The sequence below is a fragment of the Leptosomus discolor genome, unplaced genomic scaffold (assembly GCF_034619465.1).
Source record: "Leptosomus discolor isolate bLepDis1 unplaced genomic scaffold, bLepDis1.hap2 HAP2_SCAFFOLD_85, whole genome shotgun sequence".
Lineage (NCBI taxonomy): Eukaryota > Metazoa > Chordata > Aves > Leptosomiformes > Leptosomidae > Leptosomus > Leptosomus discolor.
In genome coordinates, this window is record NW_028237879.1 from 220,291 (window position 1) to 362,719 (window position 142,429).

Below are 142,429 nucleotides of genomic sequence, written 5' to 3' on the forward strand. Positions count from 1 at the left end.
AAATTCCCAAACTTATCTCCCCCCTACCCCACCGCCCCCTACCTCCAGCACCTGTCCTGCAACTTAGCTTGCAGAAGACCAGGGGTCCAAATCCATCCTCAGCAAGAGAAACACGCCAGCCAAATGGGACTCTCCCACAGACTCCAAGTTCTTCTTACTTGTCTGTAAAATCCAAATGAAAAACCAAAATATTGCTGCCAGACAGCATTGGACCAGTCAATGCCAACCTCTGACAAAACACACCCCCACAAGCCACCCCCCCAAGAAGGGCCATGTCATTCCACTCCTCACCTGCTCCGCACCAGTTCGAAAGCTGGGCGCTGCAGCCCTTGTCGATCATGGCACTTGAGATACCAAGAAACAAAATTACTGTTGTGCTTGTGAGAAGTCACTGGCCCCGCAGTTCTCTTCACTAATAGAAGTGGTTACACTAATAGAAGTTACCGCCCAGTAACTTCCAGCTCACCTCAAACACACATCCTATTCTAGAAGCAGCCTGCACATCACCTGCAAAAGAAAAGGTAAGTGTTTAACCAAGCTGCCATGTAAGACTCAGCTCTTAGATGCCGACCTAGCACACAGCCTCAGCTGCTCGGACAGCTCATCAGCATGCAGCTTCGGCCCTCCGAGCCCATGTGTGGCACCTGTGAAAAATGAGGCAAAAAACAAGGCAAAAACCGATTGCCATGCTACTGCCCAAAACCGATGCCTGTCCGCAGCGATGCCTAGCTCCTGCTCCTTTACCTCACCCTCTCCCCAGGCCAGCCTTCATCATTTCGGGCAGCTGCGTTGAGGCTCAGGTACCACCTGTAAAACACAAACAACAAGGGACACCTAAAACTTCACCGACAATACAAAAACTGAAAAATAACTGCTACTTCACCCACTAGCCACAGCTCACCTTGCCAGAGTCAGCACTGGCACCAACATCTGGCTTTGCAAATTGCTGCACACCTTGAAATTAAGAAAAAAAAACAAACCATAATGTGGCCACATAGCCACAACTTCCCTTCAACACCCTGCACCAACTCACCTTCTGACAGGGCTCCACTCGCCTCCTCTGTCGGTCTTTAAGAGCTACTCGTCCCTCTGCATCTGAAAAAAAACAAATTGTTACACAGCTTACCCAGGTGCAGATCAAAAGCTTCACAATTCCAGAGCTCTCATCTCTGCTTCAGAGTACCACCTAGAGGCTAAAGGCAGCCCACCTTTAAAAACAACACACCCAGCTTAGAGGCACACACCCACAAGCCTTAACACCTTTGAGATGCAATCTGCTTCGCTCCCAACTCAACCACCCCTCCCAGAAGGCTCCCATCCTCTCTGTAGAACACTCCCAAAATGACTGGCTGTGCAGTCTGCCACCAGCTACTCAACCCGAGATGACTGTACAACCGTTGCCTAAATGGTCTAGGCATATCAATATGTTAACCAGAGATATAGCACCTACCCCTGACTCTACAGCCCCAGGCAGAGCAGCTCTAAGACACACACACAAAGACAAAGGGAAACTAACGCTACACAGAACTCTACAAAAAAGGCGACGCAAAGATGAGAGAAACCTCTCGGCAAGAAGGATGACTCCCAAATGAGTTACGCTGTTGGGCAAGACCTACAGAGCCATGAGGCGAGGAGGTTCTACGGCAGCCTCTAGAAAAAGATTTGAACATAACAGCCTGTTATAAGACGTTATGGTCGAAACATAGATGACACGTGAGCGAGAAATGTGGCCTCAAGACCTACGAGCATAACGATGCAGGGAAGAATTCTCAGTTTGCAAAACCCAACAGCTAGCGAGCAGAGCTGCCGATGCATCCTTGAGTGACATCGCAGATGAGGACCACCCAGTAACTTCCAAGATGTGAGACCCATCCGCGCTTTAAGCTTGTTATGCAAGAGAAGCGGTGCCTAACAGGCACTATGCTGGCACGTACAGGCAGCAGAGACCTCAGGGATGGTGCCCGAGATGTTAGTCTTGCTCCTTGAGCCGAAAAAGGAATGAGGACATCGAGACCCGAGACACATCCAAGACAGAAGACCAACTGGACAAACTACATAACAGACAGGCTGGAACTGCCCTGCCTGACGCATCCTAGTCTGGTGCAGAAAAGTAACATGGCTCCCTTTACCTGCCCACAGGGAACTGTCTCTGCACAGTCCTCTCCCCTGTGCTAATTTTAACTCCATCCCCGCAACTTCCATCCTTGCCCTGTCCTCAGCCCTGGCCCCTCAACTTAGCTTTCAGAGGTCTAGGTGTCCGAATCCATTCTTGACCAAAAAACCACCCACATTAGCTAACTCAGATGCTGGTGCAATCCCCAGGTTCCTCCATCATCTGCAGAAAAAAACCCACCAAATAACAAATTCTGCGATCAGTAATCATCACATCAGCCAACACCAACCTCTGCCACAACACCCCCTTCATTGGAAGCACCACGGTGTTCTGTTCACCTGCTCCGATTGCAGTGTTGGATGCTGCAGCCATCATTGCTTGTGGCACCCGAGATACCCAGAGACGTAAGATTACTGTTGAGCTTACAAGAAATCACTGGCCTCGTGAGCCTCCTTGCTACTACACCAGCTCATCTCAAATGCTCATCCAATTCCACAAGCAGCCTGAGCACAGTTGCAAAACTGAAGAGAAACACTTCACTGAGTTTCTGCAGGATACTTTGCTCTTAGACACCAACTCATCCAACAACTACCTTGCCCGCTCGGACCGGCTATCAGCATGAAGCTTCACCCCTCTAAGGCTGTAGAACTGCATCACCTGAAAAAAAAAAGAAAATAACACACACCGAGATACTGCCCAAACCACAGCTGGGCCCCATTGATTCCCATCTCCTGCTCCTTTACCTCACCTGCTCACCAGCCCTGCCTCTGCCCTTTACTGGTTGCTACATTAAGGCTTGTGTACCACCTGTAAAACACAAACAAGGGATGCTTATAACTTCATTGACAATGAGATGCCTAAAAAATAACTGCTACTTCAGCCCACTAATCATTATTCTCCTCTCCCATCCCACTTTGCTCATTGCTTTGTACCTTCAAAATAAAAAACCTTGAAACCTATAAGCTAATCAGGCAACCACCGGTCACATCTCCCCTCTGACAATACTTGCCAACACACCTTCTTCCATCCCTCCACTTGCCTCTCCTTCATCGCCCTTTAGCACACAGCTCGTTCCTCTGTATCCAAAAAAGCAATATCAAACAAATTGCCCAGGTGCTATCAAAAGCTTAACAATTCCAGAGGTCTCATTTCCATTTAGGAATGCCATCTAGAGGCCAAATACAGCCTGCCACTAAAAACATCTGGTCACCTGCCATGTCTCTGCATAGCAGTACAGAAATAACTCTCCTTGCTTGCTGGCTATACAGCTACTTACTCTGAAGTGGACCACTCAAAATCAGAGATGCTGACATGGCCCAGAACAATGACACCAAACCACACCGACTGGAAACTTCCGAGACATGAGACCTATCCGAGCTTTAAGCTTGTTACACAAGAAAAGACACACCTGAGCGGCACCATGCTGACAAGTATGGGCATTCGAGACCCTAGGAATGGCGCCCGAGGCACGTGAAGTGCTCCTTGAGCACAAAGAGCAACGAGGACATCGAGACCCGAGAAAGGTCTGATACACAGAAGACATGCTACACAAGGTACACAGCTACAGGCTGGAAGAGTCCTGCCTGGCACAAGCTAGTATTGTGCCAAGAGCAACCCGCTCCCTTTACCTGCCCAAAGGGGACAGGTCCTGGACAGCCCTCTCCCCTACACTAATTTTGAAACCCCTCCCTACAGCTCCCAACCTTGTTCCCTCCTCCCAGAACCCCCTCCCAAACACCAGTCCCTCCACTTAGCTTTCAGAGGGCTGAGGCTCTGAATCCATCCTCAACAAAATACCGCATCAGCCATCCAGGATGTTCCTCAGTTACCAGGTTCTTCTTCATCTGCACAGAACTGGTACCAGCAGTAAGTATCAACACAGACTTCGTCCACAACATTCTCCTGCTCGAAAGGAACGTGGCCTTCCTCTCATCTGCTCCAATTTCAGCCTCGGATACTGTAGCCATCATCGCTTGTAGCACCTAAAATGCCAGAAGACGGAAAACTACCATTACGCTTCTGAGAAATCGCATAATTTGTCATCTCACAGATGCATACAAGATGTTCACCCTAACCCCTGTTAGCTAACCTCACCATCAGTCCTATTACAGAGTGAAGATAACAACGATTAACACAGTATACAACAAATAGTTGTATAGCTTGATAGTTTCATCTTCAATAAAGTCAGGAGTTCCAAAAAAGCATGATACACCTAGATTACACTAAAAAAAAAAAAAGTACACTATTAAGCCCTCTTGCCAGCCCAGAAGACTCAAAACAAAATTATTGACCTAAAAAAAAAAACCTGTATATAAGCATACTTTCTGAGCTAAATGCAGCTGAACCTTAACCAATCCTGAAGCTCTTACCTCAGACAGAGTTCTCTGCTTCTTTAAACATCAAAACATATCCGCCCAAATATTTTAGAGAGGTCAAAACCTGCCATTACCTGAAGGTCCAGCAGAGCACTGACATCAGAGAAGGCCCAGAGCAGAATGAGCTCCCTAAGCAGAGTCCGGGGCTCATATACCCCAGGACCCGCCCACCACCCTTCCTGCAATCACCTGGGAAAGGGGCAGGGCCAACCACCACAACACATAAAGGTGGCTGGAGTAGCAGCAAGGAGTTTTCTCAGCTGCCTTCAGTTTATGGGGTGCAAATTGCCAAATGGAGAAAGCCACCTGTACCAGAAACAAATATTCCTGCTCTTTTACTGTAGCTACATTAATTGCATCAGCAATGTGACGGGATAGGGAATCCTAAAGAAAAAAAAATTATTTTTTTGGTGTGTAGGTAGGAAAAAAGATAGATGCCCTATGAAACTGTGTAGGAAAGTAGCTCATTAAATACAACAGCAATATTATTATCAAAAATTATGTGCTTTCCTTTATCTATAAAACAAACAAAATGGAAGCAATAGCAAATTAAAATAGGCAGATAAAAAGGAAATTTTGAAGGAAGGATTAAGAACAGAGCATGGCAGGGGAGAGAAATAGGGTCAGCAAACTAAATAAGTGAAGATATTAAATAAAGGTCATGAAGGTGAAGATGTGCAGGAAGACATAAGCCACACGAACACAGACCCAGATAAATGGAGACACAAAGAGAAAATTTTGAGGGAGACTTGGAAATGCCATTTTCACAAGCAATGAGGAAGAATGAAGTAAGCTGGTGGGGAGACAGAAAGGAAAGGTACAAGGTGACAGTTTACAGAGCAATGCTAGCAGAAGACAGAAAAGCTTTGGGGAACGAGAAAGCCTGAAAGGCAGACAGAGGCAGGGACAGGCAAGGAGGCAGGCAGAGATCTGGAAAACTGTGGGAGGGATGGGCCGGGACCCATGTGAGGTGACACATGGCTCCTGGCGCCAATGGCAGACCTCCACCACCCCAAAGCTTATCTCTCTGTCTCTGCCCCTTCCTCCTCCACAGTGCCAGCTGCCTGACCTTAGGAGTAGGCAGTGGGTGACTCAATGCAGCTCTCCCATGATGTTTCCTGGACACGCAGCAGTTCAAGTGTGTGGCAGATGGAGGCAGCAACGTCCTGGTGTCGTGTGCCGGTCGGGTGCTCTGTTGGGGATGGCTCCTTCCTTGCCGCGGTGTAGTGGGTCTGTGTGGCAAGGTTTTGGTAGCGGGGGGGTTCTGTATGAAGTTGCTAGAAGTTTCCCCTATGTTGGATATAGCCAATGCAAGCTGGCTTTAAGATGGACCCACCGCTGGCCAAGGCCGAGCCAATCAGCAATAGTGTTTTTCGCCTCTGTGATAACATATTTAAGAGAGTGAAAAAGTTGTTGTGCAGCAGTAGTTGCAGTGAGTGAGAGGAGTGAGAATATGTGAGAGAAACATCCTGCAGACACCAAGGTCAGTGAAGAAGGGGAGGAGGAGATGCTCCAGGTGTCGGAGCAGCGATTCCCCTGCAACGTGTGGTGAAGACCATGGTGAAGCAGGTTGTCACCCTGCAGCCCATGGGCGGTGGAGCAGATGACTGCCTATACCCCATGGAGGGCCCCCACATCAGAGTAGGTGGATACCTGAAGGAAGCTGTGACCCCATGGGAAGCCTGCACCGGAGCAGGCTCCTGGCAGGACCTGTGGCCTGTGGAGAGAGAGAAGTCCATGCTGGAGCAGGTTTGCTGCTAGAGACCCCGTGAGGGGGGCTCACGCTGGAGCAGTCGGTTCCTGAAGGACTGCACACCATGAAGGAGACCCTTGTTGAGGCAGTTCATGAAGGACTGAACCTGTGGGAAGACTCGGGCTGGAGAAGTCACAGAGGACCTTCTCCCGTGAGGGGGACCCCACATTAGAGCAGGGGAAAAGTGTGAGAAATCCTCCCCCTGAGGAGGAAGAAGCAGCAGAAAACAACAGTGTGATGAACTGACCCTAACCCCCATCCCCTGTTTTCCCCCCTGTGCCACTGGAGGGGAGGAGGGAGAAAAATCGGGATCAAAGTTATGCCCGGGAAAGGAGGGAGGGGTGGGGGGAAGGTGTTTTAAGATTTGGTTTTATTTCTCATTACTCCTCTATGAGTTAATTGGTAATAAACTACATTTCCCTTCAGCTGAGTCTGTTTTGCCCGTGACGGTAAATGCTGAGTGATCTCCCTGTCCTTATCTCAACCCCACAAGCCTGTTGTTGGTTTTTTTTTCCCTCTCCTCTCTCCTGTCTAGTTAAGGAGGGGGAGTGATAGAGTGGCTTTGGTGGGCACCTAGCATTTTGGCCAGGGTCAACGCACCACACACGGGGACCGGCTGCTCCTTGCTGGAGGCATCTCCTTGTGGAAGCCCCTTTGTTTGACTCCTCAGCCAGTTCCTGCAGTTGGGCATGCCCAGGCAGTCCCCTTCATAGCCCACAGCAGGGCCAGCCCTACCGTCAGCCTCACTGGCCACACCTGCCCCAGCTCCAGATGGAGTCCATCAGGAACAAGGGCCTGGCAAAAGCACACTGGCCCCTCCATGGCACCTGCCCATAGCCACAGGCTCTGCACCCAGGGGCTTGAAAGCCATCCAGGGGCACAGGAAAAGTTTACTCATTCCTGCTCAGAACAAATCCTGGCACCGAGTCGGCTACAAGGCTCGGTGTCCAAACACAGCAGGACAGCAGGAGACAAGAGAAGAGAAAAAGCAGGAGGCAGATAGAGAAGAGGTGGGGGACAGGCAGCAGGGAAACCAGACACTGCGGATGGGAGAGGGATGGGAAGCGGGGCAACAGTAGAGACAGGCTGACTGAGTGCTGCTGGCACGTCTTGTCCTTTCTTTCCATGGAGGAGATGGAAGTACAAGGGGAGATGAAGGCAACAGCTCAGGATGTGCAGGGACCCACCAGGCCCTCCCTGCTCACCTCTGCGTGGGATCCCAGTGAACCCCGGCAGGCACCATGATGCCAAACCTCTGTCCTCCTTTCCTGCTTTCAGGCTCAGCTCCACTTGTGTGTGGAAGATCTGGGCTGGATCATGGCAGCCCTTCTTGAGGCAGAGGTGACCTCTGCCTGCTCCTGTGCCATGGTCGATGTAAGTAGCCCTTGGACAACAGGGAAAGCGTTGGCCTGTCAGGAGCCAGGGCAGAGTTGTGGTCAGTGCTCAGTGGGGCTGGGGGCTGTGCGGAGCTACAGGGTGGCAGGGAGATGGAGAGGGCATCAGGGAGAGAAAGGCACCCGTCATGAGACAGACCCACCCTCCATCAGGTCCAGTTGCTGGCTCAGCTCACCCAAAGTGTGAGAGCGGGAGGGGGCCCTGTGGGTCTGCACCCACATGCTGGGCATTCCCGAGGAGCGATTCAGGCACCCCTGCATGCCACTGTGTCCCCTCGCTGCTGGCCACAGCCTCCAAAGGGAGCCCTGCCTGTGTGGGTGCTGGGTTTGGAGTCTCTGGGGGTGAGGGGGTGGCCCCTCTGCCCAGTCGCTGATCGGGGGCAGCGTGGGCACTGGGGCTGTCAGTGATCCTTTTCCTGGCCTTGCCCCGGCAGAGACAATGTGTCTGGAAGCACTTGGGTTCCTTGGTGGGGCTGCTGGGGCCTCACACTAGGGAATTCCTGGTGACGTCCAGTGAGCTCACAGGGTTGTGCCTGGGCCAGCTTCTCCAAATGCTAGGTGAGGAGAGCGGGCACTTCCCTGCCTTGGTCAGCCAGATCCCCCCCTCCCCTCCCTGCCTGGCCACCGAGATCCCGTGGGGCCATGCCCCATCTCCAGGAGGCAAAGTACTGGGCTGCTGTCACTCCCCAGCCCTGTCCGTCCTCTTCCCCCATGCCCAAATCTCCGATTAGCTCACTTGAGTTGGTGACCAACAGGTCCAGTATCGCATCCCTTCTGGTAGGGCTGTCTACTGCCTGGCTTAAGAAGTTATCCTCAATGAGTTCCAGGAGTCTCCTGGATGGCCTATGGCTCTCCCTGCTACCTTCCCAGCAGATGTTGGAGTGACTGAAGTCCCCCAGCAAGACAAGAGCCTGCAAGCACGAAGCCTCCTGTAGCTGGAGTAAGAAGGCTTTGTCCATAGGCTCCCCTTGATCAGACAGCCTGTAGTGGACACCAACCAAGAGGTTCTCTTTGTTGCTTCGGCCTCTGATTCTTACACTAATCATGGTGGTTACGGTGGACTTTCAGACTGCCTTCTGTCCCAAGGACAATTCTTGGGCTGGCAGACAGCAGCCAGGGCCACAAGGAAAAGGATTGGTTCCTTTTTTCCTCTCAAAACAACCATTCTTGGCATTTGGCCTCGAAAAGGGGCAAACGGGCCACTCTGATACAGGCAGCAGTTCCCTGAGAGTCGCTGGGACCTGTGGCAGAAGAGACTGGAGCAGAAAGCCTGGTCCAGGACCTTCCATGGCTTTCCCTCCACTATTCAGCTCTGCCCAGCGCCTCCTGCAGCTAGAGCCAACAAGCCCGTTGGAAGTACCAGCCCCTGTGGGGGCCCACCGTGCCCTGGGGCCTGTCCTCTGGTCATGATCACCGGTACCCAGGTAGCCGCTAGCTTCCAGTTCAGGGCGCGCGGCACCTGGTGCAGCGTGCTGAGGTCCAGAGGGGCTGCAGTGCCCTTTGCTCTGAGCTCAATGGCACCTGCTTGATTTTGAGAAGTGCCTACAACACTTGGCTCCTGGCCGCAGGAGACCAGAAACCTCCGTGTGCCAGGCGACCTATGGAGACACCAGAGTTTTTCAAGCTTGTCTACCAGGGACTCATCTGAGCACAGGTCTTGTGAGGAGGAAAAGGAGAGCAAACCGAGGTGAAGGAACACACTCATTCATCAACTGTTCCTCATTTTACTCTCCAAAGTGTGCTGGGGAAGAAGTGCCTAGCAGCACACCGCCTGTGCTGCTGCGGGCTACGCTGGCAGCAGACCAGGAGCTTAGAGAGACGGCGGAGACCGTGGTCCAAGAAGGGCTGGAGCGGGTGAAGGCGCTGGATCAGTCTGTCCACGTCTTAAGGAGGGCTCCCCATGAGGTCAGCAGAGGGTTGTTTGCCAGTGCCAGAGGGACAGAGCCGTTGGACACTTATCCTGCAGATTGCCGTGATGAAATTAGACTGGTGGTTCAAGAGATTGTGGTGACTGTGTTGGAGAGCTTTGGAGAGCGTTTGGTATCCAGCACGTCTGAAGCAGCTGAGCCAGGGCCAGCAGCCAGGCAGAAGCTGTTGGAGCTCGTTGCCGGAAGAGCCGCCCGAGCGGGCAAATCCAGAGAAGAGATAGAGGGAGGTGGAAGTAGCAGCTTCCAACAGAGCGTCTTTGCAGTCTTCTATTCACAAAATGACCAAAGAGGCTGTTGAAAGCATTAGTTCCACCTCATCATCCTTTGTAAGCTCTCAGTTTGAGCAGGACTTTCGCTGTCAGTTTTCCAATATCCTGAAGCTTCAGGGTGTGACAGGACAAGGATCACCCAGGGCATCAGAACGGCAGATCCCAGAAGCAAGCAAGAGAGAAAGCTGCCCGTGTTGCAACCACTGCAAAACGCTGCTGCTGTTTCACGAGTGAGCTGCGAGATTGCCAAGGAGAGCATCCAGAAAGGGATCTCCAGAGTTCAGCAGCTGGATGCAGAACTGATCAGGTATGCCAAAGCCACTGTCCTTGAAGTTCCGGAAATGGTGAGGAAGAAGTTAGAAGAATAAAGGAAGTCCAAGCAAAAAGCAGAGACACTTCCACCAAGAAAGGTCTCGCCACCTCTCAGCCTCCCGGCAATAGTCACACCTTCAGAGGAAGCAGGACAATTCAAAGAGGAGAGCTCACGTACTCTCTGCTCCAAGGCCAACAGAAGGTCTTCAGAAGGCCGGGGATTACATCTCCAGAGCCATGGTATGAAAATACCCCAAACCCCCTGATTCTGGGTCTGCAATGGGGAGAAAAAAAGCCAGCACAATTTGGGATTCCTGGGAAAGCCAAATCTGCCTGGATTAGTGAAGCCAGAAAGGAAAAAAAAAAAAAACCAACCCAACATTTTCATGCAAAAATCACCAATTTTTACATTGTGGAAAAGTGCCCAAAAATAGCCTAAACTGAGTATTTTGGAAAAGAACCCCCCCTTCCCCCAATTTGAGAAAAAATTGGGGTGAAACACAGGCAGTTTGAGGGGCATTGCTGGGTCACCCCAGTGTGGATTATCTGCTGTGGATTGCCCCAGGTGGACCCCCTGGAGCAGGTCATCCCTAGGCATACACATTTCCACCCACACTTACCTACCCCCTCGGTGTCTGTGTCTCCCCCCCTCCCCCGGTGTCTGTCTCCTGTCCCATCCACTCCCTTTACCCATGTGGGTTTCCCACCCACGAGAGTTTTTTCCCATGGCACACCACCCGCATCCCCTGCCCTCCTATCTCACGCCCCCCCCTTCCTCTCCCATCTCAGCCCCTGCTCCACTCCCCCATATTCAGCACTGCCCCCCCCCCCCCCGTCACCCCTCTACTCCAGACCCTGGGGCTGCTGCCTGCACCCTCCCACCTGCCCATTGCTCCCCACCCAAACTCTGAAACGCCCCCACGCTTCCCTGCACCCCGCTCCCATCCCACTCTCCCTCCTGCTGCGCTGTGTGTCTGTGCTGGGAACAGCATTGCTCCCCCAGGGGTGAGTTAGTCCCTGCTGAGCGGCGCTTGCACAGCGCCGGGGCTGTTCTGCCCCCCGCACCCCCGCCAGCGAGCGGGCTGGGGGTGCACCGAAGGTGGGGACAGCTGACCCCGAGTGACCCAAGGGGTGTTCCAGACCGTGTGGTGTCATGTTTGGTGGTAAAACTAGGGGGGAGGTTGGCAGGGGACTGCTGCCTGGGAACTGGCCGGGCATCGGTCAGTTGGTGCTGAGCAGTTGTTTCCATCTGTATCGCTTGTCTGTCTGGGGTTTCATTTTTCTGTTTTTTTTTTTTCCTCCTTTTCCTTATGAGTTATTATTGTTGCTGGCATTATTTCTCTTTAATTATTAAACTGCTTTTATCTTAACCCATGAGTTTTCTCACTTTTGCCCTTTTGATTCCCCCACCCACCCTACCTGGTGAGGGGAAGTGAGTGAGTGGTTGTGTGGCTTAGCTGCTGGCTGGGGTTAAACCCCAACACCAGGTTACTCGCAAGCCCTACCTGGCTCATGCTTTAGGGTCTCCATGTTATTCCCACCATCCCGACAGCCCAGCCTTGTCCTTCATCGCTGCTTTATCGTGCCTTTTGCGCCATAAGCAGCAGCACTGAGGCTGCGCAAGCATACCTGTCTGCCAGCCTCTGGGAAGTAACTCTGCCAAAGACAAAGAGCAGAACAGCCATGGCACAGTCTGCTGCAATTCTGCCCCTCAAGGCACCTGGCAGCCTCTCTCTCTCGCCTCTGGCTCTGCCCAGCTGGGCAGGGCAGTGCAGCTGTTGCAGAAACTGCTACAGCCTGTGACTCCTTCTCAGGCTGTAGCTTTGCCTTGTGTACAGGCTGCCGAGGCCATCGACTGCCCGGGGGCCAGGCAGCCTGGAGAGCTTTACCCCAAGCCATTCCCTTCCCCTTTGGGCAGCAGCGGTTCTGCCGCTACTACAGGCAGCCGCCTTCTCAGGGCAAGGGGCTGGGACCACAGGCTGCTGCCCGCTCCCATCAGACTGAGATGCTGGTCCCTGGGCACCTGGTGCAGGGAACGCTGAGGCCCGTTCTGCACTGCCCACGGCTCTGCACGAGAAGAAGGTGTCTGTCACCAGCAGCCACGGGTCACTGTGCCCAGCGACTTGGCAGGTGTCCTGCTGGTTTGAGAAGAGGCGTATTTCTCACCCCGTAGTCTTGATGCCGAAAGAGTTGGGGGTTCAACTTACAAAAGTCTTTTGACATCAAAGCAAGATGACAGATTTTTACCAGCGCTGTATTTCAGCTGTGTTGCTCGCTGAAAACAGCCTGCAGGCCAGGGGATACTCAGAGGGGTCTGAAATAAAGAAACTGCGTGTTGAAGTGATTGTTTTAAGGAGGTGGATCAGGCAGCCAAGGGAAGCGAGCTGCTCACCTGCTCATTGGCAGGGCAGCCCATCCAGCCCAAGTGTTGCGTGTTGCAGGCAGCAAAGTGCAACTGCCACGGTTGCTGGCAGGAGGGGCAAGGAGAGCAGGGCTGAGACGGAACCTCCAGGGCTCTGCAGGCACCAGCTGAGGACACCTCATCTACCAGCCGCCTCTTTGCCTGCCCTGCTTCACGGCTCATCCTTTTGGCCCCCGGAGGGGGTGAGTGCCGTGGCGCAGTGTCCCCTGTGGGAGTGAAGCCTCGTGTGCGTGCAGGGCGGCAGAGCAGAGCACAGGCGGCTCAGAGGCAAGGGAAGGCGCAGCTGCCCCCACAGAGCCCGAGGGTCACCAGCGTCTCGCCTTCCGGGGGGTCAGCCCCTTGCCTCTGGCCAGCCTGGGGGCGCTGGTTCCTGGTCAACACCGCGGCCCCTCTCACCAAAAGCAGCCTCTCCTCTCCCTCCTTCAGCATGCCGCCGGGACTGCCTTCCCCCCCCCCCCAGTGTGTGCTCACCCACTGCTCTCCCTCCCCCAGCCCCGATGCCGCCTGCAGACTGACACAGGTGATAGGGGGCCGTATAGAAAATATACTTTCTAACCGAATATATATCAAAAATATTAATAGAGAGCTACATAGAAAACGCTAAAACTATTAAAACCTGCTTTCCCAGAACTAACATACATGCAAGTAGGCAATTAATTACTAACCCCTGCAAACGGCCTGAGAAGAAGGCCCGGAATGCTGGAGAAAGAAGCTGATAAGGGGAAACAGAAAAGATGAAACCAAGGATGTAATTCATGGTTCAAAGTTGTCAAAGGCAGGAGGAGATAAGGGCTAAGGAGGGCTAGCTAACATCCATCTTCAAACAATAACAAAAGGGAGGTAGCCAGATGTGCACGCAAGGACAGATCAGACCGAAACCGGTCTGGGACTGCAAGCTCAGCCAAATTAGAGATTTCAGGGGAGAGGTGAAAAGTACACAGCGAGGAAGACCTATGGCCTTCATCCCTGAAGACCCCTGTTCACGACCACCTGGAGGGACTGCGCAAGCGCACCAAGGAGGGGTCCAAGGCGGAGATTATGGAAATGGAGTGACTGGAAGGAACTGCCTTTTCGGGGATAGATCGTGAATACGTATAGGTGTCTCTGGAATATGTAGTGTTTTAATTGTATAAATACTGGAAAAGCGGCCACGATGGGCATGCACGTTTGTGGTGGAGTGATCCCCTGTGCATCTGCGCGCAATAAACATACCTACTTTATAACCTTTCAGGTCGTAAAGTTTTTTTTTCCGCATGTCACAGCAACCCCCGGGGCTCACTCTGGGGGAAATAAACCGTGTGAGGAAGGGGCAGCAAATAACTGCAGCTGCAGAGGCAAAGGGGCAGCCACCCCTCAGCTTCAGAGAAGCCCAAAGCTGCCTGGAGCCCCAGGAGCCCCTGGCGCCCCGGCCTGTCCTCGGCCCTGAAGTCCTGCGGGGGCCTGCCAGCACCAGGGAGACACGGGGACAGGAGCCAAGGACAGTGGCCAGCCCCGTGGGGAGAGCGGGGCAGGCTGTGTCCTTCCTGCTGGCCACAGGAGGCTGCCCTGGGCCACGCCAGGACAGGGTGTCTCTCTTCCCCATGGCCCGGGGGAAGGCGAGGCCTGAGGAAGGCCCCAGGCGCTGGGCTCAGCACGGGCAGTGTGACGGGGCAGGGCCTGGCTGATGCCAGCGGCTGCCGTCACACAGCTCCTCCTGCCCAGGGCTGTGGCTGGAGCACAGGCAGAGCCGCCTTTTGGGAAAGACTCGACAATCCAGAGCAAGCCCAGGGCAGCTCTGCTCTTGTCCCCCTCCCTCCCTGCGCCAGCCCAGGCCCCCGAGTGGACCGAGGGCGGGCAGAGCTGTGCCCCACCCTGTGCTGCCGCAGCCTCCGCTCCTGCAAAACGGCCCTTCCCGAAGGCGAGCGGGGGGCAGGGACAGGGACAGGGACAGGGACAGGGACAGGCCCACACCAAGCCCAGGCCCAGGGGTGCTGCAGGTGCAGAAGCAGGTAACTCCCAGCGTGGCCGGGCCTGGGGAAGGGACCTGGAGACCGCAGGGCCCACAGGCCCCGCCAGGGCTCAGTTCACCAGACCTGGGCCCGAGTGCTCAGCCCCAGGGACAGCCCCACAACCAGGGTCAGAGCGGCTCCTGCTGCTGCCCCCAGGGTCGCCAGTTCCCTCCCGCCAGCCCTGAGCCAGCCTGCAGGTGTCTGAGCCGGGGTGAGGTGGAGGAGTCTGGATAACAATTCATCGATGAGGCGAGGGAAGAAGGTGCAGCGGTTGTGGCCCCTGGGGTTCACTGACCCCCTCAGTTTTGTGTCTGGATCCGTGCTGGACTTGAGCACGGATTACTCCAGTTCAGAGCGGAATCCTTGTTACTAATGTGGCTGCCAGGCTGGTTTTGCCCTCTCCTCCCTGGTACAACCTGAGCACATGAGTACCCTCCTTGCTTCTGCCCTGCTGCTTTGGGACCTCAGGGATGAAAAGGAGAGAGGGACTTGTGTAGTTAGGGGAGCCCCTGGGTTGTCCGGGATTTGCTTTGCTGCTCACTCCAGTGCTGTTTCCTGGGCTGTTCACCGTGTGGGTGCCTAGAGAGGCAAATGAGGCCCTGAAATAAGTTTCTGGTTCAGGGTTTCCTCCTACAATAAAACACGCTTCCATTTTCTCATTGGTAACAGCCTGTAAAATCGACACCGAAGCAGCACGTGCCTCTTGTGACAACAGGTGACAAGAGATGGTTGTGTTCAGTTAATCCTTAGTAGCTTTGGGTGTAGGAAAACAGTAATGTTACTGTGTGGGCACCATGTATGTGGATGTCTGGGTTTCTGCCTATTTGTGACTGATCTTGTTTCTTTTAGACAAAATCTTGATATGTACTGCCAAGGATGGAACAAAATGCGAAGAACTCATAAAACAAGAGGTGCCAGTCAAGGAGGGCGTGCAGGTTAGCACTAGTTTTAAATTGTCTCGACTGTGTTCCAGTTAAAAGCCTTGCCTTAAACGACTGAAACAAGCTGAACCATTGGGTATTTTTCATCTGTGCACAACTCTATATTGCTTTGGACTTTACCAGCCAGAGTCATAGGACTCTGGGCCCGTATGTTAGTGAGCCCAGAACAGGAATTCAGGAAAAAGAAGTGTGATTTTTTCCAAAATTCTTGTGAGATAGAAGGCAACAACTGGCTGCACACAGGTGGGAGTACACAGAAATGGGCAACGTCACTCAGAATGAGGAAGAGCGGTGTGGGGACAGCCGCAGTGTGACAGTTGTGGTGGCCTTGAGCAGCATGGCACAGGTTTTTCAGGCAGCAAGGCCGGCTGGCAGGGTGGGTGAACGGCTCCTGCCGAGCGTGGAGATGGGCATGGGAGAAGCCAGGGCTGTTCCGTCCGTGTGTAGCGAGGGACGGTCAGAGGAAGCTGCTCTCAGGGCCTGTGACCAGGAGCTGTCGTCTTGGCACTCTGGAGGGTGATGGTTCCCAGGGAGCGGAGCTGCCAGGCAGGGGCTCCAGCTTGCAGCGTGCCATGGGGTGAAGGACTCCCGCTGCCAGCGTGTGTGGGGTTGCTGTAAAGGGTCTGCGGAGTTCCTGCTGCCAACTGACGGGGTTCAGACTGGACCCCCTTTGCTTTCTAAACATCCTCTCTGAGAGGAGTCTGGGTGCAGCTGGATCCAGCCTTAGCCCCCGACTGTGAAGAAGAGTTGGGACCCTCGGTTCTGCCCCAGAGCCAGTTTATCTCACCTTGAGTTGGCTGTCTCTGGAGAGGGACACCCCTGCGTGGTTTCCCTGTGCCTTTTAAGGCCTCACACTCGATCACACAAGGTGCTCACGTGCCCGTCTGTGCGACAGACACCGACTTTTTGTCCAGTTAGCTTGTTTAATAACACGGCCCCTGGAAAAATGGCCAATTTTAATAAATCTTTTCATAAAGTTGGAACAACAAGCCCAGTTCCATGGTGTCCTTGCCATAGGGACCACCTCGAGTGTGCTGAGCAGACAGCGTCACTCCTGGCCTTTGCTGCTGCCTGCAGAACAGCACAGCCGGGCCCAGGCTGTCCTTGCAACCAAGCCCCAGCTGCCCTGCTGCACCACAGCACCCAGAGGGGAGGAGAAGCTTTGCCCAGCCTGTCCCTCCTGAGACACCTCAGGGCATGAAAAGGCACCCGCACTCTGCCAAGCTGGTCAGTTGTCATTTGTCCCGGCATCAAAACCCTCTTCTACTGGGGAGCCATGCTGGTTTTGGCTGGGATGGAGTTAATTTTCTCCACTACTAGCTGGTGTGGGGCTGTGTTTTGGATTTGCGCTGGAAAGTGTGTCGATAATAATACAGGGATCTTTTAGTTACGGCTGAGCAGAGCTGTGATGGGTTTGCGGGGCAAGGTTTTGGTAGTGGGGGGGCTACAGGGGTGGCTTCCGTGAGAAGCTGCTGGAAGCCTCCCCCGTGGCCAAGGCTCAGCCCCTAAGTGACAGTGGTGGCGCCTCAGGGAGAACATCTTTAAGAGGGGAAAAAGTTACTGGGCAGCATCAATTGCAGCGAGAGGGAGGAGTGAGAAGGTGTGAGAGAAACTTTTCTGCATCCACCAAGGTCAGTGAAGCAGGAGGGGGAGGAGGTGCTGGGGTGCTCCAGGTGCTGGAGCAGAGATTGCCCCACAGCCCGTGGTGAAGACCACGGTGAGGCAGGCCGTCCCCCCCGCAGCAGAAGACAAGGACTGCAAACAGCACAGGGCCTTTATCAAGAGAGGGTGGTTGACGTTGTCAGTATCTCATTCCTGTGGGGGTGCCACTCCCCCACCCGCTGCCCAAATGACCGCAGGCGGAGAGAGACGCTGCCAAGCAAACATCCAACTCTTTAACGGGTTGGGACAGAACGAGGGACCTGGGAGAGGGCTGGGGATGGGGCAGGTGGGGTCAGGTCTCCCATTGTTACAATCAGGTTTCAATTTTGAATAGATAATTACTTTTCATTGATAACTAATTGCTTTTAATGAACAACTTAATTGCTTTAATGAATAACTAAAGTTTTGTGTTAATTCAATCAGTTTACATTACGGTAAGAAATATACAAAACCTCACTGACGCTCAGAGACAGCAGCCGCAGGCCTTACGAAGAAGGTCAAAGCTAAAGCTGCTGTGGATTGTGACATTGTCCAAAACGTAGAACAGGGAGGCAGGGAGACAGGTACAGGGAGTGAAAGTGCACATTCTTGATGTGTCATCTTATGTGATGAAACCCTAGAAACTAAGGAATGTTAAGGTGAAGACCCTCACGTCCTCCCCATCCTAATTTGCATATCAGAGATCTTGATCAGTAAGATAACCAATGATTATATTAGTATAGGAATATTAACGAAGTTAGTTAATAGGGTGGACCAATCATCATAAATGTCAAAATGAATAGCAGGCGTAACATGCATGCTTATGTTAAAATATGTTAAAGACCATGACTTTGCAGAAAAAGGATATAAAATGCTGAATTTTTAATGTAACTTTGAGGCACGTTAGGAGGAGCTATCCCCCGTGCTTCCCAGTGCTGCCATAAAGAAGTGCCGGCTTCTCTAGCACTGTGTAGGTAAGTTTGTCGTGATGGCGACCTTTCGTCAACACCATCCAAGGTCCTCTCTGCACACAGGTGGCGGGTGGATTGGTCCAGTATCCGTGTCTAATGAGTAGCCGTAATTGTCAGATATCTCCATGTCGATCTGCCTCTGCAGAAAGAACTGCGTCCGGCCCTGTGACATCTGCAGAGCCGCTCGCTCCCGCTCCTCCTGGGCCAGCTTCTTTCTGCGCTCCCGCTCGGGCCGCTGCTCGGGTGTGATGGGCACCGACTCCTCCTGCTCCTCCAGCGGGGTTGGCTTAGCCAAGGGGTACTCCCCAGGGCCCCAGGGGCAGTATGGAGCTGCGGGAGGGCGCAGCAGCTGTGGCGGCTTCCATGGGTTTTGCCCCTCCACGGGTGACAGGCGCAGCCAGCTGGGCTGCTTGTGTTCGGCAGCCTCCCTGGTGCGCTCCTTGCCGCTCAGTGCCACCGCTGGTGCCGTCTCCTTCTTGCCATCAGCTGGGGGCTTGGAGGCAGCTGGCTGCATGCTGGGGCATCTTGGGGCCACCGTCAGGGACTGGGGGACTCGGGGGGGCACCTGGGGTCTGGCCTGGGGCTCCGGATGGGGCAGTTGACGCACTGGCCCCGTCGTATTCACTCTTTCCCGCAGCAGGTGGAAAGTCCGGATGGAGGCCAGCCAGCGCGCCTTCAGGTCAGTGCAGGGCGTCCTCGGCTTCCCCGGCGCTTTGTCCTTCTTGGTCAGCGGTGAGTGAGATGGGCACGGGGCGCTTGGCTCCTGGGTGTCCCCAGGGATTCTGGGTCTCTTGGGCCCCAAGGTGGGCGCAGTGGTGTCCTCAGATGCCCTGCGCTTGATGCCGCCCTCTTGTTGCCTGCTGCTGCCTGCCTGCTGCTTGCTGCCCACTGCCACGCCGCCACTGCCCGGCTGCCCCTCGCACAGGGCTTTTGAGTGTTTGTCCTCCTGGCATGCCGCCGCCATCTTCCTCTTCTTCTCGGGTGGGTTGTCGTCCTGCGGGCAGCTCTCTTGCATCTCGGACGCGTCGGCTGGCGCAGGGCGCTTGGCCTGCTTGCCGCCTGCCTCTCCCGCTCTGGGCAGTGCCTGGCCGGAGATGACAGCCGGCATCAGCGGCAAGTGGCTCACAGCCTCCTGGGGCTGCCGCTGCGGCACCTTCTCCAGCTGCTGGGCCATGCAGAGCGGATCACGCTGGGGGGCTGCTGGGCAGCTGGTCAGGGGACTGAGCAGTGGGAAGCACAGGGGGCTCAGCCAGGGAATCTCCAGGGGACACTTCAGGGGGTTCTTCTGGGGACTCCCCACAGGACAGTCCTCTGCAGTCTTGGGAGAACTCTCCAGAGCGCTCTCCTTGAAAGCCTCCAGGGGACTCAGCGGCAGGCAGGTGGGGAGATCTGCCACCACCCCACCCTGCTCCCCCTTGGGGTCCTGCAAGGGGCTGGCCGGCACCCCCCAGAAGGGGTCAGCATCCCCCAACATCACCTCCGCCAGGCTCTCCTTGCAGCAGCTGCCCTCCACCGCGTGCTCAGAGAGGTCGGGGAGCTCCTGGAGGAAGGTGGTCCAGCCAGGGCTGTCGGAGACGTCGGAGGTGGTGTTGAGCCAGCATGTGGTTGTTGGTGGTGTCCTCTGCCTGCTCAGGAAAGGCCATGGAGAAGGCGGATGGCCACTGCTGGGGCAGATGCACGGGCTTCCCTGGAGCTGGCCCTGCAGCTGAGAAACTCCAGGAGCCTCCTCCAGCCTCCAGGCTTCCTCCCTCCAAGCAATTCCAGGGGCTCCTCCTGGCCTTCCTCTGAGATGTCTTGGGGCTGCCCCAAGCCAGCTCTGTCCCGAGGGCGAAGCTGGGCAGTCTGGCAGCAGGACATGGGGGGCACACTCCTTTTATCCTGCCCCGCAGCATTGTGACTGCTGCGTTGCCGGGTGTGGGCACTGTGACACGGGGTCCCCCCCCCTGCGCAGCCCCGCCTGCCGCAGCCCTGCCTGCCGCCCCTCTGCCCAGCATCCTTCGGAGGAAGGCCTTTGGGGGGCTGGCCCCGAGGCAGCCCCGTGTGCCCAGGAGGCCCAGGGGGCTCTCCCTGCCCTTGGTGGCCATGTGCTGGGCACAGCTGCTGGGCGGCCCCGACGCCTCCTCTGCCCCTCGGCTCCCAGGGACAAAGGCAGTGCTGCTGCTCTTCTCTCTGGCTGGGGCAGAAACCCACCGTGTGGCCCAGAGACCCCCCCTACCCGCCGTCCCCTCTCTGCACCAGAGCCAGCGGCCATGAGGCCGTGCAGTGGGGAGGACGGGGGACCTGATCTGGGGGAGACAAACCCTTGCCCAGGGGCGCAGCGGGGGTGGTTTCAGCAGCTGCAGCCCCAACGGAACCGGAGCCAAAGGCTGAGCTGCACAGTGCCAGCGGAGCGCCATGGAAACAGCAGAGGCTTTGGAAAAGGAGGGAGCGGGGGTTACCCTGGGGTGGTGGAGACGTTGCTCCTTTTCAGGCCCAGAACACTGGGGTTCGTGCCAAAAGAACGGCGAGGCAAATGGCGACGCTTCCCAACTGTAAAGGTAGCCCCTGGCTGCTGGAGCTGTCACATCCCCTTTTCCCTGTGAAACCAAGCAACCAAGCTGCGCAGTCGGCTGTCTTGACGGGGTACAAAATGTGTTCGGCCGTGGGGTGAAACTTGCAAAGCTCATTTGTGACTTTAATCTTTCTGAGATTTTTTTTTTTTTTTTTTTTCAGTTCCTAAAAGAAACTGTGAAAAACAATCTTCTAGCACACGGCTGGTAATTAATTTGGAAAACTTGTGGAATGAGTGCAGCCAGCTGATAGTTTGTGGTCCCAAAGCCTCAGTTTTAGGGTCCATAGCTGAGATTCTAGGGGTGAAAGCCTCGTTTTTATGCTCCAGATCCTCCTTTGAAGGGGCAACTCCCCACTTAGGACTCAAAGCCTCAGTTTCTCCATGTCCAAATTCTCATTTTCAGCCATCCAAAGACCCATTTTTAGGTTGGAAAGTGTGAATTTAGTGCCAAAATCCTCATATTTAGGTCCAAGGCTATCTTTCACACTCACAGCATCTTCTCGGTTCCCACAGCTGCGTTTTATTCTCCAGACCCTCAGTGTTAGGCTCCAAAGCCTCATTTCTACCTTCCAGGGTTTACGCTTTTAAAGGAACAAAGATTCATTTGAAGGACCTTGAGCGTCGTTTTGATGCTCCAAAGTCTCATTTTGACACCCCAAAGCCTCATTTCCAAGGTCCAAAGCCTAAATGATGGTGACCGCAGGCTCAGTTTTACTTTCCAGTGTCTTCATTTTTGCTATTAAAGCTTTATTTTAGTCTCCAAAGCCTAATATTTAGGGTCTAAAAGGTCAGGTTTACTTTGCAAAGTCTCACTTTCAAGGTCCAAAGCCTCATTTTGGGGATCTTGCCAGGCATTTTTAGGGTCCAAGATGCATCGTGAGTGCCCAAACCCTCATTGGGAGGGTCCAGGGACCTCTTTTAGGGCTCAAAGCCTCAGTTTGAGCTCCCAAGGCCTCATGTTTGGCTCCAAAGGGTCGGATTTCCTTTGCAAAGTCTCACTTCCAGGCTCCAAAGCCTCATTTTTAGTGTCTTCCCCAGCACCAAGGTCAGGCTGACAGGCCTGTAGTTCCCCAGATGCTCCTTGCGGGGCCTGTCTTGGAAATACTGATTCCATTGGCAGTGCCCAGAGGGCAACCAGGGTCTGTCTTTGTAGGTGCTGACACTCTTGGGGCAATCACACAGACACCTGAAGGGTTCCTGAGGGAAGCCCCACCCTGTTTGCAGCTCAGGACACGGGATACCAGAGGCTAAGGGAAGGATGTTTTGGGCGCTGCCCTGGCAGTGCGGAAAATGAAGCCTGCTCCCCTCTCCCCAGCACTCTGCCCTCCTCAGGGAGCTCGGTGAGAACCTCCGCCCACTGGGTCTGAACGCCCCGTCGTGTCGGGGAGCTTGGGTCTAACTGCAGCCTGTGCTGTCCTGCCAGCTCAGGGACTGGGCTGCCCTTTGAGCCCAGCCGAGGTCCAGCCACACAACCTCCCTCTGTCTTCCCCCAGCACTGGCTGGGGTGTGACACAAGTGTCCTGGCTCTCCAGGCAGGATAGGCAAAACTTTGATGGCCAAACTGGAACATTTTCCCTGGCTCGAAAGGTGAAAGGAGCCGACGTGCGCCGAGAGGCCCAAGAAACGCAGGTTCACACAGGGCCCGCCCCTGAAAGCTTCCCACAGGCCGTGGGACTTTCCCTTTCCTGACAGAGAGGGTGGGAATATGGACAATACAGTAGCGCTTCTTTTTCTTCTGTCTTTCTCGCTTGGCTCTCAGTATTTTTGAGCCGGTTTTGCTCCTTTCAAACTGGTTTTGAAAAGCCATTAGAGCAGTGAGAGGGGTTTTTCAACGTGGGCTGCGGGGAGGTGTCAGGGATCTTGTTCTTGGGAACCTGTCTGGGGTTGTGCCATGACTTTGGCTGAGCCCTAATGCCTCCGTCTCTTTTCTAGCCAAGCCTGAGCCGATGTCCCAACCCCTCAGAGCGATGGGAAAAGGTCGGCCTTGGCGGAGGTATTTCCCAGCTCCCCAGCGGTTCAGAAGCTGCAGCCTCCTTTGAGAGCCACAGAAGCAACGCTCCCTCTTTGCAGTCAGCCGCTCCTCCCAGCTCTGGGGCGGCTGCATGCTCGCTGAGGGTTCGCTCTGCCCCACAGCCCAGAGCATCAAGGAAGACGTTAAACTGAACTGGACAGGCATTGACCCCTGGGCTGTGCCTCCAGCTGGACTTTGGGCCACTGCTCACCAGCCTCTGGGCTTCTGCAGGTCCTGGTCCTCACGGGAGACTTGAGCTACCTGATACCTGCTGGAGAGGCAACCGAGCAAGGCACAAGTCATCCAGGAGGTGTTTGGAGAACATTGGTGACCATTTCCCGGCACAAGTGACTGAGGAACCAGTGAGGTGAGGCTCCCTCTGGGACTTCAGGCTTGCAAAGAAGGAGAGAGCTGGTCTGGGGCATCAAAGTCAGGGGCAGCCTTGGCTGCAGCAAGTGTGAGGAAGTGGTGTTCAAGATCCTGAGAGCAGACTTGGGCCTGTGGCAGGACCTGCCGGGAAGAATCCCAAGGCATATGGCCCTGGAGAGAAGAGGTGGATGTTCAAGGATCTCGTCTTCAAGGCCAAGAGCAGTCCACCCTGCACCCCTCTGGGTGTGTGTATTTGTCTGTTTCTGGGGTAAGTGGCAAGATGAGGGGATCAAAACCAACTCCTGGGCAGACTGTGGCACTACGAGCTGCTCTGGGAGGGGTCTGTACCCAGGCTGTGTCACGTGGACAGAGATTTTCCACTCCCAGAGCCAACGCTGCAGACAGCAATGGCAGGGTTGGGGAGCAGTGTGGAGCAAGATTGTCCACACATGGATGGACCTGCACAAGAGTGCTTTTCCGAGCTGTCCAGACCTCCTTAAGAGACAAACTGGACGGATGGCAGCTGGAGAATGGCTGCTATCACTGCTTCTGGAAACGGAAAAGGAATGGAAAATACCCTGAGAAAAGCAAAACTCCTTTTCTATCGAGTGCTCCTTGAAATCTGCCTCTTGACCCACTCTCCTGAAACCTGCCCAAGGAATTGTGCAGGTCTCCAATAGCGGCTGTGCATGATGCAGCTCGCTGGGGCCCTAAAAAGGAGGTATCTGGATCCAAAATAAGAGGGTTTGGAGCGTGAATTGGGGATTTGCACCCTAAAAACAAGGGTTTGGGCCCTAAAAAGGAGGTATTTGAACCCTAAAAAGGAGGATTTGGACCCTAAAATGGAGAGTTTGGGCCCTGAAATGGGGATTTGCACCCTAAAAAGGAATATTTAAGGCCTAAAAAGAAGGGTTTGGGCACTAAAATGAGGGTTTGGGCCCTGAAATGGGTATTTTTATCCGAAAAAGGATGGTTTGGGACACAAAAAAGCAGATTTGGGCACTGAATTAGGTATTTGGGCCCTTAAAAGTTGGGTTTGGACCATTAAAAGGTGGGTTTGGGCCCTAAAAAGGAGGATTTGGACCCTTAAGTGGGGATTTGGACCCTAAGAAAGAGGGTTTGGTTTGTAAAAAGGAGGGTTTGGACGCTGAAATTAAGATTTGGACCCTAAAAAGGAGGGCTTGAAGTCTGAAATGGGGATTTGCACCCTAAAAAGGAGGGTTTGGGCACTAAAAAGGACGGTTTGTGCCCTGAAATGGGGAATTGGGCCCTAAAAATGAGGGTTTGGACCCTAGAAAGGAGGGTTTGGAGCGTGAATTGGGGATTTGGACCTAAAAAAGGACTACTTGGGCCCTAAAAGGGAGGGTTTGGGCGCTGAAATGGGGATTTGCACCCTAAAAAGGAGGGTTTGGACCCTAAAAAGGAGGGTTTGGACCCTAAAAAGCAGGGGTTTGACCCTAAAAAGGAAGGTTTGGACACTGAAGTGGTGCTTTGGACCCTAAAAAGGAGGTTTTGGAGCCTGAAAAGGAGGGTTTCTCACTGAAATGGGGATTTGGACCCTAAAAAGGAGGATTTGGACCCTAAAAAGGAGGGTTTGGACCCTAAAAAGCAGGGGTTTGACCCTAAAAAGGAAGGTTTGGACACTGAAGTGGTGCTTTGGACCCTAAAAAGGAGGTTTTGGAGCCTGTAAAGGAGGGTTTCTCACTGAAATGGGGATTTGGACCCTAAAAAGGAGGATTTGGAGCATGAAGTGGGGATTTTGACGTAAAAATAGGACGACTTGGGCCATAAATAGGAGGGTTTGGGCCCTGAAGTGGGGAATGGGACCCTGAGAAGGAGGGTATGGGCCCTGAAAAGGGGATTTGGACCCTAAAAAGGGGGGGTTGGACCCTAGAAATGAGGGTTTGGAGCGTGAATTGGGGATTTGGACCTAAAAAAAGGACTACTTAGGCCTTAAAAAGGAAGGTTTGGGCCCTGAAGTGGGGATTTGCACCCTAAAAAGGAGGGTTTGGGCCCTAAAAAGGAGGCTTTGGGCCCTAAAATGGAGCGTTTGGGCACTGAAGTGAAGATTTGGACCCTAAAAAGAAGGTTTGGGCCCTGAAGTGGGTATTTGCACCCTAAAAAGGAGGGTTTGGAACCTAAAAAGGCGCATTTGTGCCCTGAAGTGGGGATTTGCACCCTAAGAAGGAAAGTTTGGTTTGTAAAAAAGAGGGGGTTTGCCCTGAAATGGGGATTTAGCCCCAAAAAAAGGAGGGCTTGAAGCCTGAAATTGGGATTTGAACACTAAAAAGGAGGGTTTGGACCCTAAAAAGGAGTGTAATGGCCCTTAAATGGGGATTTGCACCCTAAAAAGGAGGTTTTGGGCCTTAAAAAGGTTGGTTTGGGCCCTGAAGTGGGGATTTGGAACCTAAAAATAAGGGTTTGGTTTCTAAAAAGAGGCTTTGGGCACTGAAATGGGGATTTGCACCCTAAAAATGAGGGTTTGGGCACTGAAATGGGGATTTGGACCCTAAAAAAGGAGGGTTTGGACCCTGGAAAGGAGGGTTTGGGCCCTGTAGTGGGCATTTGGACCCTAAGAAGGAGGCTTTGGGCCCTAAAATGGAGAGTTTGGTCTCTGAAGTGGGGATTTGGACCCGAAAAGGGAGGTTTTGTGCAATAAAAAGGAGGGTTTGGGCCCTGAAGTGGGTATTTTTATCCTAAAAAGGATGGTTTGGGACACAAATAAGCAGATTTGTGCCCTGAATTAGGCATTTAAACCCTTAAAAGGTGGGTTTGGGCCCTAAGAAAAAGGGTTTTGGGGAATGGAGATTTCGACCTTAAAAACTGAGCATTTGTGCCCTATAAAGGAGAGTGTGGACATGGAAATGGAGGGTTTGGACCCTGAAATGGGTATTTGGACCCTAAAAAAAGAGGGTTTGGACCCTGGAAAGGAGGGTTTGGGCCCTAGAAAGGAGCATTTGTGCCCTGAAATGGGGATTTGAACCCGAAAAAGAGGGTTTGGAACCTGAAGTGGGGATTTGGACGTGAAAATAGGATGACTTGGGCCCTAAAAAGGAGGGTTTGGGCCCTGAACTGGGGATTTGCACCCTAAAAAGGAGGGTTTGGACACTAAAATGAGGGTTTGGGCACTGAAAAGGAGGTTTTGGGCCCTGAAGTGTGTATTTTTATCCGAAGAAGGATGGTTTGGGCCACAGAAAAGCAGATTCGGGCCCTGAATTAGGCATTTGGACCCTTAAAACTTGGGTTTGGACCGTTAAAAGGTGGGCTCGGGCCCTAAGATGGAGGGTTTGGGCCCTGGAATGGAGATTTCAAGAACACATTCGATGCAGCTTTGCCTGCCCTGGAAGGAAATCATCTCCTCTTTCTAAGACGTTCTCGATTTATTGGTTATTGTTTTAAAAAGCATTCATTCCCAGACTCACTGGCGTGATTACCTCTGGGGCACTCATTGTTAAAAATAAACAGCTATTTTTAACCTCTGAGACTAACCATTCAGTCCATTAGTACCGCCTTTGAATGCCCTTCCTTTACATTTCACGTCATGCGAAACAGTTTTCTGTGACCCTATGAAAATACCCACAGTAACTGAAAAGGTACTGAAGCCGAGAAAACTCACTAACAACAGTGTTATTCAGCAGGGATTGTTTATTGTGGCACCGGGCAGCACGGGGGATGGCTCCTTCCATACGTGCGCACTCAAGCGTTAGGATTCTTGTCTTGTATTTACAGCTTTCATGTTTATTCATTACATTTCTAAGAAAAGGTTGGGTTATTCTTATTATTTCCAGGAATTCATTAACATAAGTTCCTCTCACAGTCCCGCCTCAGTCTGCCCAATCTATGCCCCTGTCGGGGGTCCTTGGTGGTCGTTGGGGATGAAGGTCAAGTCTTCCTCAGGGCTGAACTTTTGAACTTGCCCTGTGGCGCATGCCCTGAACCATCCTAGGTCTTTTCCAATTCACAGAACCAGCTCTTGCTCGCTGCTCTCCCTCTCTCCTGCTCAGTCCTTTGTGTTCCTTGAGCCCCACAGTCTGATCGGAGGATGCCACCTGGTGTCCTTCGCTTGGCGCATTCTGCTTTGTTCTTATCTTTAGAGTGTGTGTTAGTTAGGCCGCAATGGATCCATGCATAAGGGTCAGTACAAATCAGCCTCCCTCCCTATCTCTAAAGGCTGGTCAGCAGCACTTTTCTAAAAGCCAGTTTTCTAAAAGGCAGTTAGCCATTCTTTATTACAGGACAAGGTGACATCCCTGAACACCCAGCACAGCTTCACCGAGAACAAGTTGTGCCAGGCCCAACATGAGCCTTGCTTTGCAGAGGTGACTGTCCTAGGGGGACAAGGGGACAGCAGCGCCTGGCATTTACTCTGCCTGTCGCAAGGCCCATGGCGCAGCCTGCGAGGGCATCCAGCTGGGTGAGGCGTGGGCAGGAGAAGGGGACTGCACGGTGGGAGGACCGCTGCCTTGTGCTCAGCAGGACAAATCGCCCCCCGCGGGGCAGCTGCTGGTGGTGGTGTGCCTGAGGTCAGTGGTGGGTCTGATGCTGATGATCGTCTGAAGGAAGGGCCTGGGTGGTAGTGGGACAGGCCACCTTCGGCAAGGTTGTGGGTGTCCCTTGCCATGTGGGGAAGGGAGCAGCTTGATGGAAGCCAGGGCCTCTCCTCCCCTCTCCCTTTGGGGCTCGGTGCAGAAGAGATGGCACCTCTTCACGAGGGGGCAGTGATGGGGGAAGTGAGCCCACACAACCCTTGACAATTAACAAAAGTACTGTTTATTGCTGGGAGAGGTGGCAGGTGAGCCTGTGGAAGTGCATAGCGTTTGTGTTCAGTTAAACAGGGCTTTTCCCTTGTGAACATGTGTTGCTACCGCCAAAGAGGGTGTTGTCTCTCAAGTGTTTTTCAGTAACTCCCAGAATGACCTCCATAATTTTACCTGACACTGAAGTGAGACTGATAATTTGGGAACAAGCAATTCATAGTGTTCAGTGCCTTCATTAGGATACTTTTACTCCATTAAAAAACCCCACCTGGTATAAAATTATTGATGTGACAGCCTAAAAGCCCCAGGATGTAAGGCACCGCCAAAGCACGAAGGTGGGCCTGGAAATGTCAAGTTTTCCAAAAGAGCCCCTTACTTGATGACAGAGATAAGGACGGGTGACAGGAGTGTAGACGCAGTCGCCAAAGTGCCAAATAAGAGAGGCTGAAAGCATTTTTATTCTTTTGTCGTTGATTATCGTCCCGTGGTGAAGGGGCAGAGGCTGGGCTGCTGGTGGGGAGCCAGCTGGGCGCTCCTGCGATGCTGTTGGCACCATGTCATGCAAAGGAGCCCGGGTGGCTGGGGTACTGCCAGGTGATGGCTGTGGCAGGTGGACCCACGGCCATGGTTCTTCTGGAGGTGGATCCACCTCCATGTGCTCCAGTGTCGTCCTTCAGTGGGCTGTCACGCCTGGGCCTCGTCCCATGCCTTCAGCAGATAGACATGCCAGGGCCCCACGCTGTTCCCCTGTGTGCCCACTGCGCTGCACTGGACGATGATGCTTGTGTGAGCACGGGCGACGGCTCTCATGGCATGAGGGGTGATGTTGTTCCTCAGTCTCCTCCTTCTCCTTTGCCGATTGTCCTTCTTCAGGCTCCTGAGAGGTGTCTTCCTCTCTGGCCATTGTGGGAACTGTCTCTGTGCTGTCCCACATGAAGGTGGGCAGCCACCCACCTCGTTGCTCCGGCTGCTCCCTGGCAGGGAGCTCCCTCAGCAGCCCCGCGGGGTTTATTCCCGACCGACCGCTGCGGAGGTCGCTGCTCCCCCTCGGTTCGCTGACGAAGGCAGCCTGAGGGTCACCTGGGAGCGGGGAGGCCGCGGAGGTAGTACACCCAGCAGATGCCAGCCCCCCCGGGGCAGGAGACCACCAGCTGGGTGGGGACGTGGGCCGGGCCACCCTCGAAGGAGACGCTGATGACGGTGGTCTTCTTGGAGCGCAAGCTCTTGGCGGCCCTGACTGTGAAGGCCGGGTGCTCCACCGTGTACTGGAAGGCCATGGGCTGCGGGAAGATGTTTTTGAAGGGGATGGAGGTGCTGCCTCCAGCCTCGATGGGGAAGGGGCCCTGGGGCTTGGGTGGGAGGGCGAGGCCGAAGAGGGGGATGCTGTAATCCTCCTCCAGCAGGGAGGAGAGAGCTTCAGTGTGGCCCTGGTTTCGCCCAGCTGGCAGGGCTCGTAGGTCACCTCCATGCTCACTTCCGAGCCCCCTGGGCTGGCGGGGGCCACGGTGACGGTTTCCTCTGTCTGGAAGTCAGCGCAGTCGGTCTGCACAGGGGAGAGAAGAGACCAGAGAGGGGGACAGGTCACAAAAGCACAGCCAGCACCTCAGGAAGAGACGGAGAGTCCCCTGCTATCATGCTGCTATCACCCGTCCCCACCCCCCTGGTGAATGGCCATAAGGACTGTCCAAACGTGCCCAGCAGGGACAACCCTGCACCCAGACCTCAGAAGACCTTCCTGCCAGAGCTGGGGTTGAGGGTGGAAGTCCAGCTACCATGGAACCTCCAAGAGCAGCTCCAACAAGGGCAGCAGAGAGTGGTCTGCAAGTGAGGACAGTCCAGCTGGGGACAAGCCCAGCGTCGGTAGGAAGTGCCCTGGGCTCACACAGCCACACTGGCTATGCCAGGCCGAGCCGGAGGGACACGATCCCTCCATGGAGAGGGCTGATGCTGGCCACATGAGCTGCCTCCCAGCAAGAGCCCTGGGCAGGCTGGAGTCACCTGGAGGAGGTAGTCTGTCTTCTGCTGGGTGTAATTCATGATTTTGGTGGTGATGGTCTGGCTAGAGCCCAGCGTGGTGCAGAAGTAGAGGGGCTTCTCCAGCCTGCTCACAGTGGCTTTCAGGTGCAGGTTGTAGTAGAAGGAGCCCAAGTCGCTGCTCTGGAGCACCAGGCGTCCGGTGCTCTCACCCATTTTCAGGGGCTGGTACTCAAAGATGAGGTCAGCCTGGGAGGAACGAAGGGAAAAGCCACTGGGTCAGGCAGAGGCGGGGAGGCCAGGGCTGGGATGGCGGAAACTGGTCCCTGGGGCGCTCACACAGTGCTGGAAGGAACCCAGCACCAGCCCTCACTCCAACTCCCTCTCTCTGGTGCAGAGCCTCGCTGCATCTAGGGAACGGTTCACTTGGGGGACCATTCCCAACATCTGAGAACCCTCCAGCACTATCCCAGAAGCTTCTCACCCTAAAATGCCCCCACTGTCCCCAGGGCACACAACGCCTCCTATCAATCCAGGCTGCAAACACCCTGCCAGTGTTTGAACATACCCACACTAAATAAGGCGCATGTGGCACAAGGACCGGCCATGCGAGGCCTGAGGGGAGCATATCACAAGGGGTAGCATGGTAGACTTCACCAGCACAGGGCAATTCCCACTAGGGATGTTCTCACATGCTGCTTCCCCTCCAGATTATGAGCAGGTGGGAGCTGTCACACTTGGAAAGCAGTCCCAGATGGTTCATGTAGGGCATCACCCTTCAAGAACACCCACTCCCAGAAAGGCTTCAGGGAGAGGAGAGCCTACTGGATGAGCTTTGTACCTACCTCTCACTGCACAGGAACTGTGAAATGCTGGGGAACGCTGACGTCAGACACCTTGCAATCTACGGCAAACGTCACTGGGACAGGCAGAGGGTTGTCCACCTTGACGGTGGAAGACGCTCTCTGTCAAACAGCGGTGGTCATTTCAACAGTGCTGATGGGTCCCGAAGCGGTGGCCTTGAAAGTCACCATGTAGAACAAGTACTCCTTGGTCACCTCGTTGAGGAAGGTCACCTGAATCAGAGAAAAAGGGAAGCGCTGGTCATTCTGCACACAAAAAGACACCAGCTGTACCCAGCCAGCCCCAAGAACCCCCTGGGCTCAGCGCCCGACTTCCAAGAACAGCTGTAAGCAGCCGCCCAGGCAGAGCGCAAGACCAGGGAAAACAAAGCACGTGTGGTGTTTCCACGTCGTAGCCTCCCCATCGCCCATTGCGTCCAGCTCACCAATGCCCTGACCCACCTGGGCTTTGCAGTCCCCAGTGGGACCCTCACAGAGACGGACACCTGAGTGGGTGTGTGGGGAGATGCCTGCTGTTCAGTACCCACCTAGGACACCTACAGACCCACCAGTGGGGGTATGAAAACAGGCGTGTAGCTTCTCAGTGAGCCAACAGCTCCTTGAAGAGCCCCACAGCCCCATGTCCACGCTTACCATTGTGTTAAAAACTCCTTCCTTGTAGGAGCGGAACGTGAGCTTGTAGTCCTTCTTAGCAGAGCCTGGCACATCGACATATTCCAGTCCCTGCAGCACAGAACTGCTTTCCAGGTTTTCTGGTTTGAGAATGTCCACTACCACGAGGAACCTGTGGGTGAGAAGCGTGCAGTGATGGCCAACAGGAAGGACTCTCAGAGGACGCCTCTCGTATCGGGGTACAACACAGCCTCTCTCATCCTCAATGCCTCAAGCAGAGGGAGCCAGCTCTCATCCCCTCCAGGATGGGTCTGCATAGGCAGAACATGGGTAGTGTGATCCCAGACACCTGTGGCCAGAAACAGCCCAGCAGAGTGAAAAGCTTACAGGAAGGAGCTTCCAGGCAGTGGGAAGCCTTTCCTCGTGCTGCTGCATGGATTGCTGATGGGACAAGACTTCCAGGGCTGGACTCACCTCTGTGGTTTGTTCAGCCAGTTGGAGACGGGGATGAGCTCAGTGTAGGAAGTCCTACACGGGACCTGCCGGAAAATGGTCCCTGAACACTTTGGGGCCTCAGCAGTCCCTTGCAGGAGGTAGTACAAGCCTGTCCCATCCGGCAATGGGAAGAAGATGGAGCCCTAGAGACAAGAAACAGGGTAAGTGAGCTCTCCTGCTCTCTGTCCAGACCGGTTACTGGCTTTCAAGCACACCCAGAGTGTCCCAAGTCTCAGGCTGTCACTTGAGCAGCTTTGAGCAAGTCCAGCTGGCAGAGCTGTGACTGCAGTCCTGTGCATGCCCATCCTGCATGGCTGGAGATGGCAACATTGTACCTGCTCGGGCCAGCACAGCTATAGGACACAGAGGCAGCACGGCTGGGCAAAGCAAGGAAACGCTGGCCCTGCAGCAGAGCTGCTCTGCCCATCCCAACACTCCTTTACTAGCCTTACTAACCTGGGCACATCGGCTGCCAGCCCTGCGCTCGTGCAGGGACAGCCGTGGCAAGGAGGTGGCCGTCCCGGCTGAGCTCGACTGCCCTGGCAGTGCTGGGATTAGCCCCAACACTCTGGCCAAGAGCGCAGCCTGCGAGCTGGCATGGCAAGGTCCCACCAGCCAGGGTGGGCCCCGAAAAGCCCATAGCCAGTATGGTGCCAGTGGGTCACAGCCACCTGCCCTGGGGCATCTCCTCTGCCTCCAGAGCAGCTGAAAACTGCAGGGCACTTCATGCAGGGCTCTACATGAAAGAGATATGAGCATATGCAACCCTACAGGGCGCAGATCTGCTGAGCACCCTGGAGACTGAGCCCAGAAGCCTCTAGCCTCCACTCTTGCCCTGGCCTAAATTCTGGTTTAGTAGAGGGTCAGCTGGAAAAGGACAAGGGGCAGGTGCCTGACACCCACCTCCAGCACCCCAGAGCTGTTCTGAATTGAACCCCTGGACTGAAAAGCTTGTCCCTGGCATGTCTCAGAAATAGTGCCCATGAAAACAGAGGGGCCAGTCACACCCCATCCGCCCAGATTTAGACCTGCAGGAAGGGCTCTTTCCAAAGGGCCTGTATGACTGAAGGGGAGGTCAAGAGATCTCTGTGTCATTTCCCACCTGACTGCCCATGGCCAGGGGGGCACTGAGAAATGGCAGGGCAGCTTCCCCCGCCTTGTTCCCTGCATGCTGCAAAGGGAACCTGCGAGGGCAGGTCTGGCAGAAATGGTCGTGCCCAGGGCTTGGGGAGCCTGTGCAGCTCACAGGGTTGAGCACGGGGGTCTCCGAGCCCCCCTGGGCTGCATGGGCAGGGACCAGGAGCTGCACAGACCAAACTTCATTGCCTGCACCTTCAGAAAGCCTGGCTTTTTAGGTTCGCTGCTCCAATACGTTTAGTGGTCAGTCCAGACTTCCCACCTGCGCTTTCCCTATGCCTGGCCTCCAGCTGCCAAGAAACCCAGCTTCCAACATAGCTCACAGGACAACTTCAGCTTGGACAGGACCTCTGTAGGTCACCTCGTCCAACCTCCTGCCCAAAGCAGGGTGAGGATGAGGGTCGGCATGCTGAGGCACAGCTCACATACCTGATGCTTGTTATTCACAGAGCTCATGGTTAGGGGCTTGTAGGTGATCCTGTAGGGCTTTTTTTGTTGATTGGCCTCCAGATGGAAAATTTCAGGCCCCTTCCAGTGTTCCCCCTCAATGACAGGCTGCACGGTCCGGGCCTTGTTGCTCGGGTTGGACAGGAGGACGGTCTGGCTGTGCTGCTCGTGCACATCGCACACGAAAGTCAGTGTCTGCAACAGAGGAGCACAGAGGCTGCTTGGTCATACTGAGGAACCCTTTCCACTCTTCTCAGACTGACCAGAATCCATGCCAGGACCCAGAGCACAAGGAGCAGCTTTTCCTTGTCATAGGCAAAATATCGATTTGGGCCATAGCTTTTGGAGTAAATCAAGTTGGTTGTTCTTAAAGAAGGGAGGGGAATAAGTCTTTTGCATGCTGGGTGAAGGGGCCTGCTGCCTCCCAAGGAGGGGAGAAAGAAAGTGGGGAGTCCTGGACGGAAATTCTCCTGCACAGGACAAGACCTGCAGCTGCACAGTCCCTTTGGGGGCAGGCTGAAGAGCAGCTCTGGGCTCTCATTTGGGAGCAAGAGCCAACACCTCCCAGCTGCACCCTCCTGGAATGCCTGTGAGAGCCAGGTGCATCCATGCTGCATCCCTGTGCCCCAGGGGCGGGATGCAGTTGCCTTGCCCACTCCTAGTGCTGGATGCCCTCCCCTGCCCCGAAAAGGAGGAAAAGTGGGGCTGCGGGTGCAATCCTGTGGCTATAGCTGGGTGGCTCTGTGGGGAGGGTCTCAGAAGAGCCCTGCAGGGTGTCCCCGTAGCAAGGCTGCTGCAACGCAGAGCCAGGACAGCTGGGGCGCCCACTGGAGGAGCGGTGCATTTAACAGGGCAGGACGGCAATTACAGGGCTCAGAAATTTTGGGAATCCTGCCCAGCAGTTTTCTCAGCTCTCTGGGATACCCAGGCAGGACAACAGGCAGGAGTGAGTCTATGCACGGAAACAGCCTGCCCTGGGAGGGATGTGGTGAAAATGGTGGGGCAGGCGGGGGACCCATCCTGACTTTGCTCTGGTTACCTCTTTGGTCACAGGGGTCTCCACGCAGCACTCTGCCAGCGTAAGCCGGAGCGGCTGACTGCCCTGGATGAAGCACCACAGGCCCTCGCACTGGATAGCACGGCTCAGCTTAGAGGGGCGGAAGGTCACAGTGAAGGGGACATCCATTCCTGGAGAGATGTAACCCTTTGTGGGGCTGATGGAGAAATCTGGCTTGAAGCTCTCGGCGTCCCACTTAAACCTTGCCAAGGAAAGCACAAGGACAGGCACGAAGGGTTAGCAACTGGGAGGCTGCAAACACAGCGCGCTGTTTCTAATTCTCTCGTGGGCTTTTCCATCAGATCTCAGGCACGATGCTGAGCCACCTGGCAGTAAGGCTTCAGGCTGGGCAGGACTCAACTGCACCCATCTGTGAACATGCTTTTGGTGTATCCCTTCCTAACTTCCAGGGCCTAATGGCACAGCCTTGGCTGCACGACTCCCCAGTGGGATGGAAAAGCAGAGGGGAACTATCTGGGCAAGCTACAGCTCCATCCAACCCCCCTCCAAGCTCTCAGCCCTCAGAAAAGACGGGGTTTTGCATTACTTGACTCCTATGTCACCTGTGTTCTGCATGACGATGCACCGGGATGTGTAGCTCTGCTGCACCACCGCTCCAAAGCTGAGGTGTTCCTGGTCCAAGCTCACACAGATGCCCTGGCAGGACCCCCGCACCATGAAGAGGGAGCGCATCAGGCCGTTGCACTCCAACGCCACTTCCTCGTTGAACAGCTGGATGCGACGCTTTGGGGAGAAGGTCACCTCCACTTTACAGGTGTCTCCTTTGGGCTTCAGACTTAGTTTGCTGGTGGGGTTCAAGCAGAGAACGTGCCCAAAGAAAGGAGTGGAGACTGCTTCATCTAGCAACTGAGCTATGAATCCTCCCTCGGGTCTTCCAGTTCCTGTTCTGTCCCCATCAACGTTGGCCCAACGCTACTCACTCCCTGGTACGCATCCCTAGGCACCAAGGTACGTGTTCCTGTGACGTGTCCATCTGGCCACGGTGAGCTGGACCGTGTCTTCCAAAGTAATTTCACATGAGCTCCAAGAGAGCTGTAACTCTTGGTCTCTAAAGATTACCTTTCCGTATCTAATATACACGGCCACGTCCTAATGTACGTGTCTAAAACAGATGAGAGGAATTGTACCTCCCCTCACTCCTGGCTCTTAGGGGAGTTCTGACACCCAGCTCAGATGAGACATTTGTATTGCAAGTCTCTGCTGGTAGAGCAGCCCCAGCAGGGAGGACAGGACAGCATACAGGCAGCCAGGACAGCACACAACTGTAATTATCTCCTAGCTCCTGCCCAGAGCAGCTCATAGCTACCTGCAGACATCCCTGCAGGCATACCAAAGTGCTCTCCAGCGAAGGAAGAGGCCTTACCCCAGCTTCTTGCAGCTCTGGCGTGGTGGACATAAGACTGAGCTTAAAAGTGATTGGGACAGCACTGTTGTTTGCTATGGTGGCAATCTTCTTCACCGTCTGTCTGATGGAGAGGGCTCTCAGCTTCACCTTCTTTCCTGGTGGTTCCACAACATCAACCTGAGGCAGGAGGGATTAATGTAAAGCCAAAGGAAAGGAGGAGAACAGGTTTTCTGCCACGAGGGTGGCAGAAAACCAAAACATGGTAGGCTAGGGAAGAGATGAGGAAAACTGAGAAAGCCATGCTGGCTGCCTGCCACCTGGAGTTTTGGGATTTGGATTTCATCTCACCTTCATTTCTGTGCCCTTTCCTCGGACCTCAACAGTCTGCTGACAAAGCCCATTGATTTCAAAAGGGACGAGCTCGTGGTAAGATGCAACCTCTCTGGGATAGAAAGTGATGGGCACCTCCACTGTCCCTCCCGGGCGTAGGATGGACCCTGGGAAGTCCACCTCCAGGTGCGTAGTGCTGGTGAACAAGCAGTTCAAGCTGACAGAAAGCAGAGCAAAGAGGAGCAGAGGTGTCACAAGGCTGTGTGTGCTCAGATGACATCAGCGCTGCTTAGGGCTCTCCTGTCTCCTCTCCCTGCATCCTCACGATTTCGCCCACAGTGGTCATGAGGACATGGAGCAGGCACATGCCAGGCAAGGGCTGAAGGACTGCGCGGAGAAGGCCTACCTCACATCCTTGTCTGCCTTGTTTGTGATGACAACGGTCTGCTGGGCAGGTCCCATCCCAGCATGGTAGACGAAGCAGGCTCCAAAGTTGAGTCTGGTGGTGGAGAAGTGGACGGGGGGCACTACCACGGTGGCCAGGAATACACAGGTAAACGTGGGACCCTTGTTGATCTGGTGGGGTGAAAGAAAGTGTGAGGCAGCTGAAGAGATGGGAACGACAACTGCAAACACCAGAGGTGGCCGAGGAAGAGGATGAGGGACAGCTGGCTGCAGTGACAATAACAAAAAGCAAGTGCCAAAGGACCCCAGAACAGAAATAGAAAGGGGAAGGCTTGGTCTGAGAGGAAAAGGTTTTTGGAGAGTCACATCCCTGCTTTGCGCAGCCACGTGCTGGCAAGACCTTTCTGAGCTGTGGGACCCGACTCAGGAGGGGCCTGGCAAGGAGACACAGCTCCATCCCCACGCACATCTACTTTGGGGGGGGGTGGGGGTGGGGGGTGCACACACACCCCCCTCCAAACTAGTGGCAGAGAGGGCCTGGGGGATATGTCCTGCCACAAAACTGCTTCCCAAAGTGGTCCTGGATAAGCACTTAGTAAAATACTCCATTCAGAAGCTGTCAGGCTTGCTATTTTGGCAGCAGGAGCCTCTCTACCTCATTCAGGCTCTGTAGTGATAGAGCTCACCCCTGGCTCTGGGCTCCTGCTGCCAAGCTGCTGCAGAGGGAAGGTGAAAGTCCTGTACGAAACGCTGGTGCCTCACCTGCAGCTTCAGCTCTACGCCCTCTAAAGAGCACATCTTCTGGGGGTGAAAAGCCAGCTGTGTCTCTGCTTTCCTCTCCGCCCGCACGGTGCCCGTGCGAGGGGTGACGGTAAGGACCTGCTTACGGGCTGCAGGGCCGCTCAGTTCCCACGAGAAGGGGAAGCTGAACTTGCTGCTGTTGCGGATGCTGAAGATGCGCTTGATGTTCTCGTTCAGCTGTACCTGCGGGGAGAAGGCGGCGAGGACCAAGGGCTGGAGCACACGCAGCGTCAGCTGGCCCAGCAAGTGCTTCTTCCTAACGTGCTCCTGCATCTTTCCCATTCAGCTAATGGCCAATGTGAAAAATCCACCTCCCTCCCTCTAGAGACCCATAAATGAAGAAAAGCATTCCCTCTTGTGCAAATGTAGTGGCAAAGCTCCTGGTTAAGGCCCAACCTGGCAGGGCTTCGTGGGGCAAATGGTTCAGGGAACTGCTCACCTCCTTGAAATCAATGACGTTGACCTTCTCCGTGCTGAGCTTGGTGACAGGGTCGTTGCTGTCCTCACTCCTGACAGACACGGTCATGCTATAGCCGGTGGCCTTGATAATCAGGCAGAGGGGCTGGGTCTTCCTCTTGACATCGCACTTGAGGTTGAAGACTGCCTCTCCTTCTAGTGTCGGTGTGAAGACGACTGTAATGGGAAACCTGGGGAGAGAAGACCCTTTTTGCTCCATTCACTGCCTCTTTGCTTTCTTGGCCAAACAGTGCTGGCTCTGCGGGAGAGCATCTGGGCAACGGCTGTGGTGAGATCCCAGGCCTGGGAGAAACCAGGAGCAGCGCTCTGCCCTTCCAGGGCTTTCTGCTGTGGAGCAAGCCCTGGTGAGCCCTGGTCAGGGTATGATGATTCCATGCAATGGAACAGCAGAGGATACAACAACACGGCAGCAAATCCTGAGCCAATGCTGACCTCCCTGCCCTGCCCACATGCTACAGGGCAGCACTGGGTTGAGACCCCACTTCTGTCCCAAACACAGAGGAGGGCACTCGTGGAGCTCCCCGATCTCTCCGATCTACATGGCAGGGGTAACATCCTCTTTGCAAAAAGGAATCATCCACCTCCCATGACAGCGGTACCATGCGGGTGCCACCAAACCGCATCTTTGTAATTTTTGTGGGTAACTTCTGGGCACATGATCAAATACAGCCAAACTGCAGAGATTTAAGGAATTACCACTTCTCAGGTGAGGCCCAGTAGCTGATGCAGGGTGCTCTCTTATCTCGCAGCCTGCGGCAAGCCAAAATTCAGCATCTTTTAAGCCACAGCAAAGCTGCCCAGAGCTAACACATTCTCCTTACACCCAGACAGGCTCTGAGTGGGCACAGGGACATCCATGGTGGACCAGAAGATGAGCTAGTGATCTGTTACACTGTGTGAACTCATGATCACGTCTGCTCGCAAGTCATGGCTGCCGTTTACAAGAGAAGAGCATCTGTTTTCTGACAGGTGATCCTGCAAAACAGAGCCAGTTGTGTAAGCCTGTTGCTGTCCCTCACAATGGGCTGCAGTGCTGCTTCTGTGCTTTGCTGCTCTTGGTAGCTTTGTATAGACCATGTGTGGTGGAACAGAGAGGAGAGGAGACCTCGCACACTTAGGGCTGCTGGCTCAGGGGGTCACAGGGTTAAAACCCTCAAACATGCTTTTATCATCAAAACTAGAAGATCCAAAGCCTAAGTTTCTCCAGGAAGGGGGCCTAGAAGACCGGGGTAACCCCAACACAGCCACTTTATGGAGAGACCTGCAGTTTCAAGGCGTCCCCATCGGGGAGGAACAAAACAAGGCAGATGTATGCTATTGCTGAGAGCCACCTGGTGACCGAGGAGGGGAGAAAGCCTCAAAAGCAAAATGACAGTGCAACGTTGAGTACTACGTTTGAGGCAATCTGGCCTGTGAGCCCTGTTACCTTGAATGAGGAGCGATGGAGCCTTCCAGGGGCTCTTATTTTCACAGAGGCGTTGCATCCCGCTGAGAAGAGAGAACTTTTTCTGGAAGCAAAGCTGAAGGCTTCCTTCTCACGGTTGATCATATAGACAGTCCGCTGTACCTTGTGCCCTGGGGAGCAGACAAAGAAGCTGCTGAAAACCTTTTGTTCCTCTGGCCGCCAGACCACCACTGCCTGCTGCGTGCCTGCCTGCTGGCTGAGCCCAGCAGGCAATTTGCAGCGAGGAGCATTGCCTGCAGCACGGCACGCTCAGGATGCCAACACGGAAATGCACTTCTGACCCCCTGGGCTCCCCTGCATCACCCCCAAACCCCCTCTTGGAAACAGCCCCAACCACACGCCTTCCTCCTTTCCCCTTCCTCTCCCTCGTACACTTGGGTGCCAGGAGCTGGATGATCTGCTCACAAGTGCCTGTTTCCATTTCCAGCTTCCTTGGTGGAGCCAGCTGGAAAAACAGGACTGCTGGGTCCCTGGAACGGTCCCCATGTGAGGGTGTAAGGTACAACCACGGTGCTCACCAGTTAACACCAAGTGGAAGTTCAGGTGGGATCTGTCCAAAGTCACCAGCGGGTCAGTGGTGTTGCCCACCAAGAGGAACGGGACTGAAACGCTCTGCTCAGGGATTGTGAAGACCCAGAATGATTCTGTGATATCCAGGTGCTGGGGGATGAATTCAAACTTCATCTGTGGGAGAAAGAGGCAAATGGAGGATAACTGCTGCCCTTGGCAGGGTAAAGGGAGGGGAGTGCAGCCTATACCACCAAGAAACCCCAGGAACCTCCACCTTATGTTGCTGCGGGCTCAGAGATAGGCTGCTGTGCCTCTCATAGCCCCAAGACCTGGCAGAAGTGGGGTACAGGGTGACAACAGTTCATCTGCCAGTTCAGTTACACTGCAGTCAAAGGTTTCTTCATGGTCTTGGCAAGCTCACAGCGAGCTGAGATGCCCAGTCAGTGCATACATAGCTGGTGTTAAAACTGGCATACATGTGTTCTGGATCTACCTTCTTAACTTTCTGCACCCACCTCTGCTTTCTTCCCTGGCTGGATCTGACCTCTCCCTGTGAGGCAGAAGAAAGCCACCCATTCTGGGGGAGCTTCAGGGTCTTGGCAAGTCCACTGGAAGGAATACACGGAATCAGTCGGGTTCATCACCATGAAGGTCCTGGGAACGCAAAGCAAAAAGGACTACTAAGGTGGCGTTGGGATGTTACTGCCTTGGTCCTGTAGCAGACATCAGGCACTGGCAGTCCTGGACACCATCTGGAAGGAGTTATTTGGCATAGGGGAACAACACTGGGAGCACAAACATCTCACCTGCTTTCTAGGGGCCCTGTTTGTCTCAGGTGGCTAAAAATTAATGGCTACCAACAAAGGGATTAGCAAAGAAAGTAGCCAAACACTTGCAGTTAAAATGGCAAGATGGTAAGTGAAAATAGTAAAACGGTAAGTGAAAATGGTAAAATCAAGTCCAGTAAGATGCCTTTGGAAGATGGTGTTCTCTGTTGTGGTTGCAGCCTTCACTGAACCTGTCTGACTGCTATTTCAAGGCAACAAGGACGTCCCAAGGATGCTCTTCAAAGGGACAAAGGAGCGAGGAGCGCTGTCAACCCTTGTGTTTCCTAGCGCAGGCAGCTTGTCTGATGGTCAAGATGGGAGACCTCAGCCGAAGTCCCTGATGCTCTGAATGTGCTTGTCTCCCTCCAGGTCCTGGTGTTGGCTCTTCCCCAGCACCAGGCACACTCGGGCTGAAGCCAGTCTGCTGGGCTGTGCCATCAGCTGTCTGGTCATTAGTTACGAAAGCTTGGCAAAGAGGAAGGCAGGCAAGAATGTGCAGGGCAGAGCAGTGTTGTTCCCCAAAGCCTTCTCTCCACCGTACACAAGAAGCACAATTCAATGCTGTAGGCCCCAGGGGAGCAGGACTTCACACTGTCCTTAATGCCAAGCGCTGAGGCTGGCTGTACTGGGACGTGAAACAGCACCCAGGAATTTTCCCAGATGCTGTAACACAGACATCTCTGCTGTTAGTTCCTGGACATGGTTTGGGAATGACCATTTGGCCAGGAAGCATTCTGCAGAAGTTTGCACCTAGCTCCCCACTCCTGGAGCTGGAAAGAGTTTAACAGCTTGGAGTGAAGCAGCAGGATTCAGTCCTGGGCCCATTTACTTTGCTAACAGAGACATAACCTTCCTGTCTGTCATCTGAGTGTCTATACAGGGTGAGGTTCAGCGGTGGGTTTTGATTCGAGCAGTTCTCTGGGTCTCTGCTGGGCCTTTTCACTGTGTTTGCTGCCCCCACCCTGTTCTCCCTTCTGTCTGTCTTCTCACTTTCACACCTCTCCCCAGGACTTCCTGGTTTAGGATTTATCAAGCAGTAACGCAGAAGCAAAATGCAAACTGACCCCTCTCCTGCTCTTCATTGGGGGGAGTCCTGCTGAAAGCACTTGGCCAGAGATGCTCCAAGTGCACCCCAGCTCCCTTCTGTCCACCTGCAGCGGGAGGCAGGGGTGCTGGAAACAGAGGATTTTCCCCTTGAAAGGTGGTGTCCTACTATAACCTCTTCCTTACTGCAGGGAATTTCCTCTCCTCCACTTCTAGTGCCTCTCTGAAGCTCCAGTCTAGCCGTTGTTCAAGCCAGCTGGGCAGCACTCTGGAGCTGGTCTCTTCCTCCCCGAGCTCATCTCTGAACACCGTCGGTGCCACCCCACCGTTCTCTGTCGAGCCCTGCAGCGGCACCATCCCTGCAGGACAGGAGCAGCTCTTCCAGATGAAGTTCTCCCCTGTGTACGTGGGGGACTTTGAGAGCCGCATGCTCTGCAGGTAGGAGAAGTCCAGGTTTGCTCACTTTTCAACTCCTGCTTCTGCTGGATAGCCGTGGGAATAGCTCTGATGGGGTGGGTGGGAGTGCAGAGCTGGGGACAGCCGGCCCCGGAGAGGCAGCAGAAACAACCAGCATACAGGGGCAAAGGAAGATGATCATCCAGCCTAGGTAGAAGCGGGTGCGGAGACACTGGGAAAAGACTTTGTTTCACCTCCGCTGCCTCCGTGGTGGGGAGTGCAATCCTGTTGGATTTGCTGCTCGATGCTTGCAGAGAGAGGCTGCAAGGCTGTGCAAGGAGATAGGCAAGCAGGAGATTGGCTTTGTGGGCAGGTATGTGGGCCCCAGCACTCAGCCACTACTTAGAAAAGACGAAACGATAAACGATTTGTTTAAAAGGAAGAACAGCAGGCGAGACTGAACATAAGGCCCTAGAAGGGACTCGGGTCCATGTGGGAGATCTCCAGGCCCCCAGGACGTGCCAGAAGATGGGCGAAAGCTGCAACCTCATACCCAGCAGGCAGCAGCACCCCCCTCCAAGGCTGATCAGCCTGTTAGAAATTAGAAGAGGTTTATTAAGTGGCTGAGCAGCACAGGACCATGAGCAGAAGGAAAAGTAGAAGCCACCAGAGAGCACAGCACAACTCTGGGGAAGCAGACACTGGGTCACCTCATGGCAAAGGCAGTTCCTACTCCCACTCACAGGTCCCTGCCCGGCCTCCAGCACTCACGTGAATGTCCTCGTCTGGAAGAGCAAGGTCTCCTTGAACTGAATCGTGTCCGTATCCAGCTGGAACTCGGCATAGTCAACAACAGTGCTGAGGCGAAGCTCCACCTCGCAGCTGCTCTTCTCCAGGACAGCGTGAGCTGGTTCTGGGACTGTCTCGATCACCTCCAAACAGGAGAGGGAAGAATCACTAAGCAGAGCCCAGAAAGCCAGCCTGAGCAGGGAGTCTCTTGGCCTCCAAAATCAGCCACATACAGGGTCTAGAAAGGACCATTCCCATTTATTTCCCCAGAAAGGGGACAAAATTTGACCCTTCCACTATAGCTTTTTTCTACCTACTGATCAAAGCAATCGCCACCATATGCCCATGGGGACGATGACTGGGTATCATTGCTGCTGCCTGGCCCCCCCTATAAAGCCAGCAGGGCTCTAAATTAGGATTAAGTTTCCCTGCTGGAGCTCTGTGAATGGAGAACCCCAAGAATGAACAAAGCTAGAAAGCACCTATTCCTTCTTGTCTTCGGAGAAAGCACTTTCCACATGTCTTGTGGGGGCCAACAGCTACACTGGTGGTGGCTGGGGCTGGGCATTTTGGGATGGGAATGAACTCACTAGGAAAGTCTCTGACTGCTGAGGTTCTGATGGGGAAGAAGTTTGGTTTATAGGTCTTACAATGGTTCAGAAACTGGGGAAGAATCATCACCCAAGAAAAGGGTGTTGGGCAATAATGATAGTAAAAGTGAGAGTTTCTGAAGATGATACTTCTCCAGACTCCTGTACGGCTGCCATACAGTGCCTGGGCTGCTCCGTAAGGAGATAGCCCACATGATACAGAGACCACCAGCAAAGTCTCTGGTATCAGCATAGGCAGGGCTCAGAGCTCACCCACAATGTGCTGGTGGGCTAGCCAGCACCTAGAGAGTGCTGGTGTTGCCCTCTACTTCAAACCAAGAGACAGAGCACAGTGGTTTTAACTCCTTCTTGGTGAAATGGCACCGAATGAGATGAAGAGATCTTAACACCATAAAATGTGTTACCACAAGACGTGGCCTCCCATTCAACACAGGCTGCAACACTTCAGCTTTTGGCAGAGCCCAACAGTTTGCATGTGCCTAAAACACCTCTCGCCAAATAGACTTCCCCATCTTGCATGAGCGTATCGGGTCACTGTGCGCCCACCCCTCCCCTAAAACGCACGGCTGGTTACCCTCCCGGGTGGATTAAACATCAGGAGGGAGCAGGAGCTGCAGATGGTCTGCTGCCGTTGGCAGTTGGTTTTGCGGAAGCTCCGTTAGCTTTTGCTGTTGGGCTTCTTACCTTCTTCTTGACAGGCCACCTGGCTGCTGGGCCCCTCGTGGTGTCCACCCACTTGATGGTGCGCAAGCGGTCGTCCCAGTCGGTAACCTGCTCTGGAGGCAGCAGGAAGGAGATCCTAGCCACCGTACACTTCACAGGGTGCCTTTTGAAGGTGACTGCGACATCCGATTTCAAGGTCACTGTGATGTCCTTAGCACGGCCAGCATGGAGGTGTCCCACCTAGGGAGAACCAGAGAGCCAAGACCAAACTGGAATCACTGGCAAGGGCACGACTGACAGCAAAGGGACTGATATGGTGAGCAGCTGCGCCAGGAATCTGCATCTTACTCTGCATTTGTCTGAGGTTTGATAGAGAAAAGTACAAAGGAAAGCTGCCGCCTCCCGTGACACAGAGCCCTTTGTGCAGGGCTGACAGCCCTGCCCAGCAGCGCCAGGGACCGCACCTCCCGCATGGCACTGGCGACTCCCTGCTCGCTGCCGGAAACCCACCGGGCAGGGCTTGAGCAGCGGGGAAAGGCAGAGCCACCCAAGCTCACCTGGGGGGAGAAGTGAAACGGGACGTCTGCCAGCCACTCAAACCGCATCCCCTCCACCCTGCTGCGGTTGGTGATCGCGAAGGTCACGGGGTAGGGCGTCCCAACATGACAGTCCCCAAACTGGATGTGATCCACTCTGGCAGCTGTTAAGAACAAGAGCAAGGGATCTCAGTGTGCGGTGAGCTCCGTCCCGACCCCTCATGCACACAGACACACGTATGTCCAACCCTTCCTTGCTCCAAGCCTTCCTCCCTCTGAGAGAGGCAGGTCCCCACCCTACCACTTTCAGGGCAACACCCTGACACGTCCCTAAACACGTGGCTGTGGCTGTGCAGAGGGACATGCAGTACCACAGGCATCGCCTCTGTGCACATGGCTGGCACCCTCACAGACCACCCGGTCTCGTGGGCAACAGCACAGTCCTGGTTATAGAGAGGACACAAATTATCAGACTTGGTCTTCATAGTACACCATGGGCTGGCAGACCTTCTTTTAGAGATACTCAGCTGAACGCTGGGATCTCGGACCCTTCCCTGCTAGCCTGCAAGCTTCTCCCTTGACAGAGGCTCTTCCCTTGTGCTCTTCCCTTGCGTGGCTGCTCTGCAGGCTACAAAAGGCAACGGGATCTGTCCACTAAGTCTAGACCACACCTGCACTGCCACAAAGTGAGCAGAAATGTGGATTTTCCTATTCCTTGCTCCATCTTGGCAGTCTCTCCTCTCTTACCCTCAATTATATCTTCCTCCAGATTGCCCTCTGTGTTCTCCTCCTTGCTGTCTGCCACTAGTCCATGGATGTTATCTAGCGTGAAGTCATCCTTGTAGCCTTCACCCACGAGCTGAATGTCGGTCTCTTCGTAGGGGTTGTCCACCACTGACAGGTGGACCTTCCCTTCCACACGCTGGGCCACGGTGGGTTTGAAAAGCTCGTCAAACTCCGCTAATTTCCCGTGATGCAGGACCAGGCAAGCAGTGTGAGGCTTCCTCTCTGCACAGCAACGGAAATCAGAGACAAGTGATACAGTGTGCAGAGGAAATACTGCCATGGGGTGTAAGAGGAATAAAAGGTTGAAACCCAGCTGCCTCTAAGCGGACGTTCTCCCACCCACAGATCCAGACCCTCCTCCTATGGTCACGAGACTGTGACACCACCACGCATTTCACTGCTGAAGTGTCTTAACCTCAGGTTAACACCCAGCTCTCACTCAAACTGCATCCAGCCAGCTCCTGCCATACGCAAAGCTGAGTCAGAGTGGTTCTGGCTTCTGTTGGCTTGCTGTGGGCTCAAAGGCTGCCTCTGTTCAGGCTGGTAACTTCCCACATGCAGCGAAGACCTCAGACAGTCTGCTGAAGTGGTGATAGGCCCCACAACTCAACCCACCGTGTCCAGAAGAACAGAAAAGCTTCCTACAACTTGCTAGGAGAAAATCTTGTAAAAGTCCACGTGCAAAACTAGGGGTACAGAGAGCCCCAGGACAGAAACTATGTCTGACACTTGGCTGCTGCTTGGCCAAGCCAAGAGCAGGACACACATTTCCCTGCATGGATGACCACACTTCATGGTTAATGACTTTACCTTTGCCAGGAGAGTCCTCCTTCACGCCCACAGCTTGGTAAATGCAGTGTGTGGTGGGCCTGGCTTTCAAGAAGAAAACTCCCCCTTCATCCAACAGGTCTATCATCAACTGAAAAAAGGGAACACAGAGCATGACCACACTGGTGCGGGTACAGGATGGCACAGGGACTGACACCGCACCGCTGCTGCTCCAGCACGGGGAACCCGGCACGCTGCCCTGCTTCCAACACAGCTTTTGGCACGAGGTTTAAGTGAAATCAAACAGGAAAAAAAAAGTGTTCAGAGGCACTGGGATACAATTAAAATATAACCAAACAGGACAGAAAGTACTAAAAGTAACTAGCAGAATGTAATTAAACCACAACTGAGTTTAACAAAGATGTAGTAAAATGAGATCAAATACAATCTAATCTAACTAGGACACCACACAGGCCCACATGAGAACCAAAACATGAGGAGACAGGGAGAAAAATACCCCACCAACTTCCCTGTGTTGTCTTTAACCAATAAAGGCTAGACCAGTCAGAAAATCACATTTCCAAGAGGAATTCCCTTTCTGGAAAGTAGAAGTCAGTCATTTGCTTAAACTGAATTTCTGAGACCTGTTCCCAGGTCTGCCATGTTTTCTGGGACCTTTCCTCCATGGCACAAGCACTTGTGCCCAGACCAGAGCATTCCGCAGCAGGTCCTCACCTGGACAGGTACGATGCCACCGTTGCGAAGGACCAGAGGGAGGTTTTCTGAAGCGCCCAGCAACAGCTTCTTGAAGAGCAGCAGAGGGTTCCCTCTCTTATTGTGAAGGACCGGGCGCAGGACCGTCACCCGAGGCAGATTCCCCTCTCCACTGACATCGAAGGTCAGGCTTTGTGCTTTAATTGCTGCAGGGCTGCAGAAGACAGAGGAGAAACCACTATGGCTGGCACTAACCCCTTCCCCACTCGGCAAGCAACGAAGCAAGGGCCACTCGCTGCGGTCTCCCTGGCTGGTGCTCCCGTACCCCACGACACAACTCCCCCTCACACCTCTCCCCTCAGTCAGGTCAGGGCCATGCACAAGAGGAAGTTGCTCTGAAATCTTCCAGAAAAACAGCTAAAAATCATTTAACTTAATAGAAACATGCAGTGCAGCAGGTGAATAATGACGCAACAGATGAGACATGGCAAATTCACTGGCTGCGGTGATATGAGACACATGCAAAAAGCACAAGCACAGCACGAAAACAGCAGAAAAGCAGGAAGGGAAAAGCAAATAAAGAACACCGTCAGTAAAGGTTATTTCCAAGGAGACTAAAAAAATGAATTGCCTATTAGGGCAGCAGACTGACTTATCTTGGCCCAAGTCAGTGACCAAAGGGTTGGGGAAGAGCAGGTCAGAGCCCCGGTACAAACACAGGTCCCAGGACAGAGGAACTGGGCTCCTCTCAAAGGGGTCTGATCACTCCTTTAACAGAAAAGATCTTCCTGTACCCCAGGTATCACACAGGAGCACAGGGACAAGGAGGAAATAACGCACACTGACTTGCTGGCACAGAAACTGCTTCACCTGACCCTTTGCCCTTGGAAAGCCCCAGCTCAGCTGTTGCACATCTCCCTTTTTTTTTATGATTCAGTAACTTCCAGTTGGCTGCCTGTCCTCGCCATTACTCATATAGGCTAAATTATGACTCTTCACTTTTCTGCTCTGCTATGCCTAGGGGTTAAAGCTTCCTATACTATCTAATGTCAAGTACCCTCCCTAGGGCTACTAAGAGAGCGTTAACGAGAGGTCTACATGATTCTAGAGGAGAGGCAGCTATCAGAAAGGTCCCCCCCAAGATCTCCCGGGGTGACTTACCTTGCCTGGACATCAAGGGAAGCCTCAAAGGTGCACTGGTAGTTCTGCATCGTTTGCGGAGTGAAGGTCACCGTAGCGAAGGCGTGGGAGTGGCTGGGCACGCACATCCGAACGGGATCCACCTTGAAAACACCACTGATGCGACTGTTAAGCTCGGGGGAACCCACAGAGAGGCGTTAGGGAGAAACACCCTTCAACGTGATGCAGTCTTGCTCATACATGCATCATGGGGAACAGCCCCAGACAGCATGTCTTCCCTGCTGCTTCCCTGGACAGGCTCCTTCCATCTCAGGGGGAGACTCCAGAGTGGTGCTGACCTTGCACAGGGAGCTGCCATAAAGCCCAGGAGTGCAGAAGCTTGCTTTGAGCGCTGGGCAGGGAGGTGGGGACTGCACGGAAAACCCTGCAAATAACCTAGAAATGGCCTTTAAAGAGAAGGAAAACACCAGGGAGCCTGAGGAAATCATCTGCTTTGAGCCCCGGCACATCAGTCCAGCAAAAGCCCCGCTCTGAGTGTGCTTCCAAGAGATGTTCAGAAGGGTTCAGGTCTCCCACCGGACCCAGAGGCGTGAGCCAAAACCTCGCTTGAGATATGCTGAATTCAACCCAACTGTCACCCCAGCATCGCTGCTCTCCCCTGTAGCTTGACCTGCACTGAGCTGGACGGGTCCGGGCAAGACGAAGCAACAAATCTGGGGAACAAGGCTGGCTCCCACACAGCCTTTGGCAGCAGTCACCTCGGCCTCTTGTTCTTACCTTGCCACGGATGGGTTTGATTAAGAGGACCACGTGACAGGTGACTTTGCCCACATTGCGGATCTTGAAGCGGGCTGTGGCCCGGTGCCCAACCAGAACATTGGTGAAGACAAACTTGTTCTCATCTGTGATGAACACGCCCTTGTCCTGAACTGTCTGCAGGACCTGGCAGAGGTTGATGTTGCTGCAGATTCGATGCTCCTCAAAGATGGACTCTATGTTGTCAACCACGAATGCTGCGAGCAGACCAGAGGGAGGGCTGAGGATGGAGAAGCCTTCCTGCTGACCCCACTGGCCTCTCAGAAGGCTTGATAAGCCCTTTCAGCCCAGGTCACTGCAAAACCCAACCCTGGGTGGGGGAGGTGGCTGTGAGGCTGGCGCTCGGTTGCCCTCAGTCTTAAAGGGTATTGCTTTCCTTTCCTCTTTCCATGCATCCCTCCCAGCCTCTTCCCACTGCTGGGCTTGAAAAGGACTGGAACCTTTGAGGTTTTTAAGAGAGGACTTCGGGGTCAGGGTGCCTCTCTATCCAAGCAGCAAGTTTAGGTGCTGATCATCAGCAGGGCTGGCCATGGGAACCTCTGGACAGGATGTACCTGGGAGACAGGACTCGGCCAACAGGGCATAGGAGATGCTAAGGGGATTGTCCTTGGGGTCTCTGTTGCTGATATCGATGGACAGGTGCTCCTTAAACGTCCCCAGCAGCTCTGGGTAGCAATCCACCGCGATCATCTGCTGGCCCCCAGGAGGGATGGAGCCAAAGCCAGGAGACACCGTAAACATGCCTAGAGTGACGTGAGCCTGCAGAAAGAGTCCCAGGAGAGGCTGATGTCTCACAGTCTCACCTTTGGCATCCCCAGCAAGGAGTATGCCACTCCCTGGCCCTCAGCTGGGCCCAAGGCGCTGGCCCCAGGGCAGGGAGGGATGACTCCCCAGCCCAGAGGCAGCCCCAGGATGACATGAACAAGCTGGCAGGAGGTGTAGGCTTGTCCCGAGTGGCACAGAGAAGAGTTTGCGTGGAAAGGCTGAAGGAGGTAGCTGGGATCCTTAAACCTCCAGGGGTTAAACAGGAGAGCAGAAATAACTGTGAGAAATGATGGAAGAAGATCAAGGGGGCTGGGAAGAAGAACAAGCAAGATCATCTGACATCTACAGACTGGGAGTTCAAACAGGGATGTTCTGCATCTGTGGTACCCACAGACCTATTTGGGTTAGCAGCTACCAAACACAGGACCTGCCCCCCTCTCTTGACCCCACAACTCCAGGTCTGAGCCAAAGCGTGGGACTGTCAGTGGGACTGAGCAGCTCCTGCCTCTGCTGGGAGATGATGGACCTCCGTCGCGCAAGACCACATCCCATCCCGTGGTGATCCTGGGCACAGCGGCATCCTCCCACACCACCTGCAGCAGCACGTGTTGGGGAGCAGGAGCCGCCCACCTGCATGAAGGGGTTTGCGTCCTTCCGCAGCGACGGCTTGCTTTGCTTGACTGAGGGAGTCATTTCCTTTACATTTTCGCTCTCGTGGGAGTGGGCAGTTGTCATCTGACGTGAACTGAGAGGAGAAAGCAGAAACATCCGTCATGCTGAGCTCCCCTGCCTTTCTCCAAGGCCAAAGCTGGCCTTCCTCCCCATGGAGGAAAGTCCTCCTGCTTCCAGAGGGCTGCCTGCATCAACCTATGGCTGTAGCTTATCAACAGACCGGCTGCATCACCGGCTTTGTCCTACACACGGGGATGCAGAGGCATTTTTCTGCTCCCTGTTCACAAGCCAGTGACACCAATGGACAACCACCCAGGTGTCCTGGCTGCCTGTCACACACCAGCCATGCTGTGGTGCCATCTCAGGCAGGAAGGATGGTGCAGGTCTTCTCTCACCTCTTCCTTGGCAACAGAGCTGCATCCTGGTCTGCTTTGTAGATAAAGAATTTGAAGTCCGGGATGCCTTTGTTCTCCAGCGTGAAGGTGCAGGTTTTCCTGGTATCGTGCGTCATGGCACCGAAGCTGATGAGCGAGGCAGGGTAAATGCTGTACTTGCTGAACACAGCTTTCGCTGACACCCTCACTGGGATGACGGCGATGGTCTCGCCTCCTTCACAGAGGCTGGGCTCAACCACCTGCAACCGGAGGAGGGGTTGGTCAATAGGACAGAGGCCAGCCTCTCTCTCTGTCCCCCGATGCCACCTCAAGCCCCCACCAGCCTTCCCCAGAGCCAGATTTTCAGCTCCACTTAGGAAGTGTCACAAATGGTTTCTGAAAGACCTTGTTGTATATGTATGAGAGAGGATTCCCCAGCTAGAGCCTTCCTTCCAGAAGACATACCCTGCTTACACTCCCAAGCCATGGTGTGCTAACACTGCCTGGCCCAGACAGCTCACCTGGAAGTGCAGGATGGGTTTGTCCTCAACATTCATTTCCATCTTGGGGTGGAAGAGCAGCTGGACCTGCACAGGGCGCCCGGAGGCAGTCAGCACACCCTTCCACGGCTGGATAGTGAAGTGCAATGCCAAGTCGGGTATGTTGGTATCTGCAGTTTCCAGCCCAAAACTGGGAAGAAAGGGAAGGAACGAAGATGTCTGCAGTTAAAAGTACAGGTGGCACCAGCACAGCCAGCACTTTGCACAGGACCATAAGAAAAAATAAAAAGAGAAAGAGTCCAGCTCTGCTTGGGGAATCCCACATCTTGACACAGAGTGCGGACAATCCCGAGCATTGCAAGCTAACCTGAACACCAAATTTTTTCATTCTCTCCTTTAAAGAGTCTCATAAAGAGATAAGAGCTGACCCTCAAAGAAAGGCAATGAATCTCAGCAGTGAGTGGCTTAAATGTCAGAGTCTCTCCTCCTGGTTCCCGCTGAGCTGCGAAGAAATGCTGGTGTGCAGCTGGATTCTCTATCAAAACATCTGAGGTTCGAGAGCCCAGGTTTTGTATTGACCCAGACCATGAGGCAGTCAGCACAGCAACAGCCTCCAGCCATGGACAGAAGGAGAACGCAGGCCTGGGCAGATGGTGGCACCACGCGTTCACAGACCAGGCAGCTGGACCCACCTGTATGCAATGTCGTACTTCCCTTTGTTCTTCAGAGTCAGCACTTGCTTCACATCATCCAGGACCTTAACGACTCCAAACTCCACCCTGCCATCTGTACCTGCAGAAAACCCACAGAGCGAGGTAAGAAACGGTGAATATTTGTGAGCTGCTGCAGACTACACCGAGTGACAAGATACATATTTGGAGATCTCAGGCGGCACAAAACCCTTCTCAGCAAGTTTCCGTTCTCGGAAGTTTTCTCTGGCTACTTTGCTGCCCCTTCTCTCCTTACTCGGAGAATATCCACAGGGTTTAGCAGCTAAGGAGCTTGGCTTCCATCTCCTTGCTTCCAAGCACAGATCCAACAACTTTATTGCCGTGCTGAGCCTTCAGGAGCTGCCTACTGCTGGTTGACATCACTGTTGTTTCAAAGCCCCCAAATAAATCTGCACAGGAAGTTCCACACTTCAGAGGTGACAGATGCAGGGCTGGCTGTGCCCTGACAGTGCTTTACTCCCTGCAGCTTGCAGGACGTGTGCTTTATGTATCCACGCCACGCTTGCATGCCATCCCGTCCCGTCCCGTCCCAAGCGCTTTGGCTGCCCACCTGCCACAGCAATTCGTTTTGGAGGCATCCACTGACCTTGAGGAATGTCGATGCTCAGAGCAACATCATAAGCCTCCGCAACGATCTGGATATTTTCAACCTGAACAAACCCCCGGGACGTTTTCTGCATCTGAAACCTGGAGGCAGCAAGAAACAAACACTGCTTAGACCATTCTCCTAAATGCTTTTGGTAGACCACATACAAGTTCTTGTCTCTGCTGGCTGCTTCCACCATGGCCTCCCCTGCTTCACAAGCATTTGCGGACTCCCAGGCTTTGCTAACCTGTTCATCTCACGGGCTGACCCAGCGCGATTCTGCTGCAGTAAGAAACACTGTCAGCCCAACTCCGCACTCCTACAGCGGGGAACCTGCTGCCAAAGCATCCTGGGAGGCACAGCGATGTCAAAACGACCACAAGAAGGGCAAGGTGTCCCAGAGCAGGTGGCATTGACAACCACCCCTCTCCTCTTAATCACCCAGCATCCCCACTGAAAGGCAGCCCCTGAACCACAGCGAACCAAACCCCAGGGTGAGAGTTTGCTGCTCTGTGTTAAGAGCCCCAGATGGACCCCAGGATGGGTGCAGGGAGCACGCCCAAGTCTGGACAACCAATTCAACCACGCACAGCAGCAAGGCGCTTGTAGTACGGGCTCGGGACGCAGCCTCATAACGCAGGGTAAGCCCCGCAGAGGCTGCACCTGGTCATCTGGGGCAACGTGGATGCTCAGGGATGCGCTGTGTGTTCTGGCGAACCCAGAGGCAGCAGCAGCTGGGGGCAGAGCACCCTTGTGGCCGTCAGGTACACCTCTTCCTGACTCCACAACATACTTGCCCCATGAAGCTCAGCTATAGGAGCACCTGAGTTGTCACTGAGTTTCCAAAACTTTACCCTTCAGTGAGTCCCCTGCTGCTATGGGCCTGGACCCCCTGGCAACGGGGGTAGAAAGGAATCTCATGAAGGCTCATCCTTTTGCCCTCTTTGCAGGGTAACCTTCAAGCACAGACTCCATCCCTAAGAGCACAGGGCTGGTCACTGCCCTGCTCTGCCAGGGAGGGCACAGTCCCTCTCACCTCTAGTTGGATCATCTTCTTAACGCTGAGAGCCTTCGTGGCCTTGAAATACAGATACACCACAAACTCTGTGCAGGGACCAACGGTGCCCTTGTCTTGTGACACAGAGAAGTCCTCTCCAAGGTTTTCCAGCCCACCGAGCCGCCAGGCCACGGGCAGTGGGGTGCTGTTTCTCAGGACCGGGGTCTTGCTGTCCCTCCTGCAGAGACACAAAGACAGGCAGCACCAGTCGTGTGACGGTCATGCTAGCCTTGCCACCAAATGCAACTTGGAGCAGCCCTATCCACGCATCTGAAACTGCAGTTAAATGTTTTCTCTTTGCCACAGGCCTGAGAGGTGAGGTCCTTGGGGGAGAGCTTGGTGTTAGAAGTGTATCCGACAGACGGGAGATAAGGAGGAGCAACTGGATTGCTCTCTGAGCCAGCAGACAAGATGCAAATGCATCGGGACGCTCATCACACAGGATCGCCGGGGGGCTACAGAGCTGGTGGCTGTCACGGGATATCCAAGCCAGCAAGGAATGGTGAGCAAGAGACTGGGAACCACTGGGAGAAAGAGGCGCTAGCCCAACCCCCAACCTGAGCGGCCGCTGAGGAGGAGCTTGCCGACAGCTCTTGTCCCCAGCAGAGGGACCACGGGATGACTGACCTGTGCAGAAGCAGCTTGTTGAAATGCACCTGCTTGGGGCTGACCCCCAGCTCCACCTGCACCCCCTGGCAGCACAGGCGGAAGACCACTGGCTCGGGGTTCTCCTGAACGCAGCAGATGAGGTTGTCTTCCACGAGGCCGGCCGAAGTGGGGTACGCCCAAACACTCAGCTGCTAGCCCCGTCCCTGCAAAACAAACACCAGAAGAACATTCGGTGAGCAGGGAGAACGGCTCCTGGGCACTTCTGCTGGTGCCTGCCCTACCTGCCCGTCTCCTACCTGATGCTCGTTAGGTTTCACCCTCATGCTGGGGGGGTCTAAAAGGAACGTGCCCGCTTTGTGATCCCGTTCAAAGAAGAAACGCACTGCTGCTTCGAAGGGGGTGACGTTGAGGATGGTCAGCTTCTTGCAGTTGCTGGGAGAGTGCAGCGCCTTGTACCTTTCCATAAAAGGGGAAAAAGCTGCAGAGGAGACCGTTGCCTTTATCACACATCGAGGAAAGCCCCGTGTCCAGGCAGCGAGAGCCTGCGCTGGAAGGCCACGGTCTAACAAGCAGGCTAAGAAAAAGGATCCCTTGCAGGGGCACGTTCCGGGGTACGGGTCTTCATCCCTGCGTCACTTTGATGCCCGCCCCTATACTTGGTGCCTCCATCCCAGGAGAGTGACGATGCACAGGCCCCTTAAAGAGCGTTTCACAAAATATAAATTCAAAGGCGCCTGGAAAAATAAAAGTACGCCAAGCACATGGGTTCTTCCCCCTTCTTTGTTGGGCTTCCTTCCCTGCAGGGTATAAAGAAATGCTTTTGAAAAGAGGTTTCAAAAATAGCTAAGCTTCTCTCTTTCAAAAGTCATGACACTGCCTCATATTTTATGGATTAGCTCAAAGTCTGAGGGAAGGAAACAGAAGGGATTCATTCCCAAGAGGAATGCTAAATTTAACAAATGTCCCTTCTCTCAGGTGTGGAACAGAATTTGGAGTTAAAGGGTTAAAAAACCAAACAGAAATCCTAGACCACTCATCACCCTGGCTAAAGATCCTCTTTTGTTTTTTAAACTGTTTTGATTTAATCTCCTTGGATTGTCAAAATACCATTAGTTCTCCAGAGCTCCCAGGGAGACAAGAACTTCATTTCTAATATTAAAAAACCCCAAAAAGTGATGTTAAAACCAGAATTATGCCAGCAGCTACTATGACAAATTTTTTAGGCAGGTTTTATCCAGCAGGAAAATGCAATTCCCATTTTTATTCCTCTGCAGGTTTCCCCCTTGCCCACACTCATATTGGCAGGTCAAATCACAAAGTCTTACTAATATTACAGATTAATGAGCAACTTACAAAGCCATCAGCAGAATAATTCAGTCTACCCCTAGAGCTCAAAGCACTTTAAAGAAGCCCCACAAAGTTCATTTCACAGGTAGTGAAGCTGAGACGTGGTGGGGTGGGACACAAGCTGCCCCAAGTCACCTTCAGGCCGGAAGCAGCATGTGGCTGTGGCCACCAAGGCACCCACCAGGCAGCAAGATCAGCTCCATCTCTCCCCAGGTCGTCCAAGACTCATGTGCCTGCTATCTGCTCAAGTTCACACATCCATGGTCCTTCAGCCTCATGTATCTCCCAGGTCTCTGCCTGGGCCTGCCCTGAATTGTGCCACCAGGGCAGCGTGTCCCCAAGCGTGTCCACGAAAGCACAAGGCTCTGGAGAGCCCATCCCAACATCTCACTCTGGGCAGGCAGCGCATCAGCATGCTCACTCAGTGCAGGAAGCACGTACCGGTCTCTTGACTCCCCACACAGCAGTGGTCCAAAGTGGAAGATGCCCGTGTTCATGACATACTGCTTGAAGATGATGTCATCATCTGCCTTGCTCTTCCTCCAGCAAGGAAACACCAGCCTGGGCAGAGAAAATGAGGAATGAGGAGTCGTGAGATGCTCTAAGTAGAAAACCTGGTCAGAAAGCCATAACCCTTATGGGTGCTGAGGTACCAACACCGGTTCCCAGCTCTAAGCACGGGAAGAGATGCTGGGCGGCTCAGGCAGCGCGCTCTGCCCAAGCCAGAAGGTCACTGGGGTACAAGGGGCAGCCCTGGCTCTGAGTTCAGGGGGGAGCAGTGTGGGAGGCTCCCTCAGGCCAGCCTGACCGCAGGTCCTGGCTGATGGTGGGATATAGGCAGGTGCCCCTGCAGTGCAGCTGGTACAGGCGCCTTGTCCCCAAGATCTCAAAATGCAGGGTCTGATCAAACTGGCCCGTCACCGTGGAGCTGAAGTGGACCGTCAGTTCCACCTCGCCGCGGGCAGGCACTATCTACTGGCAGCTGCTCAGCCTGGCAACTAAAAAGGAGGTTTCAGACATTGCTAACGAGCAAATGAGCAAGGAGGAGGGTCATGGACTGGCCATCCCATGGAGGGACTGGCAGAGGGTCCCTGCAGAGCTGGGGACACTGGACCTCATTTGGCAAGACGGCCGTAAAGCAGAGGGATCACCTCCTCCCTCACAGCTCACCTGACAGACCTCCCCATGGATGGGAGCGTGTCCACATCACTTTGGTACGCCTTGGGGGAAGGTGTGGGTGCTCCTGTTTCTGGCCACTGGAGACCTCTCCTGCCCTGGCCAGAGCTCTGCTTCTCCCTCGCAGCCTCCTGGCTGCCCGCGGCTTTCTGCTTCCTCCATCGGCCCCTCGTTGGCGTGACCTGCTCCTCCGGCATCTTTGCACCGAGGGAGAGAGGTGAGACTGAGACCTGCCCCGAGACATTCCTACCCTGGAAAGAAAGCTGCAGCTTGGTTCAACAGGAGAGAGACTAAATACCCCACCACATCTGCCTGTGGACTTGGTCTTCCTTATCAGACTTTGTTTTGCCTACGACACCTCTCCCTGCCCAGGACCCCTCCTTGCCCAGCACCCTCTCCTCAAGGGAAGTTGAGGGGTTTAGGTGTTGGGGTTTTTTTCTCTCATCTTACAGAACTGCCCTGTCTCTTTTGGACAGACACAAGGGTTGCCTGCAGACATGGAGCCCCATCATGTCTTCACTGCCCCTCCACACTAATCCTTTTCCACCCCACCTGCCCCCCATCCAGTCTGGCCCCCGCCCTGGCACCTTCACTGCAGGCACAACGGGGGCATCCACAAGACTTTCTGGATCCTTCCTTTCTTCTTCCGCAGGGACACCTCTGGGCACAACAAAGATGAAGTGCTTGAGGGCTTCTCCGGCTGCAGGGGCCATCCGCTTCTCCGGGTAGGGGATCACAGAGTAAAAAGTGGTAGGTGGAATGGGAGGCCCTGAAGGACCCAGTCCCAGGTCATCCAGGATCTAAAAGCGTAAGAGAAAACCCTTTTTATACTTCCACCACCTTCATCCTCACACTTCCTTAAAGACACTAAACTTTTGGCCATGGTTTTTTTTTTATTTCTATGGAGCGCGGTGCTTTTTTTTTTGCCCAGAGGGGTGGGCAGGCTCCAGAGCAGTGCCAGGACCTACAGAGAGAAATCTCTCCTCTGAGTGACTCAGCTGAAGGAAACCGTGACCATGAGCTGCCCTGCCCTGGGGCCATCTTTAATGGTTTACAGACTGGGAAACTCTGAACAGACAGGGTGCTTGAATAGAGAGCACTCCCTCTTTCCACCCATCTGAGGGACGGTGAGAACCTCCACAGCCACGTGACTGCTGTGGAGCTGTCATGGAACATCACCAGTGGCCTGGACAAGGCTCTGTGCCATTGTCACCTGGTGGGACACAATGCACTAGGGCCCAGACCACGGCAGGCTCAGCATCTGAGCCTCACAGGGCTTTACCTGCTCTGCTGCCGGCAGCTTGCCACTCTCCAAGATCGTCTTAGTGACATTTGCTGAGCTCAGCACCTGGATGTCCAAGCAGGACACTCTGACACCCTGGCCTCTGGCTGACCCTTCTGCTGCACCTTCCCCTTCCAGCAGAGATAACTTGGTGTCCTCAAGAGCCTTGAGTTTCTTCAGCCGCTCCTTCTCCAGCCACTCCTTCTCTCTGCTCTTCCAGTTCCTGTGGCAGGATAAACGCTGGCGCTGGTCTTCTGCTTGGTGCCGCACTTCCTCTCGACTCAGAGGGGACAGCAGGATACCCTGAACCCTGTCCCAGGATGACAAAATGTGCGTGACATCCTTCTGCGATGCCTCATACATCTCAAACCTCAGGGTCAAGTTCTTCTCACTGTCACTCTGAGCCTCGTCTTTGGTTTCCCCCTATTCTGGGTCTCAGGGTTGCACAACCGCTGCTGGGCAGGCCTCCATCAGGGGAACCTTGTTCTGCTTTTTCGTATCTTCCTTGTCACCTGCAGAGTCTGAGTCCTCCTTTACAGATCCCTTCCTGTCTACCCCCTTGGTGGCATCCAGACGGTTGCTGGTGGACACCCTGGTGCTGCTGGCGGACGTGTTCACACTCTGGGCAGGAGAAGCAGGAAAAAAGCAGTGAGCATTTCAAAGCACTGACATAAACCATAGAATCACAGAGTGGAAGGGGTTGAAAGGGCCCTCTGGAGATCATCTAGTCCAACCCCCTGCTAAAGCAAGTTCACCCAGAGCAGGTTGCACGGGACCGTGTCCAGGTGGGTTTTGAATATCTCCAGGGAAGGAGACTCCACAATCCCTCTGGGCAGCCTGTTCCAGGGCTCTGCCACCCTCAGAGTAAAGAATTTTTTCCTCATGTTCAAGCGGAACTTCCAGTGCTCCAGTTTGTGCCCGTTGCCCCTTGTCCCGTCACTGAGAAAAGCCTGGCCCCATCCTCTTGACACCTGCCCTTTAGGTACTTACAAGCATTGATAAGGTCCGCTCTCAGTCTTCTGCAGGCTAAAGAGCCCCAGGTCTCTCAGCCCCCTAAGCATCTTAGTAGCCCTCTGCTGGACTCTCTCCAGTAGTGCCTCTTCAACTGGGTGCCCCGGAACTGGACACACACACTCCAGATGTGGCCTCACCAGGGCAGAGTAGAGGGGCAAGAGACCCTCCCTCGACCTGCTGGCCACACTCCTCTTAATGCACCCACAAGGGCACATGGCTGGCTCATGGCCAACTTCTTGTCTACAACTCCCCGGTCTTCTCCACAGAGCTGCCCTCCAGCAGGTCGACCCCCAGCCTCTACTGGTGCAGGGGGTTATTCCTCCCCAAGTGCAGAACCCTACACTTGCCCTTGTTGAACCTCCCGAGGCTCCTCTCTGTCCAGCTCTCCAGCTTGTCCAGGTCTCACTTAACGGCAGCACAGCCCTCTGGCGTGTCAGCCACTCCTCCCAGTTTGTATCGTCAGCAAACTGGCTGAGGGTGCACTGTGTCCCTTCAGCCAGGGCGTTGATGAGTATGTTGAATAAGACTGGACCCAGTGCTGACCCCTGGGGAACACCACGGGGTAGCTGCAGTAGGACAGTGATGAGCTTTGCAATAGCACCCCAAGCCTCATCCAGGATCTGTGCTAGGTTCTCTACAAATCCCAATTCAGAACGCAGCTGGTACCCAGTTTAGCTCAACCGAAACCAAACCCTCCAGCATCAGGCTGATGAGGAGTCCTGCAAACCAGCTGAGAAACAGAACAGCTTCCCAACCCAAACAGGGAGCTTAAGACACATCCCTACTCCTGTGCAGTCCCTCTGGGCTCGTTTCTGGTGTGCTGAGCATCCCTGACACTTTGGGAAGTCTGGCTGCTAACAAACACCTAAGGCCTGGTGGGATCTCCTGCCAGACCTGGAGGAAAAGACACCACATCCCAGACTGATCGTGTCTCAGTGGTGTAAGTCACATGCAGAGTGGGCAGAAATGCTGGCCTAAAACTATCTAGAGCTTCACAGTGAATGGATGGAGTTACGTGAAGCCATGACTCAAAGGCAGCATGATCCTAGAAGAGCAGCTCTACCAACAAAGCCATGGGAAAACACCCTGGGTGAAGCAGCAGCGTGATCAAGCACCAGCTGTTGTTTCCCAGTACAGCCCCACATGTTCCTCAGGGCCAGGTACTCATCCCCAGCACTGCTTGTGGCTGCTGGCTTCCCGGGAATGGCACAGCTCAGCTGGAAGGTCCCCAGGGCTTTTACTCATCTATAAACACAGCCACCTACCTGCCTGACTCCAGGCCGGCTTTTCTTCCCTGAAGCTTTATCTTTGTCTTTTCCAAGCTCTCTCGTCCCCTGCCTAAACTTCTGCTTCAGCTCTTCTTCCTCCTTCAAGCGTTCTAGCTCCTGCCGGTGCTTTTCCTCAAGCTCTCAAGCCAGCTGCTCCAGCTCCCTTCAGAACGACAAACAGAAAACAACCCTGAGAGACCACCAGAAATCTGGGTTTGCTGTAACCCCAGCTGGTTCTGCACTTCATCCATCGACCCTGAGGCTGTCGACAGAACCATTAGATCATCTCCATGGACTTCCCTCAACCTGGGGAGGCTGGGAACATCCAAAGTGAGGAAAGGTGGGAGGGGACCTCCAGGGCCAGCCAAATCTAGGCTTTGCTGTCATAAGGTCCAAATTGTGCTGCTTCTCAAGAAGGTCCACCCGGACACCTACAGCACACTGCTGAAGTCTGATCCACCGTCATTCCGCACTGATGCCTGAAGCCCTCTCGATTTCCCAGTGTAAACCAGCTCACAAATCACTTGCACTTACTTATTCCTGCACCAACATTTACTTGGCTTATCCAGCCCTTCTCCCCGGGCATAGCCCACTCCTTAGTGAGAATAACCATATCCATTGGAAAACAAAGGCTGCAGCAACTCCCCTCCTCTGGTCTGAACCACCAGATTTCCTGCTGCAACCCAGCTGTGACTTGTGCTGCCTGTCCTGGAAATCACAATCTGAAGCAGCCCTAGTGATACCCTCCCAGGGAAACAAGCTTCAGCTGGCACTGCAAGTGCTGAAATGCTTGCTTTAAGCAAGTCCCTTCCCGAGTTTTAGGCGGGGATTAATACAGGCTTACCCTTATCCTACCCATCCTCCTGAACACGGCTGCTTTGCTGGATCAGAGCTTCTCCCAGGCTCACCTGCTGCTGGAGCTGAAGGTGAGCCCCAGAGACACTCGTTTTTATGGCTGGTGTCACTCAGTAAGGAGAACCCTGGGAGACCAGCACTGCAAGGGCTTCATCTATGGCAGGACTGGTATCTGAACCAAGCCAGCACAGCTACGCCTCACACCAACCCACACCACAACCCCTCTGGTTTGGTGACGGGGGGATGACGATGATGAGAATCAACATCATTAACTCAGAGACACTCGTAAGTGCAGCGGCAAGCCAAGCACAGAGACGAGCTCCTTGCAGGTAGCGTCTAAGTCGGAGGGCTCACCGCTAAAATAGAGAGAAGATGTTCTCATCTCACCAGAGGAAGGTCTTTCCTCTGTTGGGAACCAGGGAGGTGGAACTGGCCATCTTTGTGCTGCCTATAACGGACACTTTTGGCCTTTGCTCTGTAACCCCTCTGAGCTCCACCAAGGTCTCTGGAGCAGGGAAACCCTTCGGGGACACTATCCTGGGGAGTCACCCATGGAAGGCTTACAGACCTCTTCTTCCTCTCACGCTGGACTTGTCGGATATTGTTATTAAACTGAGTTTTCTGCTCCTCAGTGAGGGCATCGTACTCCTCCTCATCCACCTCCCAGAGATGTGTTTTCTGCGTCCTGGCAGCTTCTTCCTGCTCCCGTCCTTCAGCACAGAGCAGAGGAGAAACCATTAGCGACTGCAAGTGAAGCCTGCTGTTCCAGGTGACCCGCAAGGAGTCACAACTCTGTCCTGACCCAGCCTATCGCCCTACCAGGAGATACTGGGGAGTGCATATCCCCACTCCAAAATCCAGATAATCCCCCAAACTGTCGCTGCTCAGCAAGTTCCCAGGCCTTACCTGGCTCACGTGCACCAGCGCTGTGGACAGCTGGCCAGTGGCCAGTTACTGAGCCACAGCAGCTTGCACTTGTGCCCAAGCTTTAATGTTAGAGACTAAGGCAAGGCTTACAGCCTCAGCTCTGCTGTATTTTAAGCAGCTGGGAGCTGAGTACTGGCTATACTGAGGCAGAAGGAGGAAGGATTAATAAAAACATTTCTTACAAGCTCTGACGGTAGCCCAAATACACACAGATAAGGTTGAGAGCTTGAGAGAAGATTGAGAGGTACAAAAATGAGAAGTCTCACCTTCCTGCTCTTTTGCAGCTGTCTCCCTGGCTTTCAGAGAAGCATAATCCTGGAACACGTTCACAAAATAGATATACGGCCCATTTCTGACAGCTTTGAGCAGGCAGAGGAGAGCAGATGCCATGTTGTGTGCAAAGAGGGTCTCCAGGCCATCAAACACCATGCCCTGGTAGCAGTCACTCAGCTGTGAATCAAGTTGAAAAGGAGAGAAAGTCAGCTATTGCACGCACTGGGCTCTCAGCGAGGCAGTAAACCCCAAGGTCAAAGGACACCAGCCGTCAGCTCAGACAAGCTCTGATCTTTCCCCGTGCTCTGCCAGCTTACGGCATCTGCAGCTTCACCCAAGGATCCCTGCACACAGCCCGGGACCCCTCCAACAGCAGCTACAGACCTCCTCCTCTCCGAATTGTTCCTCACTGCCTGTCTCTCTGTAGCAGGAATGTATCATTTGCCCCCACCCCACGTACCTGCAGCCTTTCAGAGAGGATGGCCACCAGCAGGTCCTCAGGCAGCACGCAGCTCATAAAGCCCAGCTCTCCTTCTGTGCTGCCGGTGACGCTCAGCCGTCGCTGTGCAGGAACACAGGGAAGGGGAGAACCGAGACGAGAACTGGACGAGCCCTGCAATGTTGAACACCACAGGAAAAATAAACCACTTTGGAAACGCCTGAACAATTCCAACCATTGGGCTTGCAACTGGGGTTTCTCACTAGTGGGAGACAAGAACAAAACGGCAGGCCAACAGTTCTAGGGGACACCCCGGAGGGTACATCCCTTGGCCAGCAGAGACCCAAGCTTGCAAGCCCCCGCCACAGCACCCTGCAGCTCTGCCCACTGCCTGCAGCCACGTTAGCCAGGGCTGCACTTTGCCAACAAACTGTTAAGACCCAGTGGAGTTCTTCTGCCAGAACACGGGGTTTTGTTGCCACCCCAAGCCATACCCAGCCCGCCCAGCTGGCTCTGCACTCTATGCGCCCGCACCGGGCTCTGTAAGCAGCCCCTTCACTTCCCACAGGCAACAGAAAAGTCCCGGGCATTAACCAGCGTGGATCGTGCTTCACCTGGGAGCCTGCTGGATCCATTGAATGCTGCTTCAGCGATGGGGATGTGTGGCCATGGGTCTTCCTCCTGCCCGGGGCAGCGTTCGCCCAGCCTCGGGAACGGACGGACCGCAGGCTGACTGTGTCCCCAGAGCTGGGCCGGCTCAGGTCTGAGCCGCGCCTGGCCTCTGCACTGAACCGCAGGCCGAGGGACACCTCTGCATTTTGACCTGCAGAGAGGACAGACGGCTCAGCGGGGAGCGAGCAGGCACCTTCCACCCCAATGGCACAGCCCTGCGCCCTGGCAGGGACACGGCACTCGTCCCCCAGCCTGCCGGGCATTAGCAGCGCTGCCCTCCAGAAGCAGCTCCTTCTCTGCTCCTCTTGTTAGCACAATCAAGCACAGCATCTGAGACTGGATTTTAAAACCAGGGAGTTTTTCATGCACAGCCCTGGGTCCCTCCTACGAAATGCGCACACAGGTGACACCGCACAGTCGCTCCCCTATGGATCAAATCAAGGATTCCTCCTCCAGGACCATCGTTTGCACCCATCCTGCATTCTCACATGGAGACTGTAACACACAGCCCTGCCCCAGCTGCAGCACTCATCTCCACTGGAGCTAAATCCTCTGCAGTGGATAATCCCACCCAGGACCTAGACCCTTCTTCCTTCCACCAGCTCCCAACCCAACCAGGTTCAAAGCTGAGCAACACAAAACTTCCCCCACCAAAGCCAGGGTCTGGCCTCACCCTGCAGAGCTCAGGGTGGGCACCAACCACTCAATAAAGTTTCCTAAAAGTCGCCGGTCTCACATGGAGAGCAGCACCACATGCACGAGCTGCGTGACCTGAGAGCATGTACAGGAAAACCTCTGGAGAAAAGTGCTCCTCTGCAGCGTGTGTCTCATCTGAAACTCCTCTGGGAGGTTATTCTTCCCTTCCTCTCATGTTTGTGAAGCCACACTCAAAGTCAGTCATCTAGTGCTTAATGAGCCACTTCAGAGGGCTTCTTCCCTTGTTAAAGTGGGCAGCAGTTCTGCCTGATGGCCATGAGAAGCACACTGGATTCAGCTTTGAGGAAATATTAAAAACTCAGAAAGATACAAGTGTGCTTCGCTGCTCCTAGAAAAAGGAACATGGGCCAAGAAGCCCAGAGGCAGTAACAGTGCCCCTGTCTGAGCCCTTAAAATAGAGATTTTTTTTTCTTTTTAATAACCAGAGATGCTTTATGAAACAGCTTTGCATTTCTACGTGCTGCACCCATCCATGTTCCCTAAGACACCCAAGAGCTGTCAAACTTCCTTCCCTGGAGCAGGCACAAGTGGATGGTCATGGCAGGTTTCTGAAGAGCTGTTCTGCGTCCAGCATTTCTCCTTACCGGCATCCTCTGACTCCTTGCAGCTCTGCTCGATGGCAGCCCTGATGCACAGCTCCCGGGCACGGAGCCCTGCTGAGCTGCTCCCGTCCGAGATGGCTTCCGTCACCACGGCATCGATGGACAAGCAGGCAGCGCCGTAGTGTTTGGACAGGGCGACTGCTGCTGACGTCTTGCCTTGAGAGAGAGGAGGACTGGTTGGCGACACTTGCATGTGAGGCATTTTCAGGGACAGGCTCTGAAAATCTCCCAAAGAGGTTTTCAGAGTCTCAAGGCTGGTCAGAAGGCAAGTGTCCTTTCAGGGATAACCACGAAGGAGGCAGCTTGAACATGGTTAAAAGTGTTGTCCTCTAGAGCCAGGTGCATCATCTCCACCTCATGTTCAGCTGAGGACTTTGCCCCTCGCGGTGACCTCAACCCTGGGCCCAGGGTGACGTTTCGAGCCCTGTCCCACCACCATTCAGACCGCTCGTGTTAGCCTGTGCTGGCTGGCATTGCCTCAGGCAACATCCAGGCGCGGTTTAGGGGTCAGTACAGGCTAAGGGCTGCTCCCACGAGGCAACACGGACACTAGGCAGTGTGGTCCCAAGCAACAGGGACACGAGCACCCTGTCTGGGGGAACGAGAGCCTGACTGTACAGACACAAGATGAGCCACACCACTTGCACCAGCTAGGCGAAGGCCTCGGGCAGTTTCATGTGCCAGCAGAACTGGGGCTTACCTTGCTTCACTTCAGCTGGTCAGCCAAGCCCCATGGTCCACCAGGACATCTCTCTCCTGCTCCCCCGCTCCTTGCAGCCAAGGGCTGCGGCTCACGTACCTGCCAGGGGTGCCCCATGGACAATGACGACAATCCCTCTGCGGTTTCGGGCTGCGTGCCCTTCTGCAAAGGTATCGATGCCGATGTGGCAGGCGATGGCCCTACAGACAGGGCTGTCACCCAGTTCTCCCGCGGCCTCCTGGCTGCTGGCGGTGCTTTGCCGATGCTCTGCTGTGCAGAACCGGATAGAAAAGTCAGCCTCCTGTCTACCTGTGACCCTGACCATCCTCCCTGTCCCCTCAGATCCCAGGTGAAGAGACTCTGATGAAACCAAGGTCACACCTGAGGTCTCACCATGCCCTTCCTCTAGGCTTGTGCAGGCCAGGGTCTGCCCTAGACACTGGTGAAGGTGCCTGTTCACAGTATAGTAAATGTGACGGCAGAAAGAGGAAAGAACGAGCATCCAGCAATACCTAAAAGGACTGGGCCGCATCTCCTTCCATGAACTGGCAACATGGTCCTCATGGGAGTTTGGTCCCGGGTCCTGCTGAGTGCGGGCAGGGGGACAGGGAGAACTGGACATTTCACACAGTTCCAAGGAGAGGCTCCATTTGAGGATCAAGCAGTTATCCAAGAGCTGGGTGCTTTAGGAATATTACACCAGGAGATGTGGCTGGGCTCTGAATTCACCGTAACAGCATTTACAAAGAGCTCCCACCATTGCCCTTAGGAGGTCACAGAAAGCCCCTTCAGCTTGCAGCGTCCTGCAGGACAGAGCGTGCTGCCCTGCCTAGGAAAAGGAACAGCATCATCCTGATCCCAGCAGCTCCTGGGGGCAAAGGTGCTCATTTGGCAAAGCCAAATGGAAAACCTCCCTGGCCTCTCACTTGTCCCTGGCCCAGATTTCTTGGGATCCTACAGCCTTTGCATAGAAGAACAGATTCAGGGCCTACAGGAGTGAAGATGGCCCCAGGCTGCAGTGAAGTGATGGAGGTGACACTGAAGTTCTCCACTGAGGCCCTTTTGCCACAACAGAGGATTACCTGTCCTGCATCTTTTCTCAACACCTTCCTCCTCCTCTTCTCCACATGCAGACTGAGAATCCACCTTCTTGGACTGGCTTTCATCAAAAATGGAGGAGAGAACGACTGAGCTATGGGATGAGATGGTGTGAACGATCCCAGCAGAGTGCTTTCCTCCTTGTTCTGACAGAGACTGGACACCTTCAGAGTTTGCTGAAGAGGAAGGACACGGAGAGGGAAGAAGAGGGTGAACATGGCCAAGCAATCTGCTCTTTGCTATTTGCCACTTTGCAAGGCCACACGCAAAAGACCGAAAATTTCCCAAGGAGGGAGACTCCTGAGGCACTGAGAAGCCTGTCCAGGCTGTCTCTCCCCTCATGGGAACGTTGAGCTTGTGCTTTTGTTGCTGGGAACGAGCAAATATAAAACAGTTAGCGATATTAGACCTGGTCCTACTGGCTGAAGAACTCATCCAGTTCTACCCTTCATGGCTGAGGGACACAAGGGGACATACTGGTTATTTCTCCAGTGCGTGGCAGGCAGATAGGAGCTTGCTTTGGCTGCACTCAGGGCTGGTAAAGGAGGCGTGAGCCACAGACTTTCACCCGGGAATTCCTCTACCAAGCTGGGGAACGGGCGGCTGCTAAAAGCACGGGCTTCCCATGGAGAGCTCAGGGTACGTGGGCTGGACTCCTTGCTGTGCCTACATTCAGCACAGCCAATGCCAAACCCTCACCATTGTCCTGGTCTGCTGGTTTGCCAGCCTTGGACTGCTCCTGCTCATCCTGCAGCCTCTTCTGGTCCTGATAGTACTCCAGCACCTCCAGGGGCAGCTTCTCACCCGGGGTGCGCAGAGGCAACAACAAGGTGTTGTGGCAATCGTAGTCCTTCAGCAGCCGCAGGATCTGTGCACGTGGGGAAGAGAAACCACAGACGGGGTGCATTTCTGGACCTTCATCCCATGAACAGATTCACACACCAACCCATCTTCTCCCTCGTTCCTTCCTCCCAATAACACGGACTATCCAAGCGCCTTCACAGCCCGCGGGCAGAGCTGCCTAACCCTGAAATGCCACCAGGCTCTGCCCTGGGGACTGCCTCCATCGCCCTGGCGCGAGCCTGGGAATGCTGGAGTGCTGTGAAGAGCTACGGGAGCACGCACAGGGGGACCAGGCCTTCCCGCTCACCTGCTCCTCAGCAAGGTACTGCTGATCGTTCTCCAGCGAGTAAAACTCAATGGGCAACTCGTACGGGTTCTTCACCACCACTGTCCCCTCCGCCCCACGGCTGTATGGCAGCAACGGTCCCAGCTCCAGCACTGGGGGGCTGAACTCCAGCTGGGGCTCCAGCCCCTGCCCTGAGACCTGCAGGTGGAGATGCTGGCTGCTCTGGCAAACGTTAATCCTCAGCTCACTTCTGTAGGACTTCTGAAAAGAGAGAAGCGCAGAAAGCTCCTTCATGAAGTCCCAGGTGACAGGGCCTCAAATGCAACCCTTGCACCAAGGTCAGGGTGTCACCAGTACCTCTAAGGTGAAGGGAAAAAAGAGCAGGGGCTACAGCATCTGCATGCTGGCTCCGAGTAACTGGGATGAATCCTGGTGTGATGCGTAACTGGATATTTGGGTATCAGACAGATTTAAATGGACTATAAGATGTTTTCACCTCACACGAGGGAGTGCAATGCTCAGGAGAAAGGTCCTCAGGGCTGTGCTGCCCAGACGCAGTCCTGGCACTGCTGTGTCAGGCAAACAGCAGCTACATGAGAGGCAGATGAGCTCTCACTGGCTAGAAATAAGGGTCGTCTTCTCTGCTCAGTGTTTGGCTCTGGTCAAAGCCAGAGACAAGATGGTTACACTGCTATTAGCCATCTAAACACCCCTGGGACTATTCCCAGGCATGGGAGCACTTGTGTCCACACTGTTACACCCTGCCAGTTTCCAAGTCACGGTGGCCACATGCAAACTGCCTTTGGGAACGCTCTGGCGTTGATGCCGCCTCCCGAACTGCCTGGGAACGTGCAGGCAGGCTGGGCCAGAGACACAGGAGCTGCTGGCAGCACACTGCTACAGGGGACTGTCCTGCTGTGCCCAGGAAGGTGTCTGGTGGCTGTTTTGTCTGCTGGTACCAGCAGCAGGATGAGCCTACGTTGCCTCTTCCAGGGTTATCCGCTGCAAACGTGCCAGCTGCTCTGCACCAGGGTGCTGCACCCTGCAAATACGCCCATGCAGGGGGGAAGATGAGGGGAAACAGGCAGATTTTTCCCCCCATGCACCCAGAGGCAGCCACACTGCAGTGCCCTGATGCTCTCTGTGCAAGCTCCCCATGGGAATTTCAAAGCACTTCTCAGAAGAGTGCACTGCAGGGGAAACTGAGGCACAGTGGGTACGGCACTTGCAGAAAGCTCCACAGGGAGGCAGAGCTCATCTCCTGCTCCCTGCGCTGGGCTCTTGTTACCACACTGCCCTGCCAGATCCGCCAATCTCACCTCTTCCGTGGGTGAAAACCTCACTCGCACGTTGCATCGCTGCCCTGGAGCGAGGGTTCCAGCCGAGGGCAGCACCTCAAAGACACAGGGCTTGGACTGCAACTGCTGGAGCAGCTTCTGACGCGTGCTCGCTGGCAAGTGTTTGTCCACCTGAGCACAAAACACAGTTGTGTGAGGTCTCCTTGGTCTGTGAGGACAGACCCTTGGCACCCACATCCAAACCAGCCATGGCCACCACTGGCCTAGAACTGGAGGGGAAACATGTAGGCAGGGCAGGCAGAGGGGGAGGCACTGTCCTCGGAGGAGAAGGAAGAATGGGTGAAGATGGCAGAGCAGTGAAGCATCAGCTAGTGAACAGGTCGAGGTGAACCAGCCTTCCTCTGTGCCCTCAAAAGCTTCCTAAACAAGGCGTAGCCCAAGTGCTCAGGCAGCCACAGGGGCAGAAAGTGCCAGAGAGGCAAAGAAAACCCAACCAAGAAGTCTGGTGTTACGTGCTGTCTGTGCTTTACCTTCTGAACAGGCTCATTCATGGTGATGAACCATTTACAGGGGACCTGGAGCTGATTGTGGAGCTGGATGGTTTCTTCCTGACACTGCCCACACTGGACAGCAGAGAACTCCAGTCTGTCCCGGGAGAGGCAGAGGGATGGCACAGCCATGGTGGCACGAAGGCGGACGTGAAATGTGGGGCCTCCTGCTACCTAGTGAAGGACAAAACATCCAGCTCAGAGCCCAGGTGACATCTGCTGCTCTCCCAGACCTCCTGCCTGCCCCGAAAGGTGGTGCAGGCATGCGGAGGTGAGGAAGCATCGAGGGGTACCTTGATGGGCAGGAGCACATCCACCTCTCCCAGTGGCAGGTTGGCGCTCTGTGGATCAAAGCGCACTTGGAATGTTTCCGTCTCGCAGCAGGGCAGGTGCTTCGCATGGTCCAGCTCCACGCTGAAACCTTGAACAGATGGAGATAAAGCAGCTGAGATACACGAGCAACATGAGATGTGTCACAAGCACGTGAAGGCCATCTGGGTGTCTGGCCAGCAGCTCTGTGAAGGACCCCTTTGCATCTCTGGAGGAGCCTGCCACTCTTTCTCCCTTGTCACTGCACAAGGACAAAGGGTTTTCACAGCCAGAGTCCAAGGCCCACACGGTAAAAAGGAAATGTATCAGCTGAGAAGCTCCAGCAATTCCTTCATCAGGCATCCCAGGGGAGGATGCACAGACCTCTCCAAAGGAGAATTCCCAACTGAGATTCCTCCATGCTGTGGTGCTCCCTGGAAAACAGCTTAGAGGAGACACCTGACCACCCTTCAGACACAGCGAGTCACCATGTGATGGGGGCCTGTTTCAGGAGCCTATTTCGATACAACAGAGGACCCCACAGGCTGTTTTCTCAACAAAGGCTGAACAGAAGTGCTGCGACATTATGAACTCCAAACAAAGCACTTCCAAACCACGGAGGGTCCATCTGTTTGCAACACAAGCCCACAGAGTGCACAAAGAAACTCAGATGATGCTCACGGTAGCCAAGAGCAGAAGATACTGAGAGGTGACCAAGGTGATCAGCCCATCCAGCCCCTGCAACGAAGTGTGAGGGCAGCCACAGGCAGGCCAGGTCTCTGAGCACTGCTGGCCAGGAGAACTCAGGCTCTAAAGCACCAGGCAGAGGGTCCCCAGGAGGAAAAAAACCTACACAAACAAGCACTTAAAACCCGCCCCATGTCCAGTGGCTGAAGGTAATCTGTCAGAGACAGCTCCTTCAAGTGCACACAAAGTCTCTCCAGCCCTGGTTACCTGTGTCACGCAGGACCTGTCCATCAGCATGGAAGGACACAGGGAACCGCCTGGTGTTGGTGATCTTCACCATGTGCGTGCAGACGCTACAGAGAATGACATAGCCAAAGTCCAGGATGTACTCGGGCAGCTCAGCTCTGAAAGGAGGAACAAGGACAGCCTGGCTACATTTCCAAGGAAGATGCAAATAAAGTGGATAGTTTTGTATCCGCCGTTGTAAAAACTCAATTCAAGCCTGTGAAACCCAAGGCCTGACCACCTGGTAATAAGGCTTTGGTGAGTCACAGGGAATGTGGGTCCCAGGTTTCATCAGCTACCAATGGGACCTCAAAATAAAATTAGTTTAAAATGGACACTGGTCACAGCTCCTCTGCTATGAAAAGCCACAGTAGGTAAGTCCACTGGGCGTCCACTGGTCTCAGTGACACTGCTAAGCCTGGTGCACAGCCCAAGCCTGAAATTACTTCAGGACTTTGTAACAAGATTTGCCTGCACAGGAAATCTTCACTGCTCTGCAGCCAGATCTGCCCCCAGAGCAGCACCGGTAAATCAACACCTACAAGATTCACGGGAAGGGCCTTTTCCAGAGCAATCCCACTCAGAAAAGCATCTAAATGATCTGGTTTGCAGACCAGCTTCTTCCTGAACTGAAGCCTACCGTGCCCGTGCCTCATCACGAAGGAGCAAAGGGAAGGGCCAAGTTACCTAGGTAAGCCCTGAAGTCCCACAAGCATCCAAGCCACCTGATTTAGGGTTTGTCAACCCATGTGATTCCCTGCTCTTTGTGCTTAGTGTGGTCTGTTAGTTGGAACAAAGACACCAGCTTTGAGTCGCCTCTTCCAGAGCTGCTCAGCAGGGATGGCATCTGGGCTGTCAGGAAGGGCTTGATGGTCTGCACTGGGCCCCCTCAGCTCTAAGAACAGAACCCAGCATCTGTGGGGAGTTGAGCACCTCCAAAGCTCAGGGTGGCACTGTGGACGTGAGGACACTCAGCTGCTCACTGTTCAAATGTCAAAGCCATCAGGATCAGACCCTTTCTGAAGTCCCCAGCTACTCCCAGCTCTGCAGACACAAAGAGCTCTCAGGAGCAGGGGTGCACTGCTGGGTGTTACCCTTGGGGCATCTGGACATAGGGTACAGGAGTCCCTACTAACCTGAGAAGCCTCCGACGAGCATGTTGGTCAAAGGCAGCGGCCTCCAGAGGACCAGAGGAAAGAGCTTTTTGCTGCTCCAGGGCGTGTTTCTCTATCAGCACCTGCTCCATCTCCATCTGCAGACGAGTGTCCAGCTGAGGAAAGGCAAGACAAGGGCTGGTTAACAAAGGTCCTTCCCAAGGCACAGGCTTGTCTCTGAAAGAGGACCCACCCTGCTCTTGTCAAGACGGGTGATGGGGTCCTCCTGTCTCATTGCTCAGTGTCTGTGACACCTCCTGCTCTCTTAGTCAGGACCTCATCTCAAGGGAAACGAACTCCAGCATCTTTGCCTGCCCAGTCACTGTTATGAAGGCTGACCTGTCCAGACAGACAGACAAAGTCAGGAACCTTCCAGAGCTCCAAGTATTTGCCTGCCCCCAGCTGCCACCAAAGCCTGGCTGGGACAAAAGCTCTCTTGAAAAGGGAATCGCAATAAAGCTGGTGCCCCTTGGGGATGAGCACTGACAGCACAGTCCCAGCCAGCCAGGCTGCTGCTATTAAGCCCCGTAAACCTGGCAGGGCTTGGGTGGCGAGCAACCAACACCCCAGTGATGACCTACATGCCCATCACAAAGTACCAGAAATGCAATCACTCGAGCATGGTCTTCAGGATCTCCCTGGGGTAGTCAGGAAGCTCATGATCTACAGAAGGAACAGGTGAGCAGCCCCTGGGGCAACGCAGAGCTGATGCATGATCATGGCCAGGTGTGGGCAGGGAGGTCCCAAGTGCCAGCAGGGCATCAGGAAGCCTGAGCAGGGTGCAAGGGGATCAGATGACACAGGGACAGGGTGGCATGTGCCAAATGGGGCAGCAGCCATTCTCACCACAGTGCCAGAGTCGTCCATGGGTGGCTCTGCAGCCACAGCCTCCTTCAGAGCAACTGCTTCATCTCTCTGTCCATCTTTCTCCATCTTTTCTGTCACCTCCTTGAGGACCTTTTCGTATTTTTCATTTCCTGAAGGAAGAAAACATCCACAAATAGCAGCATGGGCACAGCACCATTCCCAGTGAAGCTGGGAAGCCCCACTTTCCCCGATGCTGGCCTCTCCCAGAAACACACTCTTCACACAATGTATGGAAAGTGAATGCTGCTTTTCCTCTATCAATCCTGATGTTCCCTCCCACCCATCTTCCTCCCCACAGGAACATCTCATCCCCTACAACATGATGCAAATCCATCCCTGCCCAAATCCCTGCCAGCCTGTATTACAGCTTTCCCAAGCACTTCTGTCTAGCCATCATCTCTCCAGGCCTCCGACAGATACGCTGGCAAGCTCTGCATGATGGTTCCCGGGGCGAAGCCCACAGGGGCTTCTAGAAACTCAGGAAGCAACCAGAGGGTTGAGTGTTGGTCTGACAGCCCTGAAACCTCCAGCCTCGGTGGAGGTGGGTGTGAGCTGCCCTGTGGGTGTACGACATGGGGGAAAAGCCAGGGGACCTTCCTGGGGAGCAGACAGGCAGTGCTCACCTTTGATGTTCCTGGGCAGGTTCAAGCAGATCCTGGGAAAGATCCCCTCTCCTTTCAGGGAAATTTCTTGTGGCTCCAGGTGACCCACTCGGATCTGGAAAGTCCTGCAGAAGACTCCAGGCACTCCCGGCAGGTAACAGACTTTCAGCACTTGCTCCTTGCCAGGTTCAATGTAACACTGCAGAGCGTGAGAGAAGAGGGAGGGAATGCACCAAATAGGGTTTGGGGAGGGATGGTTCAGACAATAGACCCAGTGAGAAGAGGAGATGGGTTCCCTTATAGAAGAAAATGTCAGATAACATCACTTTCTAGCTTTCCGGTATCCAAAAGCTGAAGTCTCCTACCCCAGGATGCAGGATGTCCTTCAGAGGGCTTGTAGGGAGGCACTCCCACACGGCAGACCAACAGACTGCGCGTGGCTCAGCACGAGCACAGCTCTTCTCTGATGGTGTTTACCCTCTGCTAGCAAGAGCCAGACCGAGTAAATAAAAGCTCTTGTACCAGCCGCTATGGAAGACGAGTGCAGTGCCCACACTCTCAGCAGGGCTGGCAGCTCCTTTCACAGCACATCAGTGGCTCCCAGGCTGGTGTCGAGGGGCCTGGCCCCTTATTAATAATCCCAACCAAACATCTCCTGCCTGGGCGGTTACACCAAGGGTGCACAAGCCTTTCCAGACTCATGCTGACCTGAAAACAGACATCCCTGGAAACACAGGAGTAGAGACTAGGACGAGACCTAGGGAAGAAGGTGTTGCCGGGAAGGGCACCTCTTCTCCGGGCTTCCAGAAGGTCTGTCCAAGCCCCGGGCTGGGCTCACACCAGCCGGGTTGAGAGCATATGCAAGCAGACAGCAACACGGCTCCGGGTGACAGGACACAGCTGCAGCTTTCCCTGGCTCACGCTCTGCACGCAGGGCTGGACCCTCGGCTCCCCGCTCCCCTCCCCGCTGCAGGGACAAGCTGCTGAGTGGGACAGATCCTGCCACTCGGTTCCCTGAGCCCTTACTCCAGCCCACAACACAGCGCAGCGAGAGCGAGCCCCGCCGAGCTGCCAGCACCGATGGTGCTGTTACACCGTTGACTGCGCGGGCCCAGGCAGAGCTGTGTTTGTAGGAGCTCGCGGGAAGAGGGTGTCCGTGTGTCCTCCCTTGTGGGGGCCAGCGTGAGGAGGTGTGAAAGCCATTTGGCTTCCCCTTCCCGTTGCAACAGAGGGACATAGCTAGGATGGCTGCTCCAGCCCAGACATCCACGCCGGACTGAAGCTGGGCTGGCGGGATGCTGCAAACTCCTCCCCGCCCTGTTCCAGCCCTGCTGCTTCCTGGCCCCCTCGCTGCCCCACAAAGCTGCCGCAGAGCAGTGAGGCTGGAGGAGGGAGGGAGCGGTACTGGGGCTGTCAGGATTTCTGGCAAAAGAGCTTCATGCCCGAGCAAGGAAGCGTTTAGGTCTCGCCTGGCTAGTGCTGGCAGAGGGCAGGCAGTGTTGGTTACAGGCAGGAGCAAATCCCATCCATCACACAGCCCCGTGAGGTGACCCTCAACAGGGCCTGAACCTTCCGGCTCCGGTGCCAGCACCAGCAGAGCGCTCAGCAGCTGGGGCCCAGGGAGGCACCGGAGCAGTCGAGCCTCCCGCTGGCAGTTGCTGTGTGACGGCAGGGCCACCCGCCAGCAGAGGCCATTAAGGGAGTCGATTAGGACTGTGCCCACTTGGCCTACTCTGCCCCCAGCAGCCATTGCTTACAGCCCTGCCTCTCTCCTGGCGGCTTTTGTGGGGTTTGGTTGGTTTTCCTTTTGTTTTCTCCCTTTTTCCGCTACAACCCTCTCCTGGGCAGCCTGACACAGGGCCAGGGTTAATCATTTGTACCACCTCCGTACTCACCGCGCTGGGCACGACCAGGGGCACGCCGGGCAGAGGGCTCTCTGCGGTGGCTGCGCTAGGGTTTGGCACCACGTAGGTGAATCCCACCTTCCCGCTGTTCTGCAGGGTGACCTCCGCTTCGGTGACTTTGTTAAACATCTAAAGAGAGGACGGAGGAGTGGGAGGCTGAAGACACGGCCTGATACTGGGGATCTCCTGCTTTCATTGGGGTGAGAGCGAATGAACACAACACAGGAGAGAAGCAGAGACTGAGGAGGTTCAGGCACTTGACTCTCCCTGGTTGACATGGGGAACCCACAGCCACAGGGGGCCTCTGAGCCCTACACAGGAACAAACACTTCTGGCAGCATGCAGAGGGGCAATGCCAACCCCATGAAGATCAGTAAAAAGGAACCAAAGAGGATACAAGTTCTCTGCCCTTTAAGGTGTCATCTGACGCCCACCTGAACCAAAGGAGGTGGCATCAAGACACTGCAGAAGAAAAGGCACCCACATACAAGTACTTGCGGAGCTTGCAGCGACAGCAAAAGGGGAGACAGTGCAACACATGCATGGGCCAACAGCTGGAAACATCCGGGGGGTTGTAACTGAAGAGAAGTGGGGACTATTCTGGGACACGCTCTCCAGCTACAGTGACTGGGAAGCCCAAGTTAACTTCCTCCCTGGTTCATTCTGTTGATTAATCAAAAGCATTGAAAGAAAGCATCTCCTGGGACCTCAGGCTTTAGGAGTGGATCAGCAGATGAATGCCTCTGGGCACGTCCCTCTGGAGATCACCCCTGGGATCCTGCCTGCCTCATGAAGCAGCATTAGTTACCTTGAAGAGGAGCAATTCCCAGCTTTGGGGAGGGTGGAGATAGCCATTAAAAACCAGCTTGGAGGAAGGACGTACCACTCAAAGGTTGTACTTCCAAGGCACAGAGCCAAAACAAAAAAGAAGCTGGGAAGGGGAAGTGAGCCCTAGGCCTAGGTGGGCAGCAATCCGCCAGTGATGGTCTCAAGACCAGGACCTTGGCCAAGAGAAGCGCGCAGTACCTGCAGCCCGCAGTCAATCTCTGCGGTGTCTAGGAGGTAGTTGATGACCGAAGCCTCCCCGCTCAGCGCCACCTTGTAGGTCGGGCCTCCCTCCACCCTGCACAGCGCCATGACACGGGCAACGATGTTTGCGTGGCCGAAGAAGGTGAATGTGACCCGCTGGCTCTCGCCTGGCTGCAGCACGCCGTACAGCGGCAGGATGTCGAACACCTGGAGGGAGGGGAGGAGAGATCGAGATGTCGAGCATGGAAATTGATGCGGAAGAGCAGCCACAGCTTGGAGCAAAGTACAGACATGGCTGGAAGGGCCTCTTCCTCAACACAGGCAAAATCATCCGAACCTCATCCTGCATCCGTTCCACTTACCAGTGGAGGGACCATGGGAACAATCTTCTCCCATACTCCCTAATTAATACACTACATTAAAGTAATTTGGGACGTCTCCTGGCAGCAAGAAATTCTCTCCACTGCAGAACTTGCCTTTAAAACCACCTTTTACTGCCTTTAGAAAACCATGAGATTCGGAGGTGAGAGCCCCTGGGGCCAGGGGCAGGACTGCAGCCCACCTCATCTGACTCCTGATGCTTTTCACTCTCTCCCAGTTGCACGCTGCTCTCTCTCAAGACGCTACAGCAAAGCTACTGCAGAAATTTCCCGTCAACCACTTGATTAGTAGCAAGATGAACAACGCCCTCCGTAGCTGCTGCGCAGGTGACACCCTCGGTCAGCCCCACGACATGTCCCGCGTGGCCTCTCCAACAACCAGTTGCTTCAGCGGTGCTGTGCAAGGTGCTTGGAGGGCTGTGAGGCTGTTCCGTGAGCGGCGCTGAGGGCCACCAGTGGGAGTGGCGGCTACATAACTGCTTGCCACACTGGAAACACGGAAGCAATACAGATTCCCACTTACCTCCTCCATTCCCAAGGGCAGGGGCTCTGCCTCCACCAACAGCATCAGTTTCTTGATCCCCACCAGGCTCTGAGGCTCCGCAGCACCTGATGGCAGCATCTGGAAAACAAGCGTCATGGGCTGTAGCATGCAGCTGGCTGGTCTGGGTGAGACCTCTCTGCTGCAAGCTCCACCACCTCATCAAGCCAGGAGCAGCTGAGATGGGACCTGGGTGCAAATCAAGTACGGGTCTGTCCATGCCATCAGCTGGGTATGGGTCGAGTCCACCCACAGATGACACACGGGCTCCATCTGCGCTTCCTACGCACAAGCTGCACGAGGAAGCTGGAGGCACCCAGCACTCAGTCCTGGCAAAGACCTCAAGGCCATTTTGCACCCTCACGCCAGCCCAGCTTTGGTCACTCCTGCCCAAGGACACACTGAGAATCCCCCACGTGGACAGGTCAGGTTCTCCACGACAAACACAGGAACACAGCTGCAAGGGAGAAGTATCAAAATCAGGAAAATAAGTCCTTGGCACAACCATCCAATTTCAGATAGTGCTTAAGTTTCATCTCGCACAGTCATTGCTGCTGGAGGGCTGAGGATCTCCCCTGGGTCATTCTTCTCGAACGACACCTTCCTGAAGAAGGCAGCCAAGATGTTTTTCTGTCTTGCAGCAGCTGAGAGCTGGTGTTTAACCTCAGAGATGTCATTTTGCAAAAGCAACCTTGTTCCTGGGCTTCTGAGCCCTATTTATAAACGAGGGCTTTGTGATGGCTCTTGAAGTTTAAGAACCCCTGCTTCAAGAAGTGCTTTGGGCTGGGGCCTTGACATCGGCAGAATCTGCAAGAATATTTACGGGACTTCCTTAGACCTAATCAGAGGCTACATCTCCCCAGCAGATAAAACACTGGGGAGGGCTGAGATTTCTCATGCTTCAATGCTCTTTCTGTCGTCTCCACATTTTCCAACCCAACAAAGCTTTGCCAAGTGCGTATTCCCAAAGATGCTACCCCACATCTTTCCTAGGCCTATGGTCTCCCACCACCCCAGAGGTGTTGTGTGGATATTGCCTTGATGCAGTGACACAAGCAGATGAAGCTGCAATCCAGATGCATCCCTTGAAAGAATTCTGGATCCCACTAAGCCATATCCACTTGAATTTCCCTGGTTTATTTGTGCACATCTGGCAACAAAGCAGGAAATCAAGATGATTTCATACTTCTATCTGAAAACATTCAGCCACACTATTCTTGATGCTTACAGGGTATCATTTCTCCTATGTCAGAAAAAACGTGCAGAGCTATAACGTCAAAATGACTGATATTTGGATGTAAGCAGGTACAACCCCTCTGCTTGAACTTAGTGCCGACACTGGCACTTTCAGAACCTCCTGTGCTTTCTTACATCCTTTTTTATTGCCCCAGGAGCAGCCTCTGCCCCACACGATGCAGAACAAGGTGGCAGTACTTGGCACAGCTTGATACAGGAAGGAAACTGGAAGCCTTCACATCACAACACAGATAAAAGCCTCATTTTACATGGTAAAAAAAAAAAAAACAAAAAAAACCAACAAACCACCCTGAAAAAAAATCCCAAACTCAACATAGGTCAGTAGGATCTGACTGGGCTTCTCCAAGCAAAACTACTCCATTTCTCCCTCCCTAGCAGCCCCGTGTCCAGCTGCTGGCCCTGCTGCCCAGCCCGCTCTCAGGGTACGCAACAGCGGGGCAGCAGAAAGGGAGGTTGGCACGAGCACGGCTTGTCAGTGGAAGCTGGGGAGGCAACGCAAGCGGCAGGTGTACAGGAAAACGTACCTTCGCTTCTGGGGAGTGGTCTGCATCTGCTGGCTCTCGGGCAGGATCCCCCACTGCTCCCAGGGCTTTGGCTGGCTCCTCCACACCTCCACCATTGGAGCTGCTCTCTGCAGACGCTGAGCGCTCTGACCAGGCTCTCTCCTCCTTCGGTGGTTGGGGTTTGACGAAAAATTTAGGTGTTGGAGGACTGAACCTGGAAAATAATGTCATTTTGATCACGGACTTGCAGTGGGAGGGAGGGGAGCCTGCACAGACCCCCCAGCAGGATGGGGCTCCTGGGCGGGCACTGGTGGTGTGAGCTCAGCAATGGGTCTGACCCAGCAGAAACCAGCATGGAGCAGGTCAACGCTTGGGGCTGCCCAGGGATGACGCTGGTATAGCGGTGGTGCAGGCAGCTGGTTGCAAGGAGAAATGGAAGAGGACAGCGGTGAACACCTTGTGGAGAGGTAAAAAACACAGCAGGAAAGGAAGAGACACTCAAACCGTGCAAAAAGCTGAGACAGAGACCCAAAGGGGCAGATCCGGACAGCGATGAGCTAGTGCAGAGCCACCAGTGCCCTCCTGAAAGCACCCACGGCCATGGACTGGGCCTCCCCCGCCCAGCAGGCCAAAGCGACAGATTCTGCAGCTCTCCTCGGCATTTATCCTGAATATTGCCCCTGACAACGACCCGCAGCTTCAGGTCGGTACCAGCAAGCGGATCCCCGTGGCTTTCTCCAAGCACCATCCGGCAGGAGCAGGGATGGAGCCCGCAGCCCACTGTGCCCCAACCCTGACAGAGCCCAGCACTGCCCAGGGGCGCCCACAGAGCCCCGCACGGGACACCCTCGCACACACAAGGCAACGTGGAAAGACACATTGAGCAGCTCCAGGCAGAGACTCACAGTGAAACAGCCCGTTGACCCCTGATGAGCACCAAAGCAGCAGCGATCAGCACTTTGGGGAAGGAAGCTCTGGTCAGTTTTAACCCATACATGATGACAAGATGTAGCTCCCTGCTGGGCTGCAGGTATTCCCTGGTCACAAAACAACAGCTCTAACTGCACCTCGAGCTAAAAGGGCAGCAGCTCTGCTGAAATTAGGTTATAGCCCATGTGGCACTTGCCGATGGCGCAATTCCCTCCCCAGCAGTTTCTAAACACAAACCATTTGAGGACCAATGTGGCAAATGATTCAAGCAAAGCAGTTCAAACTCAGCTCTGTTCCTTCCTAAAACAAGCTGTTCATAGCCTGCCCAACATCTGCCAGTAAAAGTAAATGGTTTCACATTTTCAAACATTCCCAGGTGACTCAGGTTACATTCCCTGGTGCACATCACAGCAGGCACTCACAGTAACTCTGTTTGTATTTCTAACGCCAAATGGATGGACACACTCGAACCTTGCCTGCCTGGCACCGTGCCTATCTGCAAGTGTTCCCCCCCCAGCCAAACAAGGCAGATGTTCTACAGCAACCTGGCTGCTTCATTCCCAGCTGGGAATTCGGTGCCTTCAATGATGTGCTCCCAAATGAGGATTTCTCTTTAGCTTTGTAGCTAATTATTTAAGGCTGGTTTTCATGTTTGGATTAGAGGCTCTGCTCTTCCTAACCTGAGAGGTCCCACCTGACTTGTCCTTCCTGCAGCTGCACACAAGAACAAGGCTTGGCCCAGCTGAGCTCCTCTGCAGCCTTCCCTGTGCCTGCTGCTGGGACCCCCCAGGGGACCCCGAGCAAGACCTCGGCACCGTCCCCGTGGAAAATCAAAGCAGGACTGGAGGGGACGAAGGCGTTCGCTTGCCCCTGCAGAGCGTCGCCTGTCTCCTGGGCAGCTACAAGGTCAGCAGAACAGCAGTTCTTCACGCTGTGGCTGTTTTCAGGGATGAAGAGATGGGCCAGCTGGATGGGAGAGGATTTTTTTTTTTTAAACATTTAACAGAGTTCATCACAGCATGGAGAGGCTCCTCACCTAGAGCACGGGGAGCTGGGGCTGCGGGCAAAGAAACGATTTGGGAACCAAAACACTGGCTTTGGCCACTTGGCTTTGAGAGGAGCAGCAAGCATCGCTTCTGCTCCACACTGGGATAGTCTCCTGCCTCCTCAGTGATACAACAGGAAAACAGAGCACTGGCACATGCCGGGCAGATCCCACCCTTTCTGAAAAAGACATTTGTGATGATGTTTTGGGAAACAATCTCCCTGACTGGTGCTCTCCTTGTCTGCCTTAAACCAGCCAGTAAGCAGCAAGGGATCTGAAATCCACCCAAACCCCACACTGTCCAGCCACCACCCCAATACCAGCCTCTCGAGGGGAAAGAGCGGCTGTACAGAAGGACAAGCATCAGTTTCGCTGTCTTGTGAGTGTCCAGCCTTACGCAGGACAAAATCCCTGTTCTCTGCAAGGGTTTTTGCTGCAAATCCCTGTCTCGGCAGCAGCCAGCTCAGGGCTGATGATGGCACCGGCAGGAAAGCTGGGCTTTCCATCACCTCTGCACTAGGAGGCTCCTTGGACTAGAAGGAATCAGCACAAAACTCCCCAGTGCACATTTACACCCCAAAACATGTGACCATTTGGCACCTGGACTCAAATTTGGCTTGAGCCTCTTCTCCTAAGAGTTTACAGATTTCTCAGCCACCCTGTGAAGACAGGGATGCACCAGGAAAGAGCACAGCGCTCCTACAGATGGCACTCTTGGGCAGGACAATGCCAGTGCGTTCGGATGAATTTCCCCCTAGGGAAAGCTGTTTGGTGCACAGCTTGCAGGAAGCAGGAAAAGAATGACGGCTGAGAAACAGCTGGAGAAGTTAGAGAGAAGAGAGGTCTGGAAAATTATGTCACCTTACTCATTCATCATTGCCACATGCAGTGACAGCAGGACAGCAAACCAGCAGGAGTAAACAGCCCATCCTGCCACCCAGATTTCATCCAATGGCTTCCCTGCTCAGTGCTCCACCAAAAAGATGAGCGGAAGCAACAGCAGCAGTTCCCCAGTTGATACTCTCGCTCTGCCTCAGCCAGGCTACGACAACGAGCAGCTCCCACAAACACCACCACCGCAAAAATCCACATTTTGTCTCAAAGAGTAAAGCTCTGCAGAGGTGGGCCTGGAGCTGCAGCCTCCTGCCCAGAGGGAATTAAAGCACCAGCCATCCAAGCAGCACAGGCGGAACGGCATTTCTAGGGAGAAGGACGCTGTTGGCAGTGCAAGCGCACCTCGGGTTCCCGCTGCGTCCTTGGGCAATGAAGATGGTCAGAAAGCAACGAGAGAAGGCGGCTGCTCCCCAGGTTTGTCAGCTGAACACCACTGGCAGAGCAAGAAGTCACCTGCCAGGGAGACAGCCAGCTGCCTGACGGCACCTTGGGTGGGATGCGCAGTGCTTTTCACCCAAGCAGCGCTTTCCCCTTTGCCTCCCCTACCCTCAATCTGCTCCTCCAACCCCCCAGGGGCTGCTCCCCAGTCCACTGAGGCAAATGACAGCTCTCAGGGTCTGTCACCCTTGTGCAAAGGAGGAGGCTGAGCCTCAGAAAACCCAAATGCAATAGTCAAAGCGATTCCCATGCGGCTGTTCTGGACTCCAACCTCCATTGCAATGGCCTGGGTAAAAGTCCTCCAGGCGCATGACAGCATAACCAGTGGTCAGAAGCTCTGGGGCAGCAGAAGCCGTCTCAACCGTGCAGTCATCAACCAGAAGGTGCCATGCCCAGGCCTGGGCAGGCTGGCTGACTTGCCAGCAAGCCAGCTGGGAAAAGAGCAGCACCATGCTGGAAGAGGCACAGAGATGGAGGGTGCATGGTGATGGTCACCATGCTGAAGGTGAAGGCGGAGAAGGAAGAAGCTTGCAGACATGTTACAAATAGGACATCATCACCCCCCAACCTCTGTCCTAATAAAGCACCACTGGGCCCCACCCAGTATCCAGGCTCACGTCTTTCATACAGACTTGCTGACAACATGTGCTCGCTTACGCCTGGCTCCAAACCCCTCCTTGGCAATCATTTTAGTTACTTTTCCGCCTGTCTGGGTGGAACAGGGAGCAAATTTCCGTCTCGCCCTCGCTTCAGCTCCCCACTGTCTCTGTTCACAAGTACACAGCCTCGCCATCAGCCGTTCAGGGCAGCCGGACTGCCACCTCAGAGGCGAAGCCTGCCTGGCACCCAGTCCTTGCTCCAAGATACTTCACCTCTGAGAAATAAGAGGCCACTTCTCTGTTACACCAAGCAAACCGCTTCCCTGCTGCTGCCAAACCACACACAGTCCTGCTCCTCCTTCCCTGCCCATCTCCCTCCACCTGCTTTTGCAGACTTTCCTTTCAGGGTCTGTTCTGGAAGGTGCCATGCATCAAGGGCCACGCTAAAGCCTGCTTGGTAAGACCTAGCTGTGCATGGGCTACCCGAGTGCCCAGGTCTTCTCCCCCAAGCCCTCCTCATAGCCACAGCTAATCTCCAGTTCCCAATAGGTCATCTCCTCTGAGCCAAATCCCAATTCCCTAAACAAAACTCTTTATTGATGATCTCTATTATTCATAATAGCAGCACTTCAAGGCACAATAGTTAACTTTGCTCGGTTTCCTGGGGCATTATGGAAAACCCATTTGCTACTGTAATTAAAATTGCCCAGACAACTTTTGTACTATGCAGAGAGGCCACAGCGGGAGGAACTGCTAGAAATGTGTTTATAGGTGTGCTCCAGCACGACTGCAAGATCGCTCTCAGGCTTGGAAACCACGGACTTACTCTGGATGGCCCTGGGGATTCCCAAGTATGTCCAGACAAGTGCTCCCACCAACATCTACAGCTGTACCTACAGCCGCAGCAGAACCTGCCCCTTCACTGTAAAACACTAAGTAGCTGTTTTGTGAACGTGACGTGCAATTCGACAGACAAAAACTCACTTCACCGAGGTGGCGCTTGCCTCAGGCCACAAAGGTCTGAGAAAGCAGCTTTCCACACCAGCTTTCCCTCTCAGGGAACCAGCACAGGGGCTACAGCAAAGCAGCAGCAAGAGACTGGGACAGCAGCACATCATTCTGGTGGCAGTGCCTGTGTAGGCTCTTAGCATGAGGTGACAACACACAGGGTCGGCAGGGAAGGACACGAGGTCATGCTCTATATCTGCGTGTCCAAGTGCTTAAGCACAGCTTTGTAGCTCCAGAAAAAGAGCAGGACTCTGGGTCATGGGCTATGTGAGAAGCGTTGGCAGTGTTTTACAGTCCCAGCTTGGCTGCAGAACGTTGTCTGCTTCCAAGAGTCACACCGGTGGAGATCAACTCTCCCCCGAGCATCTAGCCTGACCACAGCCCATAGGTGTTATTTCCACAAGGGAGAGTTGAAAGCGATTTGTCACATCCCAGGCAAACAGCCTTGGGCTTCGCAAGTTACAACCAGGAGATCAGGAAGAATTGCTTCAAGGAGAGAGCGAAGGTGCACGTACCTCATCTGCCTCACGTGGCCGTCTGGCAGGAACGACCAGTGGTACCGGACGAGAAGCGGGCTGCAGTTGGTCATCTCGACGTAACGCACATCTTCAGTGTCATTCAAGATGCAGCCAAAGTCCAGGGCCACAGTCTGGATACGGAGATTCGGGAAGCAGACTTCTCCCCAAACGGTGACCAGCTCCTCACAAGGATGCTCAAGGAACTTGATCTTCAGAACCTTCTCCACTACCCAGATACTCAAGTCTTCTTCATAAGCAGGGTTAAACCTGATAGACAGATGAAGTTCCTCCCTTATCTCCAGCTTGATGGGCTGTAAGGAGATGAAGAGTATTAACCAGCAGGGTGATGAAGTCCCAGGGTCTGATAGCACAAAACACGCCAATGTTCAAAGTGTGACCCCCAGCTCAGGCTTCTCAGTTCATCTCTTATTTTCTGCACAGTGTGCGCCTGACCGCAAGCACCATGAGACTCTCGTCTGAGACTCTCTCAGGCTCATGTCACTGTGCTCTGCACTAATACAAGAGGGAAATAAATATTGTTCTACTGAGTTCTGGACCCACAGAAGCTATACACTAAATACACAACCAGATCAGCACTCTGGCACGCCAGGGCCTTTTGCCCTACCTCTAGAGGAACTCCTTCACCTCACAGCACAAGTGACACAGCGTCGCTGCCTCGCCCTTGCAGGGGCTACTCACTGGCACAGCACAGAAGTGGCGGCCATGCCCACAACAACACGTGTTTAGCAGAGTCCATGTCCAACAGCTTCTACTGACAGTGGGGCAGGTGCCAGGCAGCAGCTGGAGAAGCGTCCTCAGCCTTCCTGAAAGCAGGGCTGCCCTTGGAGAGCAAGCTGCTCTGGAGGTTATCTGAGGACGGCTGCTGGAGAGCTGGGATGGTTTCCAGCAGACACCTTTACCACATGGCTTGCCCAGACCTAGCTGTCTGTTCCCTTCTCATGTCTCAGAGCCAGGACGAATCTTCCCAATTCAGGTATATTTTGTTTCCTTCAGCAGCTCATTTCAAACCTGATTTAGTTCAGGCGAGTCTACTGCTGACTCTAAGGAATAAATTTGTCTGCTAGAGGACCTCCCCCCACAAACGCACCACCACGTTCCTCCCTCTGCAAACGCCCCCAGCAGGAAGGTCGGTGGCTGCTCACCTGAACGTCTGCAGGGAGGGGCTGCTGGTCCACCTCGCAGATTAAGAAGGGTTGCCCTAAGGCCAGGACAATGCTGAGCGGCAGGGAGGAGACGTTTTTTAAAGAGAGGCTTGTACTGAAGAGTCAGGACAACATTGGGTTGCTACAGAAACAGGAGACAAGGGAAAAATAACCTGAAGTGGCCATGGATCTCCTTCCCCTTCCGATGCATTTCAAAGTTTTCAACCTCAAAGGTGCATACATCTCTCTTTACTATTTTTATTAGTTTCTACCCTTCAAGAAGGTTCTTCTCTAAGTATATCGGATGTTTTTCATGTTCAGAAACCACAGCATCCCCCAGGGGACAGGGAAACAGTCTTGCATACAGACGAGGGAACAGGACGCTGAGAGGAGGCAGCTGCCTGAACAAGATCAAAACCAGAAAGTGAACCCAGACCGTTTGTCTCCAGTTTTGTATGCTCTCTTGGGCACAATGGCACAAGACGATCTTCACTCACAGACAGTCATTTCTTACAACCTTATCGGTTCTAGTAGCCTCACAAAAGCAGTGATGTTAGTCAGAGGAGAAAAGCAAGCAGGATTTGGCCCATAGTGGAGAGCCTGCAGTAGCCCAAGGTTAGCTTTGAACACTTCAAGGCACATACAGCCAGCTAGAAACCTCTACAGTCCGCTTGCAACGTGTCTCCTGCTGCCCCTGCTACAGCGACAAGGTGTCTGTAGCCTCAAAGCTAAGCTCAACCTAAGCTATTTCTTCCTGTTTATGCATTGCTCTGGGCTTCCTGCATGGTTTACATAAACTGAACAGTGTTTGGGAAACCAGTTCTGGATGTCCTGATATCAAACAGCTGCAGTGTCATAGCACTTGAAAAATCGGAGCGCGTGGCATCAAGCAGACCACAGGCAAGACATCAGGGGTGGCTGAGAAGCTTCTTATTAAAAGCTGAACTGCCTGCTCACAGGAATTCATGCTTCTCTGAAAGCCTGGGAACCAGAGAAGAGACCTGAAAACACAGGAACTAAATAATGAAATATCTTCTCTTTTTTGACACCTCATGGGAGAGGAAAAGATGATGCAGGAGTCAGGATCAGAAGACCAAAGGGCACCTGCTTTGCGTTGGTGTTATCATCACTGCAGCTGAAGGACATCTGCAGGTCCTTTGAAGAAAGTAAGGCTTGGGGAAATGCAAAGAGCTACCATCCATACCAACAGCAGAGAAGGCAAAGAGGGACAAGGGATGACAGTTTTGCCTCATCAGACTGAGGAGCTGACAGGAATCTCAGTCTGTCTCAGCTTCCCTACAGAATCGGTGTTAAGACATCACCGTGCCCCCGAGGATCCTCAAAAACCTCCCCTTTATACCAAGTACAGAAACTGGTGGCTCTCTAGAAGTGGCCATGATCCCCGCCATGATCTCTGAGCAGCTGTAATCTCAGTTTTACTTTGGTGAAGTTAAGAAAACCAGTCCCATCTCTAAAAACAACCTCACTTACTTTACAAAGCACCTCAGAAAGGGCAGGAGGGGGTTTAGCATCTCTCAGCTGCAGCGATCTGCTCTCCCACCTGCAGCCCCAGCATTCGAGGTAGCTGTGCAAAGCCCACGCTGTTCTTGTGGGTCCCCACACATCATCTCACCCCGTGCCCTTGGCTCAGCAGCTCAATTCTGTTTCCACATCAAGAAGGGCAGAACAGAGCTACTGAGACTGTCCCCGACCCCAGAGGAGCAAAATGACGATCTCAGGGCTAACGGCAAAAGCTTCATCCCGCTCAAACCAACAGCCAAAGCCCCATGGACTTGGAGAAGCTGCTTAACTTCCTCCTTTGAACACCAGCACACACGCCCCACAGGCTTCCAGTCCTCAGCCATGCTACTGAATGCCAGGATGCAACCCAGAGACTTACCTTCTCCATCCGGAAGGCGATTTCTCTGGAGGACAGTTGCAGAACGGGAGCAACAAACTCACACGTGACATCCACTTGCATTATCTGTGCCTTCCCTGCCTCGCTCCCCACGACGGCGTGACACAGCAGTTGCTCCTTCACCACCTGCAGCAAGAGTCACGCATCACCCAGAGGGTCCAGAAAACACCCTGCATTTGCTGGCCACCCAGCCACGGGCCGTGTTACTGCCACACAGTTACAGTCCCTGGTCTCCTCAATTGCCCCCTTTTCTCTTTGTGCAGCGTCCTATTTATTCTGCCCTCAAACGCCCGTAATGCTACACCCCAACAGCCACAAACGGCACTCGCGAGTGACGTGTTGCCTACAGCTGTGATAACCCCTGCCCCAAAGGATTATTGGTTTGGTTTGTCCTGTTGCCAAGCATAAGGCTTACAGAAAGCTGTAGGAACTAATTAGAAAAAAGTCTGGAACTATATTAAGAGAAAGAGGTGACAGAAGGGCCAACGGCAGCAAACCCTCCTTGGAAGCCGAGTGGAAAGCATCCTTGGGAAAAAAAAATCAGTCCAATAGCCAGCCAGCCTTCAGGTAAAGGGATCACTCCTTCCTAGGACGTACTGCGCCCTCCTAGAGCCGGTTTTAAAAGAAGTCTCCCCAGGAAAGACTTGTCTTGCACTTTACATAAAAACCCTCTGCTTAAGTGGGATGCTTTTGCATTCAAGACTTTTTCCTGATTTCTCATGGTTTCACTTCCTCAAAGTCTTCCCTTCATTCCTCACTCTTCCCTCTGGTACAACACCACAACATAGCTCCTCCTCAGAGCCTACAGACTTCAAAATAATCTGTGTTGCATGTGCAATGCAGGGAGTTGGGCTTCTGGCCAACCTGCAGAGTATTAAGTTCTCAAGGCCTCAGGAAGGTGGAAAGTCTGCTCCCATGGTCTTGGCTTTGACTGCAGGAGCCAGGTAGCCACAGCTGAGCTCACAGATCCCCTTTTGGCCTTCCAGGCAAGACACCCTCACCAGTGCCCTGATCACTTTATTTTCTTTCTGGTACCTTTTTCCCCTCTTCAGCAAAACCTCTGGGCTCAGAACTGCACAGGGACAGTCCCATCGCAGGCACCCAGGGGAGTAATCAAGTCTGCCTCAAGCTACCCCTAAGGTAACTCTTTAAGACACCTTTCAAAACACCAGTATCAGCAGAAGCTTAATGCAGATTTATCTCACATTTGCTTAAACATCTGTGCCCAGTGGTCCTGAAGCCAGGGAATGCACACGAGGGTCAGCTGGCAGCTTCTCCGCAGAGCTGGGTTCCCCTGGGAAGAAGGGCACCCAGGGACCCTGCTGACATGTTCCCCTCTGAGCTGCCACCCAAGGGTGCTGCAAGACCCGACTGCCCTTGGGACACTGGGGCAGGCTCTTACGGAAATATTGTCAAAAGTCAAACTGTCAACTATAATGATCCCTGGGCACTGTTTCCCATGTGGACGAACGCCACTCCGATCATGAGAGCTGACACCCTGTGTTCGTTTTTCTCCTCCAGGACTCAGCGCTGGACAAGCCCTCTGCCCACGTTTGTCTAGAGAGGAAAAATGATGCTGCTCCCAGACACTCCCTCCCTTCGCAGGTGGTTTTACTCACTGCTCCCCCAGATACATTACTTGGCAGTTTTTAATTTACTTTCTGCCTGTATTCATCGTCTCAGTGAACTTACTTTCTCTGCCCTCCTTTCCTGCCTCAGCACACAACACCTTGTAACCTGCCATTGGCCCCTGAAGCAGCAATACTTCCTTCAGCCTGCGTTCTGCTATCAGCAAATTGGGTTTATGGTAGCTATGGCAACACAAAAAAGCCTTAGCAACTGACAGTGGCCAGCAAGGAAAGCCACTGGGGCTGCCACGGTAACTTGTGGCCTTAAAACAGTTTCTTGAAAGCACTTGCTCATTTTCGCAGGCAAATGTCAAGGGGCCGCAGAAGAAGTCCCAGGGGAGGTGATCTGATGGGGAAGGGACAGCCCTCGTGAGGGACCTCACCTGGGGAGTGCTGGAGGAGCCTTCCAGCATCATCTCCACGGTCTTGCCCGGCATCAGCTCTGCCCTCAGCGGTCGAAGCTTAAACACAGGGCAGGCAGGCTGGGGCCTCTGGGAGGAGCTGCTGCCCTTGGCCTTACTGCTGGCAGGGGGGCGATCACGCTGGCGAAACGGGGCAAAACCTTCCGTTGTCCAGTAGAGCTGATGGGTGCATCGCCCTTTGTTCGTTATCTTGAAGCGGTAACGACAGGGATCCAGGCTAGGAGAGAAGCAGAGAGGGAAAACGTCACGGGAGCTGCTGTCTCCCAGCGGCTGCCCCGCTTCAGCACCCTGACGGCGTTCTCTGACGGCACGCTCAGCAATAAAATCACCTCCAAAAAGGCTGACCCAGATCAAAGCTTCAGCAAACGTCAGACCTTGGCTGCCCCTAAGTTTATCACCATCCAGCAGCTGGTCTCTCTGCCTACAGCAAGGAAAAGCTTCCTGAAGATCACCACCTCAGTTGCTGTGGACAGAGCATCACCAGCCTTTGGTGCTCAATAATCAGAGCATTTCTCCAAGGTGCTTCCTGCAGCTCTCACTGCATCGGATGCTCAGCTGGCCTTGTCCTGGCTGCACGGGGATGGAGGAACAGCTTCATTGCCATCTCACCTCCCCCTGGGGAGCTGCTGCCTCAGGTGGCTTCCTTTGAAGATACTATTGGGAAGCTGCAGGGTGTATGGACTCATCTGGTGACCTGGGCACCACTGGCCTCGCTGGTGAGGCCCCTGCCCTGGCACCCATGTTAGCCCTCTCATCCCCCCACCCCTCAGGGAGCATCCAACTCTCATCGCCCCCAACACAGCACCCTTTGCCTGAACGGTGCAGCTGGTTTCGTGTTTTAGGAACACAAAAGCACTATGAGAACACACCATCAACAGAAGCTTCCCCAGTACGAACACAGCAGCAGGACCGGGTCTAGCTGCTGAGGGGGAATGAAGCAACAGCAAGGGATGAATAACTGGAGCCGATATAAGCCAAAATGGATATTCAATGGAAATTGATTCCTTCAGATAGAGAAACACTAATTGCAGGCTAGTCTGGAGCAATTCTTTTACCCTCTATAAATCTGAGCACAGCCAGGAAATGTTTCTGGAACAGCGACTGGGGTTTTTTGAAAGGTACAGAATATGAGGCTGACAAAACGCCTGTCTGCCACAAGCAGCTAAATACAAACACAGAAGTGACAGCACAGAACAAACTAGTCTTTGAAACAGACTGGTAAAAATGATGTGTACCAGCTCAGTATGAAATGGTTTATGTTGCGGACAGCAACAGCTAAAAGTTTGGAGAAGCTTTGGGTAGATGCAGAATTTTTGGCTCTGGGAAAGCCCAACTTATCTGAGGTGTTACCTGGGTCCCATCTCAGCTCATCCAGTGGCAGCTCCACAGCCAACAGCGATGGCAACAACTCCAAACCCAGTATGCAGGCGAAGACATGAAGGGTGGCAGAAGACAATGGCACTGATCCCATTGACATTGTCCCCTCTGTTGTGTAGCAAATTTGTGGCTGCACAGAGCACAGCACCACCCTCCCTGCAACGTCCCTGCTTATGTGGATGGCTTGTGGGTGCATATTTAGCCCCCTCCCCAAATCTATCCTAAACGCTTAAGGTAGGATTAACCTCTCCTTTCTACCCCAAAATTTCAGTATCAGAGCACTGTGGACCCTCTTTGCAGCCAGGGAAAGGAACAGACACTGAGAAGACCATTCTTCTCATCCCAAGAGGTCTCCAACACAAGGCAAACAACACTTTGAAAAGCCTTATTTTTCTCTCATTTATAAGAACGTGCGCAGTTTCAGACACAGGCATTAAGATCGGTGAATCCCCTCCTTCGAGCGAAGCTCTTTCAATTAACACTCCCAATTTATCCCACCCAACCTCAGCGGGCTTCTCCCCCTCTCCCTTTCAGAGCTGGTCCTGCAGCCACCTCACCTGCCTGTGCCTCGGGCTGCTGCTGCGGTGCAGGCAGCCAGGAAAGCCGGCAGGAGAAACGAGGGAAGGGCGACTGCGTCTGATAAAGAGCAGCCTGGCAGGGGAGCTGGGAAAGAGGAGTGAACTGAAGCATAATGCAGGGCAAAGAAATTCTGCTGCTCCTCCAGGACTGCTGGGCAGAAGGGAAACAAAACAGCACCATTCATTTAGCTGAGGGGTTGGTAACGAGCTACCCACCAAGGTTTGCTGTTGTGGCGAGATGCTACTCCATAGCGAATGGAAAAGCAAGCAATGCTATTGCAAAGGGAAATAGGTTTATACTTGTAATGTAGCATTTTCCAGCTGGAGGCTTCTGGGACCTGCTGTTTTCCTCCAAATCTTTATTTGGTAGAGTGAGAAAACAAATGGTTTATAACTAAAGACAATTCAGTGACAATTGAGCAACTGCTTTCCATCTGGATGGCTTTTGAGGGTATCTAAGAACTTTCAAGTGGCCATCAAATGTCTCTAAAGGAATCCCTGGGGCTTCAGTGAAACAGAGCCAGGACCTTGAGCACTAAAGAACCAGCCTGAAGGACTACAGCCAAACTCCTCCTTGCTGAGCCCACGGGAGAAGTGGGAGCTGAGAGATACCCTACCTGAAGTGCGGTCCCAAGTTGAGCTCCGGAGCAAATCGTTCGTCGGTGACAATCGTGGTGCCGATGCCAACAGCCCGGACAGGGATGACGTAGGTACAGCTGATCTCGATGTACAGGTTCACCTTGTCCTTGAACTTCTCAGTGTCGTCCAAGCTTGCTATGACAGCCACAGACAACTCTGCCTCGGAGGGGATCACTCCTTTACTGGGTTCAATCCTCCAGCATGAGCATTTGCCAGACTGTAAGACAGGGCAAACAGGATGGAAACCAGGGAGCCTGGGGGAGGGCAGGAAAAGGAAAGACCAAAGATACGAGGGTAAAAACCACAAAGGCTTAATTTTACCGTGTCTGGAAACAGCAGCTATGCAGGAGCTTATACAGCCTCTATTTTACCTTCCTTTAATAGACTCACTTCACTAACCCAGTTTTGCCCAACCCAAGGGATGCTCATCCTCAAAGAGTTATTCCCCCTCCAGCCTCTCTTTTGGAGTGTGCGACAAGAGAAGCTGCTTTCTCTCTCCTGGCTTCCCGACAACAGTGGCCGCGTTTGGAAAATCCAGCTCTAAGTGTTTACAGCAGGGCAGTAAAGTCATAAGCACAAAGAAAACTGCAAGAAGTGCCCTGTGGACACGGCCCCGGCTTCCCAAGCACTCTCCTCCTCGGGTTTCTCTTGGACCTCCCTCTACAAATGGGGCAATAAGGGTGCTGGACCCCCAGCCCATCTAAAACCACAGTCACAGGGAGCAAGCTTGCTCGCAGAAGAGAAGCTGCATGCAATGCACCTTGTCCAGCACGAAATGCACCAGGGCCTAGATGTACGCCTTCCAAGTGTCCATCACTGTGCTGATGGTACCTGCACCCCACAGTTCAGTGCTGGGTTTGGGACGACAGGCACTACTCACCTAAAACTCTGCAGTATTGTAACAGAAGGGGGCTTTCCTTTTTTTTTTTTTTTTTAATAGAAACCAACACTGTGCTTGGAGGCCTGACACAAGCCAAGCAAGGCTAGATCCAGGTGAAGTCCGCTTGAGTTTCCATCTGTCAGGCTGGCAGCACTGAGCTTTAACAGGACACCAGCCAGCCCGAGGGAGAGAAGCATCAGGAAACCAAGCAGCACTCCAACCAAAGTCATGGGAAGCATTTTAAATAACCCCCTCAGAACAACCTCTGTTAACAAGGGTAAGACAAGCTGGAGGCCAGGGAAGCAACAGCCCGGTGAGCACTCAGCGTCCCCGCAGTATGTGTAGGTGCCTGAGCTACGGCGTCTCCTTAGGCTGGCTGTGCCCAGCACGGAGAGCAGGTCAGGTCTGCACGCCTGCATCCCAGGATGGAGCACGCCAAAGGCATCAAAAGGATTCCAGGCGCTGGCAAAACTGATAAACCCAGCTCCATTTAATTTGTCCTCTAGAGCTGCAAAAGAAAGTCTTAGGTAAGAATGGGATGGAGGAAGGCAGTTGGCACAGGGTGAACACTCACTGACCACACAGGATCCCACCAACCCTCTTCTGCTGTTCCTGCATCCCACCCGTAGCTGATCGCCAGGCCTCGGAGGCAGCCACTGCGCTGCCATCGGCCCAGGGCCACCCAGCAAACACGTTCCTACCGAGCTGCTGGGCGGGAGGTTCTCACTGACATCAATGTACAACTCTTCCTCTGATTCAGGCTGAGACAGGGTAGCTCGCTTGAAAAGGAGACCTGACAGCTCTGCTCCAGAGGTGAAGCTGCAAGTCTGCTCTCTGACAAAGCTCATTTATCAAAGCTTGGCCACAAGCCGGGCAGTAAATTGTACCCAAGAAGCTATTACTGAGGAACAATGACAGGCTGTCTCGATGGAGCCAGACTCTGAATCTCCCAGAGTGGCCCAGCGCAGACCCAGCAGGCCCTGCAAGGCCAACAGCCCGCTCCAGAGGAGCACAATTTGCATCGTGTCCTCATTCTTTCAGGTAGCATTTGGTGTGGGTCCAAGGGGCAGCACAGGGCATCGCTGACCAGGAGACCTGCCAGGACCAAAAGGCTCTGCTGGGCTAGATTCACTCGGGTTTCTAGGTCAGCTTCTGCCTACACCCATCCAGGCTGTGTCCCAGAGACAAGAAATCTCTCAGAGTCACACTAAAAAAACTCCTCCACTTAGAAGACCACGCTCTAACTTCTGATAACATCCCTGCTACTTGTTTATCCTTGAATGCTCCGGAAAATGATGCAATAGCTGTATGCACTGGATAGGCAAAGATGGTGGCTATTTTTGCCCCTGTAGGGACTTACACTACTGGACATCAGAGTCCCTGAGTTCTAGGCAAGCGTTGGGATCAATCACTCAATCAAGAAGTTCAATGCTGAGATCGTTAGCTTCTCCCAGGCCAGATTTCATTGTGAAGAAGAGCTGCCAACATTTGGTTATAACCAGCGTGCATCTGAGAGACGGCTGGATGGCTGCCCTGAGGGACAACTGAGGAGCCACCACACTCAGTTCTCCGGAAGCTACTTCAGCACCAGTTAATTAAAGGGATCTGGTCGTTCCAGCCTTGCGCAAGTGAATGAGGAACCAGAACTCAACATTAAAAATGCAGCTGTGCTTTACCAAGGCCCAGTTCTAGCAAGACAGCATTCACACCTCGTCAGGCTGACCCATCGCTCCTCACAGAGGTTGCACATGAAGGGGAAATAAAGCCCCATCCTACCTCAGCTGTGCACAGAGCCTTGTCCCAGCTGTCCCAGCAGTCCCAAGGTGGGGGACCCCGTGTTCTTCATTTCAAAGCTACTCTTTATCACACAGGCTGCCAGTGACAGAAGACAGCCCAAAAGCACCCCAAGCCCCAGGAGGAGGGGGGAGATCAGAGCCCGAGGCTGGCTAGATGCTCTCACCAACAACCAGCCTCCTCCTGGCACCTCAGCACCAGCATCTCCCTGGCAAAAGCACAGGCACCACTTTGGTTTAGCCTCCGCCCCAGAGCACCATCAAGGGGATGTTCTACTGAAATCAAGAGACATGGCCTCTAAAGCCAGCAGAAAAGATAAAAATTGAAGCGTGGCACTGGCTGCCACTGACAGTGGAGCCTAATTTGTCACGCTTGGTTCAGCTAATAGACTGCCAAGTGAGGTGACAAGGCTTGTCTCCATTTGTGTCCCCTGCCCATAGCTCACCCCTCCAGATCCCATCTGCTCTCCCCATTGGGCTGGGGAGACCAGTGCCACCACTCTGCACATCGGGGTTCTCCAGCCAGCACACAGCTTGGCCGGCTGCGGCCAAGCACAACAGTTAATAACCAAAATCCTGCTGCTTTTCCTCTGGGAAAAGCACTTAGCAGAGTCACTCTTGCTTGCAGGAGTGTAATTCCCTTGAAGACTTCTACCCTTCTTCAGTTCAGCTGGCCAGTGGATGCAGCACAATACGACAAGTTTAGTTGCCCTAGACAAGCAGAATAACAATTTCTTCAATTACTGAAATACAGCAATTTTGAAAGGGCATGAAGTCGAGTAAGATACCTGACATAAGGAACAAACTCTTCCCCATGGCCAGGTTTCAGGGACCTTTTTCAAGGTCTCCTCCAAATCTCTGCTCCCCTTTTTAAGGGCCACATGCCCTGGACCTAACTAAGCCTGCTGGACCTAAGCCTGGGTGACACTGGGAGGGACATAGCCTTCCACCTTCTTCAGGTTTTGGTACAACCAGTCACCAGCACAAGACTGCACACTCTTGGCCATGACAGTGGGAGAAAAGGGAAAAGCAGGAGGAAGGACAGAGGGACATAGAGAAGACGTGGAGGACAGGGAGCCAGAAAACAGGACACTGCAAACAAGGGAGGGACAGGCAGCAGGACAACAGTGTAGAGAGAGGAGAGCTGAGAGACTAAGGAAAAAAATAGGGAGAGAGAGATGGAGGAACACTTATGAGAGAGAGGTGGAAGGGAACAGCGGGACAAGAAGATGGAGACAAGACAAGGGGAAAGGGAAAAATTCTAAAGTGACAAAGGAAAAGAAACATAGGCAAGAACTAACACATAGGGTCAGGGAGATAGAAAGAGGGAGATGTAGAAATCAAACGGAAAAGTGGCGGGGTACAGGACGACGGGGTACAAGAAACACAGGCAAGAAATTAAAATTAGGTCAGGGAAACAGAGAGAGAGGGAAAGGGAGCAAGAAAATTTAAAAAGCAACTGGGTTCAAGAAACATACACAAGACTTAAAAAAAATAGGGACGGAGAGGTAAAGTTCCAAAAGCAATGGGGTACAAGAAATACAGGACCGAAAACTAGGGACAGAGAGCCTGATAGGAGGAGATTGTGGTGGGTTGGCCTTGGCTGGCTGCCAGGTGCCCACCAAACCGCTCTATCACTCCCCTCCTCAACAAGGCAGGGGGAGAAAACGCAACATAAAAGCTTGCGGGTCAAGAGAAGGACAAAGAGATCACTCCCCAATTACTGTCACAGGCAAAACAGACTCCACTTAGGCATTGTTTTTGTTTGAGTTATCGTTAATCAAAACCAGAGTAGGATAATGAGAAGTCAGAACAAATCTAAAGAATACCTTCCCCCCGCCTGGGCTCACCTTCACTCCTGACTTCTCTACCTCCACGCCTGGAGCAACACAGGGGCACAGGAGCGGGGTCTGCGGTCAATTCAGCACAAGTTGTCTCTGCTGCTCCTTCCTCCTCACGCTCCTCCTCTGCTCCAGCGCGGGCTCCTCCACGGCTGCAGGTGCATGTCCGCTCCACCGTGGACCTCCATGGGCTGCAGGGGGACAACCTGCGTCACTGTGGTCTTCACCACGGGCTGCAGGAAAATCTCCACTCTGGTGCCTGGAGCACCTCCCCCCCTCTTCTCCACTGCCCTTGGTGTCCGCAGGGCTGTTCCACGCTCACACTGCCTCTGTCTCAGCCTCTGAGCAGCATTTTTCAGCCCTTCTTAAACAGGCCATCAGAGAGGCACCACCAGCGCTGCTGATGGGCCCAGCTTTGCCCAGCAGCAGATCCTTCCTGGAGCTGGAAGTGGCTGTGCCCAGCTCCTGGTGTCTGCTCACAGAACCCACCCCTGCAGCCCCTGCCTCCCGCCGCTAACGGAACCTTGCCAGTAAACCCAACACAACAGCAATCGGCTGCAGAGCAGAGAGGGGGCACTGAAAAATAGGGAAAGGGAGCCACAGTGAATGAGGCACAGGGAAAAAAATGAGCGATGGGCTACGGGACAGAAAGGGCGAAAGGAGAGGGAACCAGATTGAGAGAGATGGACAAAAAGAAAGAACAGCGACGGGCCACAGGGCAGAGAGGGAGGATTTAAGAAAGGGGTCAGTAAGGGGCACAGAGAGAGACTCAGAAATACCAAAAAGACTCGATGAGCTCAAGGGGAAGAGGCAGAGCAATTAAAGACCAGGGACAGGGAGCCAGACAGAGATCAGCGAAGGCAAGAACGGGCTACAGGACAGAGGGGGAAGAATGAAAACACAGGGACAGGAACCTGGAACGAGAGAACGTCAGGGGCTTCTGGAGACACTTTCCATGTCGTCTTGCCGCCGGCATGACGGCGTCGGGGGCGGCCTGGAGCTACAGGACAGGCTGCGGGGGAGGTGCCGGCGCTGGCGGCAGCTGCACGGGCGAGCGGGGCCGGGGACGCTCAGGGGCGTCTCTGGCGACCCGGGGTCTGCGTCCGGGGTGGGAGGGGGGGCGGCGTCCGCCTCCTTCCCCTTATCCCCGCTCTCGGCAGCTCCCCGGGGCTGCCCCGGCCCGGCTCGCCTCCCGCGGACCGGCAGCCGCCGCAGCGGGGGGATCGGCGCTTCCCGTGCCGCCACCCCCGGGCGCCCCGCGGGCAGCAGACATCCCCGCGCCCGCCCAAGGGGCTCGCTCGCCTCACCGCTGGCCTCGGCCCTCACCCGCCGCCGCCGCCGCCGACACCCGCGCCCGCCGCGCCGCCACGCTGCTCCTGCCGTGGCACCGCGCATGCGCCGGTCCCGACGGCGCGGCGCAGGGGCCAGAGCCGGCGCGCGACCGCGGGGCTGCAGGACCGCGCTTCGGCCACGCGGCGGCGGCGCGGCCCGAGCGGGAGGGGGCGGCGAGCGCGAGGCACCGCCCCGCGGCACAGTGCTGCCACGGCGCATGCGCGGCGGCCCGGCCACAGCAGCGGGCGTCGGCACTTTGGTGGTGGCGGGGTAGGGTCGCCTTGGTCGTTGTGTCGCCTTAATGACTCTGTGTCCTTAATGACTCTGTGTCCTTAATGACCCCTTCCGAGCGCCCAGCTGGGCGGGAACGGCCGGTGCCTCAGCCCCGCCGGAGCCGCCGAGCCCCGGCCCTGCTCGGGGCACAGGGCTGCAGGTCTCTGCCCGGCCCCGCTCGCAGTCCGGGCAGCGGCAGTCCCGGCCCTGGCCCGCACGGCCCCGCGGGGCCGGAGCGGTTCGGCCCTTCACCTTCGGCCGCTGGGAGACCTGGGGCTCGCTCCTGCCCGTGCCCCCGCCCCTCTCGCTGGGGAGGAGCAGCCGCGCAGAGAACCCCTCACACGGGTTTGTTCCCCCCGGAGACAGTCCCGGGGGTCGCTGTGTCGGTCTGCAGGCGGCATCGGGGCTGGGGGGGGAGAGCAGCGTGTCAGCACACGCTGGCGGGGGGAAGGCAGCCCCGGCGGCGTGCTGAAGGCGGGAGAGGAGAGGCTGCTTTCGGTGAGAGGGGCCGCGGTGTTGACCAGGAACCAGCGCCCCCAGGCTGGCCAGAGGCGAGGGGCTGACCCGCCGGGGGGCGAGACGCCGGTGAACCTCGGGCTCTGGGGGGGCGGCTGCGCTTTCCCTCGCCTCTGAGCCGCCTGTGCTCTGCTCTGCCGCCCTGCGCGCACACGAGGCTTCACTCCCACAGGGGACACTGCGCCACGGCACTCACCCCCTCCGGGGGCCAAAAGGATGAGCCGTGAAGTAGGGCAGGCAAAGAGGCGGCTGGTAGATGAGGTGTCCTCAGCTGGTGCCCGCAGAGCCCTGGAGGTTCCGTCTCAGCCCTGCTCTCTTTGCCCCTCCTGCCAGCAACCGTGGCAGTTGCACTTTGCTGCCTGCAACACGCAACGCTTGGGCTGGATGGGCTGCCCTGCCGATGAGCAGGTGAGCAGCTCGCTTCCCTTGGCTGCCTGATCCACCTCCTTAAAACAATCACTTCAACACTCAGTTTCTTTATTTCAGACCCCTCTGAGTATCCCCTGGCCTGCAGGCTGTTTTCAGCGAGCAACACAGCTGAAATACAGCGCTGGTAAAAATGTGTCATCTTGCTTTGATGTCAAAAGACTTTTGTAAGCTGAACCCCGAACCGTTTTCGGCATCAAGACTACGAGGCGAGAAATACGCCTCTTCTCGAACCAGCAGGACACCTGCCAAGTCGCTGGGCACAGTGACCCATGGCTGCTGGTGACAGACACCTTCGTCTCGTGTAGAGCCGTGGGCAGTGCAGAACGGGCCTCAGCGTTCCCTGCACCAGGTGCCCGGGGACCAGCATCTCGGTCTGATGGGAGCGGGCAGCAGCCTGTGGTCCCAGCCCCTTGCCCTGAGAAGGCGGCTGCCTATAGCAGCGGCAGAACCGCTGCTGCCCAAAGGGGAAGGGAATGGCTTGGGGTAAAGCTCTCCAGGCTGCCTGGCCCCCGGGCAGTCGATGGCCTCGGCAGCCCGTACACAGGGCAAAGCTACAGCCTGAGAAGGAGTCACAGGCTGTAGCAGTTTCTGCAACAGCTGCACTGCCCTGCCCAGCTGGGCAGAGCCAGAGGCGAGAGAGAGAGGCTGCCGGGTGCCTTGAGGGGCAGAATTGCAGCAGACTGTGCCATGGCTGTTCTGCTCTTTGTCTTTGGCAGAGTTACTTCCCAGAGGCTGGCAGACAGGTATGCTTGCACGGCCTCGGTGCTGCTACTTATGGCGCAAAAGGCACGATAAAGCGGCGATGAAGGACAAGGCTGGGCTGTCGGGATGGTGGGAATAACATGGAGACCCTAAAGCACGAGCCAGGTAACCTGGTGTTGGGGTTTAACCCCAGCCAGCAACTAAGCCACACAACCACTCACTCACTCCCCCTCACCCAGGTAGGGTGGGTGGGGGAATCAGAAGGGCAAAAGTGAGAAAACTCATGGGTTAAGATAAAAGCAGTTTAATAATTAAAGAGAAATAATGACAGCAACAATAATAACACATAAGGAAAAGGAGGGGGAAAAAAAAAAAAAACAGAGAAAAATGAAGCCCCAGACAGACAAGCGATGCAGATGGAAACAACTGCTCAGCACCAACTGACCGATGCCCGGCCAGTCCCCAGGCATCAGCCCCCTGCCAACCTCCCCCCTAGTTTTACCACCAAACATGACACCACACGGTCTGGAACACCCCTTGGGTCACTCGGGGTCAGCTGTCCCCACCTTCGGTGCACCCCCAGCCCGCTCGCTGGCGGGGGTGCGGGGGGCAGAACAGCCCCGGCGCTGTGCAAGCGCCGCTCAGCAGGGACTAACTCACCCCTGGGGGAGCAACGCTGTTCCCAGCACAGACACACAGTGCAGCAGGAGGGAGAGTGGGATGGGAGCGGGGTGCAGGGAAGCGTGGGGGGCGTTTCAGAGTTTGGGTGGGGAGCAATGAGCAGGTGGGGGGGTGCAAGCAGCAGCCCCAGGGTCTGGAGGTAGAGGGGTGACGGGGGGGGGGGGGCAGTGCTGAATATGGGGGAGTGGAGCAGGGGCTGAGATGGGAGAGGAAGGGGGGGGCGTGAGATAGGAGGGCAGGGGATGCGGGTGGTGTGCCATGGGAAAAAACTCTCGTGGGTGGGAAACCCACGTGGGTAAAGGGGGTGGATGGGACAGGAGACGGTTTACTCTCCTTTTCCTCCTCACAAGACCTGTGCTCAGATGAGTCCCTGGCAGACAAGCTTGAAAAACTCTGGTGTCTCCGTAGGTCGCCTGGCACACGGAGGTTTCTGGTCTCCTGCGGCCAGGAGCCAAGTGTTGTGGGCACTTCTCAAAATCAAGCAGGTGCCGTTGTGCTCAGAGCAAAGGGCACTGCAGCCCCTCTGGACCTCAGCACGCTGCACCAGGTGCAGCAGGCCCTGAACTGGAAGCTAGCGGCTACCTGGGTACCACTGATGGTGGCCAGAGGACAGGCCCCAGGGCACAGTGGGCCCCCACAGGGGCTGGTACTTTCAATGGGCTTGTTGGCTCCAGCTGCGGGAGGCGCTGGGCAGAGTTGAATAGCAGAGGGAAAGCTATGGAAGGTCCTGGACCAGGCTTTCTGCTCCAGTCTCTTCTGCCACAGGTCCCAGTGACTCTTAGGGCACTGCTGCCGGTATCAGAGTGGCCCGTTTGCCCCTTTACAAGGCCAAATGCCAAGAATGGTTGTTTTGAGAGGAAAAAAGGAACCGATCGTTCTTCTTGTGGCCCTGGCTGTTGCCTGCCAGCCCAAGAATTGTCCTTGGGACAGAAGGCAGTCTGAAAGTCCACCGTAACCACGATGATTAGGGTAAGAATCAGAGGCTGAAGCAACAAAGAGAACCTCTTGGTTGGTGTCCACTACAGGCTGTCTGATCAAGGGGAGCCTATGGACAAAGCCTTCTTACTCCAGCTACAGGAGGCTTCACGCTCACAGGCTCTTGTCTTGCTGGGGGACTTCAGTCACTCCAACATCTGCTGGGAAAGTAGCAGGGCGAGTCATAGGCCATCCAGGAGACTCCTGGAATGCTTTGAGGATAACTTCTTAAGCCAGGTGATCCGCAAAAGAACTCCGCAATCCAAGTTGATGGTGAAGCAGGTCTGTTTATTACAGCTCTGCAGCGCTGGGTGCAGCAAGGGTCCGGTGCAGAATGCTGCATCCCAGCCGCAGTAATTGCGTCCTATTTAAAGCAACAAAACTTACATATTTACATATTTATCACTCTGTCCCACTTCAGATGTAATTTGGATCTCCTCCCCCTTGCGCAGGCTCAGTCTTCCCCTTCGGGGGTCTTTTCGTGGTCTTGGAGAGGGAGTAAGAGTTCCTCGATAGTCTTCATCATGATTGTCCTTTTGAACCCATCCTCCAGAGTGCGCAGTTCAGGCACAGCAAGGCAACATCCCCCTCCGTGGTCACGATCTGTAGCACAAATACAATTCCTCCCCCAACCCCATCTCACCTAAAATAATGAAGCAGGCCTTCGAGTGATCAAGACCCTACTTGAGCACAATGAAGCAGGCCTTCAAGTGATAAAGACCCTACTTAAGCCCTGCCAAGGGCAGGGGGTCACACTCTTGTTTACCAAAGACAAGGCTAGCTAGCTAATATTGCAGAGACTAAAGCATATCACATATTTCAAAAAGAATATTTTCAGATATTTTCTACTTTCCCATATCACAGGCAGTAGACAGCCCTACCAGAGGGGATGCGATACTGGACCTGTTGGTCACCAACTCAAGTGACGTAATCGGAGATTTGGGCACGGGGGAAGAGGACGGACAGGGCTGGGGAGTGACAGCAGCCCAGTACTTTGCCTCCTGGAGATGGGGCATGGCCCCACGGGATCTCGGTGGCCAGGCAGGGAGGGGAGGGGGGGATCTGGCTGACCAAGGCAGGGAAGTGCCCGCTCTCCTCACTTAGCATTTGGAGAAGCTGGCCCAGGCACAACCCTGTGAGCTCACTGGACGTCACCAGGAATTCCCTAGTGTGAGGCCCCAGCAGCACCACCAAGGAGCCCAAGTGCTTCCAGACACATTGTCTCTGCCGGGGCAAGGCCAGGAAAAGGATCACTGACAGCCCCAGTGCCCACGCTGCCCCCGATCAGTGACTGGGCAGAGGGGCCACCCCCTCACCCCCAGAGACCCCAAACCCAGCACCCAGACAGGCAGGGCTCCCTTTGGAGGCTGTGGCCAGCAGCAAGGGGACACGGTGGCATGCAGGGGTGCCTGAATCGCTCCTCGGGAATGCCCGGCATGTGGGTGCAGACCCACAGGGCCCCCTCCCGCTCTCACACTTTGGGTGAGCTGAGCCAGCAACTGGACCTGGTGGAGGGTGGGTCTGTCTCATGACAGGTGCCTTTCTCTCCCTGATGCCCTCTCCATCTCCCTGCCGCCCTGTAGCTCCACACAGCCCCCAGCCCCACTGAGCACTGACCGCAACTCTGCCCTGGCTCCTGACAGGCCAATGCTTTCCCTGTTGCCCAAGGGCTACTTACATGGACCATGGCACAGGAGCAGGCAGAGGTCACCTCTGCCTCAAGAAGGGCTGCCATGATCCAGCCCAGATCTTCCACACACAAGTGGAGCTGAGCCTGAAAGCAGGAAAGGAGGACGGAGGTTTGGCATCATGGTGCCTGCCGGGGTTCACTGGGATCCCGCACAGAGGTGAGCAGGGAGGGCCTGGTGGGTCCCTGCATGTCCTGAGCTGTTGCCTTCATCTCCCCTTGTACTTCCATCTCCTCCATGGAAAGAAAGGACAAGACGTGCCGGCAGCACTCAGTCAGCCTGTTGAAACTTTCTTCACTGCTCAGAGGTGGCTTCAGCCACCTGGCCAGAAAAAAAAAGGAAGAGCCACTTTGTGGAAGCGCCCCACTTCCTTTATGCAAATTAAAATAAACAATAGCTCTTACCATTTTGAAAAACACAAGAAAAACTTGTTCGCAAGAGTAGAAGCCAAAGCATGGGGATAGAGTTGACATGTTCTTGCTACCAGGATTGCCCAGGAAACCCCACCAAGAAAACGCAGCATGCTGGAGGAAATGCCACGCCCTAGAATGGATGCATTGCAGTCAGCCTGTAGTCTTTCAATACCCAAGTATATTCCTTCAAATCTGCAGCACCTGCTTCACAAGATATAGAATACTTTGTCCACTTCAGCCGAGAGCAGATCAACACCGTGACTTTATACTGTCTTTATTTAAAGACAAGACCATGCAAGAACCAGTAAGAATAAAGAGGACTAAACCATTTGAGAAAGTAAGTGCAAAAGTACTGACAGCAGTTGCTCAACATGTGTAAATGCTTACGCTGTGATCACTGATGGGTGCTGGCTTTGTGAAGTTACCACCTAGCACACATCTCTGTGCAGACATGGATTAAACAAATATCTCAACTCCATGTGTTTTTTTGGCTCATTGCACACTGGGTAAAGAACTCTGATTTTTGGGACAACAGACTGAGTTGCTCCCGAACCAAAAATTGTGTTACTAAGCTGCAAGCAGGCTAGCACTAATACGGTACTAATACTAGCTTTGAAAAGTTATTTAGCCAAGAGATTCGGAGGCTGATCATGTATTGTAACGAGCAAACAGTGCACAACGAGCCATCAGTATCAGAGACCGCAAGGTACTTACCTCGGTGGTGAGGAAGAAAAGTGAGACATTTCTGTAGCTGCCTTACTACTGGTTAACATCCAGAGAAATGTAAAAAATTTGACAAGGTACACGTCTTCTGTATTTTTACTTTCTACCGTGCCTGAGATGCTATCAGCTACCTCACGGGGCAGTTTTCAGTGCTGCAGACCGCTTGTTAGAGCCGTGCCACAGCCCACTGCCAGTCTGTTGGCAGGTGACCGTCCTCTAAAGGAAGGCCCCTCAGCTGTGCGCATGAAGTCTTCCAACGTGTCTGCGCGAGGAAGGCCAGGCCAAGAGAAACACTTCTCGAGGCTCACTTGTACGGGCAAAGTACGCCACATGGGCACCTGCGGGTGATTTCACAGAGCAGTTTGTGTGCTCACAGCACAGCTCCTGCTGACTCTCTGCAGAGCCCACAGCACGGCCCTGCCGCAAAGCCTCCAGCTGAGCAGCCGGAGAGGAAGGTGACCAGAGGAGAAGGAATCAGAGGTCCTGCAGGACACCCAGAGGAACACCATGGCAGAGGTACTGACAGAAGCCTTTCCACTGACAGTCAACTACCTCACTTTTCAGGCTGCCCCTCCCTTTTCCTGCATGCAATTACCTCATTTCCAAGCCCCTTCCTACAGCTAAGATTAAAGCAAGGCTCCTAGGGACAAGCTGGCTTTTTGATGCAGCTGACTTATTCCCAAACCATGGGCAGGGGAGAAGTGTACCACCAAGATTCTTATCCGATGTACGGTCATCGTGGAAAGGAACCAAAAGCTCGACTTCAGCCTTTTCATGCTGCATAAAATAGTATTTTAGAAGGTGCTCAGGAACAATTTCTTTTTTAGTTTTGGCTTGTAAGACATTCACTACGAATACGAGTCTTGAACATGAATAGTCTGTTTGAAGAAGTTGCACAATCTATCAAGGTGAAAGCTTACTCACTCTTAGATTTCTTTATTTCCTCCCAATGTTTTAGTTTTTCAAACAATGCCTGAAAAAAATCTGATCTTTCCGCACATCTAGGAAACAACACAAACAGCATCTATGTCAGCACCAACAAAGAGATTCCATTTCTTCTGTTGTTGTTGGAAGTCGCTTTCAAATGTTAGAACTATGACTAGACAATGAAAGTTCTACCTTTAGTGTGAACTCCAAGCCTGTAAGACCCGAATGTAAATATTTGCCACCAACATTTGCTGCTGCTGAAGGGGGAAGATTCTGTGGGCAGAAGAGAGTTTACTGTAGAATAGAAGAAACACACTGACCTATCTGCAAGTTACTGGAAAGACCACAACAGCCTTCATAAACAGTGTCTTCTCACTCCCCTGCGGAGCTGTTAGTCTAACAGGCTGATGCTATTTTTCTGAAGTGAGTGCTTGCTACTCAAAAAACCAAAGAAAAAAAGCACAGCACACCCCCCACCCCAATGTAGCATTCCTTTCGTTAATTTACCCAAAACAAGACCTATTGTTAGTCTTCCCTGCAGCAGGCACACCTGAAGCAGCTACACAAAAGGCAAGTCTCCTGTCACAATGCCAAACCAGATTGGGTGCTGCAGGCTGTTTGGGGCAAATCAGTGCCTATTTACCATCTACCTCACCCCACAACACCTTGTTTCAGCTTTGTGAACTGCTACAAGTCAACTGATGGAGCCACTTCACAGATTCAATCAGTGTCCCAAAGACTTCAAGATCTTCACCTGAAGTATCTTTTATACCTTATTTCAGTGGCAGTTACAACGGCTCCACTCAATACTTCAGAAGAAAGTTAAAAGTTGAGCTTTAGCATAAATCCCAGTAGTATGCCCTTTAAAAGAAACAAAAAAGCTTCAGCTGTTTTGAGAAGAACATATAAAAAATCCTTACCTTGCTCTCACCAAGGTCTGACATCCATTCTTTGACCAAGTTACTCAGTTTTCCAAGAACAACCAGCCTGTAAAGAAAACTCATATTAAGTTTGCCCTAGAAGACTGAAGAAGTTAACAAGATTTACAGCCTTGTTATACCTGCTGTGGAAAACATAGGCATGATTTGTGTCAAAATAGAATATGGTGTGATAAATGTGATTGTTGTGCCCTGTGTGAAGTAGTTTGTAGTCACTGCGACCTATATCATGGTTGTGATGAATGTTTGAATCAAACTGAGAATTTGTGAATATAAACAAGTGTTCTTCTCGCTTCGAACAATGTAACCACTTTTTAGAGAAAAAGAAAAGGAAAAGAAAAAAAGAAGAAAAAACCCCGCTTAGAGCGGATGTCACCTCTGCTTAGAAGAGCCCGCCAAAAGATGGGACCCTGAGACTTTCAAAGGATCCAATAGGAGAAAAGTGCACCAAGAATATAAAAGACGCTGCCTTTAGAACTTGGTGTGCGTCCTGGTAGAGCAGAAACTCCCGGCACACCCAGCGCTGTTTGCTTATCTCTATTCATTTAATAAATTGGAAACTTTGTTTAAAAACTTGATTTGGGACAAAATTATTTATCACACCTGCGATTCAGTTCTTCCTCATCTTCAAATACCCCACATGGCTTCATCGCTTCAACCAGCTTCTGAGTATGACAGCAATCTATGTCCTTAGAGGGAGCCAAGCTAATTGCAGAAGTAATTGCATAGTGCCTCTGGGGCTGGTTCTGCAGCCTAGAAGTCCTGTGGGAGAAATTAAAATGCTGAAGACTCCACAAAAAAGAAACTTATTGGAAAACACCCTTCAGCTTACAGGTTTCCAAATCAGCTTCTGCTCTTCTACCCAGCATTAACATAAATGAGAAAAAAAATCCTGATTATGATTTTGAGATAATTTGACCCAATTTAGAAGCCACAACTACTTCTTTTAAAAAACATTTGGGGATAGAAGAAAAGATCCAAGTTGCTGCCATCTTAACACAACTTATTTGCATTGCTCTGGACAGGGAGAACTAATCACCAGGAAATGAAAAGGTCTGAATCCCACTAAGGGTCACACAGCAGAAGTTTTGGACCCATTTCCAGTTCCATACCAGTTGTGATTTAAGGATATTCCCATCAGCTTCCTGCTGACATTAAACAAGATAGTTTAACACCGGCTTCTTTTAGTTAAATATATTTGCTTGCTGCTGCTGATTCTGGAAGGGCCTTCTAGTGGAAGGACATCTAACGAAACGGGCTGTTAAACACAGCTTGTAATAAGTAACATATTGTGCTTTGTTCATTAAACCTGTATGGGAAGGTATGGATGGAAGATTTATGTGCCTGCAAGGCTTGATAGCCCAACCGAAGGACATTCTTGCATAAGTCAACAGGACCCGTAGCTGAGGGGGTTGAGTAGTCACATTCTTGCATAAGTCCACCCACAGGGCAACGAGGAAGACCTTCAGCCTTCATCCTTACCATCACCAGGAGGCAGAGAAAGACCCCCCAGCAACAGAAGGAACATGCGCAGAGTATCGACCTGATTGCGACATCACGAATGCAGGAAATGAGACTGTATATAATGTGCTTACACGAGGCGGGAAGTTGCGAGCCGTTGGCGGAGCGCAGACTCCCCGGCCGCCCAGCGCTGCCTTTGCTCTTGTTCGCTTGCTAATATAATAAAATTCGCATTGGATTTTGACACTTTAAATTGTCGGTGTCTCTACCTATCACACAGCTGATGCAGTAAATTCAGTATTACCTTGGGTTTGTTTATGGAAGAGTGTGAGAACATGAACCAATCTGCAGGGAATGCTGCTGGGAGAGCCTCCTGCTCGTAACACGGTGTTCAGTTTTTATAGTCCAGAGGCTCAGCTGTACACACGGTTGTTTTATCTAAAGCAGTCAGCATACAAAGCAGCCCAAGCCAAGCTCTGGTTGTAGAGGTGTTCAGATCTGGCTCAGCGAGCTCACTGCCCAGTTAGGCAGAGCACGACACCAGGCACCTGGTTTGGAGGCTGCCCAGGTTACTGCCCCGGAACTCCAGTTACAGCAAGGCACAATTTTCACCTCCCACCCTCCACTTGTCCTGCGTGTTGAGGCTCATTTGCAGTCAGAAGCAGCACAGGACCGACAGGGCAGGGCAACATTAAATTAAAGGCAGCATTAGCTTTTTTTTTCACATCATAGAACACTTGTTTTAGAAAGGGAAAAACGGAGAAAACCCACGACTTTTCACTACCAGCTGAAACCAGCAGAGAGAGACAAGTGGAACAGGAGGCAAGAACTGTACTTAACAGATGAAGGATCTCTACAGAGACACTAGTAGCAAAAGGGAGTGACCCATTAAAAAGTCTGTTCAACTCCTCATGTTTGTCACAGTCCATATCCAGACCCTAAGGCTAAAGGCATTAATGAGGCCATTATTCAAACCGGGCATTTTCCCATTTCACATATGGACAAGTGCAGAGATCAGCTGGGTCAGTCAAGAGATGCTTTTGAGGTACCTGACCCACTTCAGCTGCAGTGGGATTAGGAAATGCTCAAAGGACAGCTTCGACACTGGGGTTAAAAAAGGACACCTGATTACAGCTCCTCATTTCTAATCGTTGCCTTGACTCTCCCATGGAGGGAAGATGGATGTCTCTCTCTCAGAGCAGCTTTATCCAACTACAGACATAGCTCTTACTCATCTAGTGGATTTTCTTCCCCCCTCCTCTCTATGAGCTCATTTGTCACACTTTCTTCTATGTGTTTTTCAAAAAGCTGCGGGGAGGGTATTAGCACTGTAAGTCCTGTTGTCCCCAAAATCAGCGTTCTTTTACTTGGTGTGCAAAGAGTTGAAAAACACAGTCAGGATATTTGTTTCATTCCAATTCTGCACAGAAAAGTGTGCTAGGTGGTAACTCCACAAAGCCAGCACCCCTTCGGGGAAATAAACCCGGTCTTATATACAAAATAACAACAAAGAAACTGCAGTGAAGTAAATGATGTCACTCCTAACTTTACATATGAAATCAGACATTTACCAATCTCTTCTCTCCAAACTCCTGTTGTCTTTGTTTGAGAATAGTTTGGTGCCACCAAGGTCTGATGTCCCTGTCCCCACCCCCATCCCCCCACCCTCCCCCATCAACTACACAAGCCCACCTAGTTGTGAAACCTGGAATTTTTGTGACTGTTCACCCTTTTCTTTTCACAACACCTGAAGGACATGGGGACACCTGCTCGTGTCAGTGCTTTGCACAGCATGCTCCTCAAAGCTTTACCATTTTGAAAAATGCACCTGAGGGTCTTCAGCTCCTCATGCAGATCCTGTCATTCAACTGATCGTACAGCACAAAGCAGAACGAAGTGACTGTTTATCAATGGATTTTGCTAAATGAAATCAATCCCAAGCGCTGCTGCCTTTTGCACTCTATACCCGACTTGCCCTAGGTTGGTGTGCGGCCCAGGGAGGAGGGATCACAGCAAGTGCTGAGCCGCCCAGGAGCAGGGGTGGGGAGAGCATCCTGCCACCGCAAAAACCCATCCTGAAGTGATGTGTAAGGAGGTTATGGCATCACATTGACGCTGCTCCCTCTTCCCTGCTTGGTTCTGAGTTAAACTGATGCATTTTGCAAGTTCAAGCAGCCAAATTCTAACACACAGTGTTAAAAAAAAAAACAACTCAGTGAAATAAAATCTCCAAGTACTTTCCTGAAAAGACAGTGCAAGGCTGATGCTGATGCGCTCAGGGACATGGTTTAGAGGTGGACTTGGCAGCGTTGCTGTTATTATAAATCAGCCCTTGTTAAGATGGATGCCGTAAGTGTAATATCAGTTTGTTTTACATTCACAGTATATAAAGGAAATTAATTTTGCAGCTCATCCAGTCATTCGGGAGGATCCATAACACCAGCAATATAATTGCTTGTTTACCACTATGTAAGTCAACAGCTAAACCGGTAGCATGGGGAATGCTAACTCCAGGTTTAAATGCTACCTGCCAGGCCATGCTAGGGGAAAGCGATGGAGCACTGCAATTAAAAGAAAAGAAGAACTTCAGCATGGTGCTAGGACTAGGACAGGGGTCAAAGTTGTGGAAGGTAACCAACTCCGACCTTACATGTTGGTGAATATGGACCAGAGACAGTGATAATCTTACAACAGTGCTGGGAACTAGTTTGGCCTCTAAATCTGGGCCGAACAAATGGATTGATCCCGAAGGAAACTGTCATTTATACCCATGGGGCATGACAGTCCCCAGGGTTTGGAAAAAACCAGAAACAGGAGATTGGGAATATATGCAAATTACACCTTGGTGTATTACTTGGAATTAAACTGTTAGGAAGCACCCCAGATGGAATTGTAGCTTGACTTGTAGCTGTTCCACGTCAAATAACTCCATTGAAATTCAAAGAATAGGTCCGGTGACCCAAGCATTAAAATGGGGGTGTGAATGCTCAAGTCAAACTAGTTCCCTTCTGGATACATGGACCGATCAAACAGAAAGGTTCCGTTCAGTTGATTGCAACCGGGACACTATCCCACCCACGGGTCACACTGTTTGGGTCAGCAGCGGTGGGACTTGGGCTGCTCCGTTACCCTTAAAGGGAGAGGGACAACATCCCCCAGGCACGTTAACCTTGTGTCTGCCACGGAGACAGAGACGGCTGGACTCCTAAGGGTGGGGAAAACTGAAATGAGACGAGACAGACCGACGGAGGCCTCCCTCTGCGGGAGCAAAAGTGGGATGGGTATCGGAACCCATCGGCCAGAAGCTCAGGGCCCTAAAGCAGAGGGGAGGAGCCTCTGGAGAGGAGTCTTGGGTGGATCCCGAAGGAGCGAGCTGTCTCCAGACGGGGAGAAGCAGCATCTCGAGAAGCTTCCCTGGGGGAGCCGGGGGCTGTTCTCTGGGACCTCGGGTCCCTAAAGCAGAGGGCGGAGTGCTCCGGGAGGCGCCTGGGAGGGAGTCTCGGGCGGGCCCCGGGGCAGGGGCCTTCCTCCAGGGCCAGCAGCCCCCTCGGGCAGCTCCCTCGGAGGCGCCGGGGCTGCCGCCCGCCCGGGCGCCCCTGGAGCCGGCCGGCCCCGGCCGAGGCGAGCTGCCCGCAGCGTCCCGGCCCGCAGCCCCGGGCAGCCCCGGCGCGCAGCGGCTCCCCTCCGGCGGGGACCGGCCCAGGCCGCGGCGGGACCCGCCGCCAGCCGGCAGCGCTCCGAGAGCCGCGGCGCGGCCTGGGCGTTGCCGGGGCAACGGCAGGAGGTTCGAGCGCGGCGCAACGGCCGGGAGCGGCCCGTGGCCGGGGGGAGCCGCCGCGGAGCCGGCCCGGCCCGAGCGGGGGCCCCGGCACGGCCCGGCCGCAGGGCCGCGGCCACCCCAGCCGCGGTGAGGAGCAGTCCGGGGAGCGCCGGCGACCCGCAGCGGATGGAGGGGACGGCGGAGGTGAGTCCACGCTCGGGGCGGCGGCCGATCCCCCCCTCGCCCCCCTCGCCCCCCAGGTGCCTCTGTACGACAGGGGCGAGGCGCTGGGCGGGGAAGGGTGGTCATGGGGGGTGGGGGGTGACGGTCCGTCTGCACCAGCGGGGCTGCCGAGGTCTGAAAGGCCTACCCCGCCGTCGCGGTGTGTCCCGAAAAGGGGGGTCTTTCACCTGCTATGCGAAGCCAGCACGGGCACAGGCTCTGTCCTGGGAATGGTGATGGAAGCGGGGCTCAGGCTGGCTGCGGGCTGACAGTCACACCCCATTTTTTGACTAAGAGGTATTTATCCACCCGCAGATGTTCTTCTCCCCAGCTCTACCATTGGCACCGCTGCGACCTCTCTGACACCGTGGCTGGAGTGCTGTGAGGGGTTTTGAGGCAGTAATCCGCTGGGGTTTTGGAGAAGTGCAGAGAATTGAAAGAGCTGTAATAGGGGCTCTTTCTTGTGCTTCCTGCCAGCAGGCACCTTCATTGCTGGCAGTAAAAAGGGTTTTTAACGAGCGTGCCCTTCTGCTGCCTTCTCTCGGCACCCGTGCACGAACTAGAAGAGAAGAAAATGCAGCAAATCCATTTCGGTAACGGTACCCAGGAACAGGAGACATCTTGAGGTACCATTGATGAGTGCAAAACTAGGGACTATAACAGCAACTGGTCACCTGAAAATGTGAAAAATAGTGTGGAAAAAGAGAAAGTAAGGATCGGTAACTGCCATTGGCCTTTCTCACTGCAAGGAAGGGAAAACAGTCTGGGAAAATAAAAATTGGTCTGAGAGAACAAAATACCATCATGTGCCCCGGTGAACCACAGGAATTACCAGCATCGCTTGACTGCTCAAAGCAGTGGTGTCGTACACCTTCTGGGGTCTCTATGGTAGAAAAATGACTTAATTTTCACCCAGCATTGTGGGTAAGTCATGAGACTCTGTCTGTTGCTTTCTTGACCCCCCTCTGAGCCTACTGCTGGGAGTGGTTCAGTTTGTCCCCTCACCTCTGGGACAGCTGGTTCCCCTTCAGGGATCTCTCCCATGCAGTGTGTACCATATGTAGACCTAGAAGGAACCTATCCCAAGTGTATCCTGTCCTAGCGCTGGTACATTTGCTTTCTTAGAGAGAAGTTTGCATTGACTGTAGTACTATCCAGACACTTGGTGTTCCTGTTATCTGTTGTTGCCAATGGTGATTGTTACAGCAATTGATTGTTGATAATTACTTGTAATAGCTTGGCAGAGAGATTTGTACACACACACTTGCTTCTTTAATACCGGGCACACTTGCTAGTGGGGAATTTGTGGCATTGGTAGCAGTATCTATTACAGCACAGAGCCTGGATTTGGTACTCGGGATATCAGGTCTCTAAAACAGAGGACACAATACCCCAATACAAGCCTGAGTGGAGTCTCAGCAGCATCCCAGATGAAGGAGCTTTCTGCAAAAGAGGTAAAATTTTCAGGAAGCTTCCTCGAGTCGTCGGTGGCTGATACGTGAGATTTCAGGTACCAAAAACAGGGATCAAAAAAGTCCAGGAGATATCTGGGAGGAGCCTAGTGATCTTTGCAGATGAGAGAGTTTTCTTCCAAAGAGGAAAAAACCTCTTGGGTAGCTTCCTTAGAGAAGTCTGGGACTGGCACCCAGGACCTCGGGTCCCTAAATCTAAGGTCAAAAGACCTGGGAACATGCCTCGGAGGAGTCTTGTGTGCATCACGAAGGAGAGAACTTTGTGCAAAAGAGGTAAAATATTTTAGGTAGCCTACTTGGAGGAGACTGGGACTCCTACCTGGGATCGCAGGTGCTAAAACGTAGGTGAAAAGACTCTGGGAGATACCTGGGAGGAGTCTTGGGTGGATCCCGAAGGAGAGCTCTGTCCCCAAAGGGAGAAATGATCTCGGGTAGGTTCCTTGGAGGAGTCTGGGGCTGGTACCTGGGATCTCAGCTCCCTAAACAGAAGGCAAAGAACCCTGCTGGACATGTGGGAGGGGCTCAACTGTGTTCTGGAGGAGGGCCTTTCCTTACCCAAGATGATTTTCTCTTTGTATGTCTCTTGCAGGAGTCTGGGACTGCTCCCTGGGACCTCAGGTCCCTAAAGCTGAGGTCAGAAGACCCAGGAACATGCCTGGGAAGAGTCTCGGGTGCATCCTGCAGGAGAAAACTTTCTGCCAAAGAGGTAAAACTTCTCGGGTAGCTTCCTTGAAGGGGTCTGGGGCTGCTACGTGAGATCTTAGGTGCGTCAAGCAGTGATCACAGGAGTCCAGGAGATATCTGGGAGGAGTCTAGTGATGTTTGTGGATGAGAGAGTTTCCTTTCAAACAGAAAAAAGCTCTCAAGTAGCTTCCTTGGAATAGTCTGGGTCTGCTATGTGAGATCTGAAGTGGTAAGGCGGAGGTGAAAGGACTGCGGGAGATGCCTGGGAGGAGTCTTGGGTTGATCCTGGAGGAGAGATCTGTCTGCAAATGGAGAAATGATGTTGGGTAGGTTCCTTGGAGGAGTCTGGGGTTGCTACCTGGGCTCTCAGGTCCCTAAACAGAGGTCGAAGGACTGGGAGGTACCTGGGAGGAGTCTCGGGTGTATTCTGGAGGAGGACCTTTCCTTACTCAAGATGATTTTCTCTTTGTATGTCTCTTGCAGGAGTCTGGGACTGCATCCAGTTCCCATCCCAGGGCAGTACCGCAGAGCCTGGCCGCCCCCACCCTCTGTGCCGTGCCGTTTGTCTCTCAGAGTCAGCACATCAAGCTCCCCTGATGTTGCCAACAGCCAAGGTTGCCTGGGGAGCTCCTGGGGAATGGATTCCTTGTGTACCCGCCGCACTCTGCTTTTGTGCCCTTCCTTAGCGGGGGAACACTGCTGCACCGTTAATCCAAGTCTAATTTCCAAGTCGCCTCTAGCTCTGCTTCCACAGCTGTGCAGAGGGGAAGGATCACTGCCCTCAGCCTGCCAGCAGCACTCCTCCCAAGGCAGCCCTGGGTGCTGTTGGCCGCCTTTGCAGCAAGGGCACGTTGCTGCCTCGTGTTCAACTTGGTGTCCCCCAGGTCCTTTTCTGCAAAGCCACTTTCCAGCCAGGCAGCCCCCAGCATATACTGGTGCCTGGGGTTGTTCCTCTCCAGGGGCAGTTGGGGACTATCCAATCAGCTGTGCTTAGTGGAAAGAGCCACTTTCCTGCAAGTGCATTGAGGAGATAGTGCTGGGTACCAGGACCGTCGTGTAAGATGAATGCAGCCAGTTTTCTTGTGGTCCTTTTCTGAGTAATGTTTAATCTGTACTGTAAAGGTATCCCGCGTTTCCTGAGCACTCAAAAGTGACAGGTGGGTTTCCTCCGGCTACTCTGAAAGGTCGGTGAAGAAGTATTCCCTGTTTAAGCCTTCCTTGGACACTGAGCTGCCTGTGATTTCTTTAGGAGTGCCGCTTCACATGCTGATGGTGAAGCGAGAAGGAATATGGGTTCTTCTCCTAAGTTTGCAGGATTTGGAAACGAGCTTGGACAAGCGAGCGCCTTGGGATTGGTAGGAGGGAGATTCCAGGTGATAGGTTTGATTTTAGTTCAGTATCCAGTGCCCATGATACAAGTAGAGTTGCCTTCCTCATAGTGGAATGGGAATATTTAAAACCCTTTTTCTCCCCTGGGGGGAAACTTCACTTCCAGGGCCCCAAGGGCGAGAACAGCCTTAATGACCCTGCTCAGCCTCTCCTGGGGTCTCCCCCCAGCCTGCCCCCAGCCCAGGAGCTCCACTGAAGCTCAGCCTGAGGCTATAACCTTCTCCCTGAGCAGTGCTGTGGGAGTGTGGGTCTTCATTGCTCCCGGCCCCAGCATGCTGGCTGTTGGTCTGTCTGTCTGTCTTGTCCTTGTAGGCCTGCCTGGCCCCCGCGGGACTGTGTCTGACCTTGGCTGCGCTGGCTGGCCGTGATCCTGACTTACCTTCCTGGCTTGGTATGGGCCCTGCCTTGTCCCCGTGGCTTTGCCTGGTGATCTGGACTTGTAGCCACCTCTGGGGCTGCCCTGCTGCCTTACTGGGGTGCTGAGGTAGGTCCTGCTGGCCCGGAGATCCCCATCCCATCAGGAGCAGCCTGCTCTTGCTGTGCCTGGACTGGGAAGCAACCTTTCCTTCTGCTTCTAGAGCTGGCTCAAAGCAGGTTAGATCACAGCCCTGGCGTGCCAATATGACGGCAGGAAGGTTTTGGTTTGGTGTGGGTTTTTTTTTGTGGGGGAAGAGAGTGTTTCATTGCCGTTCTTTTTGGAAATCAGGTTTGGGAGAATCAGGATCTCTAGCTGAGCCCAAAGACCTACAGCTGGATTATGTATCCTATTGGAAGTATTGGCGTCCCCTTACTTGGATAGGTTATAAGTACTGTTTGAGGAAAGTCTGTCATTTTAGATGTAGAGTTTACCTTTTTTTGTTTAGGATTTACCTGTTGATTTCATGTCATTTTCCATTTAGATTATTTTTCCAAATCTGTTTCCGAGCCGAAGGGCGGTCACAGAGGTACAGAAAGGAGCAGCAGGATTTTATGCCACTTTACAGTGAGATTTTAGGTCTAGATTTTAGATTTAGATTTTTGATTTAGATTTTGTCCTATTTTCCATTTAGATTTTACATCATTTTAGGTTTTGTTTTTATGTTTACATTTTATGTCATTTTACAGTTTGATTTTCCCTCTAGATATGATGATTGTATTTTACTTCAAGATTTTAGGTTATGTTTTAGGATTAGATTTTACATTTAGATTTCAAGTTTAACTTTTGAAGTCTAGATTTTACATCTAGATGTAACATTTAGATTTTATGCAATTTTATGTTTAGATTTTATGTCTAGATGTTAGGCTGAGATTTCAGATTTAGATTCTATCTCATTTTATGTTTAGATTTTACATAGTTTTAGGGATATATTGGTTTAGACGTGGTGAGGAGTGACACAGGAACGGCAGGAACACCGCTGGGTTTGGTGACTGTGTCCTTGTCCTGCAGCAGAAACGTTTGAGGCTTGGGCCTGATTCAGCCGTTGCTGTGGAGAGGTTTGAGCTCACTGCACCCAGCCTTTTTGTATGGGCTAAGTGTAGTATTCTGGGGTTTTCTAGGTATTTTGATTTTAACATTCTGGGCCTAATTTTCCTCGAAACTCGATTTTCAGCTAGGGTGTTACTCTTGTTGCTAGAGTCTAGCATTGGGCTGCCTGAGGAAAAATAGTGTGTAAGGTCTATAACCAAAGGGTTTCTGTATTTTCTATATATTTCTATATTTTTGGAGTACTTGCCAGCTGAGGAGTTTCTCCCTTGGACTTAACCTATAGAGGGTGATCTGTCAGACAGCCTGTCCTAGCGGTTGCATGATTCCTACTTGTAATCAGGTTCTTAATTTGCAGCCTGAATTTTGGATGGGTTGTGTGCTGAACTTCCCAGTAGCTCATTTGTTTGCTGCTACATTTCCCCAAGGCAAAGATTTCAAAAGGCAGCAAAGTTAAGGATATTTGCTACTGTGCCGTGAGCTGTTGCTATTTGAAAGCCAGTTTGAGTATCGGTGGCATTCAAGAAATTGCCAAGGTTTCGAGGGTAAATCTGAGTATCTGTGTGCTGAGCAGAAAAGTACAAGGCATGTTTTCAGTGGCCAGGTAGATTTCTTCACGCAGGTTTCTCGAGATGATGCTGCAGAGTGGCTGGTGTATTTGTTAGTTCCAGCAACTGTCCTCTTAATGCAGAGATTGATGGCAGTTCTGTGATGAAAGCTGGGATCAGTGTCCCTGGTTACGTGTTCTTACTTGCTTTTTCTAACTCTACGGCAGGGCAGAAGAATCACTCTGCTGCCTCTACTGAGGGCAGAAGAATCACAAAGCTAGACCAGATTTTGCTCAGTGGCCATAACACGGCAGTGGTAAGTCGTTGTTGTTAAAGGCTGCAAGCATTTATCTTCTGTACCTGTAAATCCATCGGCCGTCGAGTTCAGCTACTTCAAGCTGAGCTTTCCGGCAGTTCTGTTACAGAAGCTGTTTTCAAGTAGCTTTGGGGGCGTGTGTGTGTGTCAGTGATGCTGGGAAGGGAATCTTACTGCCTCACTTGGTACATGTTACAGCGAACTTGAAAGGAGCGTGGCCCTTATCTTATTTTGGGGAATGTTTTTCTGGTCTTCAGGTGCATGAGGGAATCCCTGGCTTTGCTGCCCACTCTGTGGGCTGGGTCGTGCGGTGGCTTTTAAGTGGTGAGCAGACGTTTGCCTGCAGGAGCGCGCAGGGTGGGATCCAGTTGCGTTTCATCCACCGCCTTACGGATCAATGCGTTGGCAGCCGTTCGGATGCTTACAAGCTCGCCAAGTCATCTGGCGATGATGATGATGCCACGTGATGCCCAGAGAGATGTACCTTCGTGTGCTCTGAAAGGAAACCTGGAGGTCTGCTGGGTCACAGCAAATTGGAAGCGCTGTGATTCTTAGTTTATCCTGTGCCGATGCATGTAGATGGGTACTGAAATGGGAATGAAGTCTTGGAATTCTGCAATTGCTGAATTCTGCAATTTCCTAAATACCGCAAAAGCGGAGCCAGGGTCGTTTTTTGCTTGTCTGCAGAGATGGCTACAAAATCTGGACTTCTTGCCTGAGGGCATGCCTGATTTGGAGGGAGGAGAAGAGGAAGACTGACTTGAGTCCAAGTCAGCTCTGTGTGAGTAAGGAATAATCTCCATTTTGCTGTCTTCCCTGCCTTGCACCTGCTCCCAGTGTGACTGAGCAAGTGCCATCCTGACTTAATTTCAAAGCCTTTCTCCACTTTGGTTACTGTTCTGCAGCCTTAAAGGATAGCGCATGTTCTGCCTTCTTGGGGAGGGTAAAATTACGACAACGCAGTTGAGCTGGTGCTCTGCTGCCCCTGGAGCAGAAGCTTGTGATTCTTGGAGTGCGAATTTTCAGCCAGACACAGGTCTGTTCCCGTGTTAGGGCTTGTGTCTCTTCTGGGGACACATCTTCCTGTGCCAGGAAGGCTCTGCTTTAGGCTGTTCCTTACTTCAGTCCCAACAGCAGCAAAGCTCTTTACCTTCCGGATTGCTCAGCTCCAAAATCACTTTCAGCAACACAAATCAGAGAGACTGCAAGTGGAAACAGAGTTTTGTCTTTAGATTTTATTTCATTTAATTTTGTGTTTATTTTTGTGAATCTGTTGCCGAGCCAATGCTCCCGAGCACTGACACAACACCCATGTGTCACCAGGAGCAGGCTGATGCGCTCTTCAGTTCAGCTGGAAAAAACATCCCTTGCAGCCTGGTGGTCCAGAAAGGAGCAGCGGGGGGTTATGTCATTTCACGTTTGGGTTATGTTTAGAGTTTAGGTTTGGATTTTAACTTCCTATTTCAGGGTGAGCTTTTCGGTTCATGTTCTAGCCCACGTTGAGGGTTTGGGTTTGCACCTGAGCTGCCTGTTTCAGAGTGAGATTTTTGGTTTCGCTTTTAGTTTCAAATTTAGAGTTTGGGTTTGCATCAGACCTTCCTGTTTCAGGTGATGTGCGGAAAACGCACTCCCCAGTCTGTGAGACTGTAAAGTAGGTATGTGTATTCAGCGCTGGGCAGCACGGGGAGCAGCCCCACCAAAATCGTGTGCACCCCAACGCGGCAACTTGTCTCTGATTTAAACGGTCAGATGCTACATATACCTAAGGTTTCCCAATACACCTATACATAGGCATAACCTGTCCCTGCTTTGTATTAAAATTAGTTCCAAAAGGTCGTTTCCATAAACTCCTCCTAACTGCGCTTGCGCAGTGCCTCCTTGTGGTGGTCGTCGGGGGGGGGGGGGGGGGGGGGGGGGAGGGGGCAGGTAGGGGGGTCGTGGAGATGAAGGCTGATGGCTCCTCTTTGCCACCGCTACTAACCCCTTGAAGGCTGATGGCTCCTCTTCGTCACCGCTAGTAACCCCTTGTTCTTGCGCAGACTCAGTTGCTCCTTGGCTCTTGCTCAAACCGTAGGGTTGGTTTCAGTCGGTTCTTGAGGCATCCCCCAGGTTCTTATCAGGAACTATCCTTGTGTGGAGCCATAAATCTTCATGATTCTGTGAGTTTATCAGGAATTGTCTTTTGTAAGGGGCCACAACATTCCTTGCTTCAACTAGTTTGTACAATAGTCAGCAAAATATTAAGCGGTATCCATTAGCCTGATTCTTTGGGTTACACAGTAATCTAGATCATCATTAAGCAATAATATTTTCACCAAGATTTCCTTAGCCCCTTCCCTCACAGGAGGAGTTTTTTGGTTCGGGTTTTAGCTTCAAATTTAAAGTTCAGGTTTGTGTCTGATCTGCCTGGTTCAGGGTGAGCTTTTTGTTTCAGGCTTTAGCTCACCTTTAGACTTGGGGTTTGCATCTGAGATGCCAGTTTCAGGGTGAGCTTTTTAGTTCTGGTTTTTATTTCACTTTTAGAGTTCGGGTTTGCATCTGACCTACCTGTCTCAGTGACCTTTCTGGTTTGGGCTTTAGCTCACCTTTAGGCTTGGGTTTTGCATCTGAGCTGCCCGTTTCAGGGTGAGCTTTTTGGTTCGGCTTTTATCTCAGAAGAAGCAAACAGGTTTGGGTTCAGCCTGATGCTGAGTCAGCTGAGTGCACCGCAGCTGGCAGGGTGGCAGTAGGCCTGTGTCCCTGGTTTACAGGCTGAAAATTCCCAGCTTCCTTAACCTCAACTGTTGATTAGGGCTCCTCGAGAAGCCTCAGGTCAACTGTGAGGAAGGGAACTGGATTTCTTATCTCTGATCAAATTCACATTCAGCGATTCCTGCCCTTGCCCAGATTATTCGAGATGCTCTTTTTCTTCATACATGCCTCGTCTGCTGCGGGAGTTGAGATCAGCACTTGGAGCTTCAAGGCATCTTCAGGTGTCTGAGTCAACCTGCAGGAGGTTAAAATCAGGCACCTGGAGTTGGTCCCACCTGTGTTCACTTCCTGGAGTCTTGGGCAGAGGCTGTTGCCCCTGAGCTGGGAACAGGGAACAGCTTGTGATGGATCACCTGAAGTTCCCCAGTTCCCAGCTGGTTTTATGAAGGTGAATCATCCCCAGCAGGGACAGGATCCCTCTGCTGTTGTGTGTGGAATCACAGAGTGCAGCAAGAGCTCTCAGCTGCATCCAAACAGGAGAGCTGATAAGCAAGACCTGTGTTTGCAGGTCAAGTTTTTAGCTGGTGGCACACAGTAGCTGTTGGGTTTAATAGTCACATTTAGACCCCATCCAGGGAGTTCTGCGAAGCCTGGAAACCAAAGCATGCTCTTTCACATTTTTGTGAATGCTTGTTTTAATAGTGCAAGGCACGCAGCAGCTTCCGTTACTGACATGGATTGAAATACCGAAATATACTGTAAGGTCATTAAAGGATCATTAATTGTAGAGTTAACGCCAGGCTTAATGTCGATGCGTTTGTGCTTTTCCATGTGCAGAGCAAACGCATCCCCTGGTGCTCAGGTTCTTCCCAGCTGATGCAAAATTCACAGGAATGAATCGTTTTCCAGCCAAGAGTGTCCTGGATGTTTCTGTGATGGTGTTTGTTTTCTCTCACTGTGATTTCCTTCCACCAGGCGTATGCCTGGGGCCTGAGGGACAAATATTGGTGCAATAAATGTCCTTTGAAATGCTGGTCGGACCTCCCCAGTTTCAGTTTTAAGAAAACCCAACAAACCAAATCCTAGGCATTTCTGTTTGCTTTTGCATTTATTAACCACCCTGCATCAATTTTCTTCAAAACTGTAGCCATTTTCCAAATGCTGTGGATCTTCTACAGTTTCAGGCTTCTAAATCACCTGCATGTTGTTCTGTCATGTATCTGGGTGCCCTGGATAACTTTAGGGTCTCATTTTCACAGACTGCAGCTGCAGCTGTATGCCAAATCCCTTCTTGTTTCTGGGTACGTTAAAGAAATCCATGAGCTTGTTGCCCTTTTGCAGCTACTGCAAACACTTCTTTCCTTTGTACTGTACTTGTTTTTCTCTGCCAGCTGGATCACAGGAAAGCAAAAGAGACACGGCAAGAAGGTGCTTCAGCTTCCCCTAGACCTTTTTCTGTGGTTGTAGAACTGTTTAAAGGTGCAGTACCCAGCTACAGATGACTGCTGATTGGAGTTCTGTGAAGAAAGGAGCAGCTGAAAGAGCTCCCTTTGTCCTGGCACTCCTGTTTCACAGCCAGGTGAATGGAGCCGGAATAAAATTCCCAAGGCTGACATGGGTGCTGTGTTCCTTTACCGCAGGAGAAGGGACGTCCCTGGGGCAGCATCATTTAACCACAGTGAGGACAGGCCCTCCGGCTCACCGCTGTGCCTGGTGCCTGAGGGCAGCTGCAGAGGGACGGGACAGGACTGATTTTGTGACACTTCTGTTGTGGGAAAAGTAGAGAAACTTCCTTTTATTGTTTTTACTCTAGGATAGTTCATTTACCTTTTTAGGCCTGGAAATTTTCCTCTGTGTTTAAGAGGATAAGAGCAAAGTCCCTTTGGCCACCGTCTCTTTAAATGCCAGTAGCGCAGAGCTGTTCTTGTCATGGCAGACATTTTTATGGAAGACTCCTAGATCTATTTCTATTATTATTGCTGTATATTTGAGACATATTCTGCAAATTTAGGTGCAAACAGTTCAAAATGTTTGTCTTGCGTTTCTAAAGAATGTCTTACAAAAGCAGAATGAACTCATCTGTCCAGCTTCTCAGCATGTGAGACCTTGGTTCCAAGTGAACTGTCCCGGATAATGCTCGTCCTGTGTTTTGCAAAATTCTGTTCTAATTCCTTGGCCTGAGGTCTGTTAAGTAGACTTGCTGATCTGGAATTTGGAGACTGCTGAAAGGCAGAGTTGAGGTAGCTCCTGTCTGCCCAGTTATGCTTTTTCTTCATAGTAAATTTGTGTATGCAGCTTACACATCTGTGTAGAAAATGAGATTCCAAATGTTTCTGTTTGTCCAAGGAATAAGCTGACGGATCTAGGTTTTTTTCATCTGGTTACCATTTTTATCTAGAACAGAGTGAAAATCTGGACTAGGTTTGTTTTAAGGAAGCTGTACTTTAGGGAGCAGTGAGCACTGCAGGGATGCATTTTATATAATCATCCTTTGAAATAATACAGCTGACCCAAATTCACTCTTTAAAATAGCCAGTAAAGCTGGTGTTGATGCATGGAGAAGCAAAATGTGCTTTTGCTGATGGAGTTCATACTAACCAGGTCAGCCACTGCAATCAGCTGTCAAGGCAAGATCATGTTGATGTTGGAGTAGCTGTGGCTGCATCAGGGGTTTTTTTGTACGTATAGAAAAATCATCTCTAACCCTCTGCCAGGGAAGAAACTGGTACCGGAGACTGGACCTTAAAAAACGGGCTCTATATGAGCAGTTCTGGGTAAGAAAGAAACAGGTGGAGTCTCGTGTCTCTGTTCTCTCTAGGTGATGTATCTGATAGTGACCAACGGGACACCAGAGCTGCAGAACCCCGAGCAACTGTGCGCTGAGTTTTGGGCCTTTTGGAGCTGCTGCCTGGAGGTGGACGTGGGCAGGCGAGGGTCTGCCAAGGACCTTCTGCCGGTAAAACGCGAAGCGGCTGCAGGTGAAAGAGCTGCGCTGTGTCATGGGTTTGTCATCAGCTGAACTCGAAGGCATCAGATGGAGCCCCCTCATACAGCCTGGTCTGTACTTGCAGGCCGGTAACGGGCTTTGGTACTGAATGGAAGAGGCCTCAACAGCCCTTCCTGATACCAAACCGGTGCTCAGTCAAGGCGCTTACGTACTGTTTTGTATCAGGTGATAACAACTACCGGTCGCTGGGCAGGGCGGGACCTGCACCTCTGAGCACACTGACGTATCTGGTGCCCACGTGGAGGGGACAGCAGAAGTGACCTTGGACTGCTCTTCTGGACCCGCCTGGGTATAGCCCGCGGGCATCTGGAGAATCAGCGTGCCTGTGAGGTCAGACATACTGCATTTGGCTCCCGAGGAAAAGCACAAAAGATTTCAGCCACGTATTTCAGCCATTAACTTTGAAGTGCAGCACTGCAGTTAGACAGATCGCTGTCCTCGGAGGCTCACCATCCGCTCCAGCCTTTCAAGCTCTTTCACCAGTGGGTTCCCGAAGCCACACTTGAGAAGACAGGCCTTGTTTTCCTTCATTTCTTAACCCAGAAAGCAAACAGGGTATATAACTCTCCCTCTCATCTCAAAGACAGAGAAAGGTGTTTTGAAATATATTCACGCATGAGTTCTATCCTAGAGGCACGACAGGTTAGGTACTAGAGACACGACCCCTCCCAAAACAGGTCCATCCACCCTTCTCCGCTTCGGCTTCTTCCCCGCGCACGGAGAACGAGGAAACGCAAGAGTGTGCAGACTCGGTAACTCAATGGCACCGGGTGTACGCTGAGGGGGCCTGGTGGGGCATGGGGCCTGGCAGGTCTCTGTGGTGACAGAGCCCTGCCCTGCTGTGCTGTGCCATGCCAGCTGTGGGCAACACTCCGGCAGCAGCGGCAGCAGCAGCAGCAGCCAGTAGCAGCATGGTGTGAGTGTGTGGGGCCCGGGTCCTTACCCGCCTCCTTCTCCTCCTGGTGGTCCTGCAAGCCTGCAGGATGCTCCAAGATGAGCACAGGGAGCAGGTAGGCAGGCAGAGGGCCAGCACCCAGCCCCGAGGAGTGCGGTGTGGCATCCAGTGCGCCTCAGTGGGGCGGCGGCGGGGCCAAGACTAAGGCTCAGTCTGGGAGAGCAGCTGGGCTGGGCCAGGCAAGCCAGGTAGGCACTGTGGTGATGGGCAGAGGGGGCAGACACCCTGCGTGGAGCTGTAGAGGGGCTGTGGCTGCTTTGGGGGCATTTTCTGGTGGGAGCGGCCGTGCAGGGTAAGAAATCCAGCACTAAGTCCCTGTGGGGACAGCCGGCCCCGTGCCACAGTGCCCTGCCCCAGGGCAGCCTGCCCCCGCTGTGTGCCAGGGCGGGTGAGAGCGTGGCACCGCAGGAGCCAGACAGCAGCCCACGGCAGCGTTTCTCCTCGGGCTGGCTGCAGCCATGCCCAGGGCTGTGGTTGTGCCACTCCCTGGCTGGATCCTGGCTGTCAGCTTCGTGGCCACCCCAGAGGGGCACGCTCAGGAGAGGTCTGCTCGGGAAAACAGGAGCATTTCTGCTCCAGTCCTGCAGTCCTGCTCCCCTCGGATGAACCGCAGGTCCCCAGCCTGCAGGAACAGGCAGGGGTAGCGCTGCTGCCACCTATCACAGTCTGTTGTCACTTTTTCCTCCAGTTCCCAGGGGTGGGCTTCCCCTGTGTGTGTGGAAACTTCTCTGAGCTCTGCTGGATTGCAGGTGATGGCCTTGGCCTGGCTTATCAAGCTTCTCAGCTGGAGCCTGATTAGGAGCCTTGGGAGTTCCAGGGAGCTGACATCTCCATGCCGCTGCAGGCAGCCGGTAACTATCTGCAAGAGGCACCTGAGCAGAAGGCAAGAGGAGCGCTCTGGAGCAGTCCTGTGTCTGAGCTGCGTTCGCTGGCATTCAGACCTGAAGCAGCACATTGAAACATTTCACAGGAGCTGCTCTGTCCTGTGTTCATTCACGGACACGGTTGCAGGCGAGGGCTGTCCAGCTTCCCGGCTGGATTCCAGGGCTGGCCTGCAGAGAGGTCGCGCGGGTGTGTCATGGCCTTGTCCTTAAACCTTCGGGAGCTGCCAGCTCAAAGCCCAAAGTCAGCCAGGCGCCTCTGCGGGGATGAGAACGCAGCCCTGCGTGCCTGTGCTGTGTCATGATGTGGCCCCTTTCTGTGTTCTGCTGTTCAGTTATGGCCCCATGGGTCAGAACACGTGACGGTAACTTCTCGTGGGTGTTTGGTTGCAGATGCGGCCACCGGGAGGGCTTTTCCAACTCCTCGGCTGGATCCCAGGCTGATTCCTAGCTGGCATCCCAGGGATGAGTAGTCCAGTAAGAATGCATTTTCAGTATTTTCTTCGTGTGACATTTACCTTCATACTTTCTGTTAACTTTGTCAAAGAGGGAAGTAGAAAGCTAGAATAGGGAGCTATTCCCAAAAAACCTCCCAAGTTCCAAAGGAAATCCCGACAGCCTTGGAGAAAGCAGCACCCGGTCAGTGTATTTCCCTCTGGTAACCGTCCAACTTCGGAAGCTGAGATTCAGATCTATGCATGGACGTGCTGTAGCCTGCACAGCAGGAAGGGATCAGTCAGAGCCTCGCTGCAGCGACGCTCAATTTCATGCCTTGCGTGGGCTGGTGAGCCACAGAGATGGCCCAGCACAGCGTCTGCTACCAGTTGTGGTTCCAGCTGAGTCCCAGGGGCAGCTGCTGCGCCAGTTGCACTGGTCAGAGGTGCTTTGTGCAGATGCTGGTATCCAGATGTCGGGAACCAGATGGTTTGGCCATCACAATGATGTCATCGATGTATTGCAGGTGTTCTGGAGCTTCACCTGTTCCAGTGTAGTCTGAATCCGTCCATGGCAAATGGTGGGACTGTGTTTCCACCCCTGGGGCAGTCGATTCCAGGGGTACTGGACACCCCTCCAAGTGAAAGCAGACGGTGCCCTGCACTCTGCTGCCAAAGGGATTGAGAAAAACGCATGAGCGATACCAGTTGTGGCGTACCCCTTGGCTGCCTTTGACTCCAGTTGGGATTGAAGTTCTAGCGTGGCTGGCATGGCAGCACTCAGGCGTGGCGTGACTTCATTCAGGCCACCATAGTCTACTGTTAGTCTCCACTCTCCATTAGATTTTCACACTGGCCACGTGGGGCTGTTAAAGGGTGAGCGAGTTGTGCCGATCACCCCTTGACTCTCCAGTTGATGAATCAGCTCATGGGTGGGAATCGGAGAGTCTCGGTCGGTGCAATATTGCTGCCGATGTACCACTGTGGTAGCGATTGGCACCCGTTATTCTTCAGCCTTCAGCAGCCCCACCACAGAAGGGTCCTCCGAGAGACTGGGCAAGGTGGACAACTATTCAACTTCCTCCGTCTCCAAGGCAGCTATACCAAAGGCCCACAGGTACCCTCTTGGGTTCTTGAAATATCGCCTCCTGAGGCAGTCTGTGCCAAGGATGCACGGAGCCTCTGGGCCAGTCACAATGGGGTGTTTATGCCAGTCATTCCCAGTTAGACTCAGGTCAGCTTCCAGTACAGTTAGCTGTTGGGATGCGCCTGTCACTCCAGAAAGACGAAAGGGTTCTGCCCCTCTATAGCTTGATGGCATTAGGGTACAGTGTGCACCAGCGTCTCCTGGAGCCTTAGACTCCTGTGGGTCTGACGTGCCAGGCCATTGGGCCCACGCAGACCAGTAAACCCGGTTGTCCCTTTCCTCCCCCTGGCTGGAGGCAGGGCCCCTCTAATCCTCATCAGAGTCACTCCTTGTGAAAATTACTCAGAAGGTCCAGAGACCTTCTCTTCCCTTTGAGGGCACTGAGCAGTGCTGAGAAGGGCTCGGTAGGCGTGGGCCAGGCCCCAGCATATTGCAGTGATTTGTGTCTCTCTGGAATTGCCAGGGTGACAACATACCTTTTCCAAGTATTTTACTAGTTTTTCAGGATTCTGTATTTGTTCAGGGGTGAAATCCCAAAACACTGGGGGTGACCGCTGTCCCAGGCACTTGCCCGTACTCTCCCACACACCCTGCCACTCGTAATTATCCATCCTCAGGGCAGATCTCTGGGTGGTGTTCTTAGCAAAAGTTTGTTTAACCGTGAACAATGCCCTGGGACACATTCAGGAGATACAGCAAGAACATGCTGGCTTGGGCATCCCAGGGATATTTGGAATTCTCAAAAGCTGCTATAATGAGCCTGAATGTGGAAGGGGAGGTGGAAGAGTGGGAGAAAGTGACCTCCTTTGTCCCTCCTGTGGGCTGGGTGCGATGAGTAACAAATGCTGTGAGAAGGTGCCTGGGGGCTGGGCATGACAGCAATGCCACATACAAATACCAGCTTAACCTCTTGACCAGTGATGCAATCAGATCCTGAGTCGACATCAGCCGGTGCAGCAAGATGCTAGTCCTGATCCCCCTCCCAGAGGTCCCGACCATCAGCACAGGGAGCACACAGTGCATGTACGAGTTGACACAGCACTGCCGCGTGAGCAGCCGAACCAGCGTGACCAGCGGTGATTTAACTGACGTCACAGAGGGGTATGACAGACCTTTCAATGTGCTCTGGCCAGATCTGCCATTATCTCAACCCCTCGTGCCCCATGTTGGGCACCAAAAAGGACCGTCATGGTTTGGGCCCAGCTGGGAGCAGGCACCACGCAGCCGCTCACTCACCCCTCCCACTGTGGCGGGGTGGGGAGGAGAATGGGGAGAAAAGGGTGAAACCCCACGGGTTGAGATAAGAACAGTTTTAATGGAACAGCACGAAGAGAGAAGAAACAACGGTAACAACAACAATACTAATGAGGTAATACATACAGCGAGTGACGTGGGACGCAGTGGCTCACCGCCCGGATCTTGTCAGGGCTGCGTGTACTTCAAGAGTTCACACCTCTAGTGTCTTGCCCTGACAGCTGGACTGAAGAAGCGGATGAGGCTGCGGGAATTATCTGTGGGCACTAGATGACTCCTTCAGCCTGCTGGTAGGTAAAGGTGAGGAAAGCTGTGGAAGTGAAGAGCTGGTGTGGGAAGGAGAGGGCTGTTCTTGGTCTGTACTGAATGAGAGGCACCAAAATACATGGTTGATGTCTCGCAACTGAAGGAAGTGTTAACGTGGTTTGTAGTTTGAGTTGAAGTAGCTACAGGGGAATACACCTCTACAGATCACAAGTTGGTGAGGTTTGTTAATATGTCCTTTGAAAGCATTTGCAAAACAAAGGTCCAGCCCTCCCTAAGGTCAGGGTGGATTTACTGAGGCAATGAACGTGTGAAGAAGCTAATTTTACAGGTTGTACTACTGGGTGACTAGATTGCAAATGATGCCTGGTTTTATGTCTGAGCTCTGCTGTTAAAACTCTTCTTTTGCGAGCTTACAAAGCAAGAAGACTCACAAAAGACCCCAGCAGCAACATAACACTATCTTTGCCACTGCTTTGCGTCTTGGAGGTGGATGGATGGATGAATCTTGTTAGGCTGGAAAAAATTTCAACAGACTCTGTTGAAATTAAGGCCCAGGCAGAATTTCCACAAACTCCCTACAGATTTCCCTGCGTACTCAGAGGGTCCACTCACCCTGAGATGCTTGGGAGTAAATAGTCTTCCTGTCATTTAGAGACAACGTAAATGATGCTTCAGTTTCATAAACGTGTGTTTGCCAGTGTCTGTACTAAGCATGTAGTCACTTTATCAAGGTATTTAGACGATGAGATGGTCCCGCTGTTGCTCCATGTGTTTCTCTGACATCCATTTTTATTTCTGAGATGTAATAATGAATCCTTAGTTGCCATTAAATGTGACCACTTCCTGGTGCAAAGTATGTGCTGGGTAAAACGGCGGTACCGAGGCTGATGATATTTCTTTTTCATAATTGTTTTCATCAGCCAAGAATCCCATAGAGATTTGGCCCTGAACTGTGGCTTGACCTGTGAAGATTTTATGTTACTCTTGGAAGCATTCAAACATTACAGCTTCAGTGTTCACAGTGAGCATAGTGCTAGTCCTGTTTTTGAACTTAATATACATTAGGAGTGTCTATCTTTTAAGTAAGGGTCAGGTGTATCAGCCTTTCTGCTTCTATCATGTTGTGGCCCAGAGAAGCTGTGAGTGCCCTCCCTGGCAGTGTTCAAGACCAGGTTGGACAGGACTTTGAGCAGCCTGGTCTAGTGGAAGGTGCCCCTGCCCATGGCAGGGGGTTGGAACTAGATGATCTTTAAGGTCCTTCCAACCCAAACCATTTTATGTTTGGAAGTTTTCTTCAGCTGTAGTTTTCCTTTTTCTCTCTTAGATACTTAAGACCTGTTGATAGGTGCAAAACCCCTTCTGAGTTAGCTCCCAAAAATGCAATTCTGGATTAAGTTGAGTCTTTGCAAACCAGGACTAGAATTTTCTTGACCCAAACCTATGTCCCTGAAGAGGAAGGAAAAGACTGAAAATGTAGCTGAAGGCACACTTGGATGAAAATTATCAAAGATCACAGAGCACTGCAAATCTATACATTCATAGCAAGTTTATGTAATCTGTGTGTAAAACTTGGTACCATGATATAGTTTTAATGTTGTGTTCTTGAGATGAAACAGCAAGAGCAACTAGGATTATTTTTTACCTTTTAAAAACCAGCTTTGTTCTAGCACTCTTGTAAGTCTGTTTTTAAATACGTCTTTGTGGACTTGTAATCATAGAGTATCTTTATTTCCTTAATTTAAATGCAGTGCCTCCCATTTTGAGACAACATGGGACTGGAGAGGGGTTGTTGAGAAGGCAGCCTCTCTGTGAGAGTCCCTGCTTGCACAGGGCCAATTCGAGCCACTGAAAAAAACCCACATAACACAGGCATCCAAGAGCAGTGGTTGCTTACTGATGTGTCCCTCTTTTTAATGAAGCTGGACAAGGAGGCTTTTTCAACTTTGTGGTTTTTTGTCCCCATGCATGCAACTTGGGTTTTTAAACATTCCTCTGCACTTAGGAGTTTTGTCATCTTTTACTCTGAAGGAAAGCAGAAACCACTGGATTCCAAGAATTTGCAACATGCTAATGGAATAATCATACCGTGTAACCTTCCATGTCTGTGTGCCTGAGATGAACATAGAATATAATTTGGAGGTGTGAAAGGCTGCTTCCCCAACTAACATACAGCGAGCTAGAAAGCTGTCTGACCTGACAGCGTGGTGGAGGTGATTCTCTTTCCATTCCCAGGGGGGCTTTTCAGCCTTCCAAGTGTATTCCATGGCCTGAGGAGGATTGTTAAGAGGATCAGCGTTGGGGACCCATTTCCTCAGTCATCTGCAGGGCACCTGAAGAAATGGCTCATCCAATAGTGCTTTAACATTCTTGGCCCTAACCTGTAACTGCGGGGTGCCAAATGTTCGCTTTTGCAATACATAGTTACAATTTGTGAAGAGAGGGTTTCCTTTTCCCCAGTTGATTCAACCTCAAATTGAACATACACTCCCTTTGAAAATCCAGTTCCTCGGATCTCCTTTTTTGCTGTTTAAATTTCCGTGTTTCCTTTCAGATCCTAAGAAAGAGCAAATCCCACTTGCAGGTTGGTGGGGTTTATTTATGGGTTTCCTGTGTGTGTATGTTTGGGGTTTTTTGTTTGGTTGGCTTTTTGTTTGGGTGGTTGTTGTTGTTGTCATTTACTGTCTCTGTCTTACCTAGGGTGGTTTGCCTGTCTTCAGTATTCCGTGCAGCCCTGTAAGATGCAGGGGTTTTGTTTGTTTGCTTTCCTTTAGCAAACCATGTGGCTTCCACGGTACCAAAGAAAACCAAATTGGACTGGCTTGATTTTATTCTTGGTGAGAACCCCTTTAATAAACTCCAGTGATCAGCTTCTCTTTATGGTATGAATCCAACCTTCTTACATGATTTTTGTCTGTCCCGCCTTATCTTGCTAGCAGGAATCATCAGGATTCAAATATTTCATTGGTCAAAAAGGGGGGGGGGGGGGGGGGGCGGCGAAGTTACGGCGTTAATCCCACTCAATCTGCATATTGCAGTCACTAGAGGTCAGACTTGTACTTCACTGGATAAAGTAGTAACTGCAAGCTAGTAATTAGAGCTGAAGAAGCAGAAATAGTTGCTAAGTGAAAACAAACATTTTTGATGCTTTTTTTAAATAAAGCAAATAGAAACATTACCATTTTCATTTTACTTAAAGATGCTTCATTGTGGATGTCATTGTTGCTGTGTTTTCTGAATTGCTTCACTGCTCTGAAATTTGCTTGCTCTTGTTTATTTGAAATAACATTGACAGGATTGGTGGGCAAGCTTGATTCCCTTCCATCTCCCACTTTGTATGCACATTGCCTCATAGAAACCGTGTGTTTGCATATGTTCTGTGCTCAAAGTCTACTGAGTCCACTGTATTTTCCATTCAGTGAACTAACAAAAGAATATTGAGATAGAAATGAGTTGCCTGATATTTGAGGCCAAAATCACCATTATTGCACTACATCTCTGTAATTCTTTTCCCAGTATGAAGCTTGAAGACTGTTCTGCCATGCAGGTGGGAAGCATTTTGCACTGGTATGAAGAGTTGACATGCACCAACAGATGTATGACACTGGAAATACCTTACAATTAATGGCTTTAGTCATTTTCTTTTAAATGACATTGAGATTAATGCAAAGCAACTCTCTCTCAATCTTAGAATTTCATGCCTACTTACTTGTCTTGGCTGTGCTTTCCCCTTTAAATCCCCCAAATGCAGGTATGTTAATGAAATACAGTAACGGAATTGATTTGCTCAACATTGTCTTGTGGATCATAAACATAACTCTGTTTTATTGCTTGTTATCTCAGATTTCAAAACCAGCTAGAGAACATCTGGGATGTCCCTACATTGTAGTAAAAGGCTCATTTAGTACTGGTGTTAGCAGTTGGATTAGTTGATAGAGACATTAAGTGTGCTGAGGCCTAGCATAAGAGTGCTGGGGGGGTGTGGATTATCAGCTATTTGTAATAAAATTCACAAGAGTTTATAAAAATAGCCTTCAAAGAGGTGTTGCTATTAACAGCTCCTCTTTTCTTGGGTTTCATGCTATCTAGTGACTGATTAAAGATTCAGCTCTTCAAATTATGTTCATTTAAATTCTTGATTTTAAAATTCTTGACTTTAATTAAAGTAACTGTCCGATGGTTATATTATTTGAAACCCAAAAAATATCTTGCAAGTCCTTGAAGCTTCAGAGTTAGACGCCAAACTGCGGAGTTCATAATGACTGTTATTTGAAACCATACAATTGTTGACTCAGTCCTGGAATCTCCTCTGGTCTTAAGATGTTCTCTCTGTAAGATTCTGTCTTCTACCTACCCTATAAATAGTGCAAGTATCTTGATAGATGAACAACACCGAAAGGGCCTTTCTTTATCTTTCTTTTTCCTTGAGCTCCCTCTGTATTGGTGCCTCTTCATTGTCAGCTGTTCTGGGGTGAAGGCTGGTAAACATCCCCCTGTGCAGGCCCTGGGCAAAGAGCAGTGACCTCAGTTATGCAGAGCCGTACCCCTCCATTTGGCAAAGACCTGTTGGGAGGTGCAACGTTCAGCAGAGCCGAAGCGAAGGCCACGCACACTGCTCACACAGGAGATTCAAAATGCAGTAGGATTTTGTCCTTTTCGTACAAAGAACTCTTTCAACATCCTCTGTTTTCTGCCTTTGTTTCTTAGCTGAATCATTCCTGCAGCTCGGATGGTTGGACACTAAATTGGTGTGGCTCTTCGATAAGGGCTAAGGTGTGAGATGAGTAACAGTTAAGAAGAATATATGCAAACAGAAGATATTTTCTCACCTCCTCTGACTTAGGAGCATGTTACCAGCTGCCTGTAACAACAGCAGGCACAGCACACTCGGATACGTGAAGGTGATACTGGACTGCAGCGTTGTGCTTGGCTGAGCAGAGCTGCCGCGGCAGCCTTCAGAAGGTGTTTGCTGGAGAGGTTGATTGCTGCAAGACATATCATGAAGACACCTTCCTTTGAATAAACACTTGAGAAGTCACAAAGGCTTTTGAAGACTAGTTGACACTTGTATTTCAAGTTGTCTTTTCTGGGTCTCCTTGTCTCCCTTTCTACCTCCGCCCCCCTGCCTTCCTTTTTTGCTCAGCTTTGTGGTTCCTGGACTGCTCAGCTCTTGCTTTTCTGATGGTCATGTTCACTCGCCTTGCTCTGACTGCCCTCTCTCTAGCCACAAGAAGCTGGATGTACGCTTCTCCTTATTGAAGACTTTGCTTTAATGTTTTTGCTTAATTTTTTTTTCTAGTTTCATGAGTATTTCTAAGGAATGATGAAACTTGGGTGAATCAGTGCTGAAAATAAAAGAACAGTGTCTTTTCTTACCCATTTAATGCACTATTAAGAAATGATGTTCAGGAAAACAAGCAATATCGCTACATTCAGGTATTCTGGTATTATCATATGATTAACTTTCATTTGCACTAAACATTTCATGCTCTAGGTTAACATTTTTTCAGTGCAAAATGTGTTGGACTATGGATTGTGCTGATGATCTACAGCTGCTTGCAATGGAGGCCTTTTTGAGAACGCTTGGAGAATTAAAGAGAATTGGCTAAGTGGAATTAAAATTGGCCTTATTCTGGTGGACAGTTATCTGTTTATAGTGCCCAGAAGCTTTTCATTGTACAGCAATATATTGTATATGTAGTACTAAATAAATATCATGTACTGCAGCAAGATTACAGAGCTATTTTAGGCTGGGGAGGACATTAAAATGAACAGATTTGGAATTTGATGTACACACCTTCAGGACCTGTCTTCCCAAGCTTCAGGTGTGCGTGCACAGGCGTCTTCCTGGTCTCAGTAAGTTCATGGCCACTGTGCAGGTCCTTGTTTCGTGGTTCCTGTGTTCCCACACGGGTAACCGGGAGCTCTTGCTGTTCTCTCTCAGCAGTTGTTGCGTAGCAGTAGCAGCACGTACAGCAATGCTGTGGCTCTGCTGTGCCCACTCTACAGACAAGCATGTGCACTGTCAACCACCTCTTTCCTCTGCAGAACAGTTCCTCACTTCTGGGATCAGGTCCCATACGCTGGCTTGGAAGAGCTTGGCAAGGCAAAGAGGCTGGTCCCCAGTAGTTCAGAGTGGTCTGAAAGGGCCCAGGAGCACACCTAAGGGAGGAGATAACCGCTGTGTTTTCAACTCTCTTTTCACAGCCAAGTTTCCAAACTTGTGCAAGCTGTGTAAACATCCAAGTGAAAGCAACTTCTGCTCATATGGAAACACTATGCCTTATGCCAAGCTTTGTCATAATGAGAAATTCGGTTCCATGACTTTATTTGAGGGCATAAGCTGAATTAACCTATGAAAGTTAGGTTTTTCCTTTTGAAATGCGTTATCAGTTGGATATCAGCCCTTTCAGCGCTCACCCTGTTCCACCCAAAGGGAAAGCTGTGTAGAAAGAAGGAGGAAAATTTCTTTTGAAACTCAGGATAAACCCATTCTCTTCTCAGCCCTATCTCCCCCTCTCTCTCCATCTAGCATGGAGCAGGTGGCAGAAACCTGTCCTAATCCTGGTGGATGCATGGGCATGTCAGGTGTTCAGATGAGATGCCTCTATGTTATTTTCTCCCCCCTGTCCGGCCCTGCCCCCCCCCCAGCCTCTTAGAATTAAAGTCTCTTAGGAGTTAGGAGGCAAGACTTGGGATCCATCAGGAGGTGATAGTGAAAAGCACTTCCCATACTTGTATCACCCTCTGATTTTCAGACAAAGTCCATGTGGATAAGCCCCTGACAAGTTGGAAGGGGATTGCATTTTCTGTTTGTGTAATTCTGAACTATAGCCAGGATCATAACATCTAACGTGATTAGCTGGGATAGTTCTCAGCTCTCTAGCACCTTTGGGAGCCTTTTCCAATTTGGAGGCTGGTTACTGTTTTGTGTAGCTTTGTGTATCAGATACTCTTTAAGCTGTGAGGTCCTTAGGCAAAGGGTTATGTTGCTCAAGTGTTTGGAATACTTTGGTATCGTACAGCTCCTGAGAAAGCTTTTTACTAGGGGATGAAGTTTGTTGCATCAGTGGCTCTGAGTGAGCTGGTAAATGAAAGCGAAGCTGGCTGCTGTGAGCTGTAGGGATACACCTGCAGGTTTGCTCGCAGTTCCCACTTGCTTGACAGCACTTGTTAAACTTGGTCCCTTCAAAAGGACATTTGAAGTGTTGGCAGGTGCTAAGCAAATGGGGAAGCAGCATCCTGACGAGCACTGGGAGCGGCCATTCTGTTTTCATTTACTTGGGTCTCTGTGGTGCTTCTGTTTTCCATGGAGACGGTGGCCTCCTGGGTCCTGGGGGTTCCTGAGCCCATGTCCTCAGGCTCGGGCGGGCACCTCCAGCCTGCAGCTCTTCCAGACTGTAACATCTTCACCAAGAATAATCTCTTTGCTAGAGGTTAGGCGAATACTTCAAAATCTTCAAGTATTTCATCTCTAGTTAGCATTGGTTTGAGCAGCAGTTGCCATTTATCAAGGAGTCCTGGTAGGAAGAAGGTGGGTAAATTTTACTGCTGTCAAGCCAGAGGTAATAGTTTATAGAGCTCAGAGGGTGCAAGTTGTTTATTGATAACATGGGGCAGATCGTCTACGTACTGTGAATCGGTGTAGTCAGCTGAAGAAAGTGGCCTTGCTGAGGTTGTGACCTGTGACTTAAAGTAGGTAACAAGATTCAAGAGTGTGCTGGTTAGCTGTGGCATCTAGTACTACCACACTGTTCAGGAAGATGCCTGCTTCCTCATTTTCCTCCAACTCAAGCTGATATTTCTATCTTTAATCCCATCTTAGATTAAGCCTCTGTGAATCCAGTATTGTATTTCCTTCATGCAGAAATTGAGGAGTGAAGGGTACATGTTGAGCTCCAGGCAGTCCTTGTTTGCTTTTGACTCTGGGCAGCAGCTTTCTTGGGTTAGAATCATAGGCTGGTTTGGGTTGGAAGGGACCTCAAGATCATCTAGTTCCAACCCCCTGCCATGGCAGGGACACCTCCCATCAGACCAGGCTGCTCAAGGCTCCATCCAACCTGGCCTTGAACGCTGCCGGGGATGGAGCAGCCACAGCTTCCTCAGGCAACCTGTGCCAGTGTCTCACCACTCTCAGGGTGAAGAACTTCTTCCTTGTATCCGGTCTAAACCTGCCCTCTCCCAACGTCTATGGTGGTTGACATAACTCTATGTTAGAGTGAGCTGGATAAGCAGTGTCTGGCCAGCATCTGATTCTGTGCCTGAGCCTTTTAACAGTGTGTTCAGTTGTGAACACTGAGGTTGGGTAATGTCACTGCAAGCCTGTATCTCAAACGGGGGCTGTAGTGGGATAGCCCACTGCAGTCAGTTGCCAGCTACTGCTGTGTCCCCCTTTGTGTAGTCAGAGATGCATGAAGAGCTGGCCATTACATGTTGGGTGCATGACCAGGTGTGTGGTGGGACACACCATGCACATTGTTTTCACACATGGAGGCCTCTCTGTGGTCACGGCGGTCTTTGGAATGTGGACACCTGGTGAGTGTTGTGGTGTGAACATTAGTCTGGCACTGTTGGGATGGACCTTGCAGCAGACCACTGGTTAAGGATATGTTTCAGCAGAAAGTTTTGATAACTGAGTATTTGCAGCTTCCACAGGGAATACTCTTGTCCCAGTGGTGAGGTAAAGTAGGTATATTCCAGAAACCTCCTCCACTGAATCTTCTGCATTCAAATCCTCCTATCGTGTGACTTTCATAAGCCAAAAATGTGCTTGACCTGGCTTTTGCTGTAGGCTGAAGTGCTGTACAGCTCAGCTACTCAAATTGCAGTAACTTAGTCCTATTTCTAAGCTCATAAATCTGTTTAACCTAAATCGAAGTAGTGAATGATTTGCCTTGTGAGGCTTCAGCTTTGTAGTTTCTTGCATCTGAAATCAGTCTGGGTTTTGTGACACACTGGCAGCCACATATGTCATGGCTGTAAATTCCAACATTAGAATCATAGAATCATTCAGGTTGGAAAAGACCTTTGAGATCATCGAGTCCAACCATCAACCCTACTGTACCAAGGACACCCCTAAACCATATGGCCAAGCACCACATCTAAATGACCTTTAATCAAGGGATGGTGACACAACCACCTCCCTGTGGGCAGCCTATTCCAATGTCTGACAACCCTTTCAGTGAAAAAATTTTTCCTAATGTCAAGCCTAAACCTACCCTGGTGCAGCTTGAGCCCGTTCCCTCTTGTTCTGTCATTAATTACCTGTGAGAAGACACCAGCACCTGCCTCTCTACAGTGTCCTCTCAGGCAGTTGTAGAGAGCAGTAAGGTCTCCCCTCAGCCTCCTTTGCTTAAGACTAAACAGCCCCAGTTCCCTCAGCTGCTCTCCATAAGACTTGTTCTCTAGGCCCTTCACCAGCTTTGTGCCCTTCTCCGCACTCTCTCCAGCACCTCAATGTCCTTCTTGTATTGAGGTGCCCAGAACTGGACACAGCACTCGAGGTGTGGCCTGACCAGTGCCAAGTAGACAGGGACAATCACCTCTACTCCTGCTGGCCACGCTGTTCCTAATACAAGCCAGGATGCTGTTGGCTTTTTCGGCCACCTGGGCACACTGCTGACTCATATTCAGCTGCTTGTCAATCAGTATCAACATTCAGTACAGCTTTATTCCCCTGGCATCCTCTGAGCTTCGTGGTGTTGAGGAAGCAGCCTAAGGTAACTGAGAATCAACAGCTCTGAGACTGAAATAAGAACTGGAGGCAGCTGAGTTGGTTTTGATTTACTAATGCGAGTTCCTGTGTAAAGAAGGGCTTGTTCTTGTATATGTAGTGTAACTTCCATGGCCTAAACAAGCAGGAAATTTTAGAAGCCTGCAGAGTTGAATTTCCGTAACAGCCTATGAAAAGTTACGTGACAGACGTGATCTGGGGAAAGCAAAATGTCAAATATCAAACACTCACCGAGGGATGTAACTGGCTTCTAATTTGGTGTAGGGCTTACGTACAGCGCGTCGTGTCACCGAGTTCTAGCAGGCTGCAGCATAAATGGACTTACATGTCTTTGTGACACATGGGATTCAGGATTTGATGTGCTTTGCATGTTTCCCGCCATGTCTGCCTGGCATGCAGTGCAGGTCTGATGGCTGTTTGGGCACGCTGCATTGCATGTGCATGTTTAGCCATTTTTCTGGGCACCTGGTCAGCTCCGTTCCTTATTCTTGGCGAATAAGAGGATATTTGAGGTGGGAGACAGAAGACCTGAACTAATTGTTCCCATTATGAGAGTAATATGGTAAATCACCAACCTGAGCTGGGTATCGAAGTTTTGGGCCTGTGTGAGATCACCAGCTGGGTTAGTGTAAAACACAAACCTCCTGACACGGCACTGTGGATTTTATACACTTTATTATGGACTTTAACGCATCAGAATTTTCTCATTGTAAGAAGTCATTAAGTTGTACTGAAAAAGCTCTAAATCATGAACTGACATTTGTGCCTTGTTTTGTTTCTATAGACAAGATGGATAAGATTTTTTTTCTCTTTCTCTTTTAATTCTTTAGTCCTGAAATCAGCTGTCTTATGGCTCAGATTCAGTCCATCTGAATGCTTAAACTTGGGCATCTGCTTACCATTGCAGGAGCCAGAGTGGCATAATAAAATAACAGTAAGTGATAGAAATAACAAACTTTTCAAAATTTAAAAAGGGGGGAAAGTTATTTTTAAATACCAAGTTGAAATAAAAGTGGAAAATAGCCACTAGATGACACTTGAAACCTGTGTAATGAGACGGTACATCTGTTTTCAAAATCATTACAAATTTTGATAGACGCAAAAGGATTTTAAGTGGATCTGCATAGTTTTGAGAGATGGTGGTGTTTCCAAAAACAGAGTTTTTCAAAACTTCAAAAACAGAAGTTCCTTCAGCTGTATCTCCTACTTCTGTGATCAAATTAAACCACTGCACTAAGGAATCTAGTCTGCATTAAAAGCTCCTTCCTGATGCTTAAAATGCTGCCTTCAGAAAAAAGAGAAATACAGGTATTACTGATCTATGTGGAAAATGTTTCAGGGTCTGTATGTGAGTGCTTCCTCAGTTCTGGACCGCTGTTTTCATTGCTGTCATGCAACTATTCAGTCTGTCAAAATTTCTCCCCTACTTTAACCTGCTAAAAGTCAGTGGGTTTTGGATTGTGCTGCTGCTGTGCTCTGTACTGCTCTGCAGACAAGCGCTCGTCTCCTGTCTGAGAGGTGGATGCATTTCACAGCCTGCTCTGTGCTCTGGAGGAGAAGCGTGCTATTGAGAAATGGCTCTGGGGGGAAGCCCTGCAAGGCAGTGCCTCTGCCTCCTCTGTGTTTGGGATTTCAGACGTTTGTTCTGCTCACCCTCCCGGGGTTCTTGGCACTCTCTCCTGTTGTGGCAGCAGACGTAGGAGCAAAAAGAACTGCTGCTTTGGAGCAAAAGGATGACAAAGCTTTCTGGCTGGGTGGGTCCTGCCTCCTTCACCTAGGAGCAGAGCCAGGTTTAGGAGTGCAGGTGTCCCAGTGTATCCACCCCCGGGGTGACTGACCTCGTGTGGGGGGATTGGCGCTGCTCTCCAGTGCCCATCTCCTTGGTGTTGACGCTGCACAGAGCATGCAGCGAGGGCACCTCCTGCCTGCTCTCCAGGAGCTCCAGGCAAAGGAAAGCACTGGGCTGATCTGGGTGGGTTTTCCCAGGGGATGTGCGTGGCTGTGGGCAGACCTGCTGTGGCCGTTGGTTGGCGCCTGGGGAGGTTAGTGCCTCGTGTCTGGAAAGGCAGTTCTCGCTCCAAGAAGTGGCTGTCTTCTGTGCTTTATGACCCGGAATTTTGGCTGGAGGAGTGTATCACTGGAGTCTCGTTAACATTTCAGTGCAGTAAGTGTAGCTGTGGCCTGTGACTTGCTGGGTTTCTTGTTGTTCCTGCCTCTGCAGCTGCTGAAGGCTGCAGTGAGCCCTGCAATAGGAGGTGGCCTGTTTTGCTTAAGACACGAGTCTTCAGCCAACTGCCTTTTTTCAAGTGACTGTGGAAGAAAGCCACACAATCTGAAAAAAAAAGTCAATGCAAAAGGGTTCTGGCTGGCTACTTCAGACTCTTTAGATCGCGTCCTTTTGTGGTGAGCAGTGTTCCCCTCAGCTGCACCAGTGAGCTGCTCCACAGAGACAGTTGCAGGCCATCATTTGGGCGGGTTGGCTGGTGTTTTATTTCCACGGTGCATGCTGCTTGTGGTTGGGGTTTTGTTTTAAGTTTACTTTTAAAAGGGTGAGCCTTCGGTGTAAGCTTCCCTTTGCCTCCCTGCCCGCCCCACCCTTGCCTGCTCCCCCTGGGCTGGCACCTGGAACCCCCAGGGCTGGGTTCCAAAGCCACTTCAGAAGTAAGCACCTCCAACCCCTTCCCCTGCTGCCCAGGCTTGGCCCCTGCTCTGCGTCCTCCTTCTCCTCCAACCTTGAGCTCACGGGGAGCCTGCTCCGAGTAAGCCTCTAGCACCTCGTTGGCTTTCCTCTGGGCCTGCGAAGGTCTCCTGTGAGGGCATGGCTCAGCAGAGCTGCTGAACGCCAGCGTGGCTTCTCCTCTTCCCTGTCATTTCCCTCTTCCCAAAACACTGAGTGGGGGCTCGATATGACTGCAGAGGTGACCCGGGGGCGCAGGAGCCCCAAAGCAGCCAACGTGCCCTGCCCCTCACCCGGGAGTTGGAGACAGCAGGAGCGGTGCCTGGCTGGCCGATGGGACCTGTCCCCCCGCACCTCAGCAGCTGCACCAGCTGGCGCACAGCCGTGCCCCTCGCTGTGCCCGGGAGCACTGCCAGCCTGGGGGGCAGCCAGCCGGTGGGGTGCCCTGGGCTGGGCTGCCCTGCAGCCCTTGCCTGCCTGCTCCTCCCTGCCTGCCTGCCTGGGGCCAGCACCCCAGCTGCTCCCTTTCGGCCCCGCTGTATCCAGTGCGGGCACCAGTGCCGTGATGCGGTTACTGGCCATTTCATCGCAGCCCCGGCACGGGTCACCTTTGGCACTGGGTAGCGGCCGCATTTCTGCTGCCTCCTCCTCCTTTTCCCTGACCCATCGCCCATGGCGTGCCAATCCCTCCTGCTCCCACACTGCTGTGCCATTTGGGCAGGCTTGTTTCCCGTGCCACCTCCTTCCCTTCCGCACTTAATGCTCATCTACTGCGGAGCTGCTGGCTTGGGGGACGTGTACCGTGTTGGAGTGGTGTCGGTGTTTCGTTTTGGTGTGGAAGTGGTGTGTTTCTGCCAAGCAGCAGCTGCATTGCCCGGGCAGAGTGAGCGTTTCCTGCAGGGTGGGTGGCTTGCCATTTCATCCGCGAGAGGTTCCTTAAAGCTTGGTTCAAAGTAGAGCCAAACCTGCTGTGCCCAGCCTCAGCACCTCCATTGGGAAAGTGCTGGGCACTTTGTTATTTTTACAAAATGAATAATTAGCGTTTGAGGTCCTGACTTTTTTCAGGGATTAGGTTTATTAGGATAAAGCATAGTAGAAAATAAAGGCTTAACCATTTCCTAAACCATATCTCACTTTATAAAGGTTATTTTTGTAGGTCCAGGAGCCGACTCCCACAAGCCTGGTAGCTGGTACCTTCCAGCACTGACAAGTTTAAGATAAATGTACTGATTTGTTTTACCTAATAAGTGGCTGTTGGCATTCAGCCTGGGGAACGACCATTCAAATGGAGGGAAAAAGACCGCAAACAGCAACATAATGAAAGACTTCAGAGAACTGGGGCGGTCGTTGTATTTATAAAGATTGTCCGAAGTCCTGTCCTATTTGTGTTCAGGACATTTTGAGTCCTTTTTAAAAATACAAAATACTTTTTTAGTTACATATTTGCAATGTCATGCACCACTTAGTTTTCATAATGAGATTAATTTTTTCTATGTTTAGAATCTTAAAACACCTTCCCCCCACCCCTCCCTTCTTTCCTGGGCTTAACTTTGATCCCGATTTCTCTCCCTCCTCTCCCCCCCAAGCAGTGCAGGGGCGGAACAGGGAATGGGGGTTGGGGTCAGCTCATCACTCTGTTGTTTTCTGCCACTCCTTCCTCCTCAGGGGGAGGACTCCTCACATGTTTTCCCTGCTCCAATGTGGGGTCCCCCTCACGGGAGAAAGTCCTCCATGACTTCTCCAGCGTGAGTCTTCCCACGGATTCAGTTCTCCACAAACTGCTCCAACGTGGGTCTCCTCCATGGGGTGCCATCCTTCAGGAA

General features: G+C 52.7%; 1 pseudogene; it reads right to left on the reverse strand.

Annotated features, from left to right (window-relative positions):
- Nucleotides 1-28,871: 28,871 nt before the first annotated feature.
- On the reverse strand, nt 28,872-93,866 carry LOC147412527 (axonemal central pair apparatus protein HYDIN-like; annotated as a pseudogene).
- Nucleotides 93,867-142,429: the final 48,563 nt, after the last annotated feature.